General features: G+C 58.6%; 1 protein-coding gene across 1 annotated transcript; it reads left to right on the plus strand.

The window, feature by feature from the left end:
* The first annotated feature begins 5173 nt into the window (after positions 1-5173).
* Positions 5174-118980, plus strand: SLC6A11 (solute carrier family 6 member 11). Its single transcript, XM_062200070.1, has 14 exons — positions 5174-5408; positions 8043-8177; positions 8368-8508; positions 12181-12271; positions 35283-35415; positions 64276-64410; positions 96183-96286; positions 101357-101481; positions 106951-107063; positions 109680-109817; positions 114176-114278; positions 114588-114688; positions 115197-115367; positions 118819-118980. The coding sequence occupies exons 1-14, from the start codon at positions 5174-5176 to the stop codon at positions 118978-118980; spliced, it is 1887 nt and encodes a 628-aa protein (XP_062056054.1).
* The last annotated feature ends 20458 nt before the right edge of the window (positions 118981-139438 follow it).

Below are 139438 nucleotides of genomic sequence, written 5' to 3' on the forward strand. Positions count from 1 at the left end.
GGCCCCTTCCACTGCCACCTGGCCTTCCCAGTAAGGTCTGAGCCTGGCACCAGCAGCAAGGGCACAAAGGGAAGCGGTGCTTCTGCAGACGACGGGCCAGGCAGTTCTGAGTCTACCACGTGCAGGCTGCAAGGTGAGTCCTTCCTCCTGTACCCATCGGTGAGCAGCCAGGGTTCAGAGGGTGGGAAATTGCTGCAGAGTTTGGCATCCAACGAGGCTTCAGAGACGAAGCCATGGCTGAGAAGCAAAGGGGAGCCTTCGAGGAGGGGAGGCCATCAGCACACGACATGCTGGTGTCTCCCAGAACAGACTTTGTGACGCTAGGTCCAGGGCGGGGACGTTGGCCAAGGCAGTAAATTAAGGCAGGCTAATATTTTTTTTGGTGGTGGTGGTAGGCAGAGTCTTTTTCTTTTTCAGATTTATTTATTTATTTGAAAGGCAGAGTTACAGAGAGAGAAGGAGAGACAGAGAGATCTTCCATCTGCTAGTTCACTCTCCAGATGGCCTCCATAGCCAGGGCTGGGCCAGGCTGAAGCCAGGAGCCAGGAGCTTCTTCCAGGTCTCCCACATAGGTGCAGGGGCCCAAGTAGCTGGGTCACCTCCCATTGCTTTTCCCAGGCGCATCAGCAGAGACCTGGATCAGAAGTGGAGCTGTGGGGACACGAACTGGAGCTCATGTGGGATGCAGGCGGTGGCTTTACTTGCTATGCCACAATGCTGGTTCCCAGGCTAATTTTTAAATTGATAATTCTGTGTGGCTTATGAATTATATCCTAAATATCCGAATGGCCCTTGAAACAAAAAAAGGTTCCCACCCCTGCTCTAGATTTAAGTCATGAGGCTGAGGCTCGGCGGCGGTGGGCAGGGCTTGCTCATCCACGTGCAGGTGAGGGGGCCTCTGCTTCCGTCTTGGCTGGCCTGTGGGAGCCTCAGCAGGGCCACGTCTGCTCTGTGTGTATCTCATTTTCCTCCTAGCCCAGCAGACCGACCTGGGAGCATCCTGCTCAGGCCAAGGGTGGCAACGAGCACCCCATCAGGCCTGCCTCATTGGAGTGGCCAGAACAAGTCACCTGGCTGAGCCTGGTTGTGGGGAGGTTCCTGCTGAGTCACCTGGGAAGGACAAAGACTTAGGACTGGGGCCAGTGCGACGCTGGCATCCCACAGGAGGCCTATGCAAGTCCTGGGTGTTTCCCTTCCAATGTAGCTCCCTGCAATGTGCCTTGGAATGTTCCAGAGGACGGCCCAAGTATTTGGGTCCTTGAACCCACATGGGCGGCCCCTCACCCACACCAGCTCCTAGGTCAAGGGGGACATGACTCGTCAGTGTCACTCAAGTGCCCCATCCTCCTCTGCCTCCCACATCTAAGTCGCCAGCACATCTTGCTGGGACCCTGGCTGCCGTCTCCTTGCCACTCCCCACCCCCAGCCCCACCCCCACCTCTACCCCTGTTCTTGCTCACGTCCCCTTCTGCTAAAATCCTCTCCCCATCAGGCACCCAGCTCCCACGCTGTGCTTTCCACACCCAATCCCAGGGCCACCTGCGACCTCCAGCCCCACCCCATGCACTCACTGCTGTGTTCCCTGCAGGCTGTCCCCCCCGTCAGCCCCTGGCTCGGGCACCCCCCACAACTTGACCTCCCCAATGAGGTCAGAATCCTTGAGAGGCTCCCCCAGCACAGGGGCTTTGCCTGGCTGCATCTCCCGCCACCTCTAACTCATTGTCGCACGACCACTCGCTCCACGCCTACCTCCTGCACTGCCTTGCAGTGGTGGCCTGCACACCAGCTGGGGAGTATGGCGTTCACCAGTGGTGTCGGCAGATCCCCGGGCTGTAAATGCAACTTCCAGAGCAGAGTTCACGGTACAGCACGCGCGGCTCACAGAAGTCACTGAAGAGGTAATAATTCCCTCTCAGGAGCTAGTGTGAGCTGGTTCTGGCACCGCCCCAGGCAAGCTGGGCACCAGGAACTGCTCCCTAGTGACCAATATCTAAGCTGGGAAATTATTGAAGAGCCAGAAGTATCTGGCGAGTGAATAAGCAAAGCTGTCATTTAAATGGGCAACTGTTCCTTCCGGAAGGTGAAGGACCCCAAGAAAGGAAGGCGGGACTCAAGACCTGGCTGCTCGCTGGACACTGCATCCGTAGTGTTAACTAACACGTCTGTATCACGCACAGATCCAGCGCTTTACAAATGCTAATCCACTTCACTCTCCTAAGAAGTAGAAGGCAGATGTGATCAGCGTCAGCAGATACTTAGACCTGAGCGGCTGGGGACGGTCCACCCCCTACCCCAACCCAGCAGTGGATCCATGAAGCCGAGGCCCCTGCTGTCTGCCAGGACCGCCCGCTCTGCGGTTTAACAGATAAAATGGGAGCTCGGCAGCTGAGGAGCCTGGTTTCCAGTCACGTGTGCCGAGAGTGTGAAGGCATGCAACTCCTAGGTGTCAATCAAACACATCAATCATGAGCATCACGTTCCCTCGTCCCTTAGGGCTAAAAGCCCCGCACCAGGAAGACAGGGAGCCTTGTGCTGCACTCTGCCTGCCTGTGTCTCTCCAAACCATAAATCACTACTTCATCAGTACAAAGGAACCACGGTAGCCCAGCAGGTGCCGGTGACATTGGCATGCCCGTTTTTCAGATAAGGAAACTGAGACTCAGAGATATGAGGTGATTTGTGAAGCTGGCTGAGCCTGCCAGTGTGACTGTGTGTGACCTGGAGTGAGCCACATGTGCCATCTGTGTCCCAGCCCCAGCACGAGCACCCACAGACACTGGCGTGGGCTCTTGGGGCTACTGCACCTCCCACAAAGAAAGGATGACATGGGAAGGCACAGAGACAAGGCGCAGCCTTGGTGGAGAGGAGCCAGGCTCTTCCAGGTCAGGACAGACACAGGCCTTTCAACAGCCCTGAAATAAGCCAGGGGAGAGGCCCTAAATACAGGTTTACTGACGTCAGATCCGAGCAGGGTGACCTGACTTCATACGGAAGAGGAAGAGACCATGGCATCCGTCTCCCTACAGCGCTCTCCCTGGCGTGGAGTCTCACGCCACCTCCACGACGACCTCGAGACGCTCACTTGAAGGCAACGAGGAACCCCCAGCCCAGAGAAGCCGGGAGCTGCACCCAAGGCCACAGCGCCACCCAGCGGCAGGACAAAGCCTGCTCCCGTCCCCCCTGGGGCCTGCCAGGTGTCCTCATGCTACCTCAGTCTCCCTTCCCATGCGGTCTCATAGAATTCCTGCTGCTCAGAGCAGTCAGTGCCTGGAGGTCAGCACACTGGACAGGACCACAGCCCTCCCCCACCCCCGCCCCAATGTGAAGCTGTGATCAGATCCCACGCAGCCGTACATGGGTTCGAGCCTCACGGCCGCTACTACAACAACAAGGTTCAGAAACCTGACTCTAACTTTGGACGGGGCCGGTCACCGAAGTGCTGGTTCCGAGCTACTGCAGACCTACTGTGTGCCTACTGCAGGCCTACTGCGTGCAAGGACCACCGAAAATGAAGGTGAATTCTCTTTACCACCACTCTCTGTGCAGCATTGAGGATCACCGGGAAGATGAAAATATCAATGTTTTAGCATAGGAGAAAAACAACATCAGCTTAGAAGGAATGGCTCGGACAGGTGGACTGTTGGCGGGGGAGGGTTACTGTTGAGGTCAGCAGTTTGGTTCTCCCCTTCACAGAAATGTGAACCAAGGAAAGCTTTGATGCCACACTACGACGTCTCCACCCCTTTCCCTGTGAGCATCACGACAAAGTGACACAGGTGTTCACAGAGCAGGAGCCCAGTGCACAGCTGAGAGGCTTGAGTGTCTGAATGAATCCCGGCTACCCCCACCTTCCACAAACTGCAGGATCAGCCTGGGCAGCACGTGGGGACAGAGGCTTAGGGGCCACCGCCTTTAGCTGGCTGGGTTCAAGGCACGAGGAGGGTCAAGCTTACAGGCTAAAAGGAGAGGCAGGGAGCAGGGGGCAGACAGCCGCGGAGGCTCCAGGCCAGGGGAGTTCCAAGTAGGAAAGGAGGGACTAGGGGTGCAGAGTACCCGGAGGTCAGACAGGGTGGGGGTGGAGAGGGGACAGCAGGATTTGCCGAATTAAGAGGGCTCCCGGCCCTCACCGACAGCATTTCCAGAGGAGTGGAGGGGGTGGGCGCCAGATTGCCGTGGGCTGAGGACTGAGTGGGAGGTGGAGACAGGGCCGGCAGCGAGTCAACTTACTCTTTCAAGAAACATGCCGGCGAGGGCGAGAGGCAGGGGGGAGACTTGAACACTTGCGAGCCAGTGTGCAAGGGGGCCTGAAGGCAGGCAGGGGTCTCTCTCGGAAGGCGCCCAGCGAGGGCCCCCGGGGACAGAGGGAGGACTCCCCTGGCTCGTGCGCTCGGGGGCTGTGTCACAACAGAGGCAGCCGGCGGCAGCTCTGCCAGTGCCCCCTCTTTCCTCTCTGCTGCTCTCTCTACGTGCACAGATTTACCGAGCACGTCCTAAGTGCCGCGGCTGAAGCATGAACGCAGGTCACACACTGCACGGCGACACCCATGCAGTACTGGACAGGCACTTGCGTCACCTTTCCCGGCCTCCAGCCCCTCCTGCCAAGACCAAAACGCATGGGAAAGACATGCTGTTCCCTTTGGCAGGCCGGGAACCAGGGGCTCAGAGGTCAGACGCCTGGGAGACTCCAGGTAGGTGCACCTGTCCGCAGACGCTGTTCCAACTCGCTGTTTGGGAACCGGGCTGCCCCAGCCTGCAGTGTCTCACGGTCAGAGCCATAGCATCACCTGGGAGCCCACCCCCGCCACCGACCAGCCCCGCAGGTGTTTGAGGTCTGGGGTCTGGAGTACGCCCGACGCCTGAACGGGCGCTTCCAATCTCGTCCTAAGAGGCCGGTGTGCAGGAGCGCGGGAAGGGTGGGCGCGCGCGCAAGGGGCTGGGCGCGCGCGCAAGGTGCGCGCGGCTCTCCAGGCCGAGCCGGGCTGAGGTGGCGTGGGCGCCCCGCGGGCCGGGCCGCCGCGCGCCGCGTCCCCAGTCCCGTCTCCGCGCCGGCCCGGCCCGGTCCCCAGCTCCACCCCCTGCCTCCTCCTCCCGCCCGCTCGCGCCTCCTGAAAAGCCAGCCCGCCCGGGGCGGCGGCGCAGAGCCGGGCCGGCGCACGAGGCAGCCAGCGCGGCCATGACTGCGGAGAAGACGCTGCCCCTGGGCAATGGCAAGGCTGCCGAGGAGGCGCGGGAGTCGGAGGCGCTGGCCGGCGGCGACGCGGCGTCTGCGCGCGACCCGCGGGACAAGGCGGTCCAAGAGCGCGGCCACTGGAACAACAAGGTGGAGTTCGTGCTGAGCGTGGCCGGGGAGATCATCGGGCTGGGCAACGTGTGGCGCTTCCCTTACCTGTGCTACAAGAACGGAGGCGGTGAGGCGACACGTGACGCGCGGCGGGTGGGGCCATCGAGGGCGGGGGCGAGGGGGCGCGCGCGAGACCCCTGCCGCGCGTGCGTGACGCGGGGCCACCTGTGCCGGGGCGCGCCCCTGGGCCTGGCCCACCTGTTCCAGCGCGCGTGCGCACCGGCCGCTTCGCGCCCAAGCTTGCCACCCGGCGGGCGCGCGACGCGTTCTGTGTGGAGCGCGAGGTGCGGACGAGGAGCCCTAGCGCTTTCGGGTCCGGCCCTCAGGGGACGACCCCCGGGCAGGGGACGCTGTCCCCTGTGTGAAGGTGCAGGCTTCGGGGGCTTCCCGAGTGCCGGGTGTCGCGCGGAGCCGCTCGCTCGCAGGGCCTGCGCGCGGCCAGCCTTGTGCGCAGCCGACGGCCCCTTCGGCGGGTGAGGAAGACGAGGGTGGGAGAAGTCGGAGGGGACACCGAGGCCCGGGGCGCCTTCCTGCCCTCCCTGGGGTTGGCCCCGTCGCGAAGACCCTTCCCAGGCCTTGGTGCTTGGGGTCTTTCCTGTGGAGGAAATGGCGCCGAGCAGTTTCTTATCCTGGCCCCGGGTCACCCACCCCAGTAGCAGCGGCACCCATTTGATGTGGACGCGATGCATGGACGCTGCGGGACTGGGGGGTGGGGGTGGGGAGGGGGCAGGACAGCGAGGGGAGCCGCGTGGTGGCCGCACCTCGCTTGGCGCCAGACGCTTCCGGGAATAGGCAGGGCTCCTGGCCCAGAGCGCGGGGTTTCCGACCCAAGGACCCCCTCCAGGGGCCGTGCGCGCGGTCAGCAGGGCAGCCCGGCGGGTCGGAGGGCCAGCCATCTGGTCGCACTCTCAGGTGGCGTGGTTTCCCCGAGGAACGCCTGCGTCTGTGTGTTCCCCTTGCCTGTTTGCGGTGCCCCTACCGCTCCCCCACATCCTCAGACGCCCCCCCCCCCCACCTCCCCTCCGCCAAGGTTGCCCCGAAGTCAGCTGGCAGGGACGGAGCAGGAAGGGGCAGCGCGGCCCAGGCCCTTCCTTCGCAGACGGTGGTTGCCAAGGCGCAGGCTGCCCCGGGGCTGCTCTGCACTGGCCATGAAGTGGCCGCGGTGCTGGTGGCTTGGCAGGGGCACAGGGAGTGGACGGGAGGCTCCAGGCCCGCCCTGGGCTGTGGGTCCTGCCGCGCTCTGCAGGGTTAGCTTTTGTTAAGCTGTGATGCCCACTTGGAAACCCGTCAGGGGAACACCAGGCCAAAGCTAGTTTAACACATTTTTTCATACAGGAAATTGTGATGGCAAAGCGAAAGGCATTCCTGAAAGCAGAAAACAGGGTAGATGGGGTGAATTACAAATTCTGCCATAGTTTTTTTTTTTTTTTTTTTAACCAAAAGGTTGTAGTGAGTAAAGTTTAAAAATGAGTCATTGTATTTTTTTTTTTTTTCTTTCCCTTTCCTCTAACTTGCCAAGACTCTCCAGTGGGGGCACAGATACCTCCGGCTTGGCAGAGGTATCGTCAGGATTTGCAGTCCTGGCTCTGCGAGTCCCCACACCGCGCGAGGCTTTCAGAGAGGGTGGTCTGCTAGGTTCTGGAGTGGTCCCAGGTAGATGGCGGTGGCCCGGGGGCAACACCTGACAGCTCCTTTTAACCCCCGAGACTCCAGTAAACAGACACCCTCACTCGGACGCTTGTTGCTGCCTCCTGCGGCTGGATTATTGGCTGGGTGACTGCTCACCTCTCCAAAAATGCCTGCCAAGGGTTTCACGAGTGCTGTTGTGTGACGTCTCCCACTCACCCCTCACTCGGAAGAGCTAAGATCCTTCTAGAACCTGGCGTGCGCGGCTGTTCTGTCGGGCCTGTCGACCCTCGCCAGTACAGAGGCTCCACTTAGCCAGAGCGCTTGTGGTTTGTGGGATCCGAGCGTGAGGACAGCACGTTTTGCCGCTGTGTTTCTGCGGGAGAGGGAAGGAAGGTTTGGGAAGAGCCCCTGGCGGTGGTAACAGCTCCGGTTCACTGCCGGGATTTGATCCATTCACACACGGGCCCAGGCCGTGGATGCCGGGTTTGAGACGGGAGCTGAGCGTGGCCACTTCCCAGTCAAGTTCAAAGCCAACCTTGCTGGGGAGACCCCCAGCACCCTCAGTCCCTACCTGGGCTGTGGGGCTGGAGCCACTTAACTCTTTGTGGCCTGACAGTACTTGTGGAATAATTCCCTGAGGATACTTCCCTTGATGGGAAAGGTTGGATTTTTTTATGTTTTGGACACGTGATTGCCGAAGATGAAGGGTTTTCCTTACCTGATCTGTTGGGAGGACTTTGAAAGGACAGGGGCGACCTTGCTGGGTGGGGAGGGTGGATCTGGCCTGTGCTGGGACATGCATTGCATGAATGAGAGAACTGAGCAAATAAAGCTTTATGTTACTGTCTCTGCCGCCCAGCGACTCGGTCCCGGGCTGAGCAGCTGGAGCCGCGTTGTACAGGTGGGGAAGCTGGGGCAGCGGACGGCAGGGAGCACAGGGCGGGAACTGGAGTCGGTGCTCAGGATGCCGGCCTTGCACATGCAGGTGCTTGTTGCAGACTCCTGGAGCCGCCGGGGTGGTTTTAATCGCAGTCCTTTGCCTCCTCAATCGCAGTCCTTTGCCTCCTCACAGGGGCGTTTCTGATTCCCTACGTGGTGTTCTTTATCTGCTGTGGCATCCCCGTGTTCTTCCTGGAGACCGCCCTGGGCCAGTTCACCAGTGAGGGCGGCATCACCTGCTGGAGGAAAATCTGCCCTTTATTTGAAGGTGAGTGCAAGCGTCAAAAGGCGACGTGCGCGTGGTGGGCTGGGGAGGTCGCAACGCGCGTGTGGCAGGCTGGGAGGGGTCGGGATGTGTGGATGGGGGCTGGGAGGGGTCGCGCATGGTGACTGGGGGTGGTCACGAGGGCTGTTTGCAGGCGCTGGGCTCACGCGGCGCCCTTGCTGTGTGCTTTCAGGCATTGGCTACGCCACGCAGGTGATCGAGGCCCACCTGAACGTGTACTACATCATCATCCTGGCCTGGGCCATCTTCTACCTGAGCAACTGCTTTACCACCGAGCTTCCCTGGGCCACCTGTGGGCATGAGTGGAACACAGGTATGGCCCTCGGGGCACCCTGGGGTCAGGGCCGTGTCCTCGTCCCTGAGCTGGTGCCGGCCTCTGGGCTCTCGTCACGAGCCCAGCATCCCAGGATGGACTCGCTGAAATTGAGGGGTCAGTTCTGCGGGTGCTCTGGGAGTCGACGCCTTTGGCACAATCAGGAGAGCGGTGATTGCCTTCCCTGGGCAGAGTCGGGGTCTGAGAAGAGACCCAGGCTGGGATTCAGGCCACCAGGATGACCGTGCCAGCTCCGGCTCTCCCAGTACCCGCGTTTCCTGTGCGAGATGAGAGGGTGAGGGCTCCCTCTGGGGCTGTACACGGCAGCCCTCAAGGCTGGCCAGGCCTTAGGCCAACGAGCAGCAAGCTTAAAAGTGTGTGTGGGTGTCAAAGTTTAAAAGTCATCACGTGAAAACCCAGACATCAAGCTTCTTTGAGAAGCCTGGAGCTCAGGGGACCCCGGGGCCCGCATTCCCACGGCCGCCAAGGGTGGTGCCTGACAAGCTGCACAGCTTTTGTCTGGGGATTCTGTTGTTGTCCTCTGGTTGCCTTGGGCCCCACCCAGCTGCCTTTGTCCTCTTGATTCAGCCATTCACTAGCCGTCCCCACCCTGGACTGGATACTTTTATAGACGGCTTTCGGTTTGGACCTCCTGTTTGCTTTTGGATTTGCTGTCCTATCAGCGTTGAGTTTTAGAATCCCAGGGAAGGCAAATGTTGCCCAGCCCCAGCTTCAATGGCTGTGCTTACAGCAGACATCGCTAATCAACTGCAGCACTCTTTGCATCCGAGTCTAGCCTTAGCCTCAGAGCCCCTGGCAGCAGCACGCCAGGCAGCGCTGCCTTGGGACAGGCGTTGGTGCACTTGCTGTAACCTATTCGCCGTCTGTGTTACCACCCACAGTGAGGTCACTCCTGGAAGTGTCTGATTTGTAATGAAGACTCGGGAACCCAGGCTGGGTGTGGGCTGTGAGTTGCAGCCTTGGGCGCAGGAATTGGTGTGGTAGGGAGAATGGCTACACTGAGTGTACAGACTCACTCCAGGAAGCAGCAGCAAACCTGGCTCCCCTGCTGGGCATGGCTTCCTGGAGGCAGTGCCTCCTGTCTAGAGTGCTGTAGCTCTTCACCTGCCTTCGGCCAGGGTCTTCAAGAAGATGTGCATCAAACTGCAACTCGGGACGCGTGCCCGGAGGCCTGGGAGTGCCTGGTGCTGGTGCAGTTGTGTGAGCGTGTCATCTGAGGATCCTCTGTTCACACACACACACGCACACACACACGCACGCTCGGGGTCATCTGCACAACCGCCCATGTCTGCGCCTGACTCCGTTCACAGCTGAAGATGGACTCACGGCCAGGAGGATGGCGGTGGCCGGCAGGGAGAAGGCAGAGGTGGGATGGATCCCCTTGGTGGGAACACAGCCCAGTGCGAGAAGAACGGCTCTGCGGAGGAAGAAGCAGGTGACTGTCTGAAGTAGCACAGCCAGGGATAAGCAGCTGTGCTCAGCCAGCCCTGCCCCCTGCCCGTGATGCAGCTCTTCTGTTAGGAAAGCAGCTTCATTTCACCCGACGGCTCGGCCCTGCTCGTCCGCTGTGTGTTATTTGAGTCCCGTCGATTCCGTGTTTTAGTTGGTGTTGAGTTTGTAAACTTAATTTTGCCTTTATGGTTGTATGAATAGCATCATCGCAAACACTTCATTACTCCTTGTTTGTATATTATTAAACATTTTAATAAAAATGGTCAACCTTGGGTGGTGGAGTAAGTTTTTTTTCCCCCATGTTCTGGGAATACAATGTGTGTAATTCTGGTTTATTTTTTTATTTTTATTTATTTATTTTTTTGACAGGCAGAGTGGATAGTGAGAGAGAGACAGAGAGAAAGGTCTTCCTTTGCCGTTGGTTCACCCCCTAGTGGCCGCTGTGGCTGGCGCACTGCAGCCTGCACACCACACTGATCCAAAGCCAGGAGCCAGGTGCTTCCTCCTGGTCTCCCATGTGGGTGCAGGGCCCAAGGACTTGAGCCATCTTCCACTGCACTCCCGGGCCACAGCAGAGAGTTGGACTGGAAGAGGAGCAACCGGGACAGAATCTGGCACCCAGACCAGGACTAGAACCTGGGGTGCCAGCACTGTAGGTGGAGGATTAGCCTAGTGAGCTCTGGCGCCGGCCCTATAATTCTGTTTAAGAGAACCTGAGACAATCCAAGGGGTGTCCACCCCCAAGAAGGGGTTGGGACGCATCCAGACACATTGCTCCCATTGCTGGTTTCTCGGCCCCTCTCAAGCCTGAGTGTGCCCCCCCACCACCACCCAGTTCCTTTCAGAATCCAGTTAGCATCTGCCGCAGGCGTGGGGAGGAAGCAGGGGAGCAGGAGTCTTCCAGGGCAGAGCCAGTGACACCTGCAATGTTGGACGCCCTACATGTAGAAGCAGCACCTGCCCCAGAGACCGTGGGTGCAGCTGGGAGGGCTCGTCAGTAGGGGAGGGGGCAGTGGTGCCCTGGGGAAGTCATGCTGGGTATGCGGGCTCCTGGGCAGTGAATGTGGGGCCCTGGCCTCCGGAGGCAAGGTCTGGCTCTGTAAACAGAAGGGCTTGTGCCCCACGTCCCACGGTGGTGGACAGCCCCGGGCACTGGCCACAGCAGTTTGTTCTTATTCTGCGGGTGACCTCATAGGACAGGGAGCGGGCGCAGGTGAGCATGAAGAAGTGATTCCTTCAGGGAACTCATTTATTTATTTGAAAATCAGAGTGAGTGAGAGAGAGAGAGAGGGAGAGAGGGAGAGGGAGAGACAGAGGGATCTTCCATCTGTTAGTTCATTCCCCAGATGGCAGCAGCGGCCAGGGCTGGGCCAAGCTGAAGCTGGGAGCTTCATCCAGGTCTCCCAGATGGGTAGCAGTGGCCTAAGCACTTGGGCCGTCTTCTGCTGCTTTTCCCAGGCCGTTGGCAGGGAGCTGGTTCAGAAGTGGAGCAGGCAGGACAATGCCAGTGTTGCAGGTTGTGGCTTCACCTGCTACAGTAAACTTCAGCCCCAGGGTGGGGTTGGGCAGAGGATCTTTGAATTGGGGAAGGCTTCCCAAAGGAGGGGTTCGCAGGTTGCCCTGGGCCTTGAAGGATGAGTGTGTGAATACTTGCAGCTGAGAATCCATCCGCAGGTTTCATGAAGTGAGAAAAGGCGTTCAGTAAATCCTGTCCGAGTGACTGGCTGGAGGGAGGGGTGACGACGACACCGGGGCTCCCTTGGCGAGCAGTCTCATCCACTCTTCCTAGCTGCTGTAGTTTGAGCCCCTGGTCCTATAAAGAGGCACCGAGTCTCGGCTGCATACGCTATGAGGGACCTGGTCCTGTGGGCACTCTGTTCCTGTGTGGCCACTGAGGGGCCTGAGGCAGGGCAGTGGGGAGAGTGAGGATCTGGGGACAAGGCTGGGAGAGTTGGAGAGGGCGTTTGGGGTGCACAGGGGTGAGAGACGGGCCCCTGAGACCTCTGCTGCTTCCTGATGGCGCCGACTGTGTCTCCGTCACTGGGTGTGTGTGCGGTCTCAATGTCCCTGCCCCAAGCTCCTTGGGGGCCTGTGGATGTGGAGCTGCTGAGTGCGACCACCTGCTCGTGCCGTCGCCTCTGGGCCTCGTCCAGGACGCGGGTTAATCGTCTCATGCTGTCTGTCTTGTTTCCCCTGCAGAGCGCTGTGTGGAGTTCCAGAAACTGAACATGAGCAACCACAGCCACGTGTCCCTGCAGAACGCCACCTCCCCTGTCATGGAATTCTGGGAGTAAGTGGACACAAACTCGTGCACCTCGTGCCAGGCTCCCCTGGCCCTGCCCTCGCCCCAGCCTGGTGTGTCCTGGCTTCGGTGGGCACTCACCTGCCCTGGGAGTGAGCGTGAGGAGCGGCCGCAAGAGATGCCGCCTTGCTCCTTGATAACAGCGCGTGTGCTGCCTCTCGGGGCAGGAAGTGCCTGGTAAAAGGCTGTACACTTTAAAAATTCATTTGGAGCAAACGAGAAGCTAAAATGCGTTTGCAGGCAGCCAAGTCAAGGGTGCGCTTAGCCTGGAAAGAGGGGTCCCGGGGGCTCCAGTTTGCTTGCTTTCAGCAGCTGGACTGGCGGGCAGGAGGAAGCAGGTGCCCTCTAATGGACAGAGCCTCTAAAGAGGCAGGTGCTCAAGGCCGAGCTTGGTGTCACGGCACTGGTGTAAGGTATTCAGGAAGGGGAGGGCCGTTCCTGGGACGTGCTGGAGCAGAGCCGCTGATTTTCCCAGGGGTGCGCCTAGTTTTATGAGAGTTCCAAGGCATCTGTGGTTCTCACAGGACTGCCGTGTGCGGTGTTGTAGGTTGCACGCTGACCAACCCCAGGAGGCACTGTTCTTGTTGTGAATGAAGTGTGCCCTCCAGAATTCTGTAGTGTAACGTGCATCGGGACCATGGCCTTGGGGTTCCTGCGGTAGAGATGGGAGAACCCCATATCCCAGGCATGGGGTACACGTTCCCAGTGTGGACTGAAGCCCAGGCCAAATGCTTTCTGATATTTTCCTGTGTGAAAGCCCTGGCTTCACGGAGGAGCTCTTTGGCCCTGACGGGGGTGGGGGACTGAGTGATGGTTGCACTTTTCCCAGATGCTGTTCGGCCCCTTCTCTCTCTGGAGGCCGCCCTGCTGAGTGCAGATGCGTCGGCCTCACGCTCAGCCTTGGGTTTGTTGTGCATGTGTGCTTGCCCCAGGGTACCCAGGCGCCTCGTGCATATTTAAGATGTTTCCATTCATGCTGTCTTTCTCGGTCCCTTTGCCGCTTTGGTCACAGAATTCCTGAGACAGCGCAGTTTATAGAGAAAAGGGGTTTGGGTTCGAGCTGGGAAAGTCCAGCTCAGTGGGTGAGAGCGGCTCGGGCTGCTTCAGTGCGTGGTGGAAAGTAGAAGGGCCGGTGGGCCTGTGTGGGAGGGGAGTGTGAGTGTGTATTTGTGTGTGCACCTGTGTGTGAGACAGAGTAGGGAGGGAGAGAGAAGAGAGGGACCAGGCTTGCTTTACAGCAAGCTGTTCACAATACCTCACCTGACCCAGTGACAGTGAGAACTCCTGAGAGACAGCACCAGCCCCTGCCTGAGGCCGGGCCCTGCGACCAGACACCACCCACCAGGCTCCAAGTCCCAGCACTGATGCGTGGTGTGCAGGTGACATGTGCTGGAGACACACTTTGTCCTCATGGCCATTGTAACCATTTCTCGGATTACTTTGTAACACCTTTGTGTCTTTGCACAGAGCCATGAGCAACTGTGGCTCTCTCATCTCCCACCACCCCCCACATGCTCTTTCCTGGGCCGATTTGCCTACGTTGTGTTTACGTGTTTACGTTGTATTTATTCCGGACCTCTGGGTGGCCATTCAGAGGGTGGCTCGTTTGCCTGCTGTTGTTTGGTGCACCTGCTGACTGGTCTTTTCTATTGTGAGTGGGTGACTGGAGGTTTCCACACTGCGTCCCTGTCTTAGCATCTTGTGCCACTGGCAAGGGGGACCTGAGACCCTGCAGGTCACAGACCAGAGGTGGATCTCTTGCAGCTGTGCAGGGTGGGAAGTCCAAGATGTGTCGTTGCATCCTGGTGGAGGAAGAGAGCCGAGAGCACAGGACAGGGGGGAAGGAGGAGGAATTCATCCTCCTTGGGGACCCTGGCCCTGTGCCCGTGGCGTGAATCTGCTTGTGAGACCAGAGCCCTTGGAACCCAGTGACCTCCTGGAGGCCGTGCCACTCCTCCCCGTGGACCCGGGGGGCATAGTCAGGGCACAGCGAATGATGGAGAGGCTTCGTGGGCAGGGGGAGGGCTCCCTGCCCACTCTGTTCTATCAGACAACGCAGCAGCATGGTTTCCCGATTTCTGCTGAAATGGGAGTGTGTGACAGTTTGTGCAGCTGCAGCTGGGGATGGCTCCCGGCCTGGTCAGTTTTTGCCTTGCCAACAAGATGGACGTGAAACGGTGCCTCATGGGGCTAGGTCTGCCTTCTTCCTAAGACTTCTGAGCTGGGGCACCTTCTGGTGTCTGCATTTTTTGCTGTGAACTTGAAGTCATACCTTTTCCATGTAGATTGTCTCTTCTTATGGATGGGAGTCCTGACCCATTAGAGAGAGTATTTTTTTCTTTTTTTTTTTTTTTTTTTTTTTTTTTTTTTTGACAGGCAGAGTGGACAGTGAGAGAGAGAGACAGAGAGAAAGGTCTTCCTTTTGCCGTTGGTTCACCCTCCAATGGCCGCCGCGGTAGCGCGCTGCGGCCGGCGCACCGCGCTGTTCCGATGGCAGGAGCCAGGTGCCTATCCTGGTCTCCCATGGGGTGCAGGACCCAAGGACTTGGGCCATCCTCCACTGCACTCCCTGGCCACAGCAGAGAGCTGGCCTGGAAGAGGGGCAACCGGGACAGGATCGGTGCCCCGACCGGGACTAGAACCCGGTGTGCCGGCGCCGCAAGGCGGAGGATTAGCCTAGTGAGCCGCGGCGCCGGCCTAGAGAGAGTATTATTGGCTCTGTAAATATCTTTGTCCAGTATGTGACTTTTCTTTATTATTTATGACATGGAAAAGGTTCAATTTCATTGAAGTCAGGTTTCTCAGTTTTAATCTTTGCTTCTTGTTCCTTGTTCTCTTCCTCCCCCTCCTCCTCCTTCATGAGAGAGAGAGAGGGACAGAGACAGAGACACAGAGAGATCTCCAATCCTCTGGTTCACCCCTCAAATGCCTGCAAAGGCCAAGGCTGTGCCCGGCCACAGCAGGGAGCCAGGGACTCAGCCCAGGTCTCCCGTGTGGGTGGCCGTGACCCAGTCACTCGAGCCAGCACTGCTGCTTCCCAGGGTCTGCAGGGAGAGGAAGCTGGAGGCAGGCGCTACAGAAAGGAATCAAGTCCCGGCGCTCCACTGGCGTCTTAACTGCTGTCCCCTGCGCCTGGCCCTCAGTCTCTTCCTTGTGGTTTGCACAGGTGACGTCCTACTGAAGATATATTTCCCTCCCCCAAAAGTTGCAGAACGTTTTCTTCCAAGAATTTTAAAGTGTTGTATTTTTCATATTTAAGGATGTAATCTATCTTGGATTTTATTTTTTTATCTAAGGTAGAGGTCCAGTTTTATTTTTGTATTGATAACTGACTTCTCCAGTGGTACTTACTGATCATCCTTTCCCAAATGTTCATAATGCCAGTTTTTCTAAAACCATAGGCATGATTTTCGGCTCTCTGCTCCACTGGTCTTTCTGTGTATTGCTGCCTCAATACCACCAGAAGTTTTATTGTGAGCCTTAAGCTGGTAAGGCAGCACCCGCCCTCCCTCTGTTCTTTGGTCTTAGCCTTTCCAAGGAGTTCCTGGATCAGCTTGGTAAGTTAAACAATAAAAGTCAAGAACAAAGCAGCCCCCTGGTGTTTTTGGTAGGAAGTCTGTTGAAGTTGCAGCTTTATTGGAGGCAGCTTTAGGATTGGGCCTCTGTGTCCATAAATGTGGCACACCCAGCTCTCCGTGTGCTGAGGGTGTGTCCAGTCATGCCGCTGAACCATGGTTTACAGAGCAGTGGCATCTGGGTCACCAGGTTACGGACCACAGACCTCTGCATCGTGGTCTCAGAATGGCCGTCCCTAAGATGTGAAAGTACTTCGGAAAGTTTGCGGAAATAAATGGATTACAATAAGAGTTTATTTTGGTGCAAAAGATCTTGAAATCCATGCTTTTTTTTTTTCTTAATATGAGTTTTCCATGAACTCAGAAGCTCTTTCGTAAGTGATAGGGTGGAGGTCTCTTTGCTGGGTGGGGCAGTATGTGTTTTTCCAACACCACTGCACTGTGGTTTCTTGGAGGGGTGTTAGAGAGACCAGCTTTGGACCTGCACATTGGAGGAAAACATGGAAAATGCATCCTGAAATCCTAGACTGGACAGGGTCCCTGTGTCAGTTCTTGTTGTTTTGCACCACTAATTTCCTTTGTAATACATACGGAAAACCCTCATTGAATTACTGTTTGCTTCATGTGTTTGTTTGTTATGTTCCACAGTAGACTGTGGTGAAGTTGAACCTCTCTGGTTTTTCTGCCTGCTGCCAGACTATGGAAGGCCCTCAGTAGAAAGGATGGATGGATGGTTGAGGAAGACAGGCAGGCAAGCAAGCAATATGTCAGAGAATTCTGTGTGAGAACCACCAGGAGGGCTGTGGTGAGAACTTGTGCTGTCCTTAGGCTTTTCCCTCAACAGCACTGATCACTTCCAGAACCCCTGTGCAGAATCAGTGGTCCATTCTTAGACACCAAGTGGCAGCAGGGGACAGCTGGCCTGGGTCCTCATGCATAAGGACCTTTCTACCTGGTACTCAGTCATCCCAAGTGAACGTCCGTGGGGCGTGCGTCATCATTTGAGGTTTCTGTTTGGGTTGCATCTTTATCCTTTTCATACTACACTGCTGAACCCTGTGTCCTGAAAGTACTCGGCTATTGGTATGACACTCACCTGTTTCAGAAATACTTGGTTAGACAGCTCTCATTCAACATTTTTCCCCCAGAAGGGAACTTGGAACACAGAGATCATGGGAGATGCCTTAGAGCATCCTATGAGAAGCTGTTGAGCCATGTGAGTTCAATAGCTTACTTACAAGGCATTTGAAAGGAACTGAGTTGGGGCCGGCGCTGTGGCACAGTACACTAAGCCTCCACCAGCAGTACTGGCATCCCATATGGGCACTGGTTCATGTCTTGGCTGCTCCATTTCCAGTCCAGCTCTCTACTATGGCCTGGGAAAGAGCATAAGATGACCCAGGTGCTTGGGCCCCTGCACCTGTGTGGGAGACCTAGAAGAATATCCTGATTCCTGGCTTCAGTTCAGCCCAGCTCCAGCCATTGTGGCCATTTGGGGAGTGACCCAGCGGATGGAGGATCTTTCTGTCTTCTGCCTCTCTCTGTCTGTAACTCTATCTCTTGAATAAATAAATAATGATTTAAAAAATACTAAAAAAAAAAAAAAATAGACCTGAGTGGAAAATTGGGTATACCATGTTCATGGACAGGCCAGTCAGAAAGATGTCTGACAATGTCATAAGCACAACAGGCTCCTCATCAAATTCTCCACTGAACTGTTCTGTTCTTTGCTGTGTTTGAACATAACGAGCTTATTTATGTTTGAGAAGCTGTGTCCTTAAGTGGGGATACCCATGTGTGTTTGATTAAGCCAGTGATTCAAACTAATTTTTCTGTGGAATAAATGACAATCTTTCCTCCCTCTTTCTTCCCACCCCCACCCTGTGCAGTCCATCCTCTGAATTCTAGGGTTCCGCAGAACACAGTTGGGAAACACTTTGCTAGGAAGTGAGGTCAAAGTTGACCTCTGAGGCTTGAGGTATTTGAGATCTAATTCCCTTTCTGTGTGATGGCCCTTGACATGTTGGCTCAGTTTCTCCTCTAGCTCTCCTTGCTGTCTCCCTGCATGGCTGGTCCACAATTCCCCACTGCTGCTAGGTCTCCATTGCGCTCCTCCTTCCTCCCCATGCAGCCTCCAACTCCAGGGAACCTCATTCATGGCCATGCTTCCAGGACAAGGTAGACTTCCTCAGCTACCTGTCTGTCTCTCTGTTCCACGAACTTCTGAGCTTCTTGTGTATTTGTGGAAGATGGGGTTCTAGCCTCCGAGACAGACCCATAGGTTTCCACAGTATCAGTTGTGAGGCTCTGCTCCCCTGTGTTTGCCTGGCCATGGCTTTGCCTTGGCTGTGGGCACCTGGCACAACACACTCTTTGTGTTAGGGTCTCATTTTCCTTTCCAGGGTCTAAGCGAAATGAGTAGCACAGCCAGTGAGAGAAGCTCAGGTCCTTGGGTGGCTCTGAATTCTGACTGGCAGGGGCCCTGTGAGTCAGGGTAGCTGTCTTCCCTGTGTTGGATGTCAGAATCTGGCATCCTGGTGTCTCTTAACAACCCATTTTGCGTGGGCATCCATCTGCGGGTCTGTGTATTGAGCTTGTGTCCTCTGGCGGGATGGGGTGTTAGCAGGTGCGCAAAGAGCGGTTCAGCATCAGACAGCCCGGGACTTGTCGTCACTTCCCTCTTCCAGCCTCCACAGGTACTGGGTTTTGCAGGCAGCTCCCTGCTCAGTGCATGGACAGTGGAATCAAGGCTGCACAGCGTCCACTCAGCAAACACATAGTGAGAGCACATTGAGATGTAAGGGCGGCCGGTTCCGTGTCCTCACTTGTAGGACGGCACCCCATCTCTGTGGTTTCTCGTCACTGGAGGAGTTCACTCTTGGTTTTAAAGCCAGGTAGGCGTTTTAATGGATTGTCTTTGAGGGGAGGAGGAACTGGAGTGACAGGTGCCACTCCGTGTGGAACGGGGCGCCTCCTGCATGCCTCTTAGGTGCGTCTCCGCTATGCCCATTGCCCCCTGTAACCTGATTCCTTTTGGTCCTGTGGATGTCCTGGGCTTGTCCCATGATCAGTCTCTGGGCTTCTGCTGTTCCCTCTGCCTGGAAGATGGCTCACCACCTCACTGTGTGTCTAGCTCCTTCCTGCCATTGTTGTCATCCAAAGCTCTCCCCCAGTAGCCCAGCAGAGACAGCACCCCAGTCACGCCCCACCCCTGCTCTGTCTTACGTCCACGTGGTTCTTACCTCTCCTGCTTGTGCCTTTGGCTGCTTGCTGTGCTCTTTGTCCATCAGAGTTCAGGCCCAAGTTGGCAAGGACTGTGTGTGTTCTTCTTTTTCTTTTTCTTTTTTAAAGATTTTTATTTATTTGAAAGTCAGAGAGAGGGAGACACACACACACACATGCACACATACACTACACACGGAGAGATCTTCTATCCACTGATTCACTCCCAAAATGGCTGCAACAGCCAGGGCTGGGCCAGGCTAAAGCCAGGAGCCTCTTCTAGGTCTCCCATGCAGGTGCAGGGGCCCAAGCACTTGAGCCATCCACCGCTGCTTTCCAAGGTGCATTAGCAGGGTGCTGAATCAGAAATGGAGCAGCCGAGACTTGAACTGGAGCCCATATGGGATGCCGGCACTGTAGACAGCAGCTAAACCCACTGTACCTCAGTGCCAGTCCTCTCTGTGTCTTTTGGTCACTGTCGTCCTGCCTGAACATTCTAGGTGCTGAATTAATTTTTGTGCAGGTAAATGAATGGATGCCTGAGTGGTGGATGAGTGAGTGAGTGTTTCTGAAGCCCTGGGGCTCAGTGTCCTTGTCTGGTGATAAGAAATGATGATACCCACCTGTGAGGCCGAGATGGGGACCAAAGGAGACCTGTGCTGTGCCCAGTGTAGCTTTTGGAAAGGTTTGAACATAGCAGCAGGCTGTGGTTGGTTTTCCCATCTGTGAGATGGGGATTTGCCCTGTCCCCTGCCTTACCAACCATTCTAGGCTGTTGTGAGGATTTAATGAGATGATGTTTTCTGAGAAATGGGATAAGTTCTAAGTGGGGTGTGTGAGTTCCTTCCCGTTGCTTGAGGCTCATGTCCAGCCCAGCCTCTGTCTCTGCAGGTGCGGGTGCACACGTGAGCATGAGCTGCCATGGCTTGGGCTGGGTCCATTTGCCTGAAGAAGCCTTTGTGCCCTCTGTGCAGCATTAAGGGTGCCCCCAAAATCCATTTCCTGGGTCAACAGAGAACATGCGATGACACCCTGTGACTCTGCTAGCTTGGAGTACCTGCCTTGACTCCCATCCCCAGCGTGTCACCCCCCACGTGGCCAAAGTGCAGATTTTAGCAGACACCGTTCACCGTATGCTCTGTCACCTCCCAAGTGTGCGGCTGCAGCAGCTCAGCTTCTCACAGCCTCCATCTGCTTTCCTGGAAGTGGGGCAGCTGTAGCCGCCGAGAGCATGAGGTAGGTTGGTGCTCAGGAAGAATCCAGCACAGGGGAGAACTCAGTGCCTGGCTTTACCCGGATCTCCGAGCACCCGTGGGAATTCTTGCCAGTGCTCTTCCCAGAAGACTCATCGGCCGGGCTTGGGCTGTGCCTCCCAGCGCACATGGTGGACTCCCCAGTGCCTTTTCTTCACTTGACTGCTTTTTAAGCAGTCAGGTGCTTGGTGCCTCATCAGTAGTAGACGGTTGAGGAGGGCACTGCCCTTCCCTGGGGAGCACACGGCCTTGTAGAGAGGAGGGAAGTAGGGGAGGGTGTTTGGACAGGTCCCTGCAGGAGGCTTGATCAGAGCTAGGGTGAGGAGACCCGGGAGTCTGGACCTGGGGAGAGACTTCAGAGTCAGTGCTGCCTGGGATCAGTTGTTTTTAAATTATATTTAAACAATTTACTTATTTATTTGAAAGAGTTACAGAGAGGCAGAGGCAGAGAGAGAAAGAGAGAGGTTCTCCATCCACTGGTTGGCTCCCCATATGGCCGCAATGGCCAGAGCTACGCCAATCTGAAGCCAGGAGCCTGGAGCTTCTTCCTGGTCTCCTACATGAGTGCAGGGCCAAGCACTTGGGCCATCTTCTACTGCTTTCCCAGGCCATTAGAGGGAGCTGGATTGGAAGTGGATCAGCCAGGACCTGAACCAGCACCCATATGGGATGCTGGCACTGCAGGTGGTGGCTTTACCTGCTACGCCACAGCACCGGCCCCCTGGGATGGGTTTTGCAGGGTGGGTAGATGTCCATGAGGCTGTCCGTGGGGTGGGTCACTGGTGTACAAGGTGACAGGAGGAGCCTGGGTGGGTGCAGCATGTGCTGTGGTTTGCAGATTCTGCCTGCATCAGGGCCTGGGGGAGGGGCAGAGACCAGCACATCCGTCCACTTACAGTCGTCCCCTCTGACCCACTGTTTGCTGTCCATGCTTTCAGTTACCTGTGATCAGCCATAGCCCAAAAACATGGAATGGAAAATTCCAGAAATAATTTATAAGTGCCAAATTGTGCACCTTTCTGGATGACATGATGAAGCCTCACATCATCCTATTCTGTCCTGGCCAGTTAAGATGTGAGCCATCCTGTGTTGGGTGCCCTGCTCGTCCACGGTCACTGAGTGGCCATGTTGGGGTCAGGTTGTCCATCGTGGCTATGTGGTCCTTGTGTCTAGGTGACACAGCACCTAACAGCGGCCCAAGAGCACAAAGATAGTGATGCTGACAGTGCCAAAGAGCAGCCACAAAGAGCTTCCTTTAAGTGACAGGTGAAAGTCCACCTAATAAAGGGAAAAAAATACGTGCTGTGGTTGCTAAGATCCATGGTAAGCTATTGCTGTTTCTCGCTTACGGTGTCCAGTTTACAAGTTCAACTTTCTCCCAGGCAGAGGGGACAAGTGTATATTGGGCTTGTTACTACCTGCTGTTCAGGCCTCCACTGAGGGTGTGGAAACATACCCCCATGGATGCCATGAGACTCCACTACAAGTCTTAACTGAGTACCTACTATGTGCTGGGGACCGGTGGGGGTTCTGGGATGCAGCAGAGAGAGAGCAAGGCCTTCTGGGTGACCTGCGTCACAGACGTGCTGAGAAGCAGGAGGGGTTCCGTGGGGTCGCGATCACCCTATCCTGAAGAAAGAGCTGTGAGGATGGGGATTGCGGGGCCAGGGTTGGGGCAGGCCCCTGCTGAGAGGCACCTGGGCAGGGCCCTGCACCCAGTGGGGCAGCATTGAGGTGGGGACATTGGGGAGCCGTGGGGACAGTGACCCTGCTGTGGGAGGATGTTTGGGGGTCTGGGGAATGGCAGGTGGTGGGGAGGCTGCAGTGCAGTGTAGGTGAACTCGGGGCCTCTGCAAAGGGCTGCCTTCCAAGACTGAATCCATGCAGCTGTGTGGTCCTACCTGGAACAAGGCAGCCCTGCCCCCTGCCCTGCCTTGCCTGCCCCAGGCTGCCAGCTGGAGGCACTTGCTGTGGTCCAGGTGCAGGATGCCAGGTAGGGGAAGGCAGGGTGGAGGTAGCCTTGGAGGATGCTTGTTCTTTGGGCTTGGCCGTGCTGTGCCCTGAGGCAGGTGTGGGGACGGTTTCCTGACTCATGGGTGCCTCCGTGGCCATCTGCTTGCTGGAACATGTTGCTCGACCCCACACACCCTTGGCAAGCAGCCGGGAGGCTCTGGATTTGCCTGAACACTGAGCTCGTGGGTGCACCTGTGCCTTGTCCCCAGATCCCACTTCCAAAAGTTGGGTCTGTGGAATGAGACACACACCCTCAGCCTGAGTGTGTCCATGGTGAGCACTGCTTGTGATGACTAAAGGTAAAAAAAGAGGACTTTTGTAAAACTTTCTTGAATGTGACAGCGGTTCTGTAAGTTCAGCAACACCTGCTGTAAATGGGCGAAGCAGAGAATGTGCTGTTGTGGAGAGGGGCTGGAAGACAAGGCTGAGTGGATAGAGATAGGTTGCCGGGCAATCAGGCTGTGTCCCTTATCTTAAGTGCTCGGGACTGAAATATTTGTATATAGAGTAAGACATCTTGGGGACGGGACCCATGTCTAAGCATGAAATTGACGTGTCTTCCACAGCCGTTGCTTCGTTCGGTGTTTTAGTGCATCTGTGTTCTGACTGTGACCCATCACATGAGGTCAAGTGTGGGATTTTCCACGTTTCAGATTTGGGGAAAGATAACTGACATAATGCTGAAGATACCACTTGAGAATCTCACATCCCATATCTGAGTGCCTGGGTTTAAGTCCCAGTTCCTCTCCCAATTCCAGCTTCCTATTAATGCATGCCTAGAGTGCATCAGTTGATGGCTCAAGTGGTTGCGTTCCTGCTATCCACATGGGAGACCTGGGTTGAGTTTCTGGCTCCTACGTTTGGCCTGGCCCAGCCCAGCTATTATGGGAATTTGGGGAGTGAACCAACAGATGGGAGATATCTCTCTCTCTCTCTCTCTGCCTTTCAAATAAGTAAAATTTAAAATTTTTTTTAAAGTTTCAGATTTTGGAATTTGAGTTTCACATTTTCAGATCAGGACTGCTCAACCCGCAATACCATAGGCATAAGAGGGTATCTGTGTGGCTTTGTACCAGTAGAACGTGTGTGAAAAGATGCGCGAGAAACTATTACGAGGCCCCACAGTAGTGGGTGTGGGGGTAAGAGAGAGGAGAACAAGTGTTTTGCTTTGTGCTTTTTCATAGTGTTTGCATTATAAAAGAATTTTAAGCCAGGAGCATGAGTATATCATAATTGGGAGCAATGGGGTTATGCCCTAATGAACCAACTTCTTGTGAAAATATTTTACAGCAAAAATGTAGATCATACAGATGGGCTTCCAGTCATCCAAGCTTGGCCTCGCCCACCTTAAGTGTGCTCAGAACACTTAGGTCAGCCTGGAGTTGGACAAAACCATCTCACGCAAGCCATATGTTACAACAGTGTGGAAAACAGGGTCTGGCACTGTGGCACGGTGTGTTAAGCCATTGCCTTTAGTCCCGGATTCCATAAGGGCTCCAGTTCGAGTCCTGGCTGCATCACTTCCAATCAGCTCCCTGGTGATGCATCTGAAGAAACAGTAGAAGATAGCCCAATTACTTGGACTCCTGCACGCACATGGGAGATACGGATGGAGTTCTAGGCTCCTGGCTTCAGCCTGGCCCAGCCTCTGCCTTTGTGGAATTTTGGGGAATGAACTAGCAGATGGATGATCTCTATCTCTCTGTAACTTGAATAAATATAGTAATAAAAAAAAAAGAAATTGTAAAACAGAATGGTTGTATGGGTATGCTTTTGCACCATCAAAATTTCAGACAAACTTAAAAAATTTTAAATGTATTTTAGTGCCAGTGTTGTGGGTCAGTGGGTTAACACCCTGGTCCGTAGTGCCAGCATCCCATATGGGTACTGGTTTGAGACCTGGCTGCTCCACTTCCAACCCAGCTCCCTGCTAATGCACCTGGGAAACAGCAGAAGATGGGCACCTGCACCCACATGGGAGACTCGGAATAATCTGCTAACTTTGGCCTGGCCCAGCCCTGACTATTGCAGCCATTTGAGGAGTGAACCAGCAGATAGAACTCTGTCTCTTTCTTCTCTTTCTCTGTAGCTCTGCCTTTCAAATAAATAAATAGAAATCTTTAAAAAATTATTTTAAAGGCAAAGAGAGTGAGCGACAGAGTTCTCCCATCTACCGGGTCATTCCTCAAATGCCCACAGCAGCCAGGGCTGGGCCGGGCTGAAACTGGGAGCCTGGAACTCCACATGGGTCTCCCTTGGGCAGCAGGGCCCGAGTACTTGGGTTATTGTCTGCTGCCTCTTAGTGTGCACATGATGGGGAAGCTGGAATTGGAAGCCTAGCTGGGCCTTAAACCCAGGCACTCCAGTGGTGGACACGGGCATCCCGAGCAGGGTCTTAAGTACAGTGCCCAAGTGCTCGCCCCGAATCAGAAAGTCCAGAGTCAGAGACGGCCTGTGTGTTTAATAAAGGAAGCAGCACACAGTGGACTTGTGTGTCCAGGCTGCTGAAGTAGGCAGGGACCTTGCCAAGGTGCCCAGGTCAGGCCCTTTGTGTCCGCCATCCGTGAAGTATGAGCCAGGCCTTCCGTTCACCAAGCAGCATGGAGCTCTTCTCCACTGCCTGTGCCTGTGAGCACCCAGGGCCTCTCTCATCTCCAGGGGAAGCTCTGTGCCCCAAGTGTCCACTGCAGCAGGACCAGCACATGCCTCAGAGGGCGATGGGGTCCATACACTAGCCCGAGAGCCCCCGCCGAGGGAGGTGCGGCTTGTGCATACAGTGTTGCGATGCTATTTGGAAGTAGCTTTATTGAGGGCGTGGATCCCGGGACTGGCTTTGGGACCAGACAGCTGGAGTTTGCGTCTGCTTGGTTCTGTGTCACTCTTGACCTTACTTCAGTCTCGGTGCTGTTCAGCTTCTTTCCGTGGTAGAAATAACCGTTACAGTAGCAGAAATAGTGATGGGGCTTAGTAAGTCCTGCATAGCTCTGATCTGTTATTTGCATTCCTGACCGTTAACAATGAAAGTGTTGTGCAAAATCAGCCAGGAGTGTTTGGGTGTTTTCAGATTGGACGTCTGTAATGAAGCAGCAGTGAATTGACCTGGAAGCGTTTTGTCTGAGCTCCCTTTTCCTTCCTGTTGTGTGCTGTTAGGGGGAGGGAAGGAGCAGAAAGGACTTGAACCAGCTACTCCACAGCACCAGCCCTAGGTTGTTTTAAAGAGCATGAGAAGGTATATACAGCTTGTTTTTTTTTTTTTTTTTTTTTTTTTTGACAGGCAGAGTGGACAGTGAGAGAGAGAGACAGAGAGAAAGGTCTTCCTTTTCCGTTGGTTCACCCCCCAGTGGCTGCTCTGGCGGCACGCTGTGGCCAGCGCACCGCACTGATCTGAAGGCAGGAACCAGGTGCTTCTCCTGGTCTCCCATGCAGGTGCAGGGCCCAAGGATTTAGGCCACCCTCCACTGCACTCCTGGGTCACAGCAGAGAGCTGAACTGGAAGAGGAGCAACCAGGACAGAATCCGGTGCCCCGACCGGGACTAGAACCCGGGGTGCCAGCGCCACAGGCAGAGGATTAGCCTAGTGATCCACAGTGCCGGCCCAGCTGTCCAGATTTAATACTCACATGCACACACACCTGCTCACCTGTGCACCTGCGGAGTGGGGGAGTGAGGAGACACCCAGTGTGGGAAGGAGCACCAGAGCCGGGGCAGCCTGACTCCTCCTTACCACTGGGGTCCCTGGGCGAGTAATTGTGAAGCTGATTTCCTTGTCAGTAGAGCCAGAGCTGCATCCCACCCCCGACCTAGGATGGTTTGAGTGACAACTTGTGCATGTCGTGACAGTGCAAAGGCAGCGCACATTCGGCTGAGTTCAGACTTGGGACTGTGGATAGGGATCTCTTCCCAGGCTAGCGCTGTGCAGCCCCATCCTTTCTCCGACGCTGGCCGACTCTGCTGCGGCTGCCCATGGGCCCCGTGGTCATGAGGGGACACAGTTGACATCATGCATTGTGTTGGGTTGCTAGGCTGTGGTGTTCTGCAGGTTAGGTGGGCTTAGGCACAGAGCACCTGTGTCTCGTGCACAGGGAGGTGCAGGTGATGGGACTGGGTGAGCCATGGACAGCAGGGTGTCACTCATTGGTGTTAGCTCCTCCCAGTCTGCCCACTGTCACCGCCCCTCCCACACTTGCATCCATTTGGCATCTCAGATGGCTTGAAGTGACTCGGAAAGAATGGCCGGCTCCTGGTGGGATGCACCTGAGCTGGGAGCATAGCCCATCCCGACACGACCTCCTCATCCAAGGCCATCCCTGACACGTGCAGGTGACTCTGCTGACCACTGTGCATCTGTGTTAAACAGTGGCTCAGCCAGAGGACCTCACAGGGGCCAAGGGGGCCAAGCTGGCCTGTCCAGCCTTGCAGAGCAGCTTTCCTTGGGAACACAGGGAGCGGTAGCTTCTGCAGCACTTTGGGGCTGCCTGACCCTGCTGAGAAGGAGCAGGGGGCAGGAAGCCAGGGCTCCGGGGTCGGTGAGGTCCTTTCTGCCGGTCAGGGTCTGTGTCCCTCGAGTGCGGGTGCTCAGCAGCTGTGCAGCCCCTGTTTCTCAGCCTCCCCTTGGTGACTCCGCCTGCTGCCCTGAGTGGTGCCTGTCCTCCTTCTCCTCTCCTCCTGTTCCCTTGGGTCGCACCCCAGCCACGGAGGAGCAGAGCGTGCAGTACACCTGGGTTAGGAGACTGGGGTCCGAGGCCACCGGCTCTGTGCCTGAGTGAAGTGAGAGTCCGTGTGAACACTGAATTCCCTCTGAACGCTGGGTGTTAAGCAAAGCCACATGCACAGAGGGGCCTGACTGTCTCCCCCCGAGTGTGTGCCCTGCACCAGGGTAGGAGTATGGTGCCTGGGCATGCTCCGAGGACCCAGTGGACACCTGAAACTGTGGACAGCTCCCAACCTGGGCTTACTGCTCTGTCCTAGACATGCATGCCCACGATCAAGCTCCATTTACAAAGTGGGCGACACAAGAGCTGACAACAGTAGCGGTAAAACAGAGCAACTGCCACAGCACGCGTGGTCATGAAGTTGCTCCTGCACTCCGGGGCCATCGTAAAGTAAGAGCTGCTGGGATGGCAGCACCATGGTGCCGGGGCTGTCGTCCATCTGATGGCCGTGGCAGCTGCCGAGTGACCTGCGGGGGGCGGGGAGGGGGGTGTCATATACAGCCTGGACATGCAGGGCGTGGGTGGTTCAAATCCTCCAGGGACACGCAGGGCGGGGAGGGGTGGTGTGAGGAACAGCGTGCGGTGTAAAACTCGCAAGCTGCCTGGGTCTGGAGTTTTCTTCGTTGGCCGTTTCAGGGCATGGCCGACCGTGAGCCCGCTGACACCACAGACCGAGGCGGTGCCGTGTGGTTCTGGAAAAGCAGAAGCGTGGTGTGCAGAGAGCCCCTCCCTAAGGTTTTGACAGGTGTGCCGAGGGGTGAGTCGCATGTGGGGGCTGTGAAATCCGCCCCCACAGTTTTTCAGGTGTATGGGTCGGTGGTTTTGAGTAAACGTGAAGAGGGAGAAGCCATCAGTGCAGTGTGGGCCTGGGAGGTTCCATCCTGCAGCTCAGTCATCTGGGGCCCTTCCCAGCCCACCCACTCCCCCACCTCCACACAACCCCTCAGCTGCCGTCTGCGGATTTGCCTCTTCCGGGCATCGCGTGTTCACGGAGTCCCGGGACCCGTGGTCTCCTCTGCTGTGACACACTCAGGTCTTCCCCAGGTGGTCACATGGTCCGTGCTGCGCTGGGCTGAATTCTGTCTACACGGAGCTGCAGCGATCTGTGCGCGACGGGTGCACAGTGCTGCCCGCGTGGAGGTGCAGCCATTAGTGTCTCCTCGCATAAGCGGTACTGCTCTCAACATTTATGTACTTTTTTCTCACCCATGTTTTCCGTTCTCTTGGCCACATGCCCGGGGTTTCGTGTTTAATCCGAGAAGAATGTGCCATGCTCTTTTCTGTGGTGGCTGAATGACTTTGCCTTTCCCCGAGCGGTGTGTGAGGGTTCCGGTTCTCCAGGTCCTCGCCGGCACTGGTCACCACTGCCTTTTCTGGCACTGGCCGTTCCTGCCAACGTGAAGAGGGCTCTCGCTGTGGCTTTAGTTTGCATTCCAGTGAGGGTTGCTTCTACACGGGAAAGCGCTGGGTTGGACAGAGCGTCTCAGAGCTTCCAACATGCCCGTATTCTCACAGGCACCAGGAATGTCCGTGGAAGTGTAGAGTGTGAGGGAGGCTCTAGTGTGGTCTGAGTGCTCCCTGTACCTGGAGGATTAGTGTTCTTTGGAAACTGTTAGACCAGGACAGGGCTTTGCACACTGCTGGCTGGATCCCACTTGCTGCCTGTTTTTATAGATAGAATTTTATAGGAAGAAAGCCACTCCCATTCATTTACAAACTGCTTCCGATTGCTGTCACACTGCACGGGTAGTTGAACATTTGGGTCAGAAGCTGTGCAAAGCCGTCGGCAGGGGAAGAGGTAATGACCGGTGGCCTAGGCGTGCCTGGTCCATGATGATGTACTGACCTGTCACACAGGTACAGGAAGGGCCTGGCCCTGGGGCTGGTGCCTGTGGACAGCGTGGAACATAGTGTGATGGACTGGGGAGGGAGATTCCAGGCCTGCAGGGAACAGCAGCCGGTGAATGTGGGATGTTTGGGGACTGACGGGGACTTGTGGGACGGAAGCAATTGAAGAGGCGTCTCCAGACCCAGGCTCCCCAGGGCCCCAGCTGCACCCTCATGACCACACGGTTCTGGTCCTTGTGCCCAACACGGAGCAGAAGTGCCTTGTGGAGCGCACACCCACCCCTCAGAGCCAGACAGGTGTGGCTTCAGGTGCTGCCTCTGCCTTCTAAGCCACAGTTGTCTGTGATGTGGGAAGAAGCGGCTGGGAGGGCTGATGACGCGGCTCCACGCGTGGCAGGGCTGGCCCTGGTGAGCTGGCGCGAGATGCAAGCTCTCCGGGACCCTGTCCCTCCCATTGTGTCCCTGAGAGTGCGGCCTCCTGCCCGTTCACCCCTGAGGCTCTAAGCGGGGTGCTCAGTGTGTTTTTCGACACTCAGCAGACGGCTGCTGAATGGTTGATTGACACAGAGAGGCCCGAGATGGAGGGCAGGGGAGGGACTCACTCGGAGGCCCCGGCTTGGTTTTGGGGCCTCTGCGGTGTGTTCTGAAGCAGGGAGAGTTGAGGGCCGCACCTCTTCTTCCGGGAGGAGGGAGGGCAGCAGCCACCGGGGCAGCCACGCTCCCTGCAGGGCCGGCCGGCTCTTGTTTTCGCGCAGGGCCTCTTTCTGTGTGTGTGTGTTTGTTGCTTTGGGAGACCAGCGGTGCTATTTATAGCTCCCCGCTCCGTGCCAGCTTTTGGGGCCGTCTCCGCGTCCCTGGCAGCGCTCTGCCCCATGGCAGGTTATAAAGAAAGGTGATCTGTTTGCCGGCTTCGTGCAGGACATGGAGATGAGGCCGGGCTGGGGCCCTTCCCAAGGCCTCTCCCGGGCTCCAGGCTGGGGGAGCGTGGCCGTGGCTCCGCGTCGGTGTGACCGGCACTTGCTCTGGGAGCCGGGAGCTTCAGGTGGGAGGCTGTTTTCTCTGCACTCACCCTGGCCTTGCACTGAGACCCAGGAGAGAAACAAGGTGGGGCCTGAAGGTGGATGCAGTGTTCCGGCTGCGTCCCTCGGACCCCCTCTCTGTGGGCGGGTTCCTGGTGGGCGGTGAGACACATCGGCATCCCAGGGATCTGGTTCCACGTCCTGATTGGGTCGAGCCAGGCAAGTTATTTCCAGTTCCAGGCCTTGGTTTCTCTCCCTGTGAATTGGGTGTGCAGTTGGGTCCTCGTATCTGTGAGGGATTCCACATCTGTAAATTGACTCAATCATGGGCCAAAAATATTTGAAAAGAAAAACTGGACCTGTACTGCACGTATGTGGATGGTTTCTCTTGTCCTATTCAGTTTATGCAGTGTTCCCCTCACCTCGGGGTACCCGGAGGATGCCCACAGCTTATGAGCAAACCTTTTCGGCTTTTCACACAGGGCACTTGAGCATCCGTGGGTGTTGGGGTCCTGGAACCAGTCTCCTGTGAGCGGTGCCCTGGCAGCCGTTCTGTTGTTCTGAGGGCTTACTGCAGCCAGGAGGAGTCTCTTGGTCGGCACCTGTGTGGTCCCCTCCACAGGTGCTGCTTCCCCGTCCTCCCCACGTCTCCTACTGAGGAGGGAAGTGAGAGGCTTTGAAGCCCCCTCTCACCCTCCCCAGCCTTTCCTGCAGAGAGCATGTCCCCTGCCTCGCTCGCCTGCTTCCTCCCTGCTGTTCTGTCAGGGGCCTTGACCCTGTGCCCTACCTCCCTCCACGGCCCCAGGCCACCCCAGTTGCCCCAGCCTGAAAACCAAACCAGTGGAGGTGGAAGAGCTCCTGTGGCCCCATCAGCCACCACCTCTCTTGGGAGCTTCAGAGCCAGACTCCCTCAAGGAGCTGCCTCGTCCCACGGACTTCGCCCCTCCCCTGGCTGCTGTCCCCAGATGCCTCCCCCTTTGCCTTGGGGATGGGCCATTCCTGGCCACTGGCCACCTCTGCGTGGCCCTCCTTACGTCCTGCAGGGCCTCCTCTCTCCCTGTGCCTGGGTGTTGTCCCGTCTCCTCCCGTCTTCTCTGCGGGGCGAGTGCACAGGTGCCGTCTCCTCCCTGCCTGTCTCTCCTCAGTTCTGCTCCCCAGGCCATGCCTTCCCTGTGCATGGCAGCCCCTGGGTGTCCTGCCAGCCCCTGAGCTCTTCTTGTCTAGAGAACAAGTGGCCACTGCCCCCTCCTCCACCCACTGGCCACTTTGCTCTCACTTAGCAAATGCCCCCCGCCCCCAGCCCACCCAGGGCTGCGGCACGAACGTGTGGGCCCAGACTCCCTCTCCCCTGCTCCATGCCGCCCTGAGCAGCCCCCTCTGCAGCGCCCGTCCCCACCTGGACCAGACTTTGCCCACCCATCCCCCAGACCCAGGCCACTGTCTGCACCAGGCACCCTGTCCCCTCCCTCACTAGCTGTCCCTCTTGCTGCTGCAGCTCTGAGGGGGCCTCCACCTGGTCCCGAGTCTTCTAGGTTTGAGCCGCTCAGGCTGCATCCCAGCCCCTCGGCAGTGTTGTGGCCTGGACATGCTCAGCCTCTGCCCCAGCCTCACTCACCTCTCACCCAGCGTGGCTGCCCCGCTCAGGCGCAGGCCCATCTCCAGCCTCGCTCTGCACGCCCCAGCCTTCTGGCTTTCACTCTTGGTGGCCTTTCTGCTCCGGAAGCCTGTCTTCTTCCTTCCCCCCTTGAGGGCCCCCCACCCTGCCCCACTTCTGATCCTGACCCTGACCCCCGGGGGCTCCCTGCCATGCAATGTCTCAGAGCGTCCCCCGGCCGCCAGTCATGCTCACTCACTCCTGTCCATGTCCGGCTGTGTGTGCTGTGTGCCTTCCCCATCACTCCGTGAGCTCTTTGAGGACCCCGCCTCAGCACAGTAAGTGGCACACCAGTGATGCTTTGTTAAGTGGGAGCTCTGCCTGAAGAAATTAATAAATGCACAGGTGACAGGTGCAACGGACCCCATCCACGGTGCATGAGGACGCTGATGGTGGAGCATGCGTTTTCTGTGGCTTCCATTTGCAAAGCAAGGGAAGGGGAGACTGATGGCAAGGTTGGAGCCAGGATCCCCAGGCGCCAGTCCAGGCTCCATCACCTGCTGGTGGTGTGGCTTTGGGAAAGCTCCTTAACCCCTCTGTACCTCAGTTTCCCAGTCTCTGGAATGGGGATAGCAATTGCAGCCACCCCAAAGGTGGTGGGGAAGGGTCCACGCATCCTTGCTCAAAAAGCTGTTGGGGGTGTAAGTGTCACTGTTCTTGTCTTTCACACGAGGAAGCTGAGGTGCTCAGGAAGGTCACGTCACTTCCCCGAGGTGGAACAGCTCGTGAGGGGCAGCTGGGATTTGAGCCCAGTTCACCCTCTGCCTGTGCCAATGGCTGGAGAAGCCTGGGCACTATACTTCTGAGCCCTGGGTGGAATGTTCCAGAAATTCTCAACTGTGGCCCACGAAAGGTGCTTCTGCGAGGATTTGCCTTAGCTCCTTGCACATAGCAGGTGCACAGCCATCGCCGGTCGTGTCAGTGAGTCTCTCCAAAGAGCCCGTTCTCGTTGTCCATGTCCCCTGCGCCCAGCCAGTGGCGGGAGGTCTGTGCTGGGGCCCCTTTTGGCCAGCGCCTTGGCTGCTGGCTTCTCCTCATTCAGACCTTGCTTCTGTCCCAGCGCTTCACAGGGGAGGGTCATTAAGGGAGCTCTTTCCCAGGAAGAGCTGTGTCTGCTCCAAGTCTCCGGAGTCGAGTGCCCCAGCCCCCGCCGCTCTTAAAGGCTCCCCTTGTGAGTTTCAAAACAACCCAATAACTCCACGGCCTCAGAACCCAGCCCCCGAGCCCAGTGAGCCCCATTAGAGTCCCTGGAAACCTGAGATGTGCCCCTGGTTGAAATCAGAGCTGCTAGAAATAGTTGGATGGTGTTTTCAAACCACGTCTGGTGGAACAAAAGAGCAGTTCATCCTCCCCGTAGCCTTCAGTCATCTGCTCCCCGTTGGAGACTCGGATTGTTCAATTAAGCGCGAGGGAGCCCGTGCAGGCTGCACGGCCCAAAAACTCGCAGCATCCGAAATGTGGGCGACAGGGGAGCCGAGCCAGCTCGCTCCTGCCAGGGCTGCCCCTGCCTTCCATCTCCGTCGCCGTGCGGCTTTCAGTTTGCAGATTGCCTGGCTCGGAAATGGCGACATCCACGAGAAGGCAGGCATGTGTTCACACGCGCATGTCTGTGCGTGTGTGTGTGTGTGTGTGTACGTGTACACATCCTCCCCTCCTGCCTGCCAGAGACCTGTGTGAGATTCTTTAGTGAAAAGTGCGGGATCTGGGAGGCACAGATACACGCCGAGGTGTTTGTCTGTGGTGGCCCAGGCCCAGAGTCTCCTTGCTCTGGGCTGTCCCTTCTTGTCCACCAGCTGCTGGGCTGGCGTTGGGGCTTTGGCCACTGCTGCCAGGCTTATAGTCTGCGGACAGCAGAGTCTTTTTTTTTTCTGGGGGGGGGGTGGTGGCTTTTGGGGATGTGTTTCCCTGGTAGAATGCCCATGCTGTCACTTCTCAAAGCATCCACAAACTCTCCCCAAACCTCCTCCCAAATGAGATGAGCGAGGACTCAGCCGGCGCTTTCAGGTCGTCCCCCCCCCATGGCCAGGGAACCCTCCTTCTATAGCGCCTGTGCCACACCGCACGTGAGGGGCTCCTGGGGGCCCACACTACAGGGATTGGGACTCGGGTCTGTGACGCGGTGTAGGGGGGTTGGGTTCCTGGCTCGTGCCCTGATGGCCATCTCTTAGGCTGCCCTTCTGTTAGGAGAAAGGACTGTGTAAAGGGTGTCGGGTAGTAAGGCCTCTGGTTTTCAAATCCCAGCTGGACACAGCTGAGACTTAAGGGGCAGTTGAGCAATGGCTGTTGTACATCTCTGCAGTGTCTCGGGCTTCCTTTTGGTCCAGCTCAGCCTTGTGGAGGGCAGGGGCCTTGCTTTGTGTCCTCTGCCTCTGACACGGTGCCTGGAACGAGGAGGCGCTTCCTCCGTGTGCGTTGACCCCGCTGCTCCTGCTTTTCCCGCCTGTCCGTTTGCTTCTTACACCGGGTCTGAGTTTGCCTGGGGGCCTGCCTGAGTTCTCCGGTGGGGGCTGGGGCCGGAGGGAGCCTGCAGACCAGTGCTAATTGGTGTCATTGGGTAATTAATGCAGAATCAGGCCCCGCGCGGACTCCCAGGGAGACGGACACTGAGGGTGGCTTTCACGCTTGCTGGGGTGGGGGCGTCCCGCTCGGAGTCTGTTCCCAGCACTCTGAGCCGACTGGCATGGTGTGCTGCAGTGGCTTGGCAGTGGCGTGGAGCAGGCGTGGAGGGAGTTTGTGTCGGGGCCATGGCTCTGCTCACTATGGAGCCCAGCGACTTTGACTTCCCCAGGTGGGGGCTCCAGGAGTCAGGCCCGTGTCCACTCAGAGGAAGGGGTGGACCTGCAGGGGGGCCAAGGCTGGAGGTGCGGGCTCGGTGCACCTGCTATCCCCCTCTGCCCCACTCCAGCCCCCTGCCATGGGCGATGATTGAGGCCCTGAGCCCCACCTCGCTCTGCCCCACAAACACCATGCTCTGTCTGCTGGGCTTTGCCTGTGCTGTTCCCGCGTCCCCAGACGGCCTCCACTCTGTCCTCCTCCTGGCTGAAATCCACGGGTCCATCACAGCCTGGCTCACATGGCACTTCCTCCAGGAAGCTCTCCCAGATGCCCTGGGGCCATTGGGACAGGCTGAATCCAGCTGCAGTGGCCATAGTCCCTTTAAAGAGCTGAGGAGTTCGCCTTGATGCAGTTCAGCTCTTGCTGTGGATCTGATGCGGGTGCCGGGAGGGTGCATGTGATCACCCAGGAAGTGGCAGAGGACAGGGAAGGTGGAGAGCACACCAGTGGCCCCGGCAGTGTCTGTCGGACACGACACACTTTCCATTACTGGACACGCAGTGGCCAAAGCAGGTCCTCGGGCCACCCTGATTGTGGCAGGGCAGGGGTGTACTGTGTCCCCCGGGGGGACATGGAATGGGCAAGGATACCAGGACAATCTCCCCAGAACCCCCACAGTGGGCAGCGTGCGCTGTGGTCTTCCCTGAGCCGTCTCTGTACCGCCGCCCTGGTCCGTGCCGCTCTGCTAACTTACTCGTCTCTCTGCCAAGGTGAGGAGGGGGCCTGTGAAGGCAGGGGCTGCTTCCTGCTCCCCTCAGAGGCTCCGTGCCCAGCCCAGGGGTGTTTGGTGCATCCTGGAGTATGTGTGAATTCAGGGCTTGGTCCTGCACCTCATGGTTCCAGCCTGACGCTCACCCTCCCTCTGCAGGCGCAGGGTCCTGGCCATCTCGGATGGGATCCAGCACATCGGTAACCTGCGCTGGGAGCTGGCCTTGTGTCTCCTGGCAGCATGGACCATCTGCTACTTCTGTATCTGGAAGGGGACCAAGTCCACGGGAAAGGTAAGAGGGACAAGCAAGTAACGGTGGGTGCCAGGGACGGCACAAACCGTCCTCCTGCAGGCTCGCGGTGACACAGACGGGGCCGGAATTCATGGTGTCTGGGCCAGCCCCTCGGTGGGAGGCGGGAAGGGCACCAGACCGTGAGTACACTCAGGGGTGGAGCATTCATTCCACCCCGACTTGCAGCACTCCTTAGGGCTGTTCTGTTCCACCTGCCAAGCCTCGGGTTGGTCACCTAGGAGATAGCAACGCCTGTCTGTCTGCCCTGGTGCTCTAGAGTCATGCCAGGTAGGGAGAGTGACAGTGCTTTGGAAACAGGCGACTGCTAACCTTTTTTGGTGATTCTTTTACAATGGCGACATGGCTGCAGGTGGGGGGAGCAACAGCCATTTCCAGCTTGTAACCTCACTATGCCACCTGCACCGGGTGTCCTCCAGGGTCCCTGCCTGGCCAGGGGAGGAGAGATGGGAAAAGATGGCCAGGTCTTGACCACCTTGGCCTGGAGTCACGCCTGGCTCTGAGGATCATAGGCTTTCGGCCAGAACACCAGGGGGCCACAGGAAGCATGACAGCCAAGGTGACCCTGCTGATGTTGCTTTCTAGGGTTTGCATTATCGAGGCACTAGGATTTTCCTCTTTGTATAAAATTATTGTGTTACTGACACTCTCCAGATGGCTCCACATCCCCCTCTCTGCCTCTTCTGGTCAGGGAGAGAGGGTGACGGAGGGTTAAGAAGCAGCATGTGGACCAGGTCAGGTGCTCAGTAGCCGTGTCCTTGGGCATATCGCCTCTCGGAGCCCCATTCTCCTCTGCTGGCCAATGGGATTGATGCTGGAGCTCCCTTGCTGGGGTCACTGGGCAGGTGAGACGCCAGGATGGCACTCAGTGCCTCTGACAGTGTGTAACTAGCAGCAAGTGGCAATTTTTAAAGCTCTTCTTAGAAAGATACAGTGTATTCATTCAAAAGTCAGCTTCTAAGCATGTACTGCATAAATACTTCAGAAAGTTCCTGGGAAATAGAATTTTCAAAGGCTAAGTTTATTTTAATACAGAAATTTTGGAATCCATGCATACGACGGGTTTTCAGAAAGTTCACGGAAAATGCACATTATGAGAAAAACTCCATGGATTTCTATTTTTTTTTTTTTGCAGTAAAATAAACTTTTCTTTTAATTCTATTTCCCAAGAACTTAAGAGGTATCCTGGTGAGTACCTAGCATGGATCAGTGGTCATCCATCAGGGACTGGAACACCCCACCCAGAGGAGTGGAGGAGGTGTGGAGGCTGTTATCAGTCCTGTAGTCCCCACTTCTCGGAGCTGACACAGAGTCAGGGGTTGGCTGGGGATGTGTTGCAGTGGGGGGAGGCTACCTAGTGCTGAGGATCAAGGCTTGGCTGAGCACTGGGACCATGGATGTGCTCCTGTGTAACTTGGAACTCTTGGGCCCAGGATAGGAGCCACAGCAAAGCTTGGTTTCCCTCAGCCCTGGGGAGGAAGCTTGGTCTCAGGAGGTAGGGAGGGGGCTGGGTGCAGGTGCCTGGACCCCAGAGCCTACTGTTAGAGGACTTTTAGTGGGCAACAGGTGTCAGGGAGGGGAGGGAAGAAGCTCATGGGTAAGGCAAGGGGGCAAACGTTTATCCCGTACTTCTGAATCCCTCTGCCCTGGGCTCTGGGCTTTCTCCACATTAGAGCCATACACTCCCCAGTTTGAGAAGTGGTTGGCTCTATTTTTAGGTGGAGAAGTGGAGGCCAAGGGAGGTTGAGTGGCCCCAGCTCAGGTGCACAGGGACCTGCCCCCTCACTGCCCCCACCCTTCCCCTGCCTCTCTGTGGCCCTTGGAGGAAAGTGCAGAGCACTGTGGCACCTACCCCACGTCAGCCCCTCCCTCCGTCACAGTAGGCGTGGTAGGACAGCAGTGGCTACGATGCCATCAGCCGTGACGGTCAGCACGGATTGAGTCTCCTCTACCAGTTCCACTCAGGGCCTTGGCCAGCCCCCTGAGATGGGTGCAGGAGTTCTCCCCATTTTACAGATGGGAGAATGGAGGCTTAGTGAGTTGCTTGAGGAGCCTCGTATGAGGTGGAAGCCCGGGCTTGAGTCCGAGCATTCCGCGGTCTGGAGAGGTTTCCTGCCAGGGCTGGCATCTCGTGCAGGCCCATTGCAAGGAAGTCACAGGTGTACAGCTCAGTGTACACAGCGCGTGCGTGGTCAGTCTCCGTGTTGCTTTTTAAGGGAGCTGCAGAGACAGGACGCACCAGCTGAGTGTCGTCCCAGAGCCTGGGCTCATGGACTCCTGTGCGAGTCGTGTGCCCAAGGCCAGCATTAGCATCCAGGGTGAGAAGGAGTTTGCTGAGAAGTCGTCTGGATGGCCACCCTTGTTGTGTGCATGAAGAGACAGGTACAGGAAGGGGCCTGCCCCCCGCCTCAGACCAGAGAGGAGAGCCTGGTGCCCCAGACCCCAGCGGAGGGACGTGCTTCTGTGGGTCCCAGTGGGCAGTGCAGGGAGCACGGGGGCCCTGCGTCAGCAGCTGCAGGAGAGGACGGCACGGGGAGGCACTGTTGTTCCTGTATGTTCCTCGCTTCACCTTGGAGATGAGCCCAGCGGCCAAAGGTTCTTTGAGTTCTGTGCAAAAACAGCAGCGATTGAAACATGGGGCCTCCTGAGACTTCTCAGGGGACAGGGGTCGCCCCGGGCTACTGCCTGCGGGGGCCCTGGCCAGTGCCACTGTCAAGGGAGGAGAAAGTCACGCACCTGTTGCCATCTGTTCTTGACCTGCCCACGCGCCTCGCTCTGATACCAGCAGGAACCTCATTTATAAGACGCGTTCATTAATGTGAGAAGAGTTCCTGGCCCCTCTGTCCCCAGGGTTAAAGCAACACTCTCAGCGTGAGCTGTGTGCAGCGGGCAGCTCGTGTAGGCCAGAACTTGGACCAGGCAGGTTTGGGATCAGGTCACAGATAAGGCCCAGATGAGGCCACAAGGACACCACAGGTGAAATTGCCCTGCTGCTCTCCACGGGGGCCACGTGGGCATGGGTCCTTCTGCACCAGCCCCTGCTGGCGAGCCTGCATTCAGGATTTCCCCTGTATCATCTGGGCAATCTGAACCCTCAGGAGAGCTACCTAGAGTGGGAGGGTCCCTAACTGGGTCCCCTATTTGTGCACAGTCAGGTACCTGCCCTGCAATGGGCCTGAGTAGCTCCTGCTGGTACCCAGGCTCCCAGCAAGGTGCTGGCTCTGCAACGCAGAGAGCGTCCTGTCTTGTCCCCTGAGATGGTGAGCCCTTCTTGGGGTGGCAATGGCGCACACAGAGAAGAGTTGGATTCCAAGTGTTAGTGTGAGCATTCCTCAACCCAGCAGTTGGGCAAAGCAGCCCCTTAGACCTTGGGGATTCAGACCAGTGAGAATCAGCCCTCGAAAGTCAGAGTACAGCAAGTGAGGGCTGGGAGGCAGCTCAGGATCTGGACTGAAACTATTTCCTCCACAGCTAGGAGGTGGAGACTCTGGGAGGGGTACAGTGTGCCCACGGCTGACCTGCCTGCAAGCAGCAGAGCTGGGGCCTGTCTGCCCCCCCCAGGCCTGCTGTGGCGTGGGACACACGGGCAGCTTCAAGGCAAACACACTGACCCTGGTTCTGAGCACACGGCGGGTGTTCACTGGGCAGGTTATTTCCCTGCCCCGGGGATACAGCTGCTATCTTAGTGCCCGGCAGTCACTCCTCCTTCTCTAGGCACAGCTGGAAATGCCAGAAATCTCCTACGGCCTCAGAACAACACCTGTCTCCCACGTGCATTGGCGTGTAGGACCCTGAGTGTCTGAGGAGTCCCAGGCTCTGGCTTTCTCAGAGAAAGCATAACCCCTCCGGATAATCAGCTTCACTCTGGGTAATTGGAAGGCGTTTTGGAAACAGGCCGGAGAGTGCAGCCATCTTTGCCATTTTCCTGGGTCCATTTTTTGGACCCAGTCAATCCTGCCTGTTCGGCAGACCTTGAAACCACTAAGTCATTTCGGGTGATTCCCTCTGCCTGTCTTCCACTTTTCAAGCGTGTCTGTTTTGTGGAAAAGGAAGGACTCTGTCCTCTCCCTTTTCCCTGTCTCCCCACCGCCGCGCCCACAAATTCCGACACTGAGCTCACAGTCGCTCCCCACCACCTCCCGAGGGAGAGCAGCTCCCAAGAGTTCCTGTTTGTGCACACGGCTGAGTTCCCGTTTGCACACCGCACACATTGCTGGTATGCAGCACGGTCCAACTGAAAGGCTTTGGATTATTTTGTTGTTGTTGTTGTTAAGATTTATTTATTTGTTTGAATGGCACAGTTACAGGGAGGCAGCGGCAGAGAGAAAGTCTTCCTTCTGCTGGCTCACTCCCCAAATAGCCACAACAGCTGGGCCTATATGCAGCCAGGAGCCTGGAGCTTCCTCCGGGTCTCCCTCATGGCTGCAGGGGCCCACACACTTGAGCCATCTGCTGCTGCTTTCCCAGGTGTGTTAGCAGGGAGCTCAATCAGAAATGGAGTGGCTGGGACTCAAACCAACGTCCATATGGGATGCCAGTGTCATGGGGCCTAACCCGGTACTCCACGGCACCAGCCCTAGGCTTTGGATTCTCTGAGCTGATCATTGCAACACATCCCAAGTGTTTCTGTTTTCATCTCGCCGTCTGATCTTGCCGTAGTGTTGCAGCAGGGATCTGTGACACTTTCCCAGCACCCTCACACATCTTTTTTTTTTTTTTTTAAAAAGGATTTATTTATTTATTTGAAAGTCAGAGTTACACAGAGAAAAGAGAGGCAGAGAGAGAGGTCTTCCATCCACTGGTTCACTCCCCAATTGGCTGCAACGGCCGGAGCTGCACTGATCTGAAGCCAGGAGCCAGGAGCTTCTTCCAGGTATCCCACACAGGTGAGGGGCCCAAGGAGTTGGGCCATCTTCTACTGCTTTCCCAGGCCACAGCAGAGAGCTGAATTGGAAGTGGAGCAGCCGGTACTAAAACTGGCGCCTATGTGGGATGCCAGCGCTTCAAGCCAGGGCGTTAACCAACTGTGCCACAGCGCCGGCCCCCCACGCATCCTTTTGAAGACAGAAAAAAGTTTTCATGGCTACATGTCCTTCTCCTGTGGCTTTGCAGGGCCTTGATCCAATCCAGGATAGGCCGGTCAGTGGTGGCTTCCGGGCCCAGAGCAGCCCGTGGCTCGTTTGTTGGCCACGTTTTCTGGGGCTGCAGGCACCTCCGTTCCCTCGCCGGTCTGTCTGGGGCTGTGTTGTTGCCACTACAATAGCAGAGGTGAATAGTTGTGATGGACACCCTGTGGCCCACAGAAGCCAGCGTCCCGGTATTGTGCTCTGGAAATCCGAGATCTGGGATGCTCCAAAGTCTGAAACTTTGTGAGCAGCAGTGTGATGCCTCACATGGGAATCCCACGCCACACACTTTGTTTCATTCACAAAGTTGTTTCAGAAATGGCATAAAGCTAGGCTGGGTGTGTAGGGTGTGCTTCTGCGGTGGATGGGGAACCTTTTCTCTGCCCAGGGCCATTCGTATTTGTTCGCGGGCTGTGGCCAGATCCGGTGATGACTTTGAGAGGCTCCGTGCAGTGAGGGCCAGCGTCAGTGGTGAGCAGGGAGTGGACTGGGGTCTGGCCTCCTAGGCCAGGGTGGTGAGGCTCAGGATTTTGTGCTAAGCGCTGAGAGCCCTTGGACCTGGGGGAGTGGGGTGTGGGGTCTGGTTCCATGTCCCTGGCTGGCGCTGGCTGCTCATTGGAATGCACCTGCTGGGGCCAGGCTGAGGGAGGAGGGCAAGGCCCGTAGCCAGTGCTGTGTTCAGATGACCAGGCTGAGGATGGACCTGGGGTGGGGAGAGCTGATGTGTCTGGAGACTCTCCCCACCCACCCAGGGTAGCATGCTTGTTTTGCAGGCCTGAAGCCATGAGAGCCTACCAGACCTCTCTGTCCTCAGCCTCCCGAGTGGAGGTGGCCGGGCAGCCCTGGCCTGGACGCTCTGCCCTCTGTCAATGCCACCCCACCCTCCAAATAGTCCCAGTGTCCCCTCTGGCTGCCCCTCCCCCTCCCCGGCTGGCTCCCGGCCTCTACCCCAGCCCGGTTCCTCCTCTGTCCTCCTCTCGGTAGATGATTTATGGATTTTTCCCCCTCGTTTCCTGGTCTCCAGGAGCAGTGGTTGGGAGGAGAGGGCTGTGCAGAAACAATTGTGGTCCCTTGCCCGCCTCCCGCCCTCGCCCCTGTAGAGGAAGCTGCAGGATTAGCTGGGTTTAAGAAGAATCGTGCCTTTTCACTGCCTTCGGGCTCTGTTTTTACTCTTTTCAAAGCTCCAGGACACCAGGGCAGGGGGGAAAACCCACACACACACACAGACAGACACACTCGCCCAGGAACAGCTGCAAAGAGCCTTGCATTGATTCTTTTTCTTTCCCTTCCTCATTCACCAACAAGTAGAGGCCCTAGAGGTGCCATGAGGGCGCCTGGCCAGCCTGGGCGGGCGGGGCACTCGATGCCCAACGGTGCCGGCCTGCTGGGGCCTCATCCTCCTCGGTTCCCGGGGCAGCACCGTGATGGTCCCCATTTCACAGATGAGAAGATACAGGCTCCTGGGGCTTAAGCCTACGCGCATCACGGAGGGATGATGTCAGAGTCCCTCGGGCCAGGGAGGGCTGAGGGGGCCCCTGGGCTGCTGGACAGGTGCCTGCACCTGCTTTGGCCTGCCCCGTGGAGGCACAGGGAGGCCTGTCCTCCCCCTCCGTCCCCCACCAGGCATGTTGGAGCTGCCAGCAGGGACACCATCAGGAGCCCCACACAGAAAATTTATTCTCCAGGAGCACCCTGTAAAGTGTCTAATGGGCTCAATGAGGCGTGGAGCAGGAGCAGAGGGGGCAGGGAGTGAAAGGGAGAGATGTGTGAAAGCGCAGAGAACAGGCCCGGGAAGGGAACTGGGCAGCGCTGTCCCTGGCCCTCAAGTGGCCTTTGTTGCGGCCCCGGCGAGCAGGAGAGCGCGTTGGTGGCAGGGCCCTCCCGGCGGCCGGCCGATGTCTGCATTCAGAAAGGAAACTAGAGCATTCATGAGAAGCATGCAGAGCGCCCAGCCGCTGCCCCAGGGCGGCCACTGCCTGGGGGCCCCAGAACCCGAGGGCGCCCCCAGCCGCCGCAGCGGGGCCCTTTGTGTGCCGGTGCGAGCCCGTCTCCCACCCCGGAGCCTCGGCAGAGCAGCAAATTGCGACGTGAAGTCAGAAAGAGCTGCGCATCTCGATTCAGCCCTTTCTGGGGCCGTGAGTGACAGGGCTTCACCTTTAGCGGGAACCCTGGCAGCGAGCGGGCTTGGAGCGAGGAGAGCTTTGCGACTCAGTAATACTGTCTTTATGAGAGCACAAAGGCCCCCCAAGTCCCAGTGACTGCCTGGTGGAGGTCGGAGTGGGGGGAGTCCATAGGGCTGGCCAAGTCAGGAGAGTCTGTGGGGAGCTCGGCCCGGGAGGTGGGAGCTCTTAACCCTTCCCCAGCACCTCCGGGGCCCCGGCACTGGCACTGCGCGGAGCCTGCCCCCACACCTGTGCTCAGCCTCCATCCCCGGTGGCCGGCATCACAGTGGCTCTGCAGGCCGCATGAGGCAGAGTCCTGCAGACGGGAGCGGGGCGGATGGGCACAGTGTGGGCCGCCACGGGGTGGTCAGAGGAGCGGTCGCCGTGAATCCCGCCCGCGTTTCCTGACACAGCGGTTGAGTGGGTGCTGGGCCTGCCAGCATTCCCACATCTGAGCATCTAGACTCAGTCCTGGCTCTGCTCCTGATTCCAGTCTCCCGTGCTGTGCAGCCTGGGAGGCCATGGTGATGGTTCAAGCTTGGGCCCTTGCCACCCACGTGGGAGGCACGGCTTGGATTGCCAGCTCCTGGCTTCAGCCTGGCCCAGCCCTGGCTGTCGCAGTTATTTGAGGAGTGAGCCAGTGGATGGGAGCTCTGTTTGTGTGTGTCTCTTTCTCTCTGTCTCTTTTCGCCTCTCAAAAATTAAAAGGCACCAAGGTAAGCCGATGTCGGAGCAGCAGGGGTATAGGGGAGCAGGCAGGGTTGGGATCCGAGCCCTTCCCACCATGCACCAGCTGTGTGGCTACATGGATCTGTGGCTGTTCGTGTCACTTCAGCTCTCTGGCCCTCCCTTCCTCCTCTGTCATGGGGAGCATGCCAGGTGGGGTGCTGTCCCTCATGTGAGAAGGAGTCCTGCTCAGGAATGACTGTGTCAGGGGAGTGTGGCAGCCAGAGAACACGGAGGAGGCCCTGGCAGGATGGGTGTGTCCAAGAGGCTGGGTGCACAGGAGACAGCAGGGGGCCGACTCTGACAGGTGTGGGAGGGACTGTGACGAGCAGGGGTCCACAGGGCATTGGAGGAGGCAGCGGCAGTTGACGTGAGTCCCAGCCGACTGTGGACCAAAGGCTCAGCTGCAGCTCCTCGTTATGGAGGCATCCATGTGCTGTTACCTTCAGGCGATGGGCACACTCACCTGGTGCAGGCAAGGTGGATGGAGCACCTGCCAACTACTCCCTCCCCCACTTCTGCATCCCCGTTGCCACCTGCATCGTTCAGCGTCCCACCTACAGATCCAGTAATAGGTACTCGATGAACTTTTGGTCCATGGACCACGTAAGTGATGGTGGTCCCATCTGGTGATAAAGGAGCTGAAAACTCCCTGTCGCCTAGTGATGTCCTAGCTGCCATGATGTCACAGCCAACTCGTTACTCACGTCGGTGGTGATGCAGATGTAAATACATCCATGGCACATAATACCTGCTAATAACCTTGTGCCAGGTTGACAGATTGGCAGTTTTATCGTTCTTTACCTATAAAATAGCGTGGGCCATAAGACAGTGCACCATGTGGTATTTACCGTGTCTCTTGATTGCATCGGGAGACTGCATGGTTGAGTGTTCAGCTTGTACCCTTGCAGCAGGGACATCTGTGGGGTTAGTGGGTAGGAGGGATTGGCGACTGCAGGGGCTGGCAGGTCCAGTGTGGATCCTGGGCAGGCCATCCGAGAGGGCAGGACACAGCTATGCAGGCTGGAGCCGCTGTCTCCTGGGTGGGGGTGGGGGATGCCCCTCATTAGGTGAGTCCTGGCTCTGCTGTGACGACCTCTGGACTTGGGAGGCCTGCCCAGGTTGTCCAGCGTAGGCCCCTGACTCCCAGTCAGCCGGCAGTGGACTGGGATCGCGTCTGCAAAGTGCCTTCGCGGCAACACCTGGGTATGTGTTGAGTTGGGTGGCCTCGGACCACAGACCAGGCACCGTGCATGGCACAGAGCCCCCAGAGCACCTTGGGGCAGGTGCACTCCGCCTCATACCTGGGTGACAGCCCCCCAGCTGCCCTGCTTGGTGTCCTTCCCAGGTCGGCTGTTTTGCCCATCCCCCTTCAGGATGGTGCTCACCGTCGGCTGGTGCTCGGATTCGTTGCCCCAGTGACATTCCAACAGGAGCTGCTTCTGAGAGGAGTGGGCTCTGCAGATCCCACCGATGCAGGCTCCATGCTGCGGCTGTGCGGTGCCGTCTCTCTCAGCCTTTACCACAGCCTCCTGTGCCCCATTCTGTTGTCGGGCAGAGGCAGCCGAGGACCCCACTGCAGCTCTCATAGCCAGGGAGTGAGGGCGCCAAGGTTCAGACCCAGGTCTTTCCGTCCAGAGCCCTGGATTGAGTTGCACCCCTTGGCCTGGCACGTGGGGGCCTGCTCAGTTGTAGTCCGGTCTTGCTGCTACCTGCATTGCAGACTGAGTGTGTTTATGGTCGTGTGTCTACACATGTTGGTCCCATTAGCAAACAAGCTCCTGAAAGACAGGATGCCCATGGGTGTGGTGCTTACCTAAAAATGATGGATAGGTGAGCAGATGGGTGTATGCACGTGGAGGTGAGTAGGGGGTGAATGGTGTACGTGTATGGATTCTTGGATGGGCAGGTGCGGAGGTGGTGAAGTGGGGGCTGGGTGGAGAGATGACTCATCCACAGACTCGGGCCCCTTGCTTTACTGGTGGGGCTGAGAAGAGACAGCTGATAGCTGCGTAAAATACCCGTCGTTGACACCAGCACTCTGTGAAGGAGGAACAAATCACCCCCATTTCACAGATGTGGAAAACTGAGGCCCTAAGGTTTGAATCACGAGCCCAGGTCAGTTCCTGGTGGCAGGGCTGTGACAGTGGCTCCAGAGCAACTCACACCTTTGGAATAAGGCAGGCCCCGTTCTGCATCTCCCGCTTCCCCATCCGTGTTCCTCCAGGAAGCCTCCCCTGACTTCTCCCACCCTCCTCCTCCTCTTGCTCACCTTGCTTCTACAACACCTCTTGTCCACAGCAGCTTTTGGGCCGCCTGAGTGGCAGGCTCGTGGCCGCCGAGAGATTTCTGATCCCGTGAGGGAAGTACTAATGAAGCACGTGCCGTGGGCAGTGTTTCCAGGCTCCTGTGGGAGCAGAACGAGCCAGCCGTCAGAAAATCTCCCTGGGGTGACAGCAGACACAGCCCCACGAGGCAGAGGGTCCCGGCCGCAGGGCAAGTGAGGACAGTGCTGACCACGGCCTGGGAAGGCGCCTTCCCTCTCCCTGCCCCCTCTCCTCCATGTTCCCTCCCTCCCCTTTCCTCCTCAGATCTGTTGCATGTAGGAGATGCTGAGAGCTTGTGTTTCTCCCTCCCGGGGACGGCCACGAGGTCCACGTGGTGGGTGCTCTAAGTGGCTGCCACGTGATGGTGCCGGTTACCAGCAGGTGTGTGTGGTCTGTGCTGTGCTTCATCCCCCTTTGATTAGTTGGGGTGAAAATTCCACTCTCATGACCGTCACAAGCCCCCTCAGGCCCCCTGCTAACCATGCTCTGGGTAGTCCAGAAAACAGAGGGAAAGTCCAGTAGAGTCTACAGAGGAGTGCCACTGTGATGGGGCCATGTTCCTCCTCACAGGGCCTTGGTGGCTGCCGGGATCAACCAGAGGGCAATCAGAAGTGAGGGGAAAGGAGGGAGAGCAGGGGTGAAGGAGGGAGAGCAGGGGTGAGGGGGAGAGCAGAGATGAAGGAGGGAGAACTGGGTGAGGGAGGGAGAGCAGGGGTAAGGGGAGAGCAGGACTGAGCAGAGAGAGAGCAGGGGTGAGGGGAGAGAAGAGGTGAGGGAGGGGGAGCAAGGGGTGAGGAGGGGGAGAGTGGGGCTAAGGGAGGGAGAGCAAGAGGTAAGGGGGGAGAGCAGGGGTGAGGGGGGAGAGCAGAGGTGAGGGAGGGAGAGCAGGGGTGAGGGGGGAGAGCAGGGGTGATGGGGGAAAGCAGGGGCTGGAGGAGAGGGAGAACAGGAGTGAGGGGGAGGGCGGGGGTGAGGGGAGAGCTGGGGCTTGAGGAGGGAGAGCAGGAGCAAGAGAAGGATAGCAAGGGTGAAGGGGAGCAGGACTGAGGGAGGGAGAGAAGGGGTGAGAGGTTGAGCAGGGGTGGGGGGAGAGCAGGGGCTGAGGGAGGGAGAGCAGGGGTGATGGGGGAGAGCAGCGGCAAGGGAGGGAGAGCGGGAGCTGAGGGGTAGAGCAAGGCTTGGGGGAGAGCAGGGGTGATCTGGGAGAGCATGGCTGAGCAGAAGGAGAGCAGGGGTGAGGGAGGGAGAGCAGGGGCAAGGGAGAGAGCACAGGGCTGAAGGAGGGAGAGCGGGGCTGGTGGGGGAGAGCAGGGATGAAAGGAGAGAACAAGGGTGATGAGGGAGAGCAGGGCTGAGCAGAGGGAGAGCAAGGGGGAGGGGGAGAGAAGTGGGAATGGGAGAGAGCAGGGCTGAGGGGGAGAACAAGGGTGATGAGGGAGAGCGGGGCTGAGGGGGAGAGCAGGGCTGAGGGGGGAGAGCAGCGGGAGGGGGAGAGCAGGGCTGAGCAGAGGGAGAGCAAGGGGGAGGGGGAGAGAAGTGGGAAGGGGAGAGAGCAGGGGTGAGGGAGGGAGAGCAGGGCTGAGGGGGAGAACAAGGGTGATGAGGGAGAGCAGGGGGGAGGGGGAGAGCAGGGCTGAGCAGAGGGAGAGCAGTGGGGAGGAGAGGTTGTCACTGAGCCTGCATGACAGCCCCTCTTTGGAACTCAGGGCCTGTCTCCTGGCCACCCCGGCCCAGCTCCCTTTGCAGTGCACCTGCCACAGGTCAGGTGAGCGATGGCAAACTGGATTTCAATAGCAGCACGTGGGCCCAGAGAGCGCAGTGTGTACAGGGTCACCCAGCGAGCAGAAGGATCGGGATCTGAAGCCGGGTTGGCTGAGGTGGTCTCCCCAGTCGGTGGTCCTCGAGCAGCCCCTAACCTCTGCTGGCTGTCGTCCTCTTTGTGACCGTCGTCCACTCACCCGCCAGCCTGGCCCATGGACTGGCAGGGGGAGCAGAGACCAGGGCTGGGACGTGGGTTTGAACCCCAGCTCCGCCTCTTGGATGGCCTTGGCTGTGGCCACCTGCCTCTGAGCTGTTTCCTCCACCTGCGTTGGGATCGGAGCGAGGCCGGAGCAGGACGTGCGAGTTGGAGCGGGATGTGCGAGTTGGGGTGCCACTCACTTTTGTTTCCGTAAACCCATTGTGCAGCTGGAAGGTGTTCTAGGTCTGCTGGGGAAGACGGGTTCAGTCACCTGTAGGGAAGTTCGCTGCCTAAGCTGCCGCTGTCCCAGGACAGGGCTGCAGCCTGGCCTTCTGTGGGGTGCTAGGGTGGAGAAAGGGGGTCCCAAGGAGGCTATGAAGCTTGGGAGGTCATGGGCTTGGGGGGGGGGGCTCTAAGTAGAGGGTGGGGCACGAGTGCCAGACTGGATTCCCTTAGGCAGTGGGGAGCCACGGAAGGTTCTTAAGCGGGGGTGTATTTTGGGATTGTGAGGGTGGCAGTGACAGGCCTCACACTGTGCTGTGTGCTGTGGCAACAGCTGTCTTCCTTCCTGTTTGCAACCCCCAACGTGCAAGAAACCAGGACCCCCAGTGAGAGCACCGGAGCCGGCAATGATCCTCTCTGCAGAGACCAGACAAGCTCGTTAGCCCGAGTCACAATTAAGCTGTGCCACAGTTGGGGCTGGTCCAGGATGCTGGTGACAATTCCAACACCCCGGACGCAAACGGGCGAGCCTAGAGCAGCCCCGGGCTGGGAGCCGCACAAAGCCGGGGGCTCGTCAGGCTGCACGCACACCCAACTCCCTGATGAAGATTCTGAAATGCACTCCCTGACCAGGCCCTCTGCGCAAATAGACTCGAGAAGCTTGGTACGGTGCCCTGGGTATGTTGGAATGGAAACACAGTGTGGCCTCAGTATGCACCTGCTCAGGTATGCGAGAAAACGTATCGGGGGCTGAGGGGCAGGCCCAGATCACAAGGACAGGAGAGACCACGTCCAGTGGCACTGTTGGCACTTTGCACACCCTGCCTCTTGGCCTCAGCACTCACCACACTGTTCTAGAATCACAGCACGGACTGATCCCAGGGTTCCACAGTGGGTGCCAACTCTCAAGTGAGGAGCAGCACTTGGCGAAGTGCTGGGGACCAGGGAGGCACGGTCTTTCCTCCACTGATGCCATCACTGCCGTTCTGGAAAATTACGCCTATTGCCATGGTGTAGACGTACTTGGAGGTGAGACGTAAAACAGTGGAAATCCAGAGTCTGTGATTCCAGATGGCTCCTACACCATGCTGAGTGGAGGGTCACCAGACCCGGGGCAGCTGTTGGCTGTGTAGGGACTGTGCCGTCCCCTGCGGGCGTCCCAGCATTCCTGTGGCCTGGGCGTTAAATGTGGCATCTCGCACCCCCACACGCCATCAGCAGAGGACGGCTGTGCTTGTGTCACACCCAATAGCGGGCGTCGTGCATCTGAATCTTGACCTCAGTCTCCTTGAGCAGGTGTTTTTACCCACTTTATAGGTGTGTACTCAGGCGTGCAGAGGTGCTGGAACCTGCTCAGGTTAGCAGAGCTGAGTCTGCTTCCTGCCTCACAGGGCGTGCAGTGTGTTTGCTTGGTATAGCCTTGTGTCTCCACATCAATTCGGTATGCATTTATTAAACGCCTGCTGGATTCCAGGCACCTGGTCAGTTCTGGAGACACAGAGGCGAGTATCCCAGACTTGGTCCCCGCGCAGTGTGTGGGATAGTTCAGAGGGAGAGAAGTGTGGCTCAGGGAAGCAGGGGGAAGGAGTTCAGTGTGCCCAGGGCGGTGGCACAGCCCGTGAAGGGCTGGTGCGTGAGCCCCATGAGAAGCTCACAGCAGTGACGTGAGCAAGCCTCCTTTATCAAAGGGCATGGCTGGGACACTGGCAGTTGTCATCCAGGTAGGCGGCAGGGCCGGCTTTGAGACAGGATCCGGACAGGCAGGTTGCAGGATTGTGCAGGCATGAGCCATCCCCACGCCTGAGTGCAGAAGGTGAGGAGGCAAGGGCGGTAGAACCCACGTTCCCGCCCGTGTGCTGGCTCCGTGGTGCTGCCAGGGGAGAAGCATAGAAGAATGGGGGCCCAGGGCAGGGTTGGAGTTGAGGGTTAGAACGTGTCTGAGACGCTGCATGTGGGGATGTGTGGGCAGCGGCCGGGGGTGTCTGAGCTTGGGATGGCAGCAAGTAGCAACTAAAATGGGCTCTTTGGGGTCTGTTGGGTTTCTTTCTTTCTCTCTCTTTCTTTCTTAGATGTATTTATTTATTTGAAAGAGTTACACAGAGAAGGAGAGGCTGAGAGAGAGAAAGAGAGAGGTCTTCCATCCGCTGGTTCACTCCCCACTTGGCCACAACAGCCAGAGCTGTGCTGATCCGGAGCCAGGAGCCAGGAGCTTCTTCTGGGTCTCCCAAGTGGATGCAGGTGCCCAAGGACTTGGGCCATCTTCTACTGCTTTCCCAAGCCACAGCAGAGAGCTGGATCAGAAGTGAAGCAGCCGGGATTCAAACTGGCTCCCATATGGGATGCCAGCACTGCAGGCAGCAGCTTTACCCGCTATGCCACAGTCACTTAGTAGAAGGCGGGGGGGGGGGGGGGGAGATGGGCCACCCATGGGAAATACCAGCCTTTAGGGGGCTGGGAGAAGAGGAAGCTGTAGAGGAAGCAGTGAGGTCCTCTGAGAAGGGTGGGATGGTGAGGCCGGAGCAGACGAGGGCAGGGAGGCCGGGGGGCTGGGCTGGGAGCACCTGTGGCGCTGACCCTCCTTGGTGAGAATGGCTTCCATGGAGTGCTGGGGTTTCGGGGATCGCAGCCGGACGTGCGTTCCTCCTTATCTAGAGGTTTTCTTATAAGGGGTGAGGAGGGGGCAGGACTCCCAGAGGAGCCACTGCTGTGTGGGAAGCGGACAGGTCCGGGAGAAGGTGATGCCTTGGAGGACAGGCCTGAGGGATTATAGGTCTTTGTTGGAAATGCAGGTGGGCGTTTGCATAAGAAAATTGGAAATGTGGGTCTTACACACAAGGGGACCCCTGAGGAAGGGCCCAGGACAGCCCCAAGCCCTTGGGCTGGCGTGGACAGAGTATACTCTGTCTCCTAGAACAGGGGAGTCTGGAAGGAACCAGGCAGCACCTGCACTTTCCGTCTGCAGGTGAGACCTGCACCAGCTCTCCTGTCTACACCTGTGTCTCCACCAGCACTGGAGAGAGCGAGGGAATGGGGGGGGGGGCGGGGGGGGGCTCCCTACCCCCTGCCAATAACGGGTGCTTTGCTTGTGTCCTTGGTCGCCATGGTGACTCCAGCCTTCTAGTCTGAGAATGACGGATGGAGTTTAAATCATGATTAATGGAGATACCCGGTGTGTTTTCCAGGGGTCATTTACAGCTCCTGACACCAGCGTGAGCTTGGCTGGACACTGCATGGAACATTTGTGTCACTCAGGCTTGTGTTTGGATTTGTTCCCAATTTTGTGGTCTTGATAGTAGAGCTATGTAAAAATCAACCTCGTTGTCTCCCTGGCTAATCTTGATTCACCGTGAAATGGGCTTAAGTCCCAGAGCCGAGATCCAGTGATCTCCAGCTAGCCGGGGGATGGGGATTTAAACTGGCTCAGCCGTCGTCACGAGCGAGCTGCTGTTCAAGCGTCTCCTCGCCTTGCACATGGAGCTTTTCCAGGCGGAAGCACCGTGCCTGCTCCCTGTCCTGAGTCCTTCTTGCTTTACATTAAGGTGTGTGTTCTAGTACCTTCTGAATCGGGACTCTGGAGCAGGCATTACCCTTTCAAAGTGCAGCTCCACGAGGAGCCGTGTGGCACAGCCCAGCTGCCTGGGCTGCTCTGGCCCATGTCATGGCACGTGTCCCCGAGCTGCCACTGCCTGCAGTCCCAGAAATGTCCGGCATAGATTCCTGTCCCAGAGTTAAGTCGTGCAACCCCTAAGGACCAGGACAGCACATGCTCTCAGGGCCCAGCGCAAGGCCTGACCCAGGGTCGGCTCCATGGGAGGCTATGACTTGAGCTACACAGGAACCTGGGGCTCACATCCTATTTTGTTCCTTTCTCTCTTACTGGACTAGTGAGGCTGAGTTTGTTCACCCACCAGCTGTTTAGCACCCAGGCCTTTTCGGAAGAAGTGTCTCAGGGCTTATAAGATGGATAAGGCCCTGGCCCTTGAGTAGATGAGCCCTACAGGGACAGCCAGCTGTGTAGACACTCATACTCACGGAGAGAGCCGGGAACCAGCGTCCCATTCCATAGAGGAAGAGCTTAGGGCTTGAAGGGACCGTGTTAACCTGCCCTGTTATTATACCTTCTCTACTGAAGAGACTATCGATGGGTCTTAAAAGGCATTTTGTCACATGTCAGTCACATGCATAGTGCCAGAGACTGGGCTTGACCTTTGATTTCTGAGGTCAAGTGTAGTCACCGCATCTGTGTCTCTCCATGTGCCCTGAGCTCTGAAAGGAGGCCGCACTCCTTCCTGGAGGACGTGGCGAGGACCTGGTCCTGAAGGCGGGCAGGTGTGGGCAGGTAGGCAGGGAAGAGAGGAGCCTGCAGGTGAACGGTAGGCAGCAGCAAAGGCTCATAGGCAGGCAAGCCTAGGGTGTTAGGGACCCGGGAAGGCCCCTGGTTGGGTGCAGGCTTTGGACGTGGCCGGATCTGAGCCTGGATCCTGGCTGTGCGAATGTGGACCAGACTCCGTTTCTGGGTGCTTTGGGTCCCACCTCTGTGAAGAGTGAATGACAGCTGTTTCCACTGATAGGATCAGGTAAGGCGGGAATACAGCCATGGAGTGGACAGTGCACACTTACCCTGTGAGCAGTCAGCATCTCCTGAGCTTGCGTTTCTCCTGGACTAAATGCCTTCCCTCGGGAGCCCTCTATTCCCAACCAGGGTGTCCTGGATCACTTGATAATAGAGCCATGGACGTACTGTAAACAAAAGTCACACCAGCCCTGGGGTCCCCAGACATTTGGCTTCTTGCTGGGCCCCTGGAGATGCCCCCAGTGGTCTGATCCTTCACTGAGGACCTGTCAGGGCCGGGGGCAGCACCTGGGAAGTCCTAGCAGCTTTCTGTCCTGAGCCAGCACACAGCCCTCAGGTATGTCACAAAGGCCGTCTGTGCTCGCTGTCCTTGGCCCCCGCTGGAAGCCCAGCTTCTCCCTGCGCAGCGTGGGCTATGCACCTGTCATGGCTGTGGCAGTGCAGCTGGGTCTGGTCCTGCCCTGTCGCTCAGCTCCCAGGGCCTCCTGTGCTTTCCCAGTGGCTGCCTGGTCTGAGCTGGGTTTGTGGGTTCTTCCACTGCATCTGGGTGCCATCCACATCTTGGCTTCTCAGCTGCTGCAGCCATGGGCAGAAGTCGGGTCCCAGAGAGGACTTGCATCCAGCGTGTCTGCTTTGGCTGGCTGCTGTCACACCCCTGTCCTGCATCCCCCCAGGATGGCCATGCGCACTCCCCTTTCATCTGAGGTTTCTCTTCTCTGGGTCCTTTACACCCAGCTGTCCCCAGCCAGTGAGTCAGCCGCTCCTAACACCTGCCTTCCCCTGCCTGACACTGTGTCTGAAGATGAGAGGACCCCCAGGACTCCCCGTGCCAGCTTGCAGCCTCTCTGCCCTCTGCCACCTGAGGCTGCTTCCTCGACGGGCCACGGAGGCTTCGCCTGCTGCCCAGGGGTGGCCGGCACAGGCTGTCTCGGTGTTCACAGTTACCGAGTTCTCGGTGTCGGGTGTCTCTCGTGGTGCAGTCCAACCCTCTCAGCATTCGAACAGGCATCCTTGTACTGACCACGGGAGGCAGATGGGGGCTCTGGAGGGCCTTATGGACCTTCCAACTCCTGCCTGCGCTTGTGTGCCTGGTGCTGGGTGCACGCCCAGTGTAGCTCCCCCATCAGGCTCGTCCAAAGTGGGCAGAGAGGGTTCAGACTGTAGCTCCCCTAGAAGTGGTGGCATCGCTGGTGAGTGTGTTCTAGCTGCTCTTTCAATGTTCTGAACTGGACTTTGGCTGGAGACCTCCTGACCGCTGGTTGCCATTGCTGGCTGTCTCCGGCTGTGGAAGGATGGTCACTGTCAGGGAAGTGCCCTCAGGTGCCTCAGAGTCTGCTGTGAGTGGCAGGGAGTGCATCACCTGAGCCCGTGCCTTAAGGAAAACTCGTTCAGAGTCGGGTGGGAGCAGGGCCTCCCCCAGTCCCACCAGAGGCTCTTGCTGGGTGGCAGTGTAGCCTCATGTGTGATCCCCCTCAGGGGGCAGTGATGTAAGCAGATGAGCTAACTTACTTGCCAGGGTGAGTGCCACGGCACGGCAAGTGAAGCCACCACCTGTGATGCCAGCACCTCATATAGGCACCGGGTTGAATGTGGCCGCTCTTTTGATCCAGTTCCCTACTAATGGCTTGGGTTGGCCCCTGCACTCATGTGGGAGACCTGGAAGAAGCTCCTGGCTCCTGGCCCAGCCCTGGCCATTGCAGCTTTTTGGAAAGTGAATCAGCAGATGGAAGATCTCTCATGGTGTCTATTCCTCTGTCTCTCTAACTCTGAATTTCAAATAAATAAATACATATTTTAAAAAATGATTCTCTCACTCATACGGGTCTGAGTGTGAGCTGCTTGGTCCCAAGGCCCAGCCTCCTGGCCTGCCACTCCTCTGTCCTTGGGTCATTGCCCTTCCATGATCTGGGTTGGTTCATGGCCTGGTCCTCACTTCAGCCGTGGGAAGAGCACAGAGGGGAGGGCTGTACAGGTCCTGCTCTTAAGGCAAGGACTTGGAAGCTGCACACATCACTCTCTCACACAGCTTGTACAGTCACACAGCCTTGCCCATCTTCTAGGGAGGCTGGGAAGTGTCTCCATCAGGTCTAGTCACGAGCAAGGGGTTTTGTTACTTAAGAAGAGGGAGTAGATGGTGGGGGGCTCCTGCTCTGCACCTGCCTGTCCCCCCTCCCCTCTCTTCCTGCTGTACACAGCCCAGGGATAAAGCCGTGAAACACGGATGTGGGATGGGCCAGTGTTTGGTTGTACGATCCAAGGCTGCAGTGTGGGTGACTTTCACAGCTGACAATGGACCACTCGTCATTTATATAAAAAAGATAAAAAGTAGTGTCCCATGGCATCTTGGCTGCGTGGTCCTCCTGGGAGACACACCTGTTGAGATTGGGCTGCCTGAGACAAGGCTTTCTCCTAGAGCTGCTGCTTCTGTTGGAATGTCACAGAACCATCCTTAAGCGGTGGTGAAAATCATGGGGAGGTCAAATCCACCTATGGTGGCCCCTCTCTGTTAGGTTTACTTGCCCCCGGCATCCTGGCATTGTGCCATGCCACTCTGAAAGCTCAGTGCAGGGGAATCTGTTGATACCCAAAGGAATGACTGTCTAAGTGTCGGCTGTTAGGGACCACGCTTGTAGCCAGATGGAATGAGCAACTCGAGTCCAAGCACAGAGGCAGGACCAGCTGGGGAGGGGTGTGAGTGGGAGTGGGATTCCTTGGTGATTTCCGGGCCAGGGGAGTGGATGGTGATGAAGTGGTGCTCACGTCCAGGTGGACTTGGTGCTGGAGGTGAGGATAGGTAGGGGAGGAGGCAGAAGTTGCAAGCAGGCCGAGAACGCAGCGTGCATGGTGGAACAGACTTCTGAACACTTCTGATGGAGTGACCTGGAGTGGGGCGCCTCCCTGCCTAGGCCGTCTGTAGAATGGAGACAGAACCTGTCCAGTGTGGAGAGACCAGGAGGATGTGTGGTCTCTGGAGAGCAGCGGGTGCTCCCTTAGGCGCCGCATCCTGGGCTCTGGCAGTGGGGTCACAGAGCTTTATTCCAGTCAGGGTCAGGACCCTGGAGAGCTCCAAGTCCTTTTGAAGCACAGATGCTGTGAGAAGTAGCAAGGACTTCAGAAGTCCTCCACAAATACAGGAGTTCTCACTGCCGGTGGACCACACGATAAGTTCAGTGACAGGGAAACCGGCTTAAAGAGCATCCGAGGGGTGGGTGTTTGATGCAGCAGCTAAGGCATTGCTAGGGACTCCCTCATCCCATGTCGAGCGCCCAGTCTGAGTCCAGATTCCGTGCCTGATTTCCACTTGCTGCTCGTGCTTGCCCTTGGAGGCAGCAGTGATGGCTCAGAGTGACTGGGTCCCTGCCACCCACACAGGAGACTCGGCTTGAGTTCCCAGCTCCTGGCTGGAGTTTGACCCAGTACTGTCTCTTGTGGGCACTTGGGGGGTGAATCATCGGGTAGAAGATCTATTTCTATCTGACTCTTTGTCTCTCTGGCTTTCCCCATAAGTAAGATTTATTTGAACCGCCAGTCATGTCATGGGAAATGCCTCCCTTCTCGCTTCTCTCTTGGTGAGCCTCCCAGTGAGGAGCAGGTTCATCTTCAGGGCCTCTCTCCAGATCGCTACTGTTGCTTTGGCACAGCGAGCACAGCTCAGACCCAGAGCCTTTGGCTACAGTTTAATCCCGTTTGACATTTGTTTTTGTGTTTGTGGCAACAGAGGATGGTTTTCTGCTTAGGGTGGTAACACAGTTTTCTCATTACCTGTGGTTATTTAAGAGAGCAAACTGATTTGTGAGATACGTGGGTGCCGCCAGAAACAATCAGGCAAGTGGCATAAGACGGATTGGTCTACCCCGTCTCCGTAGCTGGGAGAAGACCTGCCCAGAGAGGGTGTGGGGCCTGTCCACGCTGTCCCGACACTGGGTCCTCTGACCCTGAGGTCCTGGATTCTTCTCCCCACGCTGCTTTCCCGTTGACCGTTGAAGAACGCTGAGCTGCCCAAGTGACCCCGTCATTTTGGAAAACATGGAGGGGGGTGCTTCTGTGACTCTGCTTGGCTCTCCCACTGATCAGACGTCTCCCTGCTATGGAACAGAGAGCTGTGCCCTGGAAGTGGGGGGGAGTCGCCCCACAGTTCCTGCATTGGAATGCAAATGAGCAATTAGAGTCCATTAAGGCAGGATACAGTATAATTGCCACCAATTGTGCTAACCTTTATATTCAGAAGGACTTGACCTGCTAAGAGGGAATTAAACAATAGGTTTTTTTTTTCCATCTCCTTTTTAACTGAGGACTGTGTTTGTGCAGCCAGGCCTCCTGTCGTGGGCCCCCGGAGCTCTGACAGATGAGACCCTCCCCCTTGTCACGCCCACTTCTCTCAGGGTCTGAGCCACAGTGGCAGCAGTCTGGAGCAGCCCCGCCTGAGGGTGCCTTGTCAGAGACCCTGTTGTGCCTGTCACCAGGCGCTGCACAGTTCAGCACAATGTCTGAGCCCCGTGGCCACCTCGTACCTTTCAGACAAACCCCAGGGCCTCTGACATCTTGAAAGGGACCCTGGACGTAGCCAGAAAGAACGTGGCAGCTGAACTTCTGGCCTGCTCTGTCCTTTAAAACCAAATCTCTTAGGACACCTTCATTGTAAACAGTCCTCCTGAGATCTGATCCCGTTTCCCGAGTCGCGTTCTCTGAGGCTCCGGCATCTCCTACGGACGCGCGGCACCACATCGTGCTGCCCGAGACCCTTGCGCCAGTTTCAGAGTCGTCGCTCCTGGCCTGAGTGTGGACGGAGCATTGTCTCCCGTGCCTCCCACTGTCCTAGGCGCTGTGGACACAGCAGGGAATGTGGCAAACAGAAGTCCCAGGGCAAGGCAACGTCTGACGGAGAATAGCTCTCGGTACTGGAAGTCTCCGGGAGGGGCCCAGCAGATGGGGCGGTTCACACACACGTACACACATATACACACACACCCCGGTCACAGCGGCAGCCAGTGCAAGTAGCCTGAGGTGTGGGGTGGCGCCTGTCGTGAGGCTGAGCATCTCTCTAAGATAGATGGACAGGGGGTCCCTGGCCCTGAGGGGTCCTCAGCCTGATGGGGATTCATACAGACACAGGACCTGCATCATGGCTGGACGAGGACCTGGGTCAGCTGCTGCGGACACAGGGAAGAGTGGAAGGGACAGTGAGGTTTGAACCCGGGGTTATGTCCCTCAGACCTCCAGCCCACACTGTGCCTGTGAGGCTGGGAATGATACACCTGGAGGAGGCGTGGGATTGGATTGGTGTTTGAGAACCCCAGGCTGCACTCTGGACTGTGTGGGGTTGTCAGTGCCCGGAAAGAAAGGTGAGAAAGGGCCTGGTGGTGAGAGGAGCTGTGTTCTGGGAGCGTAGTGGGAGGTCACATGTACAGACGCGGTCACTGATTGAATGTGGGGAAAGCTTAGGAGAGAGGTGAGGTCAGCTTCAGCTGCAGAACCCTGCCGATGCCCTGGAGGCCCCGAGGTGTGCCATGGACCGTGTTCTGTACCTGTTCCTACACCTGTAGCTAGTTCCCATCCTGCGAATCCATGGAGGTCCTGCTCCAACCCACGTTCACGGGCAGACCGAGGCTGAATCTGTCTGGTGACCTCAGAACCCTCGGAAGACTTCCGCAGGCTGCCTCCCCAGCCTCGACTCCTGCCTGACCCTGCCTGGGTAGCGTCATGCCCCTGGGAGCCTCAGGTCTGTGTAGATGCAGGCAGGTCTCCAGGTCCTCCCACTGTGTTAAACCATGGGATGTTCTGAGAAGCATAAATGAGGCGTGGGCTGGACCCAGGCTGGCAGGTGAGCAGGTTTCATCTCACCTGGTCACAGGGGCTGCCTGGAGTACGGTGCAGGGTTCCAAGGCTGCAGTAGGATCACCTACAGAGAGTGCTGGGAGCAGTTAGTGATGTCTGGCAGGAGCACAAGAGGGGTGATTGGCAGTGATCTTATTACTTGTGTACAGTCTCTTGATAAGATCTGCACAGATTTGATGGCCTGTAGGTGGTCTCAGTGAACATTAAACATAATGACCAGAGTAGGGGTTAGAAGGGGCTTTGAGGGGCTGGCGCTGTGGTGTAGCGGGGTAAAGCCCTGGCCTGAAGCGCCAGCATCCCATATGGGCGCCGGTTCTAGTCCTGGCCGCTCCTCTTCCGATCCAGCTCTCTGCTATGGCCTGGGATAGCAGTAGAAGATGGCCCAAGTCCTTGGGCCCCTGCACGCACGTTGGAGACCCAGAAGAAGCTCCTGGCTCTTGGCTTTGGATTGGCACAGCTCTGGCTTTGTGGCCATCTGGGGAGTGAACCAGAGGATGGAAGACCTCTCTCTGTCTCTACCTCTCTTGGTAACTCTTTCAAATAAATAAAATAAATCTTTTTTTTTTTAAAGGAAGGGGCTCTGAGGACACTGGGGCCAATGACAGAGGCAGGTTGTCCTCGGCACCATGCCTGCATAGCCCTGTGCACTGTGGGCATTATGTAATGATACCCGTTTATACCCTGGCTCAAGGCCCTCAAAGCTCAGGCCACAGAGGAACTGCCCTAGGCCAGGGCCTGCTGGCCGGTGGCTCCCTTCACACGGCCCACTCCATCATCAGCCCTGTGGTCCTGAGTGTGTTCGTCCACGTGCCTTACTGCCCTGTGGTTTCACGGCCAGAGTGCAGAGTGAAGGTGTGAGTGAGAGCAGAGGAAGCGTAGTCTCGCGGGTGGAGTACAGACACTGCGTCGACTGGGGCTCTGCACAGAGGACATGCCTCAGAATGATCACGCGCCATGCAGTAAACCGCACAAGGGCTCCAGAGAGCTCCTGGGAGGTGCCTGTCCCACGGCACGTGCTCCGCGTGGGTCTGCTGCCTGCACGACCCCGGCACCGGCGCACTCTCCGTCCTGACCCTCAGATGGTAAATTAGCCTTCAGCTCAAGGCACCCAAGTGAGTGTTCCTCTCAGTTCCGCTTTCTGTGGCCTCTGGAGGTCCTCTCACCTGGCCCAGGACCCCCTCGGTGACGCACCCCCTGCCACTCAGGAGAGGTGGGTGGAGCACGACCGGTGAGTCGGGTGGTGTCAGAGTGGTCCCACCATGAAAAGTCCGTTCCCGTGACCATCAGCTGTTCCCGCATTTCCCATGGTAACATTCTCTTCCCTGCGTTTTGTGAGCATTGAGGAGTTGGATAGCCAAGCTCGAGAAACGTCCTGCACGTGGACAGGGTCAGCTCCTGGGCAGGCCAGAGGAGACTCAGCAGTGGAGAGCGTTAAATGAGAGTGACAGGTCTCCATCCTCCACTTGACACTTCTTCATGGACGCAGCCCAGCTGACCAGGGATTCCTCTCCGGGAGAAAAGGCATCAGGAATGTGTCTGAGGTTGTGAAGGGAGGTCACGGGTGGCACCTACAGTGCTGAGGGACACGGCAGAGCTGGTTGTTAGCATGCGTGCCTCTCCCAGCTCTCGTGAGATGTGACAGTGTGAGGTTGCCCTGACTACAGGATGCATCCACGGTTGCTTAGGAAACAGGGGTCCAGGCAGTGGCAGGTGGGGGCCAAGCAGGCTGGGGTGCCCACTGTAGACAAGACTCCATGTCTGGGTGAGATGATCCAACCTCCTGGGGTGTGTCCACAGGACCCACCGTCCATGCCCCTGGCCAGTTCCGCCTTCCTGTCTTTGAGGACTGGGTCTAAACCTCAGCTTTGTCACTTAGGAGCCAAATGACTGAGGCTCTCGTCTCTAACCTGGGAGGAAACTTGGCTGTTACGGGGATTACATCTGTGCGAGCATGGTTCAGTGCGTGGCCGTGGCATCAGGCAGGCCTGGCTGTGAGTGCCACCAGTGGTGGCCAGTCATTAGCTAGGCCATGTAGGTGAGTTTCAGATGAATTCTCTGATGTTTCTCTTATGTGAAAAGGAATTTATGGCACTTCCTCAAAAAACAGACGCCTGGAGCGGGGAAGGGCTGCCGCCGCCCTGATCGGTGTAGCCGACACGTGCCCGGCATGCCGTGGGCGTCGTGCTGCTCCCTTTCTGCCTCCCATCCCCGGTTCTCTTATTCCGGACGTCTAGTCATTCTCTGTGGGCCAGCGTCTATGCCGCCGCCCTGGAGAAGCCCTCCCTGACTGCCCCCGTCTGTGCCCCGCACAGTGCATTGCCAGCCTGTCTCTCCCCATGGGACACTTCTTGAAGCACAAATCCTAGGACGTGACTCCGTGCCCAGCACACAGGAGGAATTTTGGCGAACGAGGGAGGGAGTGGACGAATGAGCACGTAAATCTGCAGGTGACTGGACTGAACTGCGTTGAGAGGAGGCCTGGGTTGAACAGGAGAGAGGTCTTCAGGCACAGATGTCTGGAGAATTTGAGTCGGAACGATCACAGAGCGTGCAGACATAGCCGTCTCTGCACGTTTGAACAGAGGGCCCACAGCTCTTGCTAGATTCTCAGAAATGTCCCTGGCCCCTCAGGAGTCGGCGTGGTAGCACAGCAGATTAAACTGCCCCCTGTGACGCTGGCATCCCATGTGAGCACTGGTTCAAGTCCTGGCTGCTGCACTTCCCATCCAGTACCCTGCTAATGCACCTGGGAGGGAGGCCCAAGTGCCTGGGCCCCTGCCACCTACTTAGGAGATGTGGGCAGGGTTTCAGGCTCCTGACTTCAGGCTGGTTAAACTCTGGCTGTTGCAACCATATGGAAATGAACCAGTAGATGGAATGTCTGTCTGTTTGTCTGTCTGTCTCTCTGTTTCTCTGTGTATGTGTATGTGTGTCTGTGTGTGTATCCCTCTCTATCTAATTCTGCCTTTCAAATAAGTAAAATAAATTCATTTAAAAATAGATGAGCAACTTTCCCTGGCTCCCAAATGTCAACAAATTGCTGATCTTTCTTTCTTTCTTTTTTTTTTTTTTTTTTAAGATTTATTTACTTATTTGAAAGTCCTGGTTACACAGAGAGAGAACAAGATTGTCCATCCACTGGTTCTCTCCCCAAGTGGCTCCAAAGGCCAGCAGTCCAGAACTTCATCCAGATCTCCCACACAGGCACAGGGGCCCAAGCACTTGGGCCGTCTTCCTCTGTCTCCCAGGAACATTAGCAGGAAGCTGGGTGCAAGGTGGAGCAGCCGGAACTCAAACCAGTGCTCATATGGGATGACAGCATTGTAGGCGGCAGCTTAGCCTGCTCCTCCACAGCGCCAGCCCCCACGAGGTGCTGATCTAAACATACGGGAGCTGTGGCCTCACTGAGAACACAGAACCAAGTGACAGGAGGAGAGTCGATAATGAAAGGAAAATCAGAACTGGCGGCACGTATGGCTTGCAGGGACCTCTCATGGGGGTGTGGCCAGTGCCTGTGTGCCCCGCCCAGACAGGACCTTCCACGAGGCCACTTTGGGGCAGGGGCACCCAGGGAAGGGGACTGTGTCTTTCACTGCCCAGTTCCTGTACAGAGGCCCCATGCGAAGAGATCCAGTCCGCTCCACTGGGCCCAGGCACTCGCCGCCCTACAGAGCAAGTCCCGGGAACTCTGGGTGAGCACCGGGTCCTTCCCGCCCCTGAAGTCCCCTCTTCTCCCACTCGCTCGTTATTTTATATTGGCCCGTCCTCGACTTTGAAAACTTGGGTTTTGGTTAATCGTAGCGTTTCTTGTAAATGCCTGTCGGTTAATTATGAAGTGGGTGTCGAGAATCATGCCCGGCTTAAAAGACCTCATGAGATAGCAGATGACAGAAAGCGCAGGCAGGCATCCCCTTGTCTCCCCTGGGCACTGGGCTGTGATGGGGATTTCCTCCCTGCGTGATGGCACAGTGGCTGGAGAACGTGGCTGTCCAGCACACTGAGGCACTCACTGGAAGCTCGCTGAAGACCAGCCCTGGAGGGGGATGGGGGAGGGCTGGAGCAGGGGGCTCTACAGGGGTAGGGAACCTTTTTTCTGCCAAGAGCCATTTGGATATTTATAACCTTAGACAATTATCAACTTAAAATGTGGCACGCTGTAGACTTGTTGAGTTTTGAGTCCACTGGTGGTTACTTTGGCAGGGCCACAGCAGATGGTACCGGGGCCTCACACAGCCTGAGGGCTTGACGTCCTCCACTCCTGCGACACCCTCCTTCTTCTATATAAATTCTCTCCTCTCATGGTCGGAGCACTTATCATGGCCTCTCCCTTATGAACATGGTAGCTGACCCCAGATGTCCTATTGGACGGCCGACCCCAAGTGCGCGTTCGTCTGGCTTGACAGGAACCTGATGCACCAGCCCCCAGCAGCCACCATTCTGCCCTTAGGGTCTGTGACTCTGACCCTTTGGGGGCCTCATCAAAGTGGCTTCCTGCAGTCCAGGGTTCGGAACCTCTGTATCCACGGATTCCACAGCCATGGATTCAAGCAGGCATGGACTAGAAATATTAAAATGTGTGTGCCTGTGACTATTCTGAATGTGTGGACAATTTTGTCATTGTTGCCTGCACAATACAGTGTCACAACTCTTTCCAGGGCATTTATTCTGTACCAGGTATTGTAAAGAATCTGTGTACTGTAAGGTGTACAGCAGGGTGCCTGTAGGTTCTATGCAGATACCAGGCCTGAGCATCCTGGATCTTGGTGTCTGTACAACCCTGCAACCAGTCCCCAGCAGGTGCTGAGAAACAGCTATAGTTACTGTAATTGTCATTGTGTGCCTGTAGCTGCTGGTCTGTCCTGTAGCTGTCGTTTTGTGCCTGTAGCTGACATTCTGTGCCTATAGTTTTCATTCTGTGCCAGTAGATGCTGGTTTGTGCCTGTAGCTGGTGTTCTGTGTGTGCAGCTCTTGTTCTGTGTCTGTAGCTGTCATTCTGTGCCTGTAGCTGTTGGTCTGTGTGTTCAGCTGTTGGTCTGTGCCTATAGCTGCTGTTCTGTGTCTGTAGCTGCTGGTCTGTGCCTGTAGCTGTCATTCTGTGCCTGTAGTTGGTGTTCTGTGCCTGTAGCTGTTGTTCTGTGCCTGTAGTTGGTGTTCTGTGCCTGTAGCAGTTCTGTGCCTGTAGCTGTCATTCTGTGCCTATAGTTTTCATTCTGTGCCTGTAGCTGTTGTTCTGTGCCTGTAGCTGTTGGTCTGTGTGTTCAGCTGTTGTTCTGTGCCTGTAGCTGTCACTCTGTGTCTGTAGCTGCTACTCTGTGCCTGTAGCTATTGTTCTGTGCCTGTAGCTGTTGTTCTGTGCCTGTAGCTGTTGGTCTGTGTGTTCAGCTATTGGTCTGTGCGTATAGCTGCTGTTCTGTGTCTGTAGCTGCTGGTTTGTGCCTGTAGCTGTCATTCTGTGCCTGTAGCTGTCATTCTGTGCCTATAGTTTTCATTCTGTGCCTGTAGCTGTTGTTCTGTGCCTGTAGCTGTTGTTCTGTGCCTGTAGCTGTTGGTCTGTGTGTTCAGCTGTTGGTCTGTGCGTATAGCTGCTGTTCTGTGTCTGTTGCTGCTGGTTTGTGCCTGTAGCTGTTGTTCTGTGCCTGTAGCTGTTGTTCTGTGCCTGTAGCTGCTGCTCTGTGCCTGTAGCTGCTGCTCTGTGCCTGTAGCTTCTGTCCCGTGTGGGTAGTCATCATCCTATGACTGGCTTACACTGAGGACTGGGTGAAGACATGTGGTTCATACTCTAGTGGTGAACTTGTCAGCCTTCCAAGAGGAGGACATCCTGTAGACCAGAGGGTGGGCCTGGAGCTGTGGCGCCTGTGACCCGAGCTGGCTGCTGTCTCCTCTCTTCATTCTTTGCTCTCCTCCTGGGCAGGTCGTCTACGTCACCGCCACATTCCCCTACATCATGCTGCTCATCCTCCTGGTGCGAGGGGTCACGCTGCCGGGAGCCGCTGAAGGCGTCAAGTTCTACCTGTACCCTGACCTCTCACGGCTCTCCGACCCCCAGGTAAGAGCTGTGTGTGCAGTGCACAGCGTCACCTGCCGCCCCCGCCCCGGGAAGCCCCCTGCAGAGCCTCCGAGGAGCAGCTGGAAGCCTGCAGGCTCGTTCTCCAGAAAATAATGTCAAATGCATCTATGAGACACATAGGCAATCAAATACAGTGAACCCTGTTACTGGACCCTTTTGAAAAGCAAGCTTGCGACCTGGCATTCCAGGTGCTGCTTCACCAGTACCTTACCTAGCAGGATCCAGCAGGAGTCCTGAGCCAGGCTCCGCATTCCTTACCCAGAGGCCTGGCACCAGAAGCATTTTGTATTTCAGATTTTAGAATATTTTCACGTACCACAGTGAGATATCCTGGGAATGGGACCAGGTCTAAATGCAGAATCCGTTCTGTGTCTTATATACCTAGCCTGAAGGCAATTTACATCGCATTCGAAATGGTTTTGTGCATGAAATGAGGTTTCATGGTGTGAAATTATCCATTCGTGTCGTTGTATCAGTGCTCAGAAGGTTCCGGAACTTGGAGCACTTTGGACTCCGGGTTTTTGGATGAGGGGTACCCAGGCTGTGCCGGGGCTCCCGCTGAGGACAGGATGGGGGTTTCTTGAGCAGACGTTCCGCTGAAGCCAGGCGTTGGTGCGGACGCCAAGCCTTATTTGCCCACCCTGGGTCTCTGCTCTGTGCAGCATGTCTCCCTGCAAGGAACTGGGGCTTTGCTGGCCATGGAGGTCTTTGTGGGGCAGCTCAAAGAGCAAATAGGCACTGGCTATCACCGTGCTGCCTTCGGGAAGGTGCTGTGGGTTCTGAATAGTGAGCCCAAGCTTCCTGAAGCAGCTACACGGTGCTTGCGAGGATGCTAAACAGGGCTGAGAACAGGCAGTCCAGGAGCCTGGCGTCAGGCGCTCCTCCACTGCGGGTTACCAGCTCCTGGGGGGCTTTGGGAAAGCCCCCTTCCTAGAGCACAGCCCAGGCCAATGAAGAGAAGCTCTCTGGGGGAGGACCCGGGTATCTGTGGCTCTGGCAGGCCCCTAGGCACTTAGAGCTTAAAGGTTTGAGTGGGGTAAGGGGCGCCCTTTGCTGCGTGGAATCTACGCGTCGTCTTCAAATAGAGCTTGAGGGTTGCCAGGAATCCCGAGGCTGTGGCTGTTGTGGGAACTTGGGTGGAGGTGTTCGCAGAGGGCTCACCTGGGCAACCCAGATGGGCCTCGTGAGGCCAGGTGGAGCGGACTACAGAGGGGAGTGTGGTCATCTGTGCCACAGATTGCTGTGTGTGCAGGGCCTGGAGGCTCAGGCCCCTGATGCGCATCCTGAGTTGTAGGCAGAACTCCCAGGAAGAAGGAAATTAGCTCCGGACAGTCCATCCACCTTGCTGGCTCCAGCCCCTGACGGCAGCGGCTCAGCTGAAGAGCCAGTGTTGGTAAACTGCTCCCCGTGTCCCTGGTCTGTGTGTTTTTCAGTCCCTGCTCTCTGCCTCAGCCCAGGACAGGTGGCCGGCTTCCTCTGCTTCTCCTGGACTTCCGTGTCCTGGCCCTCAGGGGTCCGTCAAGAGGTGCTGAGCACCCCCCCCCCCACACACACAAACATACCGAGTTTCTAAACCCAGCTGATCATTGGAAAACCTAGGAATTCAGCCCCCAGGGGTACCCCAGGTGGTGCCTGGGCACCTGTAGCGTGAGGAGGTTCAGAGCTAGTTCTGAAGCTCTGAGAAGTTTGGGGAAATCTTGACATCTGTGACCTTCGGCCCCTCCACAGACACACACACACACACACACACTCATGCACACACGAGGCTGACAGCGTGCCTCCCAGCCCTTCTGCACTGGTCATCCCAGTCTCCAGCCTTTGCTGCTGGGCCAGTGCTTCCCTGCACGGCTGTTCTGTGGAGTGGGAGTGGGCATCCCAGCCTGGGAGCTGGGACGTGGGCCCTCCTGCTTGGCCACTAACCCTGAGTGACCATGGACAAGTCCCTTCTGTCTTTCCCTTGCAGGCCTCAGTCTGTGCACTGAGGACATGAGAGGTTGGAGTGGATCAGGGCTTTCGAAATGCCTTGAATTCCCCATGTACCATGCACACGAGTAGTGAACTAGAGGCTGGAGACCAAGCCCAGCCCTCGGCCTCTCCTTACAAATAAAGTTTTATGGGAACACTTCTGAGTTATTTGCCCACACACTGCCCATGGCAGCCTGAGTGCTATGAAGACAGAGGGGATTAGCTGAGACAGAAACCGTGTGCACTCGACTCCCTGGGAGGATTCCACAGGCCTCCATGCAGTCGTATCCATGAATGCAGTTTACTTCCATGGCCAGCGAGAGCCAGAGACCTGGCAGGGAGTCCGGCGGGCAGCCTGGAGGAATCCGCATGCAGTCTTCTCATGGAGCCATCACTGAGATGCAGCTGCCTGCTGCAGGTTTCCTGCCTAGGGAAGCTGCTCAGGGCTCACTGTCCAGGTTTTTAACAGGGGCGTTTTGTGGGGTGAACTGGCACTCTGACTGCGCTGTCAGCCACAACCCTTGGAATCCCCCATAAATCCCAGTGCTGTAGGAGCAGGCTGGGCAGCAGTCCGTCTGAATGGACTTCGGGGTCCTGTGCACACAAAACACCTGCACCACGCACAGCAAGGAGCATGCTAAGAGCCGAGTCCCAGACACCCACCCAGAGCAGCACCAGCCTGCTGGGTGCTCTTCCCTGCGCACCTGCAAAAACTCCGATATTTACAGACTGGCCTTCCAAAAGTTGGCTGACCTCTGCCCCAAGCACCTCCCGAGGCACGTGAGCCAGAGCCAACGGGCTCTGACCCCAGCTGACCCCGGCTCTGCCAGTTCCGCTCTCCACTTTTGCCGCCACCTGCCTAGTCCAAGCCACCACCACCTCCCACTTGGAAGCCCCCATGGTAGCCCCCCGACTGTCTTCCAGAAATGCCGCTTGACCCCTTCAGGCCACGCTGCCTGCAGTGTAGATCTCGTGGCCACCTGTTCTCTCCAGGCCCTTCTAGGGTTGCCTGTGGGGTTTGGAGTCTCATCCAATTGAGGGGGCTGCCTGGTGCCCCGTGCGCCTACTCTGTGCCACACCCTTGCCCGTCTCTCCGTCTCTCTGCACGTTCATTCCAGACACCAGCCTCCAACACGCAGGTCCTTTCTGCCGCTGGGCCTTTGCACATGCTCTTCCTCTGCTGGGAACACCTCCCTCCCCGGGCCCTCCTCACCCGCCTCACTTCCCCAGCATTCATTCATTCTTTTGAGCTCAGTTCAAGCCTCACTTCTCAGGTGACAGGTGCCGTGGAGACAGCCGGTGGCACTGGAGAGGAAATGGGGGGTGGGATTCAGGGCAGGGCTGGTTGTCAGAAGGGCTGATCTCCAGAAGACTAGATCTGTGAGCTGTGATGTGTTTAACTCTGTCATTGATGGCCCAGAAGTGTGTGAAGGTGTGTGTGTGTGTGTGTGCACGCGCGCTCCCTAAAAGGTGACTGCTGATTGGGGCAGGGGTAAGGAGAGTGACCCCAGGAGAGAACAGGAGACAGAACTCCATGGACTCTGGGGTTTGGGGGAGCTGGGGTGCGTTGCACAGGGATCCCCAACGTGGCCCGGTTCCTGTGCCCTGCTGTGAATGCCCCAGGCCATGGAGAAGCCGCAGGGCAGGCGCTGCTTCCTGTCCCAGCCTCCCGCTCTTGGTGGCCTGGCCTCAAGGAAGGCTTCTCCCCTCCTTGGGGAGGCCAAGTCCCCTCTACCCCAGAATGAGAATGACACGTGCACCTGCCGGCCCCAGCTGACAGGCCTGAAGGTCAAGTGTGATGACCCAGAGGAGGTCAGTGCAGACCACTGCACCCAGTGAGGCCCAGTTTTTTTTTTCTCATTTTTTAATGATGTGTTTATTTGAATGCGCATTAGAAAAATACCCCAGGACATCAACCACACCAGAGCCTTGACTTCTCCTGGTGTACGTCATATAAATCCATCTCATGTATGTACACACCTGTACATACATAAATGCCATGCTTGTGCTAAGGGAGGTCGGTTTCAAGGTCAAGGTTAAATGCACATCACAACAGACATGGACGTGGCATAGCTAGTGCACGTGGGAGGTGGGGCCCCACTCTGCTGGGGTGACAGCCACATCCTAGGCTGGCCTTAGCACTGCAGGTAGCCACGGGGTCTCCCCAGAGACAGCCGAGCCCTGAGCTCAAGGCTAGAGACAGTAGGGAGAGCGGCCAGCTGGCCCTATCTCATCATAGGTCAATGAGAGGTCAAGTCCTGTGGGTGGTGGCTCCTTTTCAGCAAAGTCTACGCTGTTGGGTTTTTGAATTTCCAAATTCTAATCCTGACTCAGATTCCCCCATTCTTGAAATTGCACCCCGAAGAAAAGTTTCCCGGAGGGGCTGCCAGGCCTGACTTTTGGGTGGTCTGTGAGGGTGGGCCCTTGTGTCTCTGGGTTGAGCAGGAGGTCGCCACGTTCGGGCCTCCTGCAGCTCTGGGGAATGGAGAGGCAGCCATACAGGTCCCTACGCCTCTGTGGGTGAGGGAGTCAGCGGGTGGGGCTTCCAGGTGAGCCCCAGGACGTGGTCACTGCCTGGTCTGAGCCCCTTGGCCCTAGGGGCTGTGCCACCTGCTTCCTTGGCAGTAGGGGTGTGAGGTTGGGGGAGGGGTAAAAGACCGGTCATCCCTCCCCAACCCTGCCCCTTCCCTGGACTCCACCAGGGTGGGGACCGTGATAGTCCCTGTGGGCAGCCGTCATCACCACCACACATCCCACTGTGTCTGCTTGTGTGTGTAGGTGCAGCAGGTGCTCGGTGTACGGGCAGAGTGAGACCCTGCTGCCCCCACAGTGGGGCAAAGGCAGTCCTGCCTGCCCTCACCTGGTTTTCCCCAGAAGAGGCCGGTGGCTTGGGCGTGACTGGTGCTCCCAGTGGCTGGCCTTCGAATCCCACGAAGGCTGGAAACTCATCTCTGGGGAAGCTGTGGAACCGCAGCTTCCAGTGCTATGCCATGGGTGGTCAGCTCTTCTCAAGCAGCTGCATCCACTCATGCTGACCTTTGCCCTCTCTCATCTCCCTGGGAGCTCGCTGGCCGCCGACATACCTGGCCCCGGACAGCACCTGCCACCGAGGGCTGTGTCCTGGTACTGGAGTGATAACTGTGAGGAGTGCACATTGTGGCTGGAGCCAGCTTCTCAGCAAATGTGTTTGGAGTTCCGGAAGTCAGGGGCCTGGGGCTGGAGGGGAAGGAAGGTCCCCCCAACTGGTTGCGCTTCCTCCCACCTCCCTGAGGAGCCTGGCTCAGCCCCGCAGGCTCTGCCTGTTCCCTGATCCCCATTCGCTCCTGACCAGACCACACCTCCCATGGCTGGGGCTCAGGTGTGCCTGTCGCTGGGTCACCCACGTTTCTGAAAGGGCACCAGCCCTTCTGATGAGCTTCAGTTCCCAGCCACTGGAGCCTCAGACCGGGAGACATCCCTGTGAGGGGTCCCCTTGGCCAGCCTGGGCTCGTGAGGCAGAGATTTCACAGGAAGGCTCCCGTGGGGACTCCCCGACTGCTGTACTGGGATTCACTCCCCTTCCCGATGCCTGGCATGCCTTGCCGTCCCCTCGGCTGCATTTCTCCTTGGCACTCGGCATCTCAGACAGGGTGGTTCTGAGTGATACTCCTCCACCTCTAGCCTGCAAGCACCGCGAGGACAGAGAACAGAGCGGGTGCTCAGGGCGGGGGCGGGGAAGCTTTTGGAAAGGAGCGAGGAAGAGAGGGAAGGGGGCCACCCAGCAGGGCCTGGGTTTGTCTGGTTAATTGCTCCTTAGAGGAGAGTGTTGCAGGTACTGGGGTCTGCTATGGAGCGAAAGGAATTTGAGTTCTTTCATCACTGACCACTAGGTGACCTTGGTTGTCCTTTCTGCTCTGTGGCCTCGGGCTGTCCCCTATGTGCTGTGGCCCTGAGGTAGGGGTCTCGGGAACCCACGCCTCTTCAGGAGCCCCCTGGCCTTCCCCCTCACATCACCAGCACGGGCTGCACAGTCCGGGGTGGGGCTTTGCACCCGGAACCGAGCTCTGTTGTTGTGCATCCGGTAAGTCCGGCTTCTCATCGAGCGCCCCACTGCGGTGTGCCCCTGTGGCCCGTGGTTTTCTCCCAGACTTCTCGTTGCTTCACTGGCAGCCCCGTGCTCTCTCCCAAGTGCTCACTCCCTGCTTGTTTCCCCCTCAGGTTTTTATTTTCTGTGTTTTCACTCCTTGGGGAGCCTAGGGGATCTTGCGAGAAATCGCATTGTCCCTGCCCCAGATTCCAGCCCCCTCACTCTGCATTGTGTTTCGAGTGTGTGTTTTCAGAGCGAGGACAGAGGGCCTGTCACAGATCCAAATCCAGATCGTGGGCTCTGCTTTCCCAGGGCGCGGGCGTGCCAGCTCCCCCACCCGCCTCCTCTGTGTCCAAACCCTGGCTGGGGAAGAGGACGCCCAAGCTGAGAGTCCCTCCCTCGGCACCCCTGATTCACAACCCTACCTGCTGGGCCTGACAGATGGGATCGCGGCGTTGCTGCCACCTGGTGGTGGCGTACTCTGCTTCTGAGTGAAGTTTGGAATCAGGGACCCAAAGGAAAGCAGGCCTCCAGGATCCTGGACTTTGAAACCAGGATGCCAGCGCAGATATAGCCTGAGGGACGTTCGATACGTTTTTGAAAATTTTGCAGACCTCACTCAGGCGGGAGGGTGGTGCCACCTTGGGACTCCAGATTCCTGAGGGTGTGCTTTGGATACACTGTATTCTAGCGTAGGGTTGCTGTTCTACCAGCACTGGTGTCTTGTCCAATGCACGGGCCCAGCCCAGACCCTGCTCTTGTCCTCACGGGGCTGATGGTCACTTGGGAGGCAGTTACGTCAGCAAAGGTGGCACTGGAGGCCCGGGCTTGGAACTGACCTCATGGGGTTCTCCTCCCAGCCCAAGCGAGGGTAAATTCTCTCCCGGGAGTTGAAACCTCGTTGCTGACGTAATATCACACCCAGTTTAAGAAAGGCAGTGAGAGCTGGATATTTTGTAACTGATACTGTCTGTGCAATCAGAAGCCACCTCGCTCGCTGGGAGTGGGTGTGGTTGTATCTGTCACAGGAGTGCACACAGCGAGGCCTGGGGAACCCCCATTCTCTGCCACATTGGTGCGCCCGCAGTCTGCAGTGTGCTGGCCGAAGAGCTGCTGGGGCACCTCTGAAAGCCGCGCCCCGGCTACTGTTCCTTGGCATCCCCCCTCCCTGAAGCCCGAGGGACTGACGTGCCCCATCTCCTAGCTCACGAGAGTTTGAAAAACCGGCTCTTACCAGTTTCCCAGATTGGGGGGCCCGAGGCTCTGAGAGGTCAGAGCCAACACCGAGACCTGGCTGATGTTCTCCATGGGGCTGGTGTCCCTGGCTCCTTCCTGCCTCTCTGCCCAGCCCCACACTGGCAGACCTGCCTCTCGGGGCTGTGAGCATCCTAGACCAACCCAGGAGTCCTGGGATTTTAGCCTCGGACGGCCTTCATCCCCACCTGCTAGGGGCCCCTGTGGTAGCTGGCCCGCCTCTGACGGGCCCTTCCTGGGGCAGGACGACCCCTCACCCCTGCTGGGGGTGACCCTCTGTTCACCAGCTCTTCCTGTTGAACCACCCACTCACTCTCTGATGACTTCTCTGCTCGAATTTTCCAGTGCCACACTTGGAGCATCCGCCAGCGCGGAACCCAGTAGATTAAGTGCAGGCTGCTCGGGCTGGTGGAGCAGCCCCAGGTGCCCCCGCCTCCTCTTCGTGCTCACCATCAGCCCCAACCTCGACAGAAGGCCTAGGCACTGTTAAGCACAGATCCCAGTTGTGCAACTTCCTGGCATTGCTCTTTGTGGGAATACTTGCGAGAGTTTGTGGAAAATGAATTAAAAGATAAGTTTGTTTTGGTGCCAAAAGACTTTGGAAATCGATGCATTTTTTTTCATAATACAGAGTTTGCCTTCTATGAACTTTTTGACTCTTTAAATGTCTTTACAGCAACTTCCTTGAAATCTTTTTTTAAAAAGATTGATCTTGTTTTTTTGAAAGACAGTTACAGAGGGAGGTAGAGCCAGAGAGAGAGAGAGAGAGAGGAGTCTCCTACCTGCTGGTTCACTCCCCCAGATGACCACAACGGCCAGAACTGAGCTGATCCGAAGCCAGGAGCCAGGAGCTTCTTCCGAGTCTCCCACATGGGTGCAGGGGTCCAAGCACTTGGGCCATTTTCTACTGCTTTCCCAGGCCATAGCACAGAGCCAGATGGGAAGTGGAGCAGCCAGGTCTCAACCGGCGGCCATATGGGATGCCGGCACTGCAGGCTGGGGCTTTAACCCGCTGCGCCACAGCGCCGGCCCTTTAAAGTTTTGACTCAATCCAACATCTTTTTTTTTTTAATTTGACAGGCAGAGTTAGAGAGAGAGAGCCAGAGAGAAGGTCTTCCTTCCGTTGGTTCACTGCCCAAATGGCCGCTAGGGCTGGCATGCTGCACCCATCTGAAGCCAGGAGCCAGGTGCTTCCTCCTGGTCTCCCATGCGGCTGCAGGGGCCCAAGCAATTGAGCCATCCTCCACTGCCTTCCCAGGCCACAGCAGAGAGCTGGACTGGAAGAGGAACAACCGGGACTAGAACCCGGCACCCATATGGGATGCCAGCGCCACAAGGAGGAGGACTAACCAAGTGTGCCACGGCACCGGCATCTTTTCTGTTTTATAGAATGGATTACATTTTCCCATTTCTTAGAACGTCTGCTGTTTTTGACAGAACACTGCATGTTGTGGATTCCTGTTCACACTCTGGATTCTGTTAGCTTCCTTTGAAGGTGCTGGTTTTATTTCAGTTGGTAGTTACATTACTGGTTGGTCACCTTGAACTTGTGCGGGCTCAGCGTAGTGCAGAGCTTTGGAAACCCTGAGCTGGTTTCCAGGCCCCACTGCCTCAATGGGACTCCAAGCTCCGTCTGCCCTCTGGGTCCCATCAGGTCCTGATGTCAGATTTTACAGATGGTCACATCCCAGATCTCTGTGCATTTTGGAATATTTGCAGAGGCTTCCCTGGCTGAGCAGTCCCTGTCCAGAGCGCAGAAAGCTCACTCGGCCCCCAAACCCACAACGTTTTACACATCGACTTTCAGATTTGGGAGTATCTTGGGTTCTGGATCTCTGGATTTGAAGGGCTCAGCTCAGTTGGGGTGGAGGTGGAGCTGGTCTGACTGAGGATCCGGGATTCTCGGTTAAGAAAACTCCTCCTTCCAGGAAGCACGTGAAAGGATCCTGGCAGCTTTCAGTTTCCACAGCTGGGAGATGCTCCTGGTGTCCATCAGGTAATGGCCAGGGGTGCTGGCCAGCATCCTGCAGGGCCCAGGATGGGGTCCTCAGCAAACAGTGACTGAGCCCATGTCTGGGCCACTGAGGGAGAGAACTCTGCCCTTGGGAATGGTCGCTGCTCCTAAATTGCTGCGTGAGAGACCTTGGTGTCCACCAGACCACTGCACTCTGGCAGGGTGGGGCCCCATGCCGTGGCGTCACTCGTCCCCTCGCAGTGGCCAGCCCCTAGTGCTCCTCTCCCATGCTCGGGTGAGCCTTGGGTGGTCTCATCCTGGATGTCTGCAGCGCAGCCCTCAGCCCCAGCCTTGCACCGGGCCCTCCACATGGATCTCTGCCCACCCCCGGTGCTTGGCTCCTCTTGCTGGCACCCCCGCCTGGACTCGGCTCTCTCAACTGCCCGCACTCTGGCACTCCTGCTCCGCCTGGGGAGACGCTCACTTCAACTCCAGGCCTTGGCACAGTGCCCAGGCAATGGTCCCAGGCGGTGGGCCTGGCAGACCCCTCTTGGGAGCGTCTGGGCTCTCAAGAGTGGTGGCCCCATTCTGCATCTGTCCACTGCCTGAACGCTGCTGTCTCTGGAACTTGGGCTGCTTTCTGCTGGGGCAGGAGGGCTGGTCTGACCTGAGTTCCTCTGTCACGACCAGAAGGCAAGACCTGACTCCCCTGCTCACCGATCCCCTCCCCCCCCTTGAATAGAAATAAAATCCAGTCTGCGCCCCATGGCCAAGGCCAAGGGACCCTCCATGACCATCCTCCACATGGCCTTGGGCATCACAGGCTCCTCTGACCTCAGGGCCCAGAGATCTGCTTGGTCACTGTACCCTCAGGTGTTCCCTGGCTGGCTCCCTCTCACCCTGCAGGTTGCAGCTCCAATGTGAGGTCACCTCCAACCAGCATTAGATCACATATTTCCCATCGAACCTTATGCCTCCAACAAAGCTCCTGCTGGTGTTATACACAGGAGCATAGGACTCACGGCTGTTTCCAGTCATCTCATGTGTATTTGTTGCTGTGTTCGCTGTTAGTCTCCGCAGTTAAATGTCAGCTCCCTTGTGAGACAAGAACTTGCCATCACCTGGCACAGTCTGGTGCCAAATAGGCTTCTAGTCAATCTTGGTTGAATGGAAGGACAACTGGATGACAGATAAGTGGATGGGTGGATGATGCACAGGTGTATGGGTACAGAAGTGGATGATGGGCAAATGGATGAGTGATGGACAGGTGGGCAGACAGATGATGCACAAGTGGGTGGATGCACAGATGGGTGGGTGATGGGCAGGTGGGTGCTGGACAGGCATATGAGTAGATGATTCATGGGGTGGGTGGATGGGTGATGGACAGGTGGTTGGATAGATGAGAAATGGATGGACGAATGCACAGGTAGGTGGATGGATAGACAGATGGGTGGGTAGATGATGGACAGGTAGATGGATGTGAAACATAGATCCCTTGCTCCCTGCCCAGCACACTGCCCAGCTCCTGCAGCAGTTCACAAGTGGACCCTGTCCCGCTCGTCCTTGGCCAAGGCACTCGTGGCCACAGTTCTGCTCCTGACTGCAGTGGGCATTCCTAGAACTCTGCTGGGAACGAGCAAGCCCTGGAGGGTGCAGGAAGACAGGTGGCTGGCAGCGCATCCTCGGGAGGCTGAGCTGACCGCCCCACCCCCAAGCACCCTGTGCAGAGCGAGCTCTCGGTTCCACTCTCCTCTCCTTTGGTCTCTTTTTCTCCCTCTAAAGCGCGACTGTGCAGGAGAAGCGTCTGCAGAGATAGAGGCGTCCTGTGTGTGTGCTGTGTGGTGTGGTGAGCACCAGCCACATCTCGGGCTGTCGAACCCTTGAGATGTGACAGGCGAAGCTTAGGAAGTGAACTCTACATTTTATTTAATTTGAATTTAAATACTTGGACGTGGTTTGTGGCTACCGTAGTGGACAGCAGGGCTCTAGAGGGTGGACAGTCCCTGAAGGGACCCATTCTGCACCACACCTGTCTGTCCCACAGTGGAGCGAGGGCAGTTGGGTAGCCCCCAGCCCAGGAAACCCTACTTTGTCAGATCACTGGCCCGAGACCCCTGCCTCCTGTGAGCACAGCCCTCCCTGGCTGTGGCAGCCCCAGCCTGTGAACCCCACTCAGTGTGGACTGTGGCAGAACGGCTCTGCCTGGGGCCTGAGTCACCACGTCAGTAAGCGCTGCCGGGCTGGGGCACCATGAGTAGTGAGGGGTGGTGAAAGATGCCGACCTGCAAAGGTGACAGGTACGTTCTGTGTGACTCTGGGAGAGACCACGCTGCTGGGACAGGGAGGCCCAGGGAGCAGAGGGAGGAGCCATGGAGCACAGGAGCCCCCACTCGGTGCCATGCCGTGAGGGTGCGGCCATGAGCTGCCACGTTCACGCGCTCCCATAGGACAAACCACGCCTCTTGGTGTGGCTCTAGTGAATCACCATGTGGCATTGTCGGCTCCTCAGCCATGACAAGTGCAGGATGCCTGTGATGGGGACCCAGGGTGGGGACAGGGACTCTGTTTTCTGTAAAAACCTGTTTGTCTAAAAAACGTTCAGTGCACAACATGCCATGTCCACTTAAGGGGAGGGAGCTCTGAAGACCCTCCTGCCGGGTGCTTGTATCCTAGAAGGCAGGGCCTGTGCGGAACTTGTCCTCACTGCACTCCCACGGCGATGGCAAGGGGGTGAGCCATTGAGAAGGCTGCCGAGTGTGCCGAGCCACCTTCCTCCGAGTGATCTTCTGAGGCAACTGCTCTCACCACGCCAGTCAACTTCCTGCTCGGAAACACCCAGCAGCCCCCTGCAAACCCCCGGACAGAGGCTGGACTCTACAGCCTGGCAGCCACATTTCCTGGTGAAGGGCGTCAGCCTGCTGCCTCAGCCTTCTCGCCGATGATTCCCTGTCCCTTGATATCCCTGGGCCACACTGGACTGCTGACCACTTCCTACAGGAGCCCCTGGAGCGGACTGGCTCACCACAGCTCTCAACTGGCTTTGTCCTTCTGATCAAACAAAACCCTAGGACACACGTTTCCCTTCAAGCTCCACCCTCCCCTAGGGGCTGGCACTGTGGTGCAGTGGGTTAACAATGTGCCCTGAAGCGCTGGCATCCCATATGGGCGCCGGTTCGAGACCCGGCTGCTCCATTTCCAATCCAGCTCTCTGCTATGGCCTGGGATAGCAGTAGAAGATGGCCTAATTCCTTGGGCCCCTGCACCCACGTGGGAGACCCAGAAGAAGCTCCTGGCTCCTAGCTCCTAGCTCCTGGCTTCAGGTCAGTGTAGCTCTGGCCATTGCAGCCAACTGGGGAGTGAACCATCAGATGGAAGACCTCTCTCTCTCTCTGCCTCTCCTCTCTCTGTGTAACTCTAACTTTCAAATAAATAAGTAAATCTTAAAAAAAAAATAACTCTACCCTCCCTTCATCATCCCTGTGTTTGTCTACTTTTATTTATTTATTTATTTATTTATTTATTTTTTATTTTTGACAGGCAGAGTGGACAGTGAGAGAGAGAGAGAGACAGAGAGAAAGGTCTTCCTTTGCCGTTGGTTCACCCTCTAATGGCCGCCGCGGTAGCGTGCTGCGGCCGGCGCACCGCGCTGTTCCGATGGCAGGAGCCAGGTGCTTATCCTGGTCTCCCATGGGGTGCAGAGCCCAAACACTTGGGCCATCCTCCACTGCACTCCCTGGCCACAGCAGAGAGCTGGCCTGGAAGAGGGGCAACCGGGACAGGATCGGTGCCCCGACCGGGACTAGAACCCGGTGTGCCGGCGCCGCAAGGCGGAGGATTAGCCTGTTGAGCCACGGCGCCGGCCTACTTTTATTTATTTTTTTTAATTTTATTTTATTTTATTTTTTGACAGGCAGAGTGGACAGTAGAGAGAGACAGAGAGAAAGGCCTTCCTTTTTGCCGTTGGTTCACCCTCCAATGGCCGCCGCGGTAGCGCGCTGCGGCCGGCGCACCGCGCTGTTCCGATGGCAGGAGCCAGGTGCTTATCCTGGTCTCCCATGGGGTGCAGGGCCCAAGCACTTGGGCCATCCTCCACTGCACTCCCTGGCCACAGCAGAGAGCTGGCCTGGAAGAGGGGCAACCGGGACAGGATCGGTGCCCCGACCGGGACTAGAACCCGGTGTGCCAGCGCCGCAAGGTGGAGGATTAGCCTATTGAGCCGCGGCACCGGCAATGTTTGTCTACTTTTAAATTCTGCTTTATTACTTAGTTAGAGTCAGGCTCAGCGCTGGTGTTGTGGCGTAGCAGGTAAAGCCGCAACCTGCAACACTGGCATCCCGTGTGGATGCTGATTTGAGCCCCAGCTGTTCTACTTCCAATCCAGCTCCCTGCTGATGGCCTGGGAAAGCAGTGGAAGATGGCCCTGATGCTTTGGCCCCTGACAGCCATGTGGGAGACCTGGATGAATCTCCTGGTTTCAGACTGGCTCTGCCCCAATAGTTACAGCCATGTGGGAAGTAAACCAGCGGTTGGAAGATTCTCTCTCTTTCTCCCTCCCTCCATCTCTCTCTCCCTCTCTCTGTCCCTCCCTCTTCCTCAAGCTATGACTTTCAAATAAATAAATAAACCTTTAAAAAAAGAACCAGTCTCAGATTTCACATGGTTTACTGATTTCTCACTCCCTCTTGTGTTCATTTCTTTATATAGATATCTGTTTCCTTCTTGTTGAAATACATCTTTTTTTTTTTTTGACAGGCAGAGTGGACAGTGAGAGAGAGAGAGACAGAGAGGAAGGTCTTCCTTTTGCTGTTGGTTCACCCTCCAATGGCTGCCGCGGCCGGCATGCTGCAGCCGGCACACCACGCTGATCTGAAGCCAGAAGCCAGGTGCTTAACCTGGTCTCCCATGGGGTGCAGGGCCCAAGCACTTGGGCCATCCTCCACTGCACTCCCGGGCCACAGCAGAGAGCTGGCCTGGAAGAGGGGCAACCGGGACATAATCTGGTGCCCCGACCGGGACTAGAACCTGGGGTGCCGGTGCCACAAGGCGGAGGATTAGCCTATTGAGTTGTGGCGCCGGTTCAAAATACATCCTTTATTCCCTGAGCAAATCCCTGGGGACGCAAGCTCTCTCAGTCACATGTGAGCGAGAAGATTCAAATTTCACACTTCCTCTCATGTGGCAGTTTAGCTGGGTATGGAATTCTAAGGTGCTAACTTTTACGTTTTGTTTTGGATGTGCACACATTGCAGGAGCCCAGAGCACTCCTGTGTTGAGTCCTGAACTGAATTTTCCAGGATCTCATTCATTGTCAGACAGCTGCTTTCTGGTTGTGAGCTCTTTACAGCAAGCCCTCTCTGCTTGCCTTCTGGAGCCTGCAGCAGTAACTCCATCCTTGGGAGGGGATTTAAACCCCAGCCTCTCAGACTTGTGTCTGTGCGAATGTCCCCATGGACTGCTGGCCTATTCCTCCTCCTGAACTGTCAGCTTTGGCCTCTCTCATTTCTGGCATCTGTGAGGATTTTCTGTCTTCCTATCAAGCCAGGCTATGAATGTAAAATGCCAAATTGCATTTCACAATGTCTGTTTCCTGTCTCTTCCATAAAAATGTTTCTTTCATCAACATTTGCTTCTCTCTAGAAGTCTTGAACTTGACCTGTTGAAGCTCCATCAGCAACTTAGTATTGTGGGGAATACCCCTTGGTCGTTCTGGCTCGATTCAACAGCTCGGTTTTACTCATAAAATCGTGTGTCTACCGTGGTGATTTCATATTTCATAATGTCCGTGCTTACATTTTCCTGACAGCAAATCTGCTTTCACACAGAGTGAAATTATGTTCGCCACAGTGTCTGGCAGAGAGCCCCAGGAAGCTCATTTATTTGCAATTTTAGCAGGTTTGAGAGCGAGTATCTATTTCTGCCTTTCTCTCTTACGGATGAATAGCTCAGTCCCACAGTGAGGCCCTGGCTCACCCATGGCCGCTGCCGTGGAAGATTGGACCGGGTCGCAGACCCCCGAGTCGGCTCTCCCCCCACATTCGGTCTGTTTGGCGTAAAGCGAGGGCAAGTGTGGGCTCAGGCCCTGAGTCGTGCTGTGTGACCTTGGGCAGGTCCCGTAAGCTCTCTGGGCTTCCAGGGCATCACAAGCCCTGCCACTGTGGCAAGTAGCTGACAGGCAGAGGTGCACAGCGGGGCCCTGAGAGAGGCGAGGGCTGCAGGGAGCCGGACACGGGCGGTGTCCCTGCGGCTCCTCCACCGTCAGGCGCAGGCATGCTGAACGGGCGCGATGGCACCTGACCCTGCACAGCTGGACACGAGGGCAGGGGTTTCTCTTGCCCGCGGGCAGCAGGGGACAGGGCTCCTGATACCCTGCAGTCTGCAGGGACTGTGACACTTGATGTCGTCCTCTGTGCAAGCTCACTGGCATGTGAACCCCGCGTTCCATTTCTCTCACTTCTCATAGGCGAGCCCGGCATCAGAGAGGCCTGCAGGGCAGGCGCCGCGTCCACCCGGTGTTCACGTTGGGGTCCAGCACGGCTCTGGCACCATGACGAGAGCCTTGGTGATATTCCTGGTGGCAGGGGTGCAGGCACAGCTCAGCCCCGGCCTCACGCGGGCCTGGGTCCTTGCATCCCTGCCCCAGTGGGAGGCAGTGTTGCATGGTGGGAAACTCCCTGGTCAGGATCCGGGAGTCCGTGATGGACCTCACATAATCGCCTCCTTCCCTCAGCTGTGAAATCAGGGCGTTGAGTAAAATCGAGGGTTTTCTACCTTGTCCTTCCCACCCCCACCCTGGGCTGTCTCACGCGACCAGGAAGTTCCCGTTAGCTGTTGCCCAGCATCTGACCGATAAAAGCTGGCAGCAGCCTGGAATTGTTCTTTAAAATGTTTTTGTGGGGATTGGGGTGCAGAGGGACATGCTGGTTGTCTAGGGTCATGTGAACATTTTTTATATCGTAAACCATGTGAAAGAGAGGAATTGAGGGTCTTCCGGGTCACAGGTTGAGAATGTGTTAGGGGTTCCAGGGTTCTGTGAGTAAGTGGGGTGAAAGGCAGCCTGGCTGTTGTTGCGAGCCAAAGCCAATGCCACCCCGGGAACCAGAGCTTCCACATGGCGGGGGGCATCTGACCCACTACCGCTGCCCCCATGCTGCTTGTGTGCCGCCCGGCGCGTAGTAGGTGCTCCGTCAGTGCTCGTGGCAGAGTGCGGCTGTCTTCTCAGGGCTGTGCGCCTGCCCCGGAACGTGGGCTGCACAGGTGCCAGCTCCAGGAAACGCAGGGTGGGAAAGGGAATTCGAGATGAGTTCAGGAAGCGCTGCAGAGTGGGCCTGGGGGTTGCACGCCTTGCATCTCGCTCCCCTCGTTCCCTTTCCCATGTCACCCAGACGACCCCGTGGCTGGCAGTGAGCTTTAAGGGCTGTAGGTGGATGGCGCCGGGAGTCCTGAAGTGTTCTCCATCTTGGAGGTGAGATTCGGGAGGGGACAGCTGGGTTTCCTGGCCAGGGACGGGCTGTTGACGTCCAGTGGGCAGAGCCGGGCCTTCCTCAGCTTGCCCCGTGAGGGACCATGGGTTATTGGGCACGGAGGGGTCCTGAGGGGTCCTGGAGAGTCCCCCTTGCCCTCTGCAGATGCCGTTCCGTAGGCTCTGCCTGCACGGGGCACACCCACCCATAGCACGGACCTGCCAGCCCCGTTTCTGCGTGCCTGCTTCCTTGCATCCACCCATCTCATTTTATTTCTGATACGAGGGAGGTCGCAGACATGAGCACGCTTCACCCTCAAACACGTCAGCTCTCATCTCTTCACTTGCTCTTCAAATGATCGCTCTGGGTCTTGACTGCCTGCGTCGGTGCCCTGGAAAGTCACTGAGGGAGACCTGAGAGGTGACGACAGCTGCTCGTGCACCGGGGCTTTGCCCCAAAGCCGAGGCCACCATGTCCTGTGCCGTCCTGTGGGAGAGGACATTCCAGCAGCCACCTACACTCCCAAAGGAAGCAGCCTCCCTCCTGTAGGCTCGCCCTCCGAGACCTCACTGCTTCAGAGCTGGTGGGTGGGGGCAGCCCGCTGTGCCGGGCGGTGCTCATCCCCGACCCACTGCCCCTCCTCCTGGGGGCCCCAGGCCGGCTGCTCCCTGAGTCGGAGTCCCCAAGATCTGGTACTGCTCGGAGCTGTCCCCTTTTCCTTCCCAAGGAGCAGGAGAGAGGCTGTGTATGAGCAGGTGGCAAGGTGACCTTGAAGGCTGGCGAGGATTCTGTAGTAGGTGGAGGGCAGGCAGCATGTGAGCCTGTGCCAGGCTATGGGGAGCAGAGCTCTGGGGAGGGACACTGGCCCTGGGCCCTGCACCTTGGGTCTCTGCTCCCGGGTGAGCTAGGTGGCGAGGGAGAGCTTTGAGCAGGCACGGGGAGCCCAGTGCTGCATGGTCTCACATGGATATGGAGTCTGAGCAAAGAAAGTCGAGCTCACAGGAGCATTGCGAGGGGCCCAGGAGATGCCGGCTCGTGGTCTGAAATTGCAGTGGGCTGCGTTGAGTGAGCTCAAACCTGCCAGGGTGCCTGGCGGCCTCAGGTGCCATGAAGGCATGGAAACTGTTCAGGGTGGATTGCAAGCGTCTCCACCACAAAGAAGAGGCAGTGTGCGTGAGTTCCTGCACTGGCTCTTCAGCTGGATTTTGCTGTATTTCAAAGCAGGATGCTGTCCGTTATGAATAGATAATGCGGGTTTCGTCGGTTTAAGATACAGTTTTAAAATGAAGCGATTGGGAGCATGTTTTGACAGGAAGCAAGAGCCTTGGGTCAGACAGGTCTGGCTGAGCCTTCCGTGTGTCCGCTGGGTGACCAAGGGTCGCTCCCAGACTCCCTGGCTCGCAGCTGCTGCACCTGCAGGTGCAGATGGTGATGGCACCTGGCGCGTGATTCCATCACGAGGACTACACGAGACAGCCTCTTGGGCTCCCAGCAGGGAGGGTGAGGACCGTGCGGACCTGGGGGGCCGGCTTCCTGCTCTGACGGCAGGCAGCCCACCCACCTTCTCTCAGCAACAAAGATCGCCTCTGCCTCCCTGAGATGTCCCCACAGGCAGCTTGTGTGGCTCCTGGAAGGCCCACCCCGATGTAGGTATCTGCTCCGTTCTCGCTCCCAGTGCTGCCGGGGGCTCAGGGAGATTGGGAGGCCCCAGAGGGGGTGTGTTCCTGCTTTTGGAGGCTGGGCGAGACTGATGTCGCTTCTCCTAGCCAGAGGCAGTGGCCCAGGCTTCCTGACGTTTGTAGGATCACCCACCTCAGGGCCCGGAGCAGGCACTTGGGACTGAGGAAGCTGGCTCTTCTTCTGCAACCCCCCCTACCTGGGGCACCCCCACTCAGCTGTCCAGAGCCTTCGAAGATGTCTTTGCAGGCCCCAAGTCAAGCCCTCTGCCCGCGGCCCCTTAATCCTTGCCGTGAGCTGTGTGCACTGCGTGCTCTCGTCTCATTTTGTCTGCAGACCTGGTCTCACTCTGCCCACGCACAGAGGCCCAAACAAGCGACTTCCGCAGGGTCACCCAGCACAGCTGGAGCTAGCCAGCTCTGTCTGCCTCTGTGTGGCCCGGATGAGGGGCTCCTCTGCCTCCCGCTCCCCTCACACGCTTGTGGGGTCCTGCGCGGGGGGTGGGGTGGGGGGGGCAGTCACGATCTCCACCGTCCTCCACATGTGGCGGACATGTGAGGCTCAGAAGGTGCCACTGAAGCGGGTAGAGCCACTGGCCGCTCAGCGTCTTCACACAGAAGACCCCAGGGAGCTGCTGCCCCACCTTCAGTGCAGTGTAGGAATTCCCTCCCCTGCGTCCCCCACTCTGCTTGGTTTCCCCTAGCACCAGGGAGCTCACCCCGGGGCTGGAGCTGTCGCCAGCGAGGAAGCTCGGGGCTCTTGCCTGTGACTCCCCCCCACCCCCACAGCTGCCACGAGTGCCCCTGAGGCTCCTGGGGCAGGCACTGTTGTCTCCGTGCTATTCCTGGGTGTCTCCCTGGCTCTTCCCTGGGCTGCCACAGGCGTTTTCTGGCTCATGGACCTGGAGTGACCTCCTGCCAGAGAGCCAGTGGTGAGAGGAGCACCAGCCCTGTGCGTTCCACGGGGTTCTGGAAGGTCTCTTCCCTGCCTCCTCCTGCTTGGCAGAGCTGATGGGCAGCTCCAGCCAGGTCTGCCCTCCCCAACGTCCCAGCCTTTGCTCCTGCCCTCGGCGCCTCCAGAACCCCTTTCCGCTGCCCTCCAGCCTTCCAGCCAGCGCGAGGCCACAAATCTGGTGTAAATCCTTGTCTCTGTGGGCGTGGCATTGTTCTCTTTCTTCTTTATTTTGTTTAAAGATTCACATGTTTATTTATTGGAAAGACACAATAACGGAGAGGGCGGGGAAGAGACAGAGAGAGAAAGAACTTCCATCCGCTGTTCACTCCCTGAATGGCCACAGCAGCCAGGACTGCGCCAGGCAGAAATCAGGAGCCAGGATCGTGGTCTCCCATGTGGGTGGCAGGGACCCAAGCACTTGGGCCATCTTCCACTGCCTTCCCAGGTGCATTAGCAGGGAGTTAGATCAGAAGCAGGGCAGCTGGGATGTGAACCAGCGCTCAGATACGGGCTGCCGGCTGTGGCAAGTGGCGGCTCCACCTGCTCCACACTGCCTGCCCCGACGTCACTTTGTTCCCTCCTTTCACAGAGACTCTGTGTCCCCCATATCTGACTTGACATTCGTCCCTGGTGTGCAGCAGGTGTGAAAATGCTGTGCACATCCAGTGCTTTCCAGGGCTTTCCCCAGGGAAAAGTGGGCTCAGTGTACCCCAGTGCACCCCAGTGCATGTCCTTGCCACATAATCCCAGGAGATCTGAGCTCCGTGGTTATGCCTCTCTGGTTTCAGCTCACACCCGCCTCTGGTTGCTGGACAGAGGGCGGATGAGTGCCGCAGTTGATTAGCCATGCCTGCCTCGGGCAGGAAGGGGTGTGCACATCACACATGAGGGGTCTTCAACAAGTTTGTGGGAGATGTGTGCCCTGTGCTCAAACTGTGCGTGGATTCTAATATTTTTTTTTTTTTGCACCAGAATAAACTCATCTTCCGTCCCATTTTCCTGTGAACTTCTGGGTGCGCTCCAGTGCTCGCGATCTCTGTTGAAATCCACTTTCCTTATTTCACCCTTTGCAAAGCAGGAAGGTTTTAGAGAGAGTAGGGGAGTAGGCCTTGGGGCAGCTGGAATCCCTGTTGGTCTCAACTTCTCCCCTTGGCCTGGAAGTTGGGTCCCTGCGTGGGCCTCGGACACCCTTTACCGTGTGTGCTGTGGACACCCAGCTGGCGCCTCTCCTGTGCCCGGCAGTGTGAGCAGCTGGGCGGCAGCAGCCAAGGGGTGGGCGCCATCCCCTCTCTTGGAGCAGCTTCCTCACTGGGGCAGACACACCAGGACTGCGAGGATGTGAGTAGAGAGGTCTGTGTCCCTGTGCGCGCTCCCCTCCCCCTCCTGACTGCCACCCTGCCATGGGTGCTCGGTGCCTTCCCCGGCCCCTTGCCTCTGAACTGATTCCACGGTTACTGGGGGAGATGGCGGTGGGGCAGGCAGATGATGAGCCTCTCTCCTTGCCGCCGGCTCGGCTGACACCGGGGGACTTACCCTGCCGGCTGGCTCGGTGTGGGCACCGAGGAGCTGTTTGGGCCAGGGGATGTGAGTTCTTAGCCCTGTTGCTGCTGCCAGCTCTGGCTGCCCCTGCCTCCATGCTCTCAGCCAGGCACAGGTAGGCCCACTGGCTCAGGGGTTATTTAGAAACACCTTGGTGTGTCCACAGCAACTGGGGGCATCTGTAGCATTTGGAGAGCAGGAGCCCACAAGGCCAAGTGTCCTTCAACACTGGACATCCCGTGTGCATAGCAAATCATGTCACCTCCTGGGGCACCAGTGTTGAGGGGAGGCCCGGGCCTCCAGTGTGGCCCCTGTGTCTGCTGGGCAGGCGGGGACAAGCTCAAGGCTGACAAGGCACAGCCTTGGCCTCACTCGTGCTGCTGCTTGCTCTGAAGCTCCTCCGGTTAGCATCCGTGTGACAAGGTGGCCGCGCTCAGCTCCCCAAGAGTCCGCCAAGGAAGCAGCAAGGATCACTTGCTGTCTAGTCTGCCCAGCGCCAGCCCCGCCGGTCCCCTCCCTCCACTCTCTGGGCCTGGGATACGGCTGTCCAGCCTGCTGGGCAGAGGCCCAGCCACACTGACCCCCGTTCTGTGCTCCATACACAGGGCCACCAGGGTCAGCCTCCACACCCAAACTCACCCTGCCTGCAGTGAGCCCGCTGACACTGCCCTGGCCCTGGTCGGTCCTGGGGCCGGCTGCCCGGGGCAGGGTCTGGCGCTGTGGGCTGCATTTCCAGTGGGGCCTCCAGGCCCAGCTTCCCAGCCCCTTCCAGCCACTGTTCCCCCTGGCTGGCCCTGCTGCCTGCCCAGTGCATTAGCATTTAAATGTATCCCGAGTGCATCCTGCAAAGCCCTCTCCCCCCACCAGGGAGGAGCTGGAATCCTTCTCCCAGCCTCTCCAGCCTCATAAAGGCGGCACTGTCTTCCGCAGCGTCTGTCCTGGCATTGGCCGGAGGGAGCAGAGAGGGCGCCTGGCAACGCAGGGGAGGCGGAGAAAGAGGTGGAAGGAAGTGATTTTCATGTAATTATTCACTTGGACAAAAGCCCTTGTCAGGTACACACTGGAAACACAGCTGTTTTATTATTCTCCTAACCTACTTTTAATCTTTTGAGAATCCTTCCCAAAATAAAAGGCGCAGAGAAAGAGCTTAATTCAGCTATTTTCGGCCGGGCTGTATAAGTTATGTTTCTGCCTCCGTCGGAGGCTGTGTTTGCGGAGTGTGTGTGTGTGTGTGTGTGTGTGTGTGTGTGAGAGAGAGAGAGAGAGAGAGAGAGAGAGAGAGAGAGAGAGAGAGAAGACAGTGGGGAAAGGCGAAGGCTGCGGGCCCTGAGCAAAGCCCTGTCCTGGCACCTGGAGAGCGAGCGCCGCGCGCCGCCTGTGTTGTTGGGCCTGGCGGAGTCCAGCGTCCTTCTGCCCGGGCAGCGGGACCTTTGGAGCCTGAGTGAAGAGCTGTTGGCTCTTTCCTGCCACCGCTTCCTCCTCCTAAGAGGAGAGGCAGACAGAGCGGCTTTAGTGACGGACAGCTGCCTCAGTGACGGACAGCTGTTGCGCAGCCTCCTGCGTCTCAGAAACCCGCTCTGCTCTGCTGACCAGGGGCGCGGGGAGGGAAGGGGTCCGGCTTGCACCGTGGTGCTGTGGTCCCCTCCACACACTTTGTGTTCGTCGTAGCTCCCGTTCACGGACAAGGAAGTGGGGGCTCAGAGAGGCCAAGGACTTGTCCAAGGCTGCACAGCTTCCGGGTGAAGAGCAGGGCTCCACCTACTCTGTTGGTTGATCCTGAAGCTTTTCTCTTCTCCCGCAAGCCCCTGACAGCTCAGAAGGAGGCCTGTGGCAAAGCTGTTGGGCTTCTTGTAGTCCCCTCTGCACGGTGCTCCCGAGTGTCTACCCAGGGCGGGCCAGGCCCCAGTGGCCCTTGGCAGAGGCCCAGAGTGGCTGCTCTCTCTCCAGCTAACCGATCGAGGGCCTTCCCCTCCTGGGAGCTGGTTTTTCCATCTACAGAAGGGGCAGGATGACAGCACCGCCGCAGCAGTCAGCACGAGGTGAGCTCAGGACTCACAGAGGCTCCGCCCAGCCCCTGGCGTGCTGCGGGTGCTGACCAAGGTTAATCAGTGGTCAGGCAGGGTGGGCTGTGCTGTGATTGTCACAGAGCTCAGGCACCTGCATGGCAAGCTCCGGCCAACACGGGGATGCAGACGGCGGCACCAGGCCCTCCAGCCGTGCTGGGCTCCCTGGCCACGAGCAGAGGCACTGCCCTGTGACTCCCACGGGAGCTCTACCAGCCAGGGGAGCTGGAGCCTATACTGCCTCAGAGGCCCTGGAGAAAAGCCCCCCTACCTCCTCACCTCCCCTTCCGGCCCCCAGGGCAACAGCTGCTCCTCGTGGGGCAGGCCCTGTGCCTTGCTGCCCCGTGGACCTCATCGCCTGCTCAGTCTCCCCAGGAGTCCTCAGAGCTGCTCTGCCCCCCACCGCCCCATGAGAGCACAGGGTGTGTGCAGGTGGGACCCCATGAAGTTCCGTGTCTGCCGCAGCCTCAGCTCTGGGGAGCGCAGCGGGCGCACGGTGGGCCCTCAGCACTTGTGTTTGGTGAGAGGCAAGAGGAACAGCCTTTTCCCCGTTTTCTTTTTTTTTTTTTTGCCAGACTTGAACAGTGGGAAATCCTGGGAGGACCCGGGATATCTGCCCGTTCTGTGGGCACGAGGAGTCTAAGGCACTTCCGACGGTTTGCAGGAGATGGAATTCAAAGGGTGAACTTTGGTGTAAATTTTTTCCATATTGGGTGGAAGATGCAGACTACCAGAAATCTGCGTGGATTTCCCCGTGGGTTTCAAGCCATGTGGGTTGAGCCCCGTCTTTTAATTCCGTTTTTCCATGAACTGTTGGAATGGCCCTGCTTCTCCTCCGTGCCCTCCGAGCGCCCGGGCTCCCTGGTGTTGTATCTCTCACCTGAGTGAGGGCAGAGGTGAGAGGTACCTGCTGTGCTCTCCGGAGATGGCCTGAGCTCCCCACGGGGTGGGGGGTGGGGGTGGGGGTAAAAGAGGACAGGAAGCTCCGCCCTCAAACGTCCCAGGAAGAAGACAGGCCATGGAAGGGAAGTGGGGAGAAGGCAAGGGGGGCTCCTCCCACCCACCTGCCTGACCTGGGGCCGAGGGTGTGACCTCAGAGCCCAGCGGATGGCCAGTCCCTGTTGTGCTGTCCTTGTGGACCGGGCGTCCGTTGTGACGAATGTGGCTTCCGAGTGTGGGTGAGGAAGAGCACGGAGGAGGACCTGCCCTGGGCCCTGGGCCCTGTGGGTCACACCCTCACCCCTTGCTGTTTGTGCCCCCAGCTCCCTGGTAAGTGCTGCCTGCCCCGGAGGAGGTGAGCTCGAGGTAGTGGGGGGAGAGGGGGCCGCCTGCCCTCCTACAGGGGCTCGGCTCCCCTGTTCCCCTGTAGACCTGTCCTCCCGGCTTCTGAACGCGTTGCTAGACGCCCCCATTCTCCGCTGTGGAGCACAGAGCGGCCTGCGTCCCGGCTGCTGACCCAGCTCCCTCGGGGTTTGTTTTGTTGAGACGGTTTTCCCTCCAAGTGGTTCTGGGAAGTGGGGAGCCCTTTGTCAGCTGAGCCTCCCCACTCCGTGGCCTCCCAAAAGAGGCCGGTGGGGAGGGCCCGCTTGCCCGGCCCGCCTGGCTTGGAGGTGGCGTGGCTCTGGGCCCCAGTTTCTCTGTAACACGCGGAGCCCGAATGCCACTGGTGTGCAGGAGGACATCTTTCGTCCTCGTGGTGGAACTCCTGGGGCAGGCCAAGCTCCTACAGCAAAGAGGGCTGCTTTGCTCGCAGCTTCAGGCCAGGCGTCCAAGGTAGCCAGCGCATTGGGTCAGGCTCCCGGGAGGAGTGCATTTGAGGGTGAGACCTCATCTCCAGGCAGGAACCAGGGGAAGATTGGGGTCCACAGTGTCTCTGAGGCCACGCCTCCAATTTGCCCAAGAACTTCTTACTAAGCCCCATCTCTTAAAGGTGCCACACCTTCTGCCCACACCACCACCCTGGGACCAGGCTTCCAGCCCAGGAACTCTTGGAGGACACCCTGAAACCACACTCAGACCCTTATCATATGTCCGGCCTCTCATGGGCGCATTTCCTCAGCTGCCCAGAGGGAGATGGTAGTCTACCTGGTGAGACAGTCATGCAAATGATGAGCTGGATCCCAGAAGTCTTGAGGTGTGTGTTCAGCCCTGGACTGTCCACCTGTCTCCTGAACATCTCACTTAATGCTCAACATAAGCCTCTTAGATGAATTCCCACCCGTTCCCCACCTCTCACCTCCATGTGTCTGGGTCTTCCTCCATTGTGGCCACCACACCCCCCGCCCCGTACCACTCACATCTGGGTACTCCTCTCTCAGCTCCACTATGACCACTATGGTTCAGTCTGTCTTCTAAAGACTTCTTGAGAATCAAGGAGGCAAGATTGCAACAGGAAAAAAAAAATTTCCTAGAAATTAAATTTCCCAACTAAGCATAGAAACTGGCTTAGTAAAATTTAAAAAAAAAAAAAAAATCTAGGGGCAAGCACCTTCAGCATAACTCGGCAACTCTGAAACACAGAACGTGAACAGATGCCGCCAAACACCAGCAGCCACAAGGCGACATGAGTTGTGTGGGGTGGGGGAAGGGGAATGGCAAGGGGGATCCTGAAGGCTGAGCCTCAGGGAGCCCAGGAGGCTCTCACAGGCTCCCCCCGGGAAAGGACTGTCTGGGAGGAAGAGCTTAGTGGACCCATCCCAGGTCTGTGCAGGTTCCAGGTCCTGAATGACAGGGGGTGGACTGCAGGAGCTCGGGCAGCGGTCTGGGCCCAGGGCACCCTAGGGATGAACCGGCCAAGGTTCTCAGGGCCAGAGAAGAAGCCCGTGTGGTGGAGAAAGTACTGAAAGCAGAATTTTAATTGACCAGGACTGAGACACTAGGGGAAATTAAAAGAGGCGTTTGGATAAGCGGAGGAAGAAGAGATTGCTGGTTTCAAAACTGCTCTCTGCACAGCCGTGGCTTCACACTTCCTGGTCATAACTGATGAGAGCACCCTGGAGCTACAAGGCTGCAAATCTCTGAGCCACTCCCATTCCTCTGCGTGAGAAAATCCCCTCTTAAAAGTACGAGAAAGGGGGCCAGCGCTGTGGTGCAGCAGGTTAAAGCCCAACCTACAGCGCCAGCATCTCATATGGGCACCAGTTCGAGTCCCAGCAGCTCCACTTCTGATCTAGCTCCCTGCTATTGCTCCTGGGAAAGCAGTAGAAGATGGCCCAAGCCCTTGGGCCCCTGCACCCATGTGGGAGACCCGGAAGAAGCTCTTGGCTCCTGCCTTAGAATCAGCTCTGGCCATTGCAGCTATGTGGGGAGTGAACCAGCAAATGGGAGATCTCTCTCTCTCTCTCTCTCTCTCTCTCTCTCTCTCTCTCTCTCTGTCTCTGCCTCTGTAACTCTTTCAAATAAATAAAATAAACCTTTTTAAAAAATTCAGGAAAGCTGACCTCAGCTACACGTGCCAGTGGAAGAGGATGTGGTCAGATCCCATCCAGCGTTCTGAGACGGGGCTGTGAGCACTGTGGTGATGAAGGCGTTCTTCAAAGATCCACAAAGCAGCTGCACATTGGAGCTTAATATTGCAGAACAAACCAAGCAGCCAGCACACGACACAAAGATCATAAATGTAAATCACTGGACAAAGGTTTAAAAAGAGCACTGACAAGAAGCATGCCTTAGAGAGGAAACATAATTCAGGAAAAATAAGAAATGAAGGGGTCCACAGAGATCACAGGTCATACCATGCAGCAGATAGAGGAGGAAAATGAAGTCAGAGATAAATAAAGAGATCTTTAGAAGCTCTCAAAAAGTAACAGACAATAGGCAAAGAAGATCCAACATTCGCAAAAGTTCCCAAGAAGAAACCGAAAGCAAAAGAAGAAAATAAATACTGAGGCCAATAATAACTCGGAGTTCTGTGCTTCCCGAAATAAAGAAGACTTGTACGTGCACCTTGAAGAAGTGCACCATGATCCTGGAAAAATCAGGGCTGTGTAGACAGAGTTGAGACAAAGAATGCAAGTGCTTTGTAAGGAGACACAAGTTAAGCTGTGCAGACTTTTCTGCAGCAGCCCTTTTAAACACATCATCGAGATTCAGGGAGAACGTGAGCAGAAACCCCTTCTTCTGAGGAAGAAGTCAGGACACATTTCCCAAGAACCTTTCCAGAGGAATTCACCGGGAACAAGATTGACTGGCACGGTGTTAACCAAAGGGCTGGAGTGAGCATGGGAAGTGTCGTCCTCAGAAGAATTCTCAGTGGGTTTTTTCCTGAGATAATTCGCCTTTACGAATGTTTTTCCCTCGTGATACATAACGGCTGTGTGTTTTGGGGTACATGAAAAGTAGAATAAGTTCACAGATTGGAAGCAAGTGCATTTTTTTTTTTGTTTCTGATTTTTGAGAGAAATGGAGATCTCCCACCCGATGGTTCCACTTCCCAAATGCCTGCCACAGCTGGGCTGAGCCAGGCCCGGGTGTGGAGCTGGGACCTTCATCCCGGTCTCCCATGTGGGCATCACCTTCCAGGGTGCACATTGGCGACAAGTGGACCTGAGACGAGAACCCAGGCACTGTGGCGAGGGACTGCTGGTGTCAACAGAGGGTGCTGAGGGGTTTGTGCAGGGGTCCTTGTTCCAGAGGAACCTCAGGAGTGACAGTGACGGGCCTTCCCCGCGGAGGTAAGGGGCTTGACGAAGACTCCTGTGCGGTCACTCCCCCTCCTGCGGCCCCCCGCCCCGGGCTCGGCAGCCCTCTGGCTTGTCGTGCCTGGTCTTCACAGGTGGTAGAGGCCGCCTTCCTTGACCACCCCGCACCCGGGACTCAGCACTCATCCGTGCCTTTGCTCCTGCACAGCCTGCTTTGTGGGTGTGCTCCCCATCTCCCCTGCATTCACAGACGGCTGCCGCAGGCCTTGGTGCCGCATCTTCAGAACCTGGCACAGGATTCTGCACACAGAAGGCGCTCAATAAACGCTGGCCCATCAGTGATTCAGGATTGATCGGAAGACGTGGGCTTATCCCCCCTGGGTTTTCCTGAAAGCCTAACATTGCTTAGGCTTACAGGAACATCTTCAGTTTGAATGAACAGTAATCCAGTGAAACTGGAAGCTTCTGGGGTGTGTCTGATTCAGGCATGGCTTGCTCCAGGAGCTCAGCTCCAATCACCAACATCTTCCCTTCCTGCTGCAGCTTCTGCCTTCCTGTGTGGGCTTCATTTGCAGGCAGGCTGTTCTCACCCCTGAACCCATGCCTGTGGCCGAGAGGAGTGCTTTGATTGGCCAGGCCTGGGGCACCTGCCCACCCCTGAGTGAGGAAGTGGTGGCTTCCCAAAGGAAAATGGAAGTGTTGCTCCCCCAAAATGAGATGGGTGCCGGGTGGGCGGCACCAGCCAGGTGCACTTTGGTGTGCAGGTGCTCCGGGGGCATACGGCAGGGAGTGCCTGCAGGTGGAAGCTGTGGGGTGGGGGCAGAACACTGTGCAGCTGGCTCAGAGCTGATTCACGTTGCAGGGAGCGGCCAGCCTGCCGAACAGCAGCATTGGTCGCGAAGGCGTCGGGGGCTCTGCATCTGGAGGCAGCTCTCCCTGGACTTGCCCACCCATCCCTGGGGAGTCGGAAGCTCTCTGGGCACTTGGGGTGCACTCCAGGACTCGGCATCATGCCCCATGCTGCTCGGTGGAGGGCCCTGGGGCCTGCTTGTTGATTACTGCGTGGGGTTCAACTTCCCTCATTGAGGAGAAAGGGAATTCCCTGGGGTAGCAAGTGGGGAAACTGAGGCAGAACAGTCCTTTCTCTCCTGGGCCTTCAGCCCTCCCCACAGTACACACACACACACAGGGTCCCTCCTATCAACACTCCCCCCCACCCCCCAACACACACACTGCCTCTGTCCTGTCAACACTCCCCCTGACACACACACACACACAGGGTCCCTCCTATCAACACTCCCCCCCACCCCCCACACACACACTGCCTCTGTCCTGTCAACACTCCCCCCGACACACACACACACACAGGGTCCCTCCTATCAACACTCCCCCCACCCCCCACACACACACTGCCTCTGTCCTGTCAACACTCCCCCCGACACACACACACACACACACACACTGCCTCTGTCCTGTTAACGCTCCCCCTGACACACACACACACACACACACAGGGTCCCTCCTATCAACACTCCCCCCACCCCCCACACACACTGCCTCTGTCCTGTTAACACTCCCCCCGACACACACACACACACTGCCTCTGTCCTGTAACGCTCCCCTCCCGCACACACACACACACACACACGGTCCCTCCTATCAACACTCCCCCCGCCCCCCACACACACACTGGCTCTGTCCTGTCAACACTCCCCCCAACACACACACACACACACACTGCCTCTGTCCTGTTAATGCTCCCCCTGACACACACACACACTCACACTCACACTGCCTCTGTCCTGTTAACGCTCCCCCCGACACACACACACACACTCACACTCACTGCCTCTGTCCTGTTAACACTCCCCCTGACACACACACACACACACACTCACACTGCCTCTGTCCTGTTAACGCTCCCCCCGACACACACACACACACATAGCCTCTGTCCTGTTAACGCTCCCCCCGACACACACTCACACTCACACTCACACTGCCTCTGTCCTGTTAACACTCCCCCTGACACGCATACACACACACACACACTGCCTCTGTCCTGTTAACGCTCCCCCTCACACACACACACACACTGCTTCTGTCCTGGTAATGCTCCCCCTGACACACACACACACACTCACACTGCCTCTGTCCTGTTAACGCTCCCCCCGACACACACACACACACACACACTGCCTCTGTCCTGTTAACACTCCCCCCGACACACACACACACACACACTCACACACTGCCTCTGTCCTGTTAACACTCCCCCCGACACACACACACACACACACTGCCTCTGTCCTGTTAACACTCCCCCCGACACACACACACACACACACACTCACACTGCCTCTATCCTGTTAACACTCCCCCTGACACACACACACACACACACACTGCTTCTGTCCTGGTAACGCTCCCCCTGACACACACACACACACACACTCACACTCACACTGCCTCTGTCCTGTTAACGCTCCCCCTGACACACACACACGAGCCCTGGGTCCTCCCTGTCCACTGAGGCGTCCTCGGGCTCCTCCCTACACTCCACCTGCTCTCTCCTCACTGCCCACCTCCTGTCTCCCCGCCACAGCCGCACGCCCTGAGGACTTTTCTTCTGTCCCCTCCGTCTCTCCCAACCACGTCCTAACCCCCTCGGATGCATCGCTGTTGCCCGCACTGCCTGCCCCCTGCACCAGCCCTGCCTAAGCTCCTGCCCTGGCCGCAGGCCCCTGAGCCCGATGAGCCTGTGTTGGGGGGCATGGAGCCTGTCAGGTGCCGGATCCTGGGCAGCCCCGTGACCTTCAGTCTGAAGAGGCAGCATGGACTGGAGCGACTCCAGGAGAGGGAAACGGAAGGTCCTTCGCCGGGCCGGGGATGGAGCTGAGGCTCACTGGACACCAGCACCTGCTCCGATCTCTCCGATGCTGCCCCATGGAGAAGGGGGATGGGGTCTGGGGGAGCCCAGGGTTAGCGGCCCAGGCAGTTCTCATAAGAATGCTGTAACAGAGCTCTAAAGTAGAAGGGGACTGCATCCGGAGGTCAGTGATCTTCCTGTCGTGAGCCGTGATCCAGCAGAGACTGCTCAGAAGAGAGCCTGTGTCGGTGAGGGGTTACAGCATGGCTGTCTGGGGCTGATTTGACATCGGGAATGCTGGGGCCATCTCCACAAGCCCCCACCTGCTGCTTCCCGCTGTGTGGTGTTGGGCGCCGTGCTCAGCCTCTCTGTTCCTTAGTCATTTCAGCCATCAGAGGTGCAGTGCAGTGACTCAAATAGGTCAGCACGGGGCTGGGCGCACCCACGTGCCCCCCGAACGCTGGATGCTGTATGTGCAGTGCCAGGTCCTGCTCTCCAGGGCGTGGATGCCGACGCATGAGCCCTGTCGGCTGCATTCGGGTTTTAGCTGTGGATTTTATTCCATCACTTCCAGGAGCTGAGCTCCAGGAGAGCCTGGGGGAAAGTGCTAGAAAAGCCACTGTAATTCCCGTTGCACATGTCACGCTGTCCACAGCAGTCTGTGTCAGAGGGGAGCTGGGCCGCTCAGAAACCGGTCACCATATGCACCATGTAGGAGGCCTGAGCTGCTAGGAAAGGTGATAAAGGCGGAGTGGGCGCCCCCACCCTGCCCCGTCTCCTTGCCTGCCTCTGCCCACGTGTGCCCAGGTCAGCACATCCCCCACTTGCTCCCAGTCTTGTACCACCCCTCCCGGGGAGTCGTCATCGCCAGGACAAGGAAGCCTGCGTTTTGACATAAACTTGATTTGACTCCAGAGCCTGCGCTGGGCCCCAGGGACTCACACTCATTATCGCGTGAATCGGCTCACAGCCTGCGGGGGGCAGCGCTTCCCAGCTTTGCAGCGGCTCGGAGAGATTTAGCAACCTCTCCGAGGTTGGAGGGCCAGGACTGTGGCACTGAACACCCCGGTCCTGCTATTACGTGAGCTGTTACTACCCACAGCCTGTGGGAGAGCTGCACAACTAATTAAGGACGTTTGTGTTTAACCAAGGTGTTCCCACGACCAGAACTCCTTTGAAAAAGTGGCCCGTGGCTGGGGTTTTGCCGAGGGTGGAGTGTGGGTTGGGGCCTTTGAGAGGTGACAACCACCACACACACACACACACACGGCTGGCTTCCATTCACACCAGCCCCTCTGTGCCTCCTGCAGGTCTGGGTGGATGCCGGCACGCAGATCTTCTTCTCCTATGCCATCTGCCTGGGCTGTCTGACGGCGTTGGGAAGTTACAACAATTACAACAACAACTGCTACAGGTGAGCGGTGCCCCGGGCGCCGCCCCCTCTCCTCTGCACCCCAGGAGCCCTCCATGCTTCCAGGCTCTGCCCCGTTCACCTGCCCATCTTGCAGAACCCCAAGATTAGAGACACAGCTGTTTTCTGACCTCTGCCAGCCTCAGGCTTAATGAGGGGGTGCCAAGAGGGACCAGGGGAGCAGCAGATGTGACGGGCCCATCTCAGGCTGTGGAGGAATCCACCTGCAGAGTCTCATCTGGGCCTTGGCGCCACCGTGTGTGGCCCAGATCTATCCCCAGGTGGATAAAGGACAGTCCAAGGTCACGGAACCAATGGTGGGCAAAGCCGTCGCTTCAACAGTGACCACAGGGAGCAAGTCCTTGCCTGGGTCACCAGCAGGGCGTGGGGCAGTGAGGTGCGGGCCCGGCCCTAGTATCTGGATTAGTGGTCATCCTATCAGGCACCCCAAGCTCCGTGTCTGGGACATGGCAGTGAGGTTTCGTGGGGTCCTGGAGACCAGGGGTGAGACTGCGGGGGAATGACAGCGGAGCCCCCCAATCACAGGTTGGATGAGAAGGAGAGGCTGTGTTTTCTTATGTATCTATTCAGGTGTCATGTAGAAAGGTTTGCAGGTGACGTGTGCTGCTGCTTGACTTTTTTTTTTTTATTTGACAGCAGAGTTAGACAGTGAGAGAGAGAGAGAGAGAGAGAGAGAAAGGTCTTCCTTCCATTGGTTCACCCCCCAAATGGCTGCTACGGCTGGCGTGCTGCGCCGATCTGAAGCCAGGAGCCAGGTGCTTCCTCCTGGTCTCCCTGTGCAGGTGCAGGGGCCCAAGCACTTGGGCCATCCTCCACTGCCCTCCCGGGCCACAGCAGAGAGCTGGACTGGAAGAGGAGCAACCAGGACTAGAACCTGGTTCCCAGATGGGATGCCGGCGCCGCAGGCAGAGGATTAACCAAGTGAGCCACGGCGCCGGCCTCCGCTACTTGTCTTTAAAGTACGCTCAGAGTGAACAACCAAGCAGACAGAACTTGGAGAGGCCATGGAGGCCCAGGGAGGTGGGGGGCAGGGGGAGAGGCCATGGAGGCCCGGGGAGGTGGGGGCAGGGGAGAGGCCATGGAGGCCCGGGGAGGTGGGGGCAGGGGAGAGGCCATGGAGGCCCGGGGAGGTGGGGGCAGGGGAGAGGCCATGGAGGCCTGGGGAGGTGGGGGGCAGGGGGAGAGGCCATGGAGGCCCTGGGAGGTGGGGGCAGGGGAGAGGCCATGGAGGCCCGGGGAGGTGGGGGGCAGGGGGAGAGGCCATGGAGGCCCGAGGAGGTGGGGGCAGGGGAGAGGCCATGGAGGCCTGGGGAGGTGGGGGCAGGGGGAGAGGCCATGGAGGCCCGGGGAGGTGGGGGCAGGGGAGAGGCCATGGAGGCCCGGGGAGGTGGGGGCAGGGGAGAGGCCATGGAGGCCTGGGGAGGTGTGGGGGCAGGGGGAGAGGCCATGGAGGCCCGGGGAGGTGGGGGGCAGGGGAGAGGCCATGGAGGCCCGGGGAGGTGGGGGGCAGGGGGAGAGGCCATGGAGGCCCGGGGAGGTGGGGGGCAGGGGGAGAGGCCATGGAGGCCCGGGGAGGTGGGGGCAGGGGGAGAGGCCATGGAGGCCCGGGGAGGTGGGGGGCAGGGTCCGTCTCCCTGCCGGGCATCACCTGGAGGCAGCCGTTAGGAGTTCCCTGGGTTTCTCCCCTGTTTTAGCAGTTACGGATTTTTATATGGACCGATCTTCACTTTTCTTCCTTTGTGAGTTCTCCAATTATTGTTGATGTTTTCTACACCTCTTTCCATTCTAACATAAGTGTTTTATGTTTGTTTATTTCTGAAGCTAGGTAGCTCTTGAACCAGGGCCATGCTCATCACAGTGAGCACAGGGTGGGGTAGGGATCTCAGTGTTTCCCCCAAGTCTGTGTCCTATCTCAGAGTTCTGTGTTTGTAAAGCCCAGTCCTGGGGTGGGCATTTTTTTTTTATTTGACAGATAGAGTTAGACAGTGAGAGAGAGAGACAGAGAGAAAGGTCTTCCTTCTGTTGGTTCACCCCTCAAATGGCCGCTATGGCCGGAACTAAGCCCATCCGAAGCCAGGAGCCAGGTGCTTCCTCCTGGTCTCCCATGCGGGTGCAGGGCCCAAGCACTTGGGCCATCCTCCACTGCCTTCCCGGGCCACAGCAGAGAGCTGGCCTGGAAGAGGAGCAACCGGGACCAGAGCCCGGTGCCCATATGGGATGCTGGCACCGCAGGCGAAGGATTAACTAAGTGAGCCAGGTGCCAGCCCCTGGGGTGGGCATTTGAGATACCTGTGTTCCACACCACAGTGCCTGGGTTTGATTTCCAGCTCTGGTTCCTGACTCCTGCCAAACACAGACCCTGGAGGCCCTGGTGATGGCTTAAGTGGCTGAGTCCCTGCCATCCACGTGGGTAATCTGGATGGAACTCCCAGCTCCTGGCTTCAGCATGGCAGAGCCCTGACTGTTGTGGGCTGCAGGGGAGTGGGCCAGCAGATGGACGCTGTCTGTCTGTCCGTGTATCTGTTTCACTGTTGCTCAAATAAATGAAAGAAAGGGGAGGTGGGTCCAAGAGGGGCGAGGAAAAGTGCTGCAGACTCCTGCGTGTCGTGAGGGGTCCCGACATCACTGCAGGGCTCGGGGCCGGGAGGCTGGTGCGCATGGCTGGATGACGGCCGGGTGGTGCCTGCAGGTGTTCCAGGGGTCCACAGGGGCCTCTGCGTCTTGCAGGCTCTCACAGAGGGGGTGGGTCAGGGCGTGAGGGGCAGGGCGCTGTGTCAGCTGCAGCGCAGGATGTGAGTGTGGGATGCGGAAGGCCGTGGCCCCGGGCTGAGTGCCAACTCTGTGGCTGCTGCACAGGGAGCTGCCTGCCCACTGCGCTTGCCTTGTCGGGAGCTGACGCTCGTCCTGGGTCCTTGGAGCGGCCCTGTCCGTCACAGCCAGGCAGTCGGGACAGGAAGCCCTGTCCACTGCCAGGTCCCATGGTGGGACTGGCTTCCGTGCGGGGCCATAAGAAAGGCCCCGCCCATTTGTGCAGAGGAGGGGACAGCGGCTGTGGAAGTTGAGGCCCCTGCGTGTGCTTGTGTGGCTGGTGACGGAGCCTGGCTTTCTTCCTGGCTCCTGCACCCTGTTCCTCGCTGCCAGCAGTGGCTCCTTCCCAACCACTGGCATTGGAGGGGATCTGGCCTGGCCTCCAGCCTGTGTCAGGGCCGTCTCCGCCTCACAGAGCCCGTGGGTGATGGATGCCAGCCGCCTCGGACCCCTTCCCGCCATCCTGTCCGGCAGACCGGAGCCTATAGCTCTCTGCCGTCAGCAGAAGAAAGCGGATCCCCTAGGAGACCGCGAGGGGCGGGAAGGCGCGCTTTACTTCCCCACGGGCAGGTCTTCCGCCTGGGAGTGAATCACCACCCTGCATCCTGACAGCTCAGCGGCTTCTGGAGTCCGCAGAGCCCGTGCAGCCCCGCTGACTTCAGAGAGCCCCTGACAGGAGCATTTTCCTCCATGGGGCCTTGCCTGTGCGGCAACGGAATTAAAGGGGCGGGCAGGGAAAATTCTCACTTCAAAAGACCTGCCACCCCGTGCTGTGCCTGGCGCTCAGAGAGGCGGGTGCTCCGGGGACCAGGGGCAAGTCCCGGGGCTGCCAGCCACCCAGGTCCCTCGAGAGCTTCTCTGTCCCTCTACCTGTGTCTCAGTGGCCTGAGTGAGCCAGCGAGGGGCAGGGGGATGCTCTCGGCCCAGAGAAGAGGGGAGGGGCATAGCCTCCTGTTGCAAAGGATTTGGTCCAGCCCAAGCGCCCAAGCTCCTGATATCCAAGGGCTGTGTCCTAGCTGCTGCCGACACCAGACCCAGAGGGAAGATACTGAGTCGGGGGTCTCTGAGGCCCCCTCTCACGCTCAGGCCGCCTTGGCCTCCATCCTCAGGCTCACTGCAGGGCTGCTGGCTGCCAGCAACAGCAATGTAAGCTTCGGCTGCACGACACAAAGTGTGACATCGGCAGGGTGGGGAGGCGAGAGTCCTGCTCGGGTCTTGGGTCTGGTGTTCAGCCCTGCAGGCAGCCACTAGCAAGGGCAGGACAGGCTGGGTGCGTCAGAGACCATGAGCGGGATGAGGGAGCTGGCGAGTCTGGCTGGGAGGACCACACATGCCGAGGGCTGGAGGCCCACTCTGCACACCCGCCGGGCCGGAAGGAGCTCCAGGCTGAGGTGGTTGCACTGGAACCTGCCCGGGAAGGCAGAATCGGCTGGGAGCGAACTGGTCCTTCCCGCCGCCTGTAAGGTCCAGGTGCCGTCCACGCAGGTGGAGACGGCAGCTCCTCTGCCGGCTGCGCAGAGTGGGCAGCCCACCACCAGCAGGGCAGCCCTGCCTCCAGCACGAGGCCGGGAAAGGTCCTGTGCTGGCTGCTCACTGTTAGGGCAGCGTGGGCACCCGTGTGCTAACTCACACGTCCATGCTGTGCAGATTCTAGGGGCTGGGTCCCCACGGTGGGAGGGGCCGGGGCTTGGGGCACCCTCTTCTTCATCCTGACAAAGCTCCATCCTGTAGTGTGGTTTCTCCTGGCTGGCGGCTTTGGACTGACTTTGTAACCGGGTGGTCAGGGCACTAACCCAGAGGGGCGCTCCCCGGAGGGGCTGCAGGCTCCCAGAGCAGAGGGGGCACCAGTGGGGAACTCTTTGCACTGCTGCTCTGGTGATGGTGTGGCCAGGGCGGGGCTCGAGGAGCCGCCAGTCCCCACAGGGGGGTCTGCCCCATCCATCTTGCTCTGAGTTCCCAGGAATCCCACCCCTCGGGCTGTCCCTCCCGCCAGGGCCTCGGAGCAGCGTTGCTTTGTCTCCGTCGTGTTTCCCCACGTTCCTTCTCACTCCCTCCCCACGCCTGTGGACCATCACCTGCCGTGTCCTCTGCAGATGCAGGGGAAGCCGGCAGCCGAGGGCCGGCTCCTGACCCCCAGGCTGCCGATGCTTCCCTTGGTGCCAGCCCTTCCCCACACGGCGCTCGGGCAGAGCCACTCGGAGCCTGCCCTGCCCACACTGACCCCTGTCCTCCCACTGTCCCCAGGGACTGCATCATGCTCTGCTGCCTGAACAGCGGCACCAGCTTCGTGGCCGGCTTTGCCATCTTCTCGGTCCTGGGCTTCATGGCATTCGAGCAGGGAGTCCCCATCGCCGAGGTGGCAGAGTCAGGTGAGTTTGCCCGCAGTGGGAGGTGGGGGGGTTGAGGGACACACAGGAGCACCTGCGGGGGCTGGGCGACTGCAGTACAGATCTGCTCTCCTCCCCAGCTCCTGTGCCACCTGGGTTCAGGTCTCAGAATGTCCCCCCACCCACACCCAGGATCCCAGGTCTTTCCTGGGAGGGAGATCCGGACATCTGCCCACTCCCCAGTCCCAAGGACACCACCGCCCCCCATTTTGGAGTCTGCTTCCTTAACATCGCTCCATGGAGTCTGCCTGCCCCAGCTCACCGCCCATCAGGATGGCCACGCCCCCCACCCCCTGCCGCCATGCACTCCCTGCACCGCAAGGTCCACCTCGCAGAGTTTTCTCAAACTGCAAATCTCAGGAGCGCCTGTTCTCGGCTTCTCGTGGTGCTGGACTCTCACAGCCTTGCACGGCTGCTATGGCCTCACCACGCACCACTCTGTCCTAGCACAAGGGTCAGTTTGACTTTGATGGCCTAGCCTGCTCTCTCCTACCACAGGGTCTTTGCGTATGCTGTGCCCATTGCTTGGGGCCAGCACGAGTGTCCCCGCCTCTAGCGTAGGCTGCTGTGTTTGTCTCTCCCGCCTGGGCAGGGCGTCCTCGCTCATGTGATTGTGCAGGGTTGGGGGTGGTGGGGTGTGGAGAGCCCTTCCCTTGCGCTCCGTGGTGCTCAGGTCCCGGGCAGACCAGTTGTAAATGAGAAAGTGCAAATGTGGTTGGAGTTTGGGCGAGTTGACAGATTCTAAGCCAAGCACGTGTGAATGGGTTTTTCCCCACAAGGCCATCTGGTGAGAAGTCGGCCCAGAGCAGCACAGGGTGCCACCTGCCCCGTGTCCGTTACCGCTCACCATGGCGGCCTCCCTGGCCTGAGTGTGGGTGCTGTGTGTGGTGCGCACAGACACTGGGTAGGTGCTTGATGTGGGTGTCAAAGGAAGATGCTGGTTCTTGGGCTCTGCAGTGTGACCACTCAGGGCCCTGCTTCTTCTTGGTCTTGGGTGTCAGACACAGAGACAGGAGCCCGGAGCTGGACCCAAGGAGTGCACTGAGGTCAAACCCTGATTGTCCGGTGCCCACCCTGCTCAGGAGCCATCACAGCTGATCGTATGTTTCCCTCAGCTCTGCCCTTAGCAGGGGCATTTTTGCTGTGCCCATTTTGCGGATGAGAAAATTGAGGATCAGAACGCCCTAGATGGTATAGGTTGTAAAGAAAGAGCTCTGTTTCACTCTCAGGTCCAGCAACGGGGGAGTTAAGATGGAAGTCACATCTGGTGAGGGCCTGGGCCTGTGTCCGACATGCCAATGGTGGGAATGGAAGAGAGTGAGGGGACAAAGGGGCCACCCTGCTTTGTAAGACCCCACTTTCCAGAGAAAGTGGCAGAGTTAAGCCCCCTTCATGGCCCGGCCGCCTCTTTAGTGGTGCACCTCCCAGCGGCAGAACACCGACAAGCCGGTACTTACGGTACCCTGAGTTCTGCTGGGCACAGGGCAATCTGTGCACACCACAGCACCAGCAGAACCACATAGACTGGCCCAAGATTCCGAGAGAGGGTGGGAAACACCTTGAGCCAGAAACTTAAAACTGGCGCTTGGCCCAGGTGAGAGAGTTGGGCGGGAAGAAAGGAAAAGAGTGGAGCAAATGCAGGGGGGCAGGGGAGAGGGAGAGAGAGAAGTAGAAGGTGGGGAGAGAGAGAGAGAGAGAGAGCACAGAATCATCTCAGAAGCTGAGAGTAAATGACCAGGTAGGTGTTCACTGGAGAACATTCTGGAAGGGGGCATTAAAGACAGGCTGGAAACCCAGCGAGGGAATGAAAATGAGTCGAAGGGAGAAGTAAAAGCACCCCCTACCCACCCGGACACACACACGGCCAGTGGAACTGGAACATGGCTAGAGAGGAAGTAACACCGCATGCTACTGGAGTCCCTAGGGAAGGAACGCAGAACCGTGGGCCGGAAGTCGTACTTAGAAGCATCACAGGGGAAGATGTCTCACAGGCGGATGACGAGCCGGACCTGGAAGACGGGAAGGGTAGTTGGGGACATCAGTCCAGAAGGCCCACCCCTGAGAGGGCCCGTGAGTGGAGACGGAGTGAACTGTATTACGCTTGGAGCTAGCAGTGTATTCAGTCTTAGGGTTCAGGACGCTTACAGAGCGAGACCTGGGAATGTTTGCATCTCCTGGCTTTGTGTGGGGACAGGGCCTTTCAGCAAGGACGCCCTGTGGCTGCCAGCGCACCCAGCACCTGCGTCGTGGCTTCTAAACCCCCTCCTCCCATGGAAGAATCAAAGGCTCCTTAGAGAAGCTGTTGATTCTGGCGCTGGGGCGGGGCCCCATGAAGCTGGGCACTTTGGGGTTCCAGAACGCGTGTGCCCACTCAGGAAAGGATGGATGCACAGCACAGGGACCCAGGAGCCAGCCTGAAGGGACTCCCACAGCCACACTTGGGGCAACTTCAACGGCAGAAGTGGTGGTGACAGTGTTGCCTTGTGGCCCGCCTGGCAAACCGAACACCAGGAGCCTGCAGTGATGTCGCTGGAAAACCGCATGAGTGGGCGGGGACAGCAGGCACCTCCTCCCAGAGGAATCCTAGTCAGTGACCATGGAGGAATGCAGGAACCCCCAGCCCACCAGTGGGCACGCAGCACCACGGGCGTGGGTACAGAACTTGAGTAGAAAGAGGGCATTATTTTCGTCATCTTGGAATCCCACCCCCCCAACTAAGATATCTGACAGCGGCAAAGGGGACACCGTGGCTCCCCAGTGACGGAAGCTGGCACACACCCGCTGAACCACGTGAGCGAGGCACACGTCTGGTGATGAGCATGATGGCCACGTGCACCCAGGTGTGATGCACCGGGCAGGACATGGCATCGCTTCTGTGGCCCAGACGTCAGATGAGGAGAGAGCCCAGAAAGCAGGCGCCCGTGCTCACTGCAGACGCCAGGTTTGGGCAGTACGTGTCGTCACAGATTGGAGGAGCACAGACACACAGCCACACGTGGGCAGCGTGGGCCCCTGCACTGCGGGCAGAAAGTGAGTGAGATCCGTGGTTCAGTTGACGCTGACGCATCAAGGTTCATTTCCCAGTTATTAAACCTTCACTGTGTTTCCCTAAAATCAGACACAGCAGGGACACGTCGTGTCACTTTCTGTTCCATTTAATATCGGAGTTCCCAGAGCGTGCAGTGAGGCCAAAAGAATGAATGAGGAATGAATGAATGAATGAAATACAAAGCTTTAAGACGGGAAAGGAAGAATAAAAACTGTCCTTATTTATACACAACATGACTAAGTAAAAAAAAAATCCCGGGGAACCTAAAAAATAATACGGAAACTTAGTAAGGTCACAGGATAAAAGGACGAGAAACGGCAGTGTGTTTTATACAGGCTGGCAGCTAACAGTCGGGAGAGTTTAAACGGCTGCCCTTTGAAGACACCATTAAGAAACTGAAGGGGCGGGGCGGGAGGGGCGTCTGAGGTTAGGAAGCCATGTCCCACCGTGGAGTCCTGGTCCTCACCCCTGCCTCTGGCTCCTGACTCAGGCCGCCGGCGCAGACCTGGGAGGCACAGGTGAGGGCGGAAGTAATTGAGATTCTGCCACCCGTGTGGGAGACCTGGGTGGAGCTCCGGCCTGCTGGCCTCAGGCCCAGCCATCACTGTGGAATCTGGGGAGTGAACCAGTAGAGGTGCACACACACACACACAGATGAATGGAAATTAAACGTGAGGGTACTCAGTGACCAGGGAAATGCAAGTGAAAATCGTGCTGATATAGCAGCTCGCCATGACTGTCGTGGCTGTGTCGACCAGCTGGGCACATCAGGTGTCTGTCAGGATCGGGAGTGCCTGGCAGCCTGGGACTGCACAGGTGGGACTGCAGAGCGGCACGGCTCCTTTGGAGATCCGTTTGGCCTATCTTAGAATGGTAAACCCAAGGTGGCCATCTGACCCCGGGATTCCAGTCCCGGATGGATGGGCAAAACTGATCCAAGGTGGACACAGCCCTGGCTGCCCAGGGTGGAGATGGGACTGGAGGTGTAGATGCCCAGGGGTCGGTGGGCGTGTCCTCTACTGACGGCACCGGTGGATATCCAGGCACACTTGCTTTCCCAATATTTGCTGAAGGGTACGCTTAAAACAGGTGTTGACCGTGCGCAGCTTGTCCTGTGCCGAAGCCACCCTTTATCCGAGCCCGTGTGTGCTGAGCCTCTGCGTCAGCTCTCTGAGGCTCAAACTCCTTTTCAGGGTGGATGTTGCTGTCCCCGTTACTTAGCCAAGGAGCCAGAAGCGTAGCTCACAGGAAATAATGAGAGGACCTGGGCCTGGACCCCAGGCCATCTGGCTGCAAATCGCCTGTGTTCATGACCCCTGAGCTACAGCCTAGGATATCGGGGTGTGAGCCAGGCCCTCTGCTGGGAACACCCATGGCTGCCCCCATCTCCCTGCAGGGCATCCACTCCAGGAGTACCAAGCCCTGTGTATGTTTTTTCTGTCCTGTGCATGCATACAAACCTGGGATAAATTTTCACCTTTTCACCTAAAGGAAGCACTTTACGGCTTCTCTTTGGCACATCCAAGCATCTCCACTCTTGGACTTGGGGGCTGGTAGTACCACGTGGTACCATGACAGTCAGCCTGGTAACCAAGGTAGCGACTGAGTGACTGGCGGGCGGGTCCTGCACACAGCGTGGACACACTGGACAGATGGTGTGCAATTTAAAACATGAAGTGTTTATTTCTGGAGTTTCCGCATGGTACTTTCGCTCTGCAGTTGGCTGTGGCTAATTAACTGAAACCGTGAAAAGCGCAGCTGGGGATAAATGGCGGCGAGGAAGAGACAGCCTGGGTGGAGCCGCCCTCGCCGAGGCCGGACTGCTGACCACCAGCTCTGGAGTCGTCCCAGGGCCTGGCTGGTTGCTGGCTAATCCCAGACCGAATCAGAGTCTCTGGAGTGGGCCTGAGAGTCTGGGTTTTCACAGGAAGTCCCACCATCCTCCCTATGAGAGCAGTAGAGACGGGTCTGTCCCACCACCCTCCCTGCGAGAGCAGTAGAGACGGGTCTGTCCCACCACCCTCCCTATGAGAGCAGTAGAGACGGGTCTGTCCCACCACCCTCCCTGCGAGAGCAGTAGAGACGGGTCTGTCCCACCACCCTCCCTGCGAGAGCAGTAGAGACGGGTCTGTCCCACCACCCTCCCTATGAGAGCAGTAGAGATGGGTCTGTCCAGAGGAGGGTCCATGTGCCATGCACTGGGCCTTCGTCCTAACCCCTCCCGACCCTCGCTTTACTGCTCTGTGCCTCCACTGACGCTTCTGCAGCATGGATGTCAGAACAGCACCACGTGCCCAGGGTGGCTGGGAGGGTCGAGTGGACTGCGAGCGACTCGGGCCCGCGCCAGGTGAACGCTGGGGCGGGGGGTTGGCTCCACCCAGCAGTGCTCTGCTTCCCCACAGGCCCCGGGCTGGCCTTCATCGCCTACCCCAAGGCTGTCACCATGATGCCCCTCTCCCCTCTGTGGGCCGCCTTGTTCTTCATGATGCTCATCTTCCTGGGCCTGGACAGCCAGGTAAGGGGCCAGAGGAATGGGGCAGATGCTGTCTCAGGGAGGGGCTCCCCTACCTCCCGGCCCTGGCATCAGGACCCTGCCCACCCTGCTTCCCTGCCCGCAGCCTTCTGGACCCCAGGCACGTCTGCTCAGTCCCTCAGCACCTTCCCAAGCTCTGACTTTCACCGCTGGGAGACCCCCACCCCCAGTTCAGGTTTTGAAAACTGTGCTCAGAGCTTTGGGTCTGCACCCTTCTCCTGCCCAGTGGTGCCACCCTGCCAAGCACAGGGAAGTCGTGGGGAGACAGCAGGGGCTCACAGCGTGCGTGTCCCGGTCCCTAGCAAACTGTTCAGGACGCGGGGTCTGGAACAACACAGTCCCCCCCCCCCCAGCTCGGGGCTGATGCCACCACCGCTGGGACGAGGCTCCTGCTGCTCCGCCCCCCACGCCCACCCTCCTGCCTGCATCCTTGTTGCCATCCTTGGCACCTGGCACGTGCCTTCCCTGTGCAGCGCAAGGACCAGCACTGGTTCTCCCGGGCCTCAGGGCCCCTTCATCTCCGCACGGTGCAGGTGCCCTCGGCTCTCCCCACCCACGCTCACCCACTCTCCGCTCCAATGCCCACTGCAGCCCTCCCTGTGGTTCCTAGCCCGAGACCTGTGGCCTCAGATCCTGCCTTGGCCAGACTCGCTTCCCTGGGAGCCCCGGAGAGCTTCCTGCAGCCAAGCCAGCAGCTGTGCCTCAGCCAGGGGCTCCTTGGCATGAGCTGGGCAGGGTGGTCCCGTCCTGGAGTCAGCACACATGAAGGAAGCAGGCTCCCCGGCCTCCCGGGTCAGGGGGAGGTGGCCCAGCCTGTGCAGGGCGGTGCCTGAGCAAGCCTGGCACCTGCCGCCCCCACCCTCGCCCTTGGGCACTTGCTTGGTGCTCAGGCCCCATGCCAGCAAGTCTGTCAACCCACCCACATCCAGTGTCTCCCCCTGGGCTGTTTCCCAGATACGGCTAAGCTGAGCTGCTCAGCACCGGCTGTTGCTGCTGATAATCTGTCCTTCCATTGTTGCAGGCTGAGGCCTCAGAGGGATCAGCCGCTCGTGCCTGGCAGAGGGAGGCGGGGGCTGGGCTGGGCTGGCCGGCACGTGGACCCGGGGGTACAGAGACCTGGCACATGGCAGCTCTGCCCACCCCCCAGGCCTGCTGCGCTTGCTGTGTGCCTGGGCTGTGTTCTTGGTCCATCGTCACAGTAATCACACCGCCAGGGACCTCTTTCTACAGGGGAAGAGATCACGGCACAGGGATGCTGATTTGCGGGGGCATACCAGCTTTATCCGCCTCTCAGCCAGCCAGCCCCCCATCCCTGCTGTGTCCATCTCCCGTGCCCAGGGGGCTTGGGGAACAGATGGGCAGGAGTGGCCCCTGCAGTTGAGCCAGGGCAGCCTGGAGCTGGACAGTTCCTCGGTGCTCGCTGCTGTGTGCCTTTGGATAGTCACGTCACCTCTCTGTGCCCCATTTCCTTTTGTGTGCTCAGTGAGGTTGGAGGTGCCTTTCCTGAGGAGTTAGAAGAGAACCAGGAAGGATTTGAGGCCAAGAAATGGCTCAGGGTGGGGCGGGGGGCATGGAGGGGCACCGACATGGTGCTCAGCCACCCTCCCTAGAGGGTAGACCCCAGCCTATGCAGCAAGACTGCCAGGTGCCAGGTCAGACTCTGCCCTGATAGCTGGGTGGCCGTGGGCAAGCTGCTTACCTTTCTGCCTTCTTGTCCTCGGGTGCAAAGCAGGGGTGGGAGCCCTATGCAGCACTCGGTGGCTGGGCGAGTTGACACAGAGTCGCACAGCACGTGCTGTGTGCATCCTTTTGTCCTCAGGCTTGATCTTGTCATTCCTGCCTCACACATTTTTGGAGCACCTTCTCCGTGCCAGAGTCCCTGTGCTAGACCCTAGAAATAGATGCGAATGGAGTGGTCTCTGCACGCCTTCTCCTCCTTAGGAGACAGGTCTCAGCAAGCCAGAGCCGCTGGGTGAGGGGTGTTCTCCGGGCATGGAGGAGAGGGTAGGAGGAGGGGTCTGGAACAGGCTCAGCCAGGAGGTGTGTGCACCGGAGTAGGGGGTGCTTGGTGTGCTAGGCTATTTGGGTTGGATGTTGATGGGTGGATAGCAGCCGGCCTGACACTATGTGCCTGGCCGTGGGCTCAACATACGGAATTTAGACGCTGAATGGCTCCAGCTCAGCCACCAGAGCCTGCACAGTTTGACGGGGGCCTGCAGACACGGACGGCACAAACCCGGGGGTGGGGGTGTGGCTCACTTCCCTCCACCTGGCCCCGGGGAGCTTGCCCATCAGAAGCAAATGCCAGGGACCATCCCACCCTGGAGAACACAGAGACTGATGTATGCCTGCTGTCCCCAGGGCACGGAGCTCCCAGAGCAGCTCAGGAGTCTCCCTGACATTGTCGGCCCCACAGCAGAGTCAGCAGGTGGCTGCATGTGGCATCTGCAGGCCCCGGGTTCGAGTCCTGCCTCTGAGCCTCTGTGTCCCTGTCCGTTAAGTGGACAGATGGAGCTCTGGTGCTGGTGCTGGTGCTGGCCCAGAAGTGAGCTCCCAGGATCTCACACCTTGTGTCTCCGCCCTCCCTGCCCCCTGCAGTTTGTGTGCGTGGAAAGCCTGGTGACCGCTGTGGTGGACATGTACCCCAAGGTCTTCCGGAGGGGCTACCGGCGTGAGCTGCTCATCCTGGCGCTGTCGGTCGTCTCCTACTTTCTGGGCCTCGTGATGTTGACCGAGGTGAGCGGTACCGCGCCTGCAGGCTTTGGGGTGGGCGGGTCTGACGCCAGACCCCAGCTCTGCAGCTGCCCTGTACCTGGATGCCCCAGTACCTCCTCCACCGTCAGGTTCTCCTCTTCCTGATGGGTCGTTGTGAGACACGGAGGGAAGGTTTCCGGAGGCCAGGGGTAGCACTGGACACAGCCACCGTTAAGAGGTCGCTTGGAACGCCTTCCTTCACATCACAGGGCCTGGGCTGAGTCCCGGCTCTGCTCCTGCTAATGCGTGCCCTGGAGGCAGCCAGTGATGGCTCCTGTCCCTGGGTTCCTGCCCCCGTGTGGGAGACCCAGGTTGAGTTTCTGGCTCCTATTGTCGTGGGCTTCTAGGGAGTGACCCAGCAGGTGGAAGATCTCTGTCTCTCTCCCTCCCATCCTTCCTCCCTCTCTGTTTCAAATAAGTTTTTAAATTTTTAAAATTGGAAATGCTCATCATCAAAAAGACAAAAACAAAATCACAGGAAAGTTCCCATTGGGCCCTGGAGCGACACCTTAAGCACATGAGAGCTGTGCAGAGGGTGCTGCTGGCAGGCCCAGCACCGTGGGCCCCTGGAAGCTTGGAGCCTCCCCAGGAGGAAGCTCCAGGTGCCCGGACCTCGTCGGCCACCGGCCACTCGGCTGGCTCCGGCCACTGGTGTCCTGCTGTGGACGGCCCATCAGGCCTCTGCACGTCCCAGCCTCAGTCCCCAGGTCCACCTGTTGTCCCTGCTGGGCCTGCAGGGCCAGGGACATGGGGGGATCTCATGACTCCCACAGTGAGGGTCTCACGAAGCCCTGCTTGCCGCTCCTCCTGCCTGAGCCCATGCTTTCTCAGGGGTCCGGGGAAGCTGAGATGAGGTAGCTTTGTCCCCGTGTACCCAAAATTAATTAATTTAAAAGAAAAAGAACCAGTTTTGTAGGAAACGTGGAAGGACAAGGAAAGACAAGGAATGTGGAGTCGGTTACAACAGCTGACGGGGTGCTGAGGTCAAGGTCGTGAGAACAGGAGCTGGCCTTGTTCAGCTCTGTGTCCTTGGAGCCCACTCGGGAACTGATGCTGTTGCCACTGCTAGAGAGAGCCATCATCCACACCGATATGGGGCAGCATCTCCTGATTTCCCCCTCACCTGTCCCCAGGCAGGGAAGCTGGGGCCAGAGCAGTCGCGAGCGGGGCCACAGGACGCACCAAGAAGCGGAGCGGAGTCTTGTGTCTTGTGTCACCTGCACGCTGAGAGCTGTCCTCATGCAGGACAGGCTAGCGGGTACAGAGCGAGTGCTGGCCGGGGCGTCATGAGCTTGCAGCAGGCAGGGCTGGGAGTGCCGGGGGGCAAGGTTCACGGTCTCCAGAGCCCCCTCCCACTGCCCAGGGGGCGCCTCGTGACCCTGAGCCATCAGGGAGCCACAGCGCTGCCAGGCACTTGGGCTTCACCTGCCAGCCTTGGACCCTGAAATATCCAGGAGCTGGTGCCCTGGCAAAATTCAAGTGCCAACAGCCGTGTGAGCCTCTCCACCGTGGTGACTGCCTGCAGGAAGTCCACCCAGGTTTGGCTGTGGGGGTCAACGTGGTGGCGTAGTGGATAAAGCCGCCACCTGTAGCACCGGCATCCCATATGGGCACCAGTTCAAGTCCCAACTGCTCCACTTCCGATCCAGCTCCCTGCCAATGTGCCTGAGAAAACAGTGGAAGATGGTCTGAATGCCAGGGCCCTGCACCCATGTGGGAGACCCACAAAGTTCCTGGCTCCTGGCTTTGGCCTGGCCCAGCCCCAGGCATTGTGGTCATTTCAGGAGTGCACCAGTGGCTTTAAGAGCTTTTTATCTGTCTGTAACTCTGCCTCTCAAATAAATAAATACAATCTTTAAAATAAATAAATCTTTTTTTTCTTTTTTTAAAATTTTTGACAGGCAGAGTGGACAGTGAGAGAGAGACAGAGAGAAAGGTCTTCCTTTTGCTGTTGGTTCACCCTCCAATGGCCGCCGCGGTAGGCACGCTGCGGCTGGCACACCGCGCTGATCCGATGGCAGGAGCCAGGTGCTTCTCCTGGTCTCCCATGGGGTGCAGGGCCCAAGGACTTGGGCCATCCTCCTCCACTGCACTCCCTGGCCACAGCAGAGAGCTGGCCTGGAAGAGGGGCAACCGGGACAGGATCGGTGCCCCGACCGGGACTAGAACCCAGTGTGCCGGCGCCGCAAGGTGGAGGATTAGCCTGTTGAGCCACGGCGCCGGCCAAAATAAATAAATCTTATAGAAAAAAAAAAAAAGAAAAAGCTTGACCCTGGGGAGAAACCAGCCTCACATGTGATGCCACCCACGGAGGCGGTGTGGGGTGGGGGTGGGGGGCCTGAACCAGGTGTTCTTGCAGCTCCCCGCCTCAGTTTCCCTGTGTGGCCACCTGGGGATGTCCGTGGTGCCTGCCTCACAGCTGGGCTGAGGGCTGGGAGCGGGGGAGCGGGGCAGCGGCGCCTGTGACATCGTGATCCTCCTCTCGCTGCGACGGTCATGGCAGGAGCGCCATGGGCAGGGAGGCTCTTGGGCTTTGGCTCAGAAAACCAGGCCCCGGGCTGTGCAGGCTCAGGGCTTTCCCTCGTTTTGTCTTCTCTGTGCTTCTTGAAAACATGGAAGGAGCCAGCACTGTGGCACAGCGGGTTAATACCCTGGCCTGAAGCGCCGGCATCCCATATGGGCGCCGGTTCAAGACCCGGCTGCTCCACTTCTGATCCAGCTCCCTGCTATGGCCTGGGAAAGCAGTTGAAGATGGCCCAAGTCCTTGGGCCCCTGCACCCGTGTGGGAGACCTGGAGGAAGCTCTTGGCTCCTGGCTTCAGATTGGCGCAGTTCCGGCCATTGTGGCCATCTGTGGAGTGAACCAGTGGATGGAAGACCTCTCTCTCTGTCTCTACCTCTTTCTCTGTCTCTACCTCTCTCTGTAACTCTTTCAAATAAATAAAATAAATATTTTTTTTAAAAAGTGGAAGAAGTGACCAACAATGACAAGAGAGACAAAGCTGCTTTCCAGAAACTGCAAACAGGGGCTCACAGGAGCATCCCCCAGCACCCACCACCCGTGCCCTCGTGCTGCGGTCATGCTGCTGGCCCACTGGCCCATGTCTCTCCCCTGCATCACCCGTCTAGCTCTGCGGCCATTGTGACGTTAGCCCATCCAGCTGGATAAGTGAATGAGGAAACAGAAGTTCCCAGAGTGTAGACTGTGCCTGCGGGAGGCCGTGGAGACTCCGGAAGCAGAGGGACTGTTGACGGGGCCTCGGGGGAGCCCCAAGAGACTGTGCTGGCCTCTTCACGCCCTCCCACCGACCTCCTGCCCTATCCTTTCTTTCACTGTGTTTCCCTGCCGCTGCTGTGTCCCCTGAGGCCACTCGTCGTGGTGTAAAGATTTTCCTGGGGGGGCTTCAGCTCCCCCCACCACTGCCCACCCTTCCCAGAGATCCTCCCGAGTCACCGTGACCAACCACGCACTCCCCCAGGCCTCAACCCTGGATCATCCCAGGTTTGTGAGCTGCAGAGCTGGCCTGTACTCCTTCCTCCGTCCCACAAAGGGTGACTGTCTTGTGCACCTGCTGTGTGCCCACTGTGGCGCCAGACTCAGGGGCACAACTCTGCAGCAGCCGGAGCCCCTCTCCCAAGGAGCTCATGCTCACACTCTGCAGATTCAGCTAACAATATCCGGGGACCTGCTGTGCGCCAGGCCCCATGCTCTGGCTGCAGAGGCAAAGAAAACAAGCTGTGGGGTCTTCGTGGTGGGGGCTGGAGCGAACAGAACAGCCGGTGGGCACAGGGCCCTTTCCCTGCCGTTGATCGTGAGTCTCTGGAGCCCCAGGAAGGCGGCTGTCAGCGACCTCCTTGGAGGCACTGGCGTTTGATCTGCGCTTTGAAGGAGCTCACCGAGTGCAGGGGGACAGTGTGTACGAAGGCTCAGAGGAGACATGCCCTGGTCTGTGCGGGAGGGAGCTCGCTGAGCAGGCTGGTGGGTGGGGGAAGCGAGGCCAGGGGTGGGGGCTGTGGCCTTGGCCAGGAGCTGAAGGCTAAGTTTCATCTGCAGAGTGCCATGGAAGCCCTGGAGGGGGGAAGGCTGGGGGCCAGGAGGACGGCCCTCCCAGGGGCCAGTGCTAAGGCTGCTCCCTCTCCAGGGCTGACTGACTGTGGTATCTCTGGCCCTCGGAGAGCCAGGAAGGGAGGGGCAGAGGCCAGCAAACCCTGCGAGTGCCGGTCTCAACCCCCCCCCCCTCCCGAGCAGGGCCGCAGTCTGCCGGCCAAGGGCAGCCACGGGGCAGAGCAGAGGGGCCCTGCCAAGGCGGGCCGGCTGACCGTGCCCACCCTCCCCCGCAGGGCGGCATGTACATCTTCCAGCTCTTCGACTCATACGCAGCCAGCGGGATGTGCCTCCTCTTCGTGGCCATCTTTGAGTGTGTCTGCATCGGCTGGGTGTATGGTGAGTAGTGGCTGAGGCTCATGCCCCAGCTGCCAGCTCTGTGCCCAGGACACGGGGGGCTCCCGGCTCTTCCTGTCTCCATCTGTGCCGGCTTCTTCCTCTTCCCCTTCAAGGATGGCTGGCTCGGCCCCTCCCTGCTGTGGGGTGGAATGCGGGGTTCTGCTGAGCGTCATCCTGAGACCTTGCAGAGGTTGCGCTGGGGTCCCCGCAGCAGGTGCTTGGTCCCAGGGTGGGGAAGGCAAACACTCCTGGGCCTCCATGTACAGAAGTTCTCAGTGGGGAGGTGTCCACCTGCTCTGTTCCCAACAGGAAGCAACCGGTTCTATGACAACATCGAAGACATGATTGGCTATCGGCCTGTGTCACTTATTAAGTGGTGCTGGAAGGTCGTGACCCCCGGGATCTGCGCGGTAAGGACCCACAGGGGAGCCATCCCCAGCCGAGGCTGGGACGAGGAGGCTCACAACCCCTGCACCCGATCTGTCTGGCGCCTTGGGAAGCTGGGGTCACGGCCGGGCTCTACGCCTGGTGAGGGGGCCTCCCTATGACCAGTTTGCTGGGTGGCCACGGGTGTTTGTCTTCCTCCCCCGGCCTCAGCTTCCACATGTGGTTGTGTGGCTGAGGTTTGCTTCCCCGTTGGCTGTGCAGGCAGCAGAGCCGGGCTCCCATCAGGGCTCGCTCTGGCCCTAACAGGAGACCCAGAGTGGCCGGTGTGAGTTGGTGGCTCCTGCAAACCCAGCCTGTCGCTCTGTAGCCCGCACGGCAAGTGTCGCAGGCCTCAGCGGAGGCTTCGAGATGCGAGGCTGGGGCAGAGGCATCCCCTGTGTGGGAGGCCCCAGGGCATCCCCGAGGAAGTCGGGCCCAGAGCAGCGTCCTGCCTGGTTCCGTGCCTTGGGGACCTGTCCTGTTTCTCCACAGGGCATCTTCATCTTCTTCCTGGTCAAGTACAAGCCACTCAAGTACAACAACGTGTACACCTACCCGGCCTGGGGCTACGGCATCGGCTGGCTCATGGCCCTGTCCTCCATGCTCTGTATCCCACTCTGGGTCGCTGTCAAGATGTGGCAGACGGAGGGCTCCCTGCCCGAGGTGAGGCAGCCCCGGGGCACAGCGAGGCCCAGGCCTGGGGGGGTGGGGCTCCACCTCCAGCCCCAGGGCACAGCGAGGCCCAGGCATGGTGGGGGGGGGGGCTCTACCTCCAGCATGGGCCAGGCGTGGGAGGGGGTTCCACCTCCAGCCCCAGGGCACAGCGAGGCCCAGGCATGGGGGGGGGGGCTCTACCTCCAGCCCCGGGGCATGGCGAGGCCCAGGCGTGGGGGGGGCTCCACCTCCAGCTCCAGGGCACAGCGAGGCCCATGGCTCTACCTCCAGCCCCGGGGCATGGCGAGGCCCAGGCATGGGGGGGGGGCTCCACCTCCAGCCCCAGGGCACAGCGAGGCCCAGGCACGGGGGGGGGGGGGGGGGGGGGGGGCTCTACCTCCAGCCCCGGGGCATGGCGAGGCCCAGGCGTGGGGGGGGGGGCTCCACCTCCAGCCCCAGGGCACAGCGAGGCCCAGGCATGGGGGGGGGGCTCTACCTCCAGCCCCGGGGCATGGCGAGGCCCAGGCATGGGGGGGGGCTCTACCTCCAGCATGGGCCAGGCGTGGGGGGGGGGGTTCCACCTCCAGCCCCAGGGCACAGCGAGGCCCAGGCATGGGGGGGAGGGGCTCTACCTCCAGCCCCGGGGCACAGCGAGGCCCAGGCATGGTGGGGGGGGGGCCCACCTCCAGCCCCGGGCACGTTCTGAGCCTCAGTGTTCTCATTTGGACAATGGACGTGAGGAAGACAACCTCCCCACCTCCCCTGCTCACAGGGTAGCCCTGGCAGGCACACATCACTACGATTGTGCTGGGGGTTTCTGTGGGCCAGGCCCCAGTTTCCCTACCTGTGAAATGGGTTAGTGGCAATATGTAACCTGCAGAGGTCTCAGAGGCTTGGTGAGTGTCCAAAGAAAGCACTTGGGCCAATACCTGGACCAGAGGGAAGCCAGGGGTCAGCCCGTTCACCTTGACACGCGGGGAGCACCTGTCCTGTGTCACCCTCAGCCAGACCCTCTACCTGCTGTAGCGCCCGTCTTCCTCTGAGCCAGGCAGGGGGTCGGCCCCGCCTCTGCCTTTCACAGGTGAGAGAAACAGGCCTAGAGAAGTGGGGTCACTCAGCTGGCAAACTTTTAACCCAGGGAGGTTTGAGGCAAACAGTTCCATGACGTGTGTGAGTTACCACGTCGTGCCCTCATCGCTGGCATTATGAGCCCGGGAGCCCATTCATGGTGCCACCACTGTTCCCGCGCCCATGTGGCCGCTGGCCTGCTCTCCTGCTGGCTCCGCCCGTGACGCACCTTTCCTGTTGGCACAGCAGGACAGCACGCAGCCACTCAGTGCCAGGCTGCGTTCTGACCCAAGCCCCCGCCCCGCCCCCACCGGTACGCACTGCCCTCCGCCCTGGGCTCTCATTGGACCCACAGTGAGGAAACACAAGTGCAGAGAGCAGCAGCCCCTTGTCCCCAGGCACATCGCGCCCACCTGGCATCTACCTGCACCATGGGGCCACACCCCAGCCATCTCAGGCCGAGGCTGGAGGGAGACAGGAAGGGGCAGAAGCTGAAATGCAAGTTGCAGCTCAGGTCACCCTCCTGGCCACGCAGGAGCCCAGCTCCAGCAGACCCCTACGTCCAGCCGCAAGGAGCAGCACCAGAGGGCAGGCCCTGTCTCCACCATGCTCCTGGCCTGAGCAAGCCAGGCTTCTGGGTCCTGCAGGGAACGTAGGTCAAGGGCAGCTGGTTCATTCTGACCTCGGGCCAAACGTGCAGAGGGAAGCTGACCTGGCGCCCTCAGATCTCACCTCCCAGAAGCCCCCTGCCCAGACTCCAGGTGGCCATGTGGTGCTCAGAGACGCCTGCGTCTCTTGATGCTTGTAGGAGGTGGGGCGGCTGCTTCCCCAGCCCCCCAGACCCCCCAGCTCCCTAAGGCCCAGCCCTGCCAGCCACAGGCAGCCTTGGTGTAGACAGCGAGTCCTCTGGGAGTGGTCAGACCCAGTTCCGGGCCTTGGGCCCTGTGGGTCCTCACAGTGGTGGGTTCACCTCCCTGAGCTTTGGCTCCTGCAGGGGGCGCTGCAACAGACAGGGAGTATCTGCAGGAGGATGTGGTCCCTTCTGGGCACGCCACAGTGTGCTGGGACTGCACTCGCCATCGGCGCCGTGTCAGTGCCGGCGGCTCGCCCTGGGAGCAGGAGTCTGAGCCATAAGAGGTTGGGTTTCTTGCGTGTGTTGGGTGGCGGAGCTGGGATGCACAGCCAGGTGCCTGTCTTAGGAGCCCATGCGCTGCGCCGTGGTCAGCGTCAGGAGGTGCGTGCTAATCCTACCTGGGCACAGTCGGCTCAGCCTGCTGGGTGTGGCAGGGTCTGAAAAGACAGACAACCTGTCATGTGGGAGGCTGGGGGAGTGCAGATGCAGTTGAAGCAGGAGCCAGCGGTAGGGGTCTGCTGTGGCCTTCCTACCTCATCTGGTGTGGGGTTAGGGGCAATCGGCATCCGCTCATGCCTGGCCTGGCACCGGCTGCATTGCCAGGCAGCACCGAGATTACTGGTTGAGCCTCTGCCCCCCAGACACCATCCCAGGAGCACAATACCCGCATATCACCTCCCCTGGTGGTGGCATGGTGACACATGTCCCTTCTGCGGGAGATGCCCCAGCCACCCTCGCGATTCCTCCACACCCCTCTCCTGCTGGTCCTTCCGGGCGAGTACTGCTGTCCCATCTCACAGGTGAGGAAGGGCAGCTGGCGAGAGGCCAAGCAGAGGCTCCAGGTCCAGGGCCCCAGTGTCCGCCAGAGGGGAGGGACGAGCGGTTGGCCCTGGTGACAGCTCTCGAGCCTGTCCCTGGCACGGCCGGGCAGAGGGCCAAACACTTCCTCCGCTCTCCTGCCCCCTGCTGACCCCCGCAGCAAGGACCTCTGTGGTCCCCATTGCCAGAGAAGACAGACCCCGGGAGGTCAGTGACTCCTGGGGGGACACTGCCGCCCGCCAACCTCGGAGAGCTCCTGGAGGAGCAGGCGTGTGTCCCAGCAGTTATGGTGCCCGGGCTCCATGCCTGGCTGCAGTTCCCGGCTCCAGCTTCCCAGCAGTGGCACACCTGGTCAGCAGCGATGGCTCACATAGCCGGATCCCTGCCAACCCACATGGGGTGGAAGCCCCAGCCCAGGCTGTTGTGAACCACTAGCTGGGAGATCTCTGTCTCTCAATTAGCTACAATTATTAGTCCATAGAAAATGGAATTTAAAAATATGTTTATTTCGGTGTGTAAGTTTTTTCACTGTGCGTATTCCCTGTGAACTCTTGGGGGACACCTGCACATGCATGGGTTTTTCAGTATTATGCCCCAGAATTATCCCATGATTCTGATTTCCTACCGCTTTTGGAGTACCCTGACCTGCAGCTCCGGGGGGTGGGCTGGGAGGTGGGGGCGGGGCCCCCTCAGGCAGCCACTCTCCTCCCCTCCTGGCAGAAACTGCGGAAGCTGACCGTCCCCAGCCCTGACCTGAAGATGCGCGGCAAGCTTGGCTCAGGCCCACGGACGGTGACGGTTAATGACTGTGACGCCAAGCTCAAGGGCGATGGCTCCATCGGCTCTGTCGCGGCCATCACAGAGAAGGAGACGCACTTCTGAGCCCTGCCGCCTGGCTGCGCCCCCTTCCTGCTCCTCCCCTGTGCCCACGCGTGTGAGCCCCCGACACGTACGCTCCTCCTAGTGGTAGGGCCTTGCTCCTTTGCACAGGACGTATTAACAAGGTAGCTTTCAGCTGGCCACTGTACACTGCTTTAAACTCAGACGCCCATCCCAGCCCGCCGACCCCGGACGTATCCGCCCCCCGCGAGATAATCCTGTACAGTGACCGGCGGGACCTCGCCATCCCGCCTTTAACCCGCATTAGGAAGAAGTGTGTGATGCTGTAAACTCTGATGCGCGGGCCGTGAGCAGGTGGCCAGGGAGCAACGCCTGTCCCCCTCGGGCACCTTGGAACTGAGCTTCCCTCATCCCGTGTCCTGTGTCCCATGTCCGTGTTGGCCCCGTGACACCCATAGCTGCCCCTCCACCACGCCCAGGGGCCGCTGCCTGTGCGGGCATGCCTGGCAGAGAAGCGAAAGCCCCGCCAGGCTCAGGGTTGCTGGGCTGTACACACACACACACACATACACACCACTCCACCCCAACCCACTCAGCGACCTTGGGCATTCCCTTCCCATCCCGATGCCTCAGTTTCCCCTCTCCTGTTTTGGGGGAGGGGCCGGCTTGGCTGGCTGGCGGAGCCACCCCAGATCTTGGCTTCCCCTGCAGGAGGCGACTCTAACTCCACTGCTTGTCCCGAGCCTCGTGCAGTGTTGATAGGGTGCCGGCGGTTTCTGTTGGAGACAGCTGGTCCTCACTGTTGGCAGAGCCCCCGCCCCCAGCCGTTTCTGTCCCTGCGGGCTGGCTGGGGAGACTGGCCGCTGGTTCCCTGGCCCGGGAGGCGGCTTGGCTCCTTGCAGCTGCCCTGCAGGCTCTGAGTCTGGGGGGTCTTCCTCCAGCCTCCCCTGGGGAGGCTCCCCCAGGGCCTCCTCCAGCCCCAGCCCCTCTCCCCGCCGGCCTGTCCCTGGAGCCTCTGCTTCCCTGCCCTCTGGAGCCGTTGCGCCTGCCTCTGACAGGGGATCCTCCCCGGGTAGGTGGGAGGCAGGGGTCTGGGGGAGGGCTGCTGCTGCCCTCCCGAGCCTGGCGTGGGCCCTCTCCCCATTCTTTACTCATTGGGTTTTGCATCACCCCTCTGCTTTGGCTTCCGAGCTATTTAAGGGAGGGGGAGATGCACCCTTTTTCTTTTTTTACGAGGTCCCTGTTGTGTTGGGTAGAAACGTGAGCCCCAAACCAAGGCTTCCGTTTCAGGCAGGAAACCCATGCATTTGACTCACCCTGGAGCTGCCAGACTCCCACGTCCCTGTCTGGGCCACTTTGCTCCGAGCGACACCTCGTGCCCCTGGGCAAGCCAGGGTGCCCAGTCCGGGCCTTCACACCCAGGCGGTACAGGCCAGCTCGGGTCCTTGGGGGCTCACCAGCGTCCTCCTCTGGGAACCCAGGGCTGCCGTCCTCAAAGCAGGTGCCGGGGAGGGCGCGTCCCACCACTGCTGCTACCGGATCTCCACCTCCAACTCCCTGGCAGACAGGCGGACGCACAGCCCCCACCGCCTGTCCCTGGGGCCGCACACATTGTGCCCTCAACACTTAACACTTGATGCACTTAACACTGCTCATGGGGCAGGCGGAGGGCAGGGCACTGCGCCCTGGGTTTTTGTAATTTCCTACTAGGATTTGGGCAACTTCGGGAGGGGTGGGAAGGGTCACACGGGGGTGGGGGGAACTCGTCTTCATGAAACTTTTTTGATATTCATTAGAAACATCTGAGATATTTACAGTATTATTAAAAAATGAAAAAGGTTGTACTGTTTTTGCACAATGAGCGTTTTTATCGGGGATCTAAAGGGTGTAACCACTGTCTGCCTACTCGTTTTTTAAAATCAGTGGCGTGAACCGACCCTGCTGTGCTGGCTCCTGGCAGGGTGGGGCTCACCGTGCCTGCTGATCCACCCCGGTTCCAGGCATGGGGGTGACGCAGCATTGCCCAGCCCTCCTCTGCCTCCTCCTGCCCTCGCCGTCCGTGGATTCTGTGCCACGTGCCCTGCAGATGCACGAGCTCACCTTTGCCTGCTACGGAGAACTTCAAAAAGCTTGTAGGCAATGGAAGTAAAATGGAAGTTTATTTTGGTGCAAAACATTTTTGAAATTGCTGTCTATGAGAAGATCTCGAAAGAGTTTATAGAACATGCATATCATTAAAAAAAACTATGCTTGGATTTCTATTTTTTTTGAACCAAAATAAACTGCTTAAGCCCGTTTCTTTGAGGAACTTTATGAAGGCCTTTCAGATGCGCTAGAGGTTTTGCAAAAGCTATCTCTGAAGCTGGCCTCGTGGCACAGTGGGTTAAGCTGCCTGCTGTGTCGCCAGCATCCCCAGAGTTCCAATCCGAATCCAGGTTGCTCCACTTCTGATCCAGCACCCTGCTAACATGTCTGGGAAAGCAGCGGATGAGGGCTTAAGTACTTGAACCCCTGCCGCCCACGTGGGAGACCTGGACAGAGTCCCTGGCTCCTGTCTTTAAGTTGGCCCGGCACTGACCACTGGGGCGTGAACCAATGGATGGGAGATACTCTCGTTCTCTTCCTTCTTCCCTCTCCTCTCCTCCACTCCCCTCCATTGCTCTGGCTTTCAAATAAATCTTTTTTAAAAAAAGCTCTCAGCCATCACAGCTCTGCAAAGTGTGCACTTCATGGTGGTTGCTGTTTTATTTCTTTCTTTGCCTACTCTGCAGGCACAGAGAAATCAAGCAACCTGCTCATGGCCACACAGCTAGAAAATAGCAGGACTAGAAAGAGAACTCATGTCTGTGCGACCCTAAAGCTCCATCTCTGAGTCACTCTACCTTAACGTCTGTCATGCTTTGAGGACCAGAGAAAGCCACAGCCACCTCGTGGTGGGCAGAGGGTGCAGCACGGGCACGTGGCCCCATCCCAGTGGGCAGACCTTCGCATCTAAGGCCAGGGAGGGGGAATGGGCAGGCCTGCCTTCCCTCCCCTCCCCTCCCCTCCCCTCCCCTCCCCTTCTCTTCCCTTCCCTAACCAGGGCCCCAAGCCTCACCTGTCTTGTCTCCAAAACGGGCACAGTAGCTCCTGCCCCCAGCACAGGGTGGTGATGTAGACTGTGTGAGCTCCCTGTGCCGAGCCTGGCGATGACTCTGAGAAACGCTGAGACGTGATTTGCGTCACTCAGAAGTCACACGGACGGCTCTGAGTCTGGGACTTCCCAGCGTCCACTGGAGACGGCAGAGCGTGTGTGTCCCACCAGCCTGCAGCATGGCGGGATCGCCTCCCCGTGTCTTCTCTTCTGCTTAACGTCCCTGACGTTGGGGTCTCCCTTTCCGTGGCCTCTCGCCCTCCCCGAGGTGATAATATTTGCTCACAGGGAAGGCAGCCCACGAAGTCCTAACATTCAGAAACCCTGGGACCCCCAGAGGGTCCCTGCGTGCTGCCTGACGTCGTGGAGCCACGGGCTCAGAGCAGTCACCTGTCTTTCCTTTTGTGTCTGGAAGTGCTTTAAGCAGCAAGAGGCTGGCGTCACAGGGATGCGAGCCTCCCTCCTTCCCGGAGCTGTGTGCCTACAGAGTTGGCCATGTGAGGCATTCCTGTACCCAGTGATCCTGCAGGCTGCAGGAGTGCTGGCGACCCCTGCTGGCCCACAGCGACTCTGCAGCCCAGCTCTATGAGGCAAGTAGCCCAGGAAGGGGAGGGAGGTTCAGAGGGGAAGCCAGGAGCCCCATCGGGACTACATTTTCCCATGGAAGGTAGAAGGCACTCTGTGCTGAGGGCTGCGGACATGGGGAACTTGTTCCTTGGTGCAGCCAGCAGCCTCTGCCCAGCACCCGCCATGCCTCAAGCCTGTATCTGGAGTGGGGACATTGAGGCAGGTGGGGCATGCCCCTCCCCTGAGTGTCCCTGCCCTTCTCAGGGGTAAGTGTCCGGGGAAAAGCTGTTCTGCCTGCCTGCTCCCAGCCTCCCCGTCAGTGTGGCCCCAAGCAAGTCTGCCTGGTTCTCTGGGCCTCAGCTTAGCCATCTGTAGAATGGGGGAGAAGTGAGTCCCACAGGGTATACAGCTGGCCCAGAACTGCCCTGGGGCTCCTGGGCACTCCTATTTCATAATCAGGCCCCTGCAGCTCCTCGAGCTGTTAGAAGGAAATGAGCCCTCGGCATAGGCACCTCTGTGCCCCTTAGGGAGAAAAGTCAAAAGTCGGTCTCTGCTGCCAACTCTGGGATCTCTCTCTCTCTCTCTCTCTCTCTCTCTCTCTCTCACACACACACACACACACACACACACACGCTGTGCTTGGAGTTTCCAGGCTACAGGGCAGAGCGTGCCACCAACTGTGTGTTCATGGCCTGCCAAGGGCGGGGACAAGAGCTGTTCCCGGAGCACTGTGAGAGCACTTCAGGAAGTTCCTGAGCAGCCGGCACTGTGGCACAGAACACAGAGCTGCTGCCTGCAATCCCAGCATCCCACAGGAGCGCCGGTTCAAGTCCCAGCTGCGTCACTTCCAATCCAGCTCCCTGGGAAAGCAGTGGAAGACAGCCCAAAGGCTTGGGCCCCTGCCACCCACGTGGGAGACCCAGAAGAAGCTCCTGGCCCAGCCCTAGCCATGAACCGTGCAGCCACTTGGGGAGTGAATCAGTGGATGGAAGACACTCCCCCCCACCCCGCTTCTCCCTCTCTTTTTGTAACTCCCTTTCAAATACAAATAAATCTATAAATAAAAAATAGATTCCTGAAAAAAATGAATGATGAGATTGGAGCAGGCATTTGGTCTCTCAGTTAGGGTTTTAGGACACCCACACCCTGTACTGCAGCGCCCACGTCCAAGACCCGGCTCCGCGCCTGTTGCAGATTCCTGCTAATGCAGACTCAGAGCCGGCAGGGGGACTCATGCCGTGGGTCCCTGCCACCCACCTGAGGGACCCAGCCGGCAACTGTGGGCGTCTGGGGCGTGAACCAGCAGATGGAAGATCTCAGTGTCTCTCTGCCTCTCAAATACATAAATATGTCAAGATAAGCTTATTTTGATGCTAAAGCATTTTGAAGTCCATGCATACTTTTTTCCGTAACACACATTTTCCATGAACCGTCGGACGATCCCTCTCGGGCGTGGATTTAGGAACGCCTGCGTGAGCATCAGCTTTCCTGGGAGTTGCGCTGCTTTCCCACACTCGCTGCAGCCCCGTGCCGTGTTCCAGGCATCCTGCCACAACACCACAGAGAGGCCGCTCGGCGAGTGGCTTTCACATGAGCAAACCAAAGTGAGGAACTGCAAGTCTTTTGCCCAGAGACCCCATGTACACCTGTGGCAGGTGGAGGCGGCTTGGATCCGGGTTTGCTGGGTCTGGGTGTAGCCTTGAGGTCAGGCCATGGGGTCGGTAGACAGGGGCTTCTGTGAGCGGTGCCGACGGGCCCTGGAGCCCGGAGCACGGGAAAGAGAACAGAGGCAGTGAGGAGCCGAGCACTCGCCGTCACCCTCGGCGGCCTGGGTGCCATCATGGCACATGGCCTGCCGACGCGGAAGCAGCCTCACAGAGGCCGAGTCAGCTGCTCCAGGCTGCAGAGCCCCCGCAGAGGGGAAGCCGGGGAAACAGCCCCAAGGCCCCTGCACTTTCCCCAGAAACACCCTACAGCCAGAGTGGCAGTCAGCCTCACAGATGCGGCCAGGGACACCCCCCCCCACAACCCCCCCCACCAATGTGGTCAGAAACACCTCCACAGACACAGTCCGACAGGACTGACCGGCCCGGCCGTCGGGCACCAGCCCGGGCACCAGAGGAGCCCACGTAACCATCGCCGCCATTCCAGCGGGAGAGGATATCAGCATTGGAGGCCATGCAAGGCCGCGGGGAGGCCGCGTGCGCAGGCCTTGAACAGCCCTCGGTGCCACTGGGCGCCTCTGGGAGCTGCCTGCCAGGTCCGGGAGATGGACGAGGGCGGGGTGGGCCTGGCAGGGACACTGAGGACCAAGGGCCCAGCGGACCCTGGGGACCGGAAACACACATGCGAGGCGAGAGCGGAAGTGCCCGGCGGACCCTGGAGACCGGAAACACACATGCGAGGCGAGAGCGGAAGTGCCCGGCGGACCCTGGAGACCGGAAACACACATGGGAGGTGAGAGCGGAAGTGCCCGGCGGACCCTGGAGACCGGAAACACACATGGGAGGTGAGAGCGGAAGTGCCCGGCAGACCTTGGGGACCAGAAACACGCAGGTCCCGAGGTTCCCGCGTGACGGAGCCGCTGGCGAGCTGGGGCGGCGGAGAGGCAGGTGAGAAGCCTGGGGCCTGAGGCTCGTCCAGGACAGAAAGGGCGTCTTCCCTGGCCGTTGTTGGGCGACGTCGTGGCCGTCCGCGGCTCTGGGGGCGCTTGGTGGGTCCGTGCGCGGAAGAGCACCCGGGGGACGTGGCCTTGAGAACCGGGGACGGGGGCTCGGAAACCTCCCCGCACTGGGGCAGAGCGCGTGGGCGGGAGCAGGGAGCTTGGGGGCCGCGTGCGTGGGCACCGCAAGGCCCGCACAGCGCGTGGAGAGAGCGTGGACGCAGATCCGCCGCCTCAGCCCTCCCAGCTGCTGCAGCCCAGGCCTTGCCCTGGACCCCGATCCGGGGTCGCCTACGCTGGGCTGCTCTTACTCCGGGAATGCTCTCTGCCTTTGGAGTCTTTCCAGAGCCGGGGCCCCTGGAGTGAGCAGGCTGTTGCGCAGAGGGATTGAGGGGGAGCCCTGGGGGGAGAGAGCAGGCTGTGGCCGCGGCGCGGGTCGGTTCTTGACCGTCCGGAGCATCCTTGCAGAGGCCCTGGCGTGCACCTGGGAGATGGCCAGGTGCTGCATTAACCTGAGAACAACCCCTGTGCCTGTCTCGTTCCCGTTCTGCAGAGGGGCTCAGGCGCGGGTGGAGGAGCCCGACCCATATCACATGGGCAGAGCTGGGATTCCAGGCCAGGGTCGTCACCCCCAGGGTGACGGTCTCCAGCAAGGAAGAGGAACCCCCCACCCCACCCTGCCCTCCCCCTAATGCCCACGCGGGGCCCAGAATCCCTGCGTGCAGGCAGCAGTACAGCAGCCACCAGGTGGCGCTGCCGCTAAACCCAGGCCACCCGGGACTGTGTCCCATCCCCGGTGCCCAGAGGGACCATTGCCCTGACAAAAGGGTGCAAATTGATCTTCTGACCCCACCTCCACCCCGCCCCTAACAGGCAGACCGCCTGGACTTGGTTCCCAACTGCCCCAGCCCTGACCTTGTGACCCTGGGCGAGCGGCCGCCATGACTTCAGTGTCGTCATCTGCAGAGACAGGCCCGAGTGGGATGGACACCGAGGGGCCAGTGAGAGGCCGGCGCCCTCTTCTCTGGGCGGCGCTCAGAAGGGCAGCGCCAAGGTCAAGAGACCTGCACCCCGGCTCTGAGTAGGCCGCGTCACTCTGCCTCTCTGGGTTCAGGACCGAGCAGGACTGATCTGAGCCGGCTGTGGCTTTGGCTGTGACCATGTGGCTGGCAGGCCCTGGGGTGGCACCATCCGGCCAAGCCCCCAGCCCCCGCCCCTCTGCGTCAGCCTGCAGCCCTGCCTCCCCACTAGGGGAGTGACGCTGGTCTGGGGAGATCTCGGCTCACTCTGGTTTTCTGCACTTTTCTCAGTGTCACAGAATTGTTTTCTCAACAAAGGACGCCTCTGGGGTTCCCATTCCCCAAAGCAGAGCCTGGGAAGCTATTTTGCAAAAGACTCTCCTGGCCCCTGGCTACAAGCCAAGGCAGACAGGAGGGGGGCGCAGTTCTGTGGCAGGCTGGGGGAGGGGGCAGGAGGCAGCAGGAGCCGCCCCACACCCATGCCGCGGCTGAGTGTGGCCCAGTGCTTGCTGCCCTGAGCTGCTCTGCCCATCGGGCTGGCACCCCACGGCCCTGGGAGCCGGGAAGCTCGGCCCAGTCGACAGATGAGAAAACCGAGACAGGCGCCTGCCCCCCTGGCTGTCACCTGGATGGCCGTGTGGTTTTGGCCATTATGGCTCAAACTCGGTCTCCCCCACCAAGTTCCTCTCCTGGGACCCCCACCCCCGCCGCCGTCCAACCACGTCGTGACTGGGCGCCGAGGCAGCTGGTGTTGAGTGAAAGGAGACAAGACAATGCCAGCTTTGGGGATGGCAGACGACGGTAAAATGATGTGACTGAAATAAAGTGGGGAGAGAGGGGGAGAGGCGGGGGGCAGCTGGGCCCTCAGACAGGCTGGGCAGAGAAGTTATCACTGGGCAGGCGAGGGAGGGAACGTGTGGCTGCGGGTGCCAGAGCAGCGTGTGCAAAGGCCCTGGGGCGGAAGGTCTCTGTGGTGCTCACGGCTCAGCTAGGAGGCCAGCAGGGCCCAGCAAGGTGAGCCAGGGTGAGTGGCAGAAGGCGAGTGACAGTATCGCCGGTGATGAGGTTGGGGGGCCTCGGGGGCTGCGGCAGCATTGATGGGGTGGGGGCAGAGAGGGACATGTGCTGATCTCTTTCTTAATGGAGCCCTTCCAGTGGCTGCACGGGGCTTGAGCGGCAGCTGGGAGCCTGGAGGGGCTCTTGTCACCCGGGAGAGGGGTGACAGGCTGCACCTGGGAGCAAGGGGAAGGCACACCCCAGCTGAGGGGGTCTGGCAGGCAGCCCAGAAGACGAGTGGTACATGGGCCTGGGAGGCCCAGGTAGGAATCGCGTCACCACCCACCACTTGCTCCTGAGCCCTGAGCCACGCTCCTCTGCCTCCTGTGACCCTCAGACTCACCCCTCCCTCCGTCCCCAGCCGCGGCACCGACCTTCAGCCTTCCGCTGTCACTGGCCTGCTGTGTGGCCTCCCCTCCCCGCCCGCCCGCCCTGCCACCTCCCGTGCAGCCTCCTCCCACCAGCCCTGTGACTCCTCATCTTCCACGGGTTGGTGCTCATAGCTGGGTGGCTACAGCCAGAGCACCTCCAGCCTCACCTGATGCCGCTGTTGGGGGCTGAGTGCTACCACCCTGGGGGAAGTCGGGGGTGCCCCCCCACAGAAGGGGGAGTGAAGCTGGCCCACCAGCACCCACAGCGCCTGGCCCGGGTGATCTCCACGTACCCAGCCTCACTCAGAAGGGCCCTGGCGGGAAGGCATGGGTGCAGGGATGGGCCTCAGAGGAAGCTCACAGCTCAGTGATGTCATCACTCTGCCATGACCTTGAGCAGTCCCCTCACTGCCCTCCGCAGCCTTGCTGGGCCCCCTCTGCCAGTCAGGATCAGTAAGTCCTGTTTTTGCGAGGGCTGGGAGGGTCTTGGGGGCGTGGGTTTACAGTGACCTGGGATGGTGTCTCGACAGACCGCCAGCCCTTAAAGCAACACACAGCTGGGAGTGACAGAAGGGGCTGCCACCTCTCAGCCGGGTAACCTACAGCAAGCCCCTCCTCCAGTCCCCTACAGAACGTAGCCCACCTCGCCAAGGCAGCAGCAGGTGCACCCAGCGCACAGTAGGTGCTCAGTAGTGGTGCTGGAGTGCATGGACCTCACCCTTCAGGCAGCTGGACCCGGCGCCCGCACAGCCCCTGCCCCCAGCCGGGGCAGCTGTGGGCCCGAGGGGGTGTGTCTGTCTCCCACCCGTGGTGGGCTCAGCGTGCAGACAAAGAGCTGTTGTTACCGCAGATCTAAAATCGCCGCCTCTGATTGCCGCTGCACAAGCCGGCCGCGGCCCGCTTCCCCATCCAGTTGGGTCTATTTCAAGAACGCGCTGATTAGTGCTGATTGCGCCGTGATTATGGGGAGCGCGCCGCCCAGCCCCCTCCCCAGGCTCTGTGGGGAGCTGCTCCCCCTCGGAGGCCCTGGCTGTCACCCAGGGGCCGCTGGGCCAGGGCTGGGATCCGCATTCCTCCGCCAGCCCCCCCGCGGGTCACTTCCCCCTCCCAGGCCTCTCCCTCCTCTGCTGAAGCCTTCCAGTCTCAGGGAGGCAGAAACAGCACGGCGCCCAGGCCAGCCTGGCCAGGCTCCGGGTCACCGTGACCGGTCGTCAGCTGGAGGAACACTGCACACGTGTGTCCACATGTGTAAACGTGTGTGTACACACAGCGTGCATGCCTCTGGCTGCACTTGAGGCTGCTCTTGGTAGGTGCATGGGAGCCTCCATAGCCAGGGCTTTCCCTCCCTCAGCCACTCACTGGCCTTGAGCCCTGGCCCACATGCAGGCCCCACATGTTGGAGGTGTGGCTTTTGCACCTGTTGGGGCAGTTGTGGTGTGACCTGCCCAGCACCCCCAACAGCGGTGGGAGGACCTGACGAGAGGTCAGCATGCGGCCAGCACCCCGCAGCCCGCTTGGTGCTCCCCGGGAAGAGAGACAGTCTGTCGGCAGCCGTGCTGTGGATCCTCCTGGGCTTGCCTTGGTGACCCCCTGGGGCCCGGCATCTGCTCTGTGAGATGGGGGCGGCTCAGGGTGCCCCAGTGCCCTGGTGGAAGGACTCGGGGTAACCAGGAGGCACGTGCTTCTGGACTTGATGTGCAGAGGTGGGACTCAGCAGTCCTGCCGGGGCATAGTCACTCACTAGGTGACGGGGTCAGTGGTTCTCCTTGGGGGAAGCCCCCTCCTCCTTGCTTGCCCCCCAAAAGATAAACCCAGACATCAGTCAGTCCTGCCCCAGGCTCCCCACTCACCCAGCTGCCGCCATCCGACCTGTTTGCTGAACAGTGTGGCCCCTCGCTGGCAGCCCCCCAGCCTGAGCCCCCATCAGCCGTGCCTGGACCACAGCAGGAGCCGCCTCACTTCTGCACCGCAGACAGAAAAATCTCGAAGTACAAACAGAACACAGCCTCCCCTGCTCCCAGCCGAAACATCCAGGTGAAACCTTGCACCTGCGGCCCACGAGACTGCAGCTCTCCCCTGCCCCTGTCCAGCCTCAGTGTATGCCACCAACTCCATCTCAGAGCCCCTGCATTCCTGGGTGGAGCGCCTCTCCTTTCTAGTAACCCCCACCATTCGTTAGCCAGGACTCGGGCCTCCCTTCCCGGAACCACCCTGGAGGTGGTGAGCTCCCTGTGCAAAGAGGAAGGCAAGGAAATCCGTGCATCCACCTGGGAAGAGCTCGGAGGGAGCGTGCGCTTCGGCTCTGAGTCCCACTTCTCTCCCTACCCGGAGACCCCCGTGGAGCGTGGGGAGCATGGGCAGTGGAGACCTGGCCCCAGTCCCCAGCGTCGCCGGCAGCCTCAGCCAAGGTCTGCTGGCAGCATTGGGGCTTCCGGGGCCTGGCTCAGAGACGACTTCTCGGGTTTTCTGCTTGGCCCTGGGGCCGGGCAGCCTGGGAAGGGGAATGGTCACCCGCCTGGGGTCCCCGGTTGCAGAATCTCATGGCTCCAGGAGCTTCTGCTCTGGGTCTCTTCCCCTCTGCTGCTCTGAGACCCCCACCCCGGATCTCCTATCACTCCCCGCACCCCTTCCTCTGCCTCTTGCCCTCTTCTCCACTCCCACATTTCTCCCAGTCCTCCTCCGTCTCCCCCCCCCCCCACTCCCAGAGGCCCCTTGCATCCCCACACACTCCTGGCCTTGGCTCCCACCCCCACTGGCTTCCTCCCTCCCTGTCTGCCCCTCCCCCCACCGCCTCCCTGCCAGGCCAGGAGGGCGGCAGGTGCCAGGCCAGACAAGGCTGTCTGCATGGATCAAGGCAATGATTTTGTCCAGGTGGGAGCCCTGTGGCTTTGCAGCCGTCCGGTGTTCAAGGCCCCCGACGCCCCTCTGGGAATGGGGCCCTGTTCCAGGGTCACGGTCCCGAGGAGGGTGGAAGGGGATGCAGAGCAGGGCGGGGCGGGGTCGCAGAGGAGGCCTCCCTGGCCCAGGTGCAAGAGCACAGGCCCGGGTTCGAACCTTGGCTGTGCCCACCTGGCTTGTGGCAGGACCTCAGTTCCCCCTCTGCAGAACAGGATCGGGCTGATTCCTGCCTCCACGGTTGCTGTGAGGATTCCAGGGGCTCAGTGTGAAGTAGTTAGCACCTGAGTGGGCACACGGCGGCCGTGGTCGGTGTAACAGAAGGTGCAGGTGCATGGGGAGGAGGCCATCCCCGGGGTTCAGACACCCAGGGCACCTTCATGCCTCCTCTTCATCCCCTCCCATTCTCGGCAGGGTGGGGTGACCTACTCCGCATGACGCACAGGAGGGGCGCCCCTTGCCCCAGGCCTCACAGCATGCCCAGCAGGCCAGGGTGGAACTCACAGGCGTGGCCCCTTGCATTCCCGGCATTGGGCCCCAGCTCTGAGCACCCTCGTGGGTGTTGGCATAGGGGGAGAGGCAGGATGTGTGCCCACACCCAGGATTCAGCAGCCCCCTCCCCCCGTTGCTAGGCAACAGCTGCTCGCTTCTGAGGTAGCAGCCAGGGCTGAGCAGGCGAGGCTGCAGCAGCTGGCTCCACTCCTCCAAGATAGGTTGTGGGAACTGCTCCCGAGTCACTAGGGCATTGCAGCCTCCAAGAACGGGTCTGTCCAAGGTCACTGGGATGCGACTTAACACAGCCCGGTGCCACAGTACCAGAGCTGACAGGACCCTCAGAAAGCCGGCAGGCACCCAGCACACAGGCTGTGTCCTGAATTCCTGAGCCCAGGGCAGACATGGCCAAGCAATGACCGAGCACTCCACCAAGCCCAGGGCAGACATGGCCAAGCAATGACTGAGCACTCCACCAAGCCCAGGGCAGACAGGGCTAAGCAATGACTGAGCACTCCACCAAGCCCAGGGCAGACAGGGCTAAGCGATCACCACGTACTCCACCAAGCCCAGGGCAGACAGGGCTAAGCGATGACCATGCACTCCACCAAGTTCAGGGCAGACATGGCTAAGCAATGACTGTGCACTCCACTGAGCACAGCCCTCGCCTCAGTCAGTAAGGACCGCTCACACAGTTGATCACAGCTGGCGTGCAAGAGGGACTGCTTTTTTCTTGTCTGCTCCAACCCCCACTTCACCGAAGCAGAGACGGAGGCCCTGGGAGAGATGCTGGGGTTGAGCTGTGAGTCAGTTAACCCTGGGGCTTAGCTCTGGGTTGCCCTACTGCATAGCTGCACACATGCAGGCTGGCTTGGGTGACACGAGCCCTGCCCCTGACAGTGAAGTGGGGGCGTGGGGGCAGGCACCGCACAGATTCTCCTGCGTCCCCCGCGCTTGACAGCCCCAGCCCCAGCACACCTGCCTCGGTTCTAGCTCAGCCGTTCCTAGGGTCTCTGCATTCCTGGGGCAGATGTTTGCCCTGAACAGCTTCATCCTGTGGCAAGAGGGAAAGGTGGTGGCTGGTGGGGCACACAGGTCCCGGCAGGAGTGGGAAGGAGCCAGCCCCACCTGGCCACAGCCGGGTGCACTGGCTGCGAGGTCCCAGTCTGCGTCCTGCTCACCCTCTCCGTCTCCCCTCTCCTGCCCTCCTCCAGCTCTGCCTCCCCCTTTGTGCGAAGGAGAATGCAGCCAGGGCCCCGCCCACGCTGGAGGGTGCCTGCACCTGCACCAGAGCCTTGTGCTGAGCCTCCCTCTCTTGCCTGCTCCAGGCACCGGCCCAGCCCTGCTGCCGGGCTCCTGTAGTCTGCCCAGTGGGTGGGAGCCCCTGCAGACAGCTTGTGGCTTAGGTGGCTCCGTTCGCCCAGAGCGCACACTTGGTGCTCTGGTGAGGGCCTGGAGCTGGTGCTCTGTGTTCCTGCATGATCGGATGAACAAATGAATGAGAGTGAAGGAGTGAACGGACAAAGCCCTGTGCCTGCTGATTCCCTGAAAGGCAGCAGGGTGGTGGTGGTGCAGGCATGGAACCCCACAGCCCCCTGCCTGCTGATCCCCTGAGAGACGGCAGGGTGGTGGTGGTGCAGGCACGGAACCCCACAGCCCCCTGCCTGCTGATCCCCTGAGAGACGGCAGGGTGGTGGTGGTGCAGGCATGGAACCCCACAGCCCCCTGCCTGCTGATCCCCTGAGAGACGGCAGGGTGGTGGGGGGGCAGGCACGGAACCCCACAGCCCCCTGCCTGCTGATCCCCTGAGAGACGGCAGGGTGGTGGGGGGGCAGGCACGGAACCCCACAGCCCCGTGCCTGCTGATCCCCTGAAAGACGGCAGGGTGGTGGTGGTGCAGGCATGGAACCCCACAGCCCCTGCCTGCTGATCCCCTGAAAGACGGCAGGGTGGTGGTGGTGCAGGCATGGAACCCCACAGCCCCTGCCTGCTGATCCCCTGAAAGACAGCAGGGTGGTGGTGGTGCAGGCACGGAACCCCACAGCCCCTGCCTGCTGATCCCCTGAGAGACGGCAGGGTGGTGGTGGTGCAGGCATGGAACCCCACAGCCCCTGCCTGCTGATCCCCTGAGAGACGGCAGGGTGGTGGTGGGGCAGGCACGGAACCCCACAGCCCCGTGCCTGCTGATCCCCTGAGAGACGGCAGGGTGGTGCTGGTGATGCAAGCATGGAACCCAGAACCGGGAGGCAGAGTCAGTTGCTGGCTGACTGCAGGCTGGGGCTGCCCTCCCATGCCAGGCCTTAGGCTGCTCACCTGCCTGAGGAGGAGGTGCTATAGATTAGAGCCCCTGTGCATGCTTCACTGTGCCTGGGCCACCAGCCCCTGCAGCTGATGTGGGGAAGAGGGGCTGGGGGACTGGGTCCAGAAGGGCGCATGGTGCTGCGTGCCTGGTGGGCTGCAGAGCGAGGTTGAAGAGTTCTTGGGAGGACAGTGGTGCTGGACAGAGTGTCCTGCCAAGAGTTTCTAAACAGGAAGGTGGGATTTAAAATGCAAAGGTCCGGGAAACTATAAATGTGTTGTGCACATGCACACACAGTACATGTACATGCATGCACACACCACACACATGCAGGTTTTCCTGGTCAAGCACTGGCTTCTCCCCTTGAAATGCGATCCTGACCCAGCCAGAGTCACAGCCACTCTGCTGTTGGGCAGTGACAGCCACAGGTCCTGTGGAAGCCAGCAGCTGGGAGCAGGGGAGCAGGTACTGGGACCTGCCTCCAGTCGGCTAGGCGTGGCCCAGGCCTAGATGCATTTGTCTGCAAGGTCCCTCCTTGGGGAGCGCGGTTGCCCCGCGGCTGCTATGGCTGTGGGTGTTCCCCCGGCTGCTCCAGTTTGCATGGCTCCCAATCAGGACAGAGGGCTCCTCACAGCCTGCATATCTGATGGACACAGGGCCACTCACAAGAACCTCGTCTGCACGATTTCTTTGCTTCCTGTTCCAGTCAGTCCCTCTGCCTCTTCCCCTTTCAAAGGATCAGAAACTGCACTGAGCCAAGGCCAGGGGTGGTCCCCAGTGAGCTTATTCACCGACCATTCGTGAATTCACTAACCAAGATCTTATTCAACACCTGGCCTGAGCCAGCCCCCATGCCAGCTGCATGTTTCTTGGCTGTGGCAAATACACAGGAGTAAGCAGAAGAAGAAAGGCACATGTCCACCGGTCAGCACAGGAAGCAGCCACAGTGGTGTGTGCCAGGGGCAGTACAGGGATGGGAGTCGGGCAGAGAACAGCATTCTGGGAGAAGGGCAGGAGACAGCGGTCAGAAGCTGACCGGGTAGGGTGGGCACGGGCAGCAGGACCTAGTGGCTGGGGGGTTTAGGAAGTGGGCGGGCAGCAGCAGGGTGCAGTCTATTTCTGCCTTTGGCGTCTGGTGGCACGTCTGGGGTTTGTTGTTGGGGACGCACCATACCCCAGATCCCAAGTCCTCAGCGTGCTGCGCCCCTTCCCAGGATGGAATCGGCCAGCCAAGCTGAGCCTCAGCCCCGTGGTCACAGCAGCAGCTGTGAAAGCATCCGTGCAGTGCCCGCACCTGGCTGGCCGTCACCTGAGGCCACCTGCTGGGGTGGACCCAAGACCTCTCACGAGGTTGGAGCCCAGGACACACATTCCCCAAGACGCCTGCCCTTTTGTTCCCTGGATTCCCAGAGGGGGCTGGATGGACAGACACCTGGTCCTGGTTACAGGGAACCCGCATAACCCTGAATCCATCGTCCGCACCCATAGGGGACGGCATCTCCAGACTCCTGGCTCCCCGCCCACCCTGTCATGCCATTCAAGCCTTCCATGCTGGGGCGCCTCTGCCGATCCCAGAGGGGAAACCTGGCCCCAGCTGGAGCCCTAGTGGAAGTCCCATGTGACCTGGGAAAGCCAGAGCTGCCCACTCCCCATCTTCCCTGGGGAACTGGCTCTCATGGCCATCCCTCTGTCCACCAAAAACACTTTAGAAGGTGTGCCAAGCTCCTGGTACACAGCAGGCGTTAATCAGCGCCAGGTGATGTCACAGTGAGCTTCTAGCGCCTCTTGTGGGCAGTGGGCGGAGGGCGGAGAACGCCAGCAACTTCCAGGCCACTCAGCAGAGCTGCTCCTTGTTCCTGCTCAGACAGGCATGCGGGAATCTCCCCAGCAGCTCTCCTTGGTCGTGGCCCCAGGCGCCAGGCCTGTGCCTCCACCCCACCCCACCCCACCAAAGCAAAAGGGCAGAGGAGGAAGGATGGCCCCAGTGTCCCGGTTCCCTTGGGGCAGGGGCACAAGCTCACTTCCCCAGTCTGATGGGGGGGGGGAGGGTGTGCGGCTTAGAGCCAGAGTGGGTTGGTCAGTGCTGCCCCTCCTTCCTGCCCTCTCCCCTCTGCAGCCTATCTCTCCAGCAGGGAGACAGAGGCCTGGGCAGCCAGGTGAGGTTCTGCCCCACATCTAGGCTGTGGACCGTGTGCAGTTGGCTTCCTTGTCTTCCCCAGCCTCTCTCCTAGTGCACCCACAAGGCGGTTCTTAGGGAGAAGCTGCCAGCCCCCGCCCTTAGCAGGTGCGTGCAGTCTTACCCTGGAGGAGCAGAGGTCTTGGGGCCAGGCCCGGGCTGGAAGCCTGGCTCTGCCCTTCCCAGCCATGGGACTCCGCTGTGCCTCTGTGTCCCTGCCTGTGACATGGGTGCCTCCTGGGCCAGCTGTGAGGACCGAGGACGTTGATGTCGGCAGAGCCGGGCACAGAGGACCGCCTGGCCCTCAAAACAGCGACCTGGGGAGTGGGCGCCAGGTGTTTTGATTAAGAACTCGGGCTGCGTGCAAGGTGCGGCGATCTGGCTGGGAGAAGACGCAGCGGCACCGGGTCCCAGGGCTCCCTCTGCTTGGCACCCTGAGGGGCGCCTGCTAGACCGATCCCTCTGCTCGGCAGTCAGGCCCAAAGGAGGGAGCTGGGCCTGGCTCACCCAGAGAGAGGGGGCTGCTGCCTCCACTTCGCACCTGCCCCATTGATGAGCCCAGCTGTGTGCTGGAGGCCACGGGGAGCAGTGACTCTTGTGGCTTGGCCAGTGGCCCAGCTCCCTGACCTAGCAGCTCTCCCGCCACAGCTGCTTGCAATCAAACCATCGAGGCCATGGGAAGCTGAGCACCTTTTCCCTCCAGCTCGAGATGTAGGGCTCTGCTGAGACCCAGCCTGGGGGCAGGAGGGGTCCACAGGGCTGACCTCCGGGCCTCCAAGCTCCCCAGCCCCCCAGTGCTGCAAACACATCCAGTGCCCAACCCAGGCAGTGACCTGAGCCAGCCGCTGGCCTCGAGCTGCCGAGCTGGAAACTTGCGGGAACTCTGCTGGCGGCAGGGGTCAGGGGAGCCAAGTAACTTGGGGTCGGAGGAGTTCTGGAGGTAATTAGACCCGGGCTCTGGAGCCAGCTGTGTAGCTGACCATCATCCCTGGCTGCTTGTGTGTCAGCTTTCTCACCTGCAGAGTGGAAGCCATCCCCACAGCAGCGAGGACCCCACAGGGCAGTCAGGAGGGCAAAGGAGAGGGGCGTGCCATGGAGCTGCTGTCCAGAGGGAGAGGCCTACCAGTGGCCGGCAGCACAGAGGAGCTGGGTGCCCAGGCAGTGACCGCATGGAGGCCAAGATCAACAGCAGGGTTTTTGTTGTTTAGGATTCATTTGTTTTAAAGGCAGAGGGAGGGAGGGAGATCTTCCATCTGTTGGTTCACTCCAGGAGCTAGTTGGGTCACCTTTCACTGCTTTTCCCAAGCCATAGGTAGGGAACTGGATCAGAAGTGCATCAACAAGGACTCGAACCAGTGCCCGTATGGGATGCTGGTGTTGCAGACGGGGGCTAAAGCTGCTACGCTGTAGCGCCTCATCTGACAGTTCTGCACCTGACTCACGCCCAGACAGTTCTGCACCTGACTCACGCCCATGCCCCTCTGTCTGAGCCTCCAGCACTGTGTGCGTTCTTACTCTGCACCCATGGCTTGTGCTGAAGCCTGCATTGAGTGTGTGTCTAGGACAGTGCCAGGGGTGCCATAGGAGCTCTCAGGGCTCTCGGGCAAGTGCACCCCAGAAGTCAGGAAGTGAGGACCCCAGTTGCGGGGAGCAGAGCTGATGGGCAGTCCTGGGAGGCCTCTGGGCCACCCTCAGAGGTCCCAGCAGATTTGAGTCCCTGGTGCCACAGTGGCACCTTGGCCACAACCCTTGCATCAGCTGCCCTCCTTTGATATCTCACTCTTCCCGCCCCCTCTGGCCACCACCTCTCACACAAAGCAAGTCCTGGCCTCCCATTCTGATGTCAGGGGCCTGACCCGGGCTCAGGGCTCCGAGTTCCAGGCCTGGCCCTGCCATTTCCCCACAGACTGACCTTGCACGGGTCCACGTGCCTGCCCCTCTGGGTCCTGGGTCCTTCATGTGCTCCCGGCGTGGCTGGGGCACAGGTGTGAGGGATGGTGTGTGGACATTGCTTGGGTGAGCCTCACCTCCCCTGACCTCAGCCACACCCCTCCCTCCTGCTCCGTGACTCCCCCCTCCTCCTGCCTTCTTCCCCAGAGGGGCCCAGGCCTGTGTGTCCACAGGAGAGCGCGTGTGCATGTGCGTTGGATGCCAAGTGCACACAGGTGCACATGCTTTGCTCCCCTTCCAGGCTGCAGCCAGACGTGGCCAGGGGCTCTCGTGTAATGCAGACACAGTGACAAAGGGGCACAGGGACACCAGGGACCTGGGGCAGGCAGGGGGCAACGCAGGCCGCATTTCCCTCCTGGAGAGGCTCACAGACAATCACAGGCACTTGATGCAAGGAGAAAGACAGGAAGTCAGATCCTGGAAGTGATTGGCAGATACCTCCTCTGTCCCCACAACTGTGGGGGGTGGGCTGTCAGCCCACCTTAGAGACCAGAGGGTGGGGGGAGCTCAGAGAGACCCCGAAGTTTAAACCCAGCCTTGTGAAAGGACCTTGATGTCTCTGATCTCAGTGCCCTCAGCTGTAGAACAGGGCCTGTGCCTCCTTCCTCCTGGGGCTCCGCAGGATATCAGGCTGTCAGGCGCACAGGGAGGGCTTCTAGATACGACTCAGGATGACAGCTTGGGTGTCAGGGTTCTGTCCCGTTGGTGGCACTGATGAGCTCTGGTTCTGAGGTGGGAGACAGCCTTCCGGGGAGGTGGGGGGGCTTCTTCCTCACTTGGGGGCTGCCATCACTCAAGGTGCATGCCCCATGCGCATGTGTCAGGTGCCCAGGTGTTTGAGCTGGGATGTGTGAGCTCACAGGTGCACAGCTGTGGGGGTAGGTGGGCTCTCACGCCCTCTGAGCCTCTCCTAGACCAGAGAAGTGTGCAGCGCTGAGTGCGGAGCAACTGCTGCAGGCGCCTGCACTATAAGCCAGGAGTCTCACTGTCTCACTGTTTGGGGATAGGATTTTGTAAAGGCAAAATTGGTCATCCAGAGATTCTTAAAATACTTCTTCTTAACGGTTTATTTTATTTATTTGAAAGGCAAAATGAGAGAGATTGATTCAATCCACTGGTTTACTCCCCAAATGGCTGCAACAGCCAAAGCTGGGCCAGGCTGAAGCCAGGAGCCAGGAGCTTATTCCATGTCTCCCACCTGGGTGCAAGTGCTTGGGCCATCTACCACTGCTTTTCCAGGCACATTAGCAGGGACTGGATTGGAAGTGGAGCAGCCAGGACTTGATCTGGTGCCGAAATGGGATGCTGGCATCACAGGCAGCAACTTAACTTGCTGTGTCACAGCAAGAGATTCTAAAAATTAAAAACAAGTCAGTGCCGTGAATGGTAGCAATAGTTGGTGATGCGTTTCCAGGACCCAGGAGCCAAGAATTCAGAGAAACCCTGGGTCCCTGGGGCATGGCATTTCAGGACCACAAAATTCTACCTGGATGGGGCAGAGGCCCTGGGCTCCAGGCCAGGCTTTACCTGGGTCCTGGGACCACACGGGGTACCCCCGAGAGGGCCTGCTGGGTGGCCTTGAACTTGCTGGCCTCCCGTTATTCAGAGGCAGCAGGCCCAGCTGCTGGCAGGCCCAGCCTGGGGGCCTCCTGCTCCAGTGCCTTTGTCTGTGCCGGGTCAGAGCCACCGGCTGCAGAAATCCCAGCTCTGTGACCCCTTCACCTCCTCTGCCTCCACCGCAAGTGGCTGGGGCAGCCGCCGATAATTGTCTTTCTCCAAGCGACTCCTAGAAACTCATCAGCACTGCTGCTGGCAGCTGGGACGGCTAATGGAGTTAGAAAGTGTCAAACTGAAGGGAGTAATTGTCTCCTTAAAAACAA

This window comes from Lepus europaeus, chromosome 9 (genome assembly GCF_033115175.1).
Source record: "Lepus europaeus isolate LE1 chromosome 9, mLepTim1.pri, whole genome shotgun sequence".
NCBI classification, from domain to species: domain Eukaryota; kingdom Metazoa; phylum Chordata; class Mammalia; order Lagomorpha; family Leporidae; genus Lepus; species Lepus europaeus.

Bases quoted from the DNA above. Each gene is read 5' to 3' on its own strand.
- SLC6A11 (XM_062200070.1), top strand. From the start codon at position 5,174: ATGACTGCGGAGAAGACGCTGCCCCTGGGCAATGGCAAGGCTGCCGAG. The intron at 114,689-115,196 runs GTAAGGACCCAC...GTTTCTCCACAG, and splicing joins TGACCCCCGGGATCTGCGCG to GGCATCTTCATCTTCTTCCT. The intron at 115,368-118,818 runs GTGAGGCAGCCC...CCCTCCTGGCAG, and splicing joins CGGAGGGCTCCCTGCCCGAG to AAACTGCGGAAGCTGACCGT.